A 144,179-nucleotide genomic window follows, 5' to 3' on the forward strand; every position below is an offset into this window, starting at 1 on the left:
ATGAGTTATCGTCCGGAAACCGTTTTTTCTATTTTAAGTAACAATGACCTTGACCTTGGCCCCACCAGCCCCAATATCGAACTTGACCTGTATCTTCTGATGTTACACCTGTGTACCAAAAATTGTTCAAATCTGCCTAGCCTTTCATGAGTTATCGTCCGGAAACCTTTTTCTATTTTTAGTAACAGTGACCTTGACCTTGGCCCCACCAGCCCCAATATCGAACTTGACCTGTATCTTCTGATGTTACACCTGTGTACCAAAAATTGTTCAAATCTGTCAAGCTTTTCATGAGTTATCGTCCGGAAACTGTTTTTCTATTTTTAGTAACAGTGACCTTGACATTGGCCCCACCAGCCCCAATATCGAACTTGACCTGTATCTTCTGATGTTACACCTGTGTACCAAAAATTGTTCAAATCTGTCTAGACTTTCATGAGTTATCGTCCGGAAACCGTTTTTCTATTTTTAGTAACAGTGACCTTGGCCCCACCAGCCCCAATATCGAACTTGACCTGTATCTTCTTACATTACACCTGTGTACCAAAAATTGCTCAAATCTGTCTAGTCTTTCATGAGTTATCGTCCGGAAACCGTTTTTCTATTTTTAGTAACAGTGACCTTGACCTTGGCCCCACCAGCTCCAATATCGAACTTGACCTGTATCTTCTGATGTTACACCTGTGTACCAAAAATTGTTCAAATCTGTCTAGACTTTCATGAGTTATCGTCCGGAAACCGTTTTTCTATTTTTAGTAACAATGACCTTGACCTTGGCCCCACCAGCCCCAATATCGAACTTGAACTGTATCTTCTGATGTTACACCTGTGTACCAAAAATTGTTCAAATCTGTCTAGACTTTCATGAGTTATCGTCCGGAAACCGTTTTTTCTATTTTTAGTAACAGTGACCTTGAACTTGGCCCCACCAGCCCCAATATCGAACTTGACCTGTATCTTCTGATGTTACACCTGTGTACCAAAAATTGTTCAAATCTGTCAAGCTTTTCATGAGTTATCGTCCGGAAACCGTTTTTCTATTTTTAGTAACAGTGACCTTGACCTTGGCCCCACCAGCCCCAATATCGAACTTGACCTGTATCTTCTGATGTAACACCTGTGTACCAAAAAAAAATTCAAATCTGTCTAGCCTTTCATGAGTTATCGTCCGGAAACCATAAAAACTGACAAAGCGATCGACCGACAAGCTCACTCCTATATACCCCCTCAAACATCGTTTGTGAGGGTATAATAATGAATCAAAATGAAAACATCTACATGTAATATCTTTAAAAATTGCCAATTTTTATCAACATAAAGTTCTTTCTTATAGATTTAAATGATGCTATTGTTATAGTAAGGGGGGCATGAGTATTTACACTATTAAATTTAGATCTATAGAAATCTTGTATAAATACAAAAATATTGCAATAAAATATAGGGGCAGTAAATTTGGCTGAAACAGCCTGAAAGGACCATATATTCTTGAGTATATGCATTTTACAATAAATAAAATATCATACAAAACAGAAACAATGAAAACATGTATCTAAATATGGAAGTGTATACCATACAGATGATGTCTGTTCATGTTGACTTGGACCATTCGAAGGCGGTAATCCCATCATTTAAAGGTAAAGCAAGTTTGATGACGATATGGTTGCTTGTGTTGCTTTGCTTTGTGTTGATTGTATTAGTGTTTGTGTTTTCATATAGTATTTTTCTCTTTGGTTCATTGTCGTTTGGACCACTGCCTTGTGCCCCTTAAATACCCTTAAATTTAGTCAGTTTCGACTACTGGGCTTGTCCCTGTATTTTTCATTGTATTATTGTTTTATGTCGACTTGATCAGTTGTTAACTAGAAAAGTCGACATAATGTACAAGTATGTTTGCAACATGGTGTGTAACAAGTCCCAAGTCAACACTTAACAAGTAAGCATAACTACATGATCACATTGTCTATATGAACTATATACTCTTCCATATGTTAATAATATCCCAAAATAATACAGAAAATATTTAAATGTTAAAAGAAAAGGTGAAATGCATGATATCACAATGTAGATACAACAAAACAAATGTCTGATAATTAATCAGTAACAATATACAAAATACTATTCAACTTAAAAAAAAAAAAATAAAAGCATCATTGAATTGAAAGATTGGAAACAAATTATAACTTGTAAATGTAATTAGCATTACCATCATACAGATAAATGACTAAAAAAATTAGGCAAACGTTCATGGAATATTTACAGCTTAAAGATATTGCAAAAGACATTGCTACATTCTATTTTTTCAAGCCATAGTTTTTTACTAATATATGTACATGAGATGTAAGTTTTCATTTCACAATGTGTGTTGATCTGAACAATGAAATGAATTCATATGTCTATGGATATATAACATGATTAAACTTTTATATTTTAACTCTATGTTTAACATAAACAAGAGTGCACCGGACAACTCCCCAGTGCTTGTTTGTTGTTTAAAAAAGGAGCATAATTTTGATGTCCTGTCCTAACAATTAAATGAGGTTGCGAGTAATAGCCATGCTTTACATTTGTATATCATCTCTTGCAACATGTGTACGAAGTTTCACTTTGAATACATTGAACATATTTTTTGGCTAAAAAAGGGACATAACTCTTCAATTATTTATGTCAGCGGTATGGCCTTGCTATACATCAATTTGCATAATGTCTCTGACAACCATGTGTACCACTCATTTGAATATCTTGGGATAATTTTTGAGTTAAAGCAGACAGTGTAGGTCATCACAATAGCCGACTTTTGTCCTTGAAAAATAAAAAAATATACCTCATTAGGTTATAAATGGGAACTACGAGTATTCAAATCCCAATTATATTCAGTTGAGCTTCACAGTACTGAAAGTTTTTTATTTCTTTATCAAAACAACAATATGAGAAAAATCAAGTCTTTAAAAATCAGAGCAGCATGTGCAAAATAATTTTTTAATGCACTGGTGCTATATCATAACAAAATTTCTGATAAGCCATCTTATACTGGTAAAGTATAACTTTAATAAATACATGCTGTAACAATTATGAAATCAGAAAATAGTATAAAAACTAGTATATCTATTTCTTCAAGTATTTCACATTAAATTAGTTTCCATCATTCTCGTTGAAAATCTTAGTACATGTAATACTGTAAGCATAATAACAGTCATGCCAAAATAATAGCTAAACTTAATATTCAGAGCAATAATGCCGTAAAACTATACATTCATTCAGGTAGTTACAGTTGTATTGCATGGAGCCCTAGTCATATATTTTTCCAAAAAAAAAAGCCAATGCTTGTCTGCAGTTTTTATTTTGACTCAATATTTATTAAAGGCCAGAGTTATGTGCCTTTATGTACACATGACTTTTGTCTCTGGCAACATGTGTACCAAATTTCATTTGAATACCTTGAACTGTTTTAAAGTTATGGCCTAGGTTCAAGTTTTTGCAAGCAGACCAAGCCACCAACGCCAAGTCTATATCAATACATTGACTTTTATTCTTCACAAAACAGATGACCTTCAAAACTCACACAATCTTAAAATCAGTAAGCTTTTCCTCCTCTCTTTTTGGATTGCCTTTTTGCTGTAGTTTTTGGAGGTGAAGGGCGATCACTCCTTGATGATGCAGGCTGACTGCGTGCAGAGTAACCGCCCCTACCGGCTGGAGTGCTACGTGAAGTGTTAGGGTGGGACATGCCAATGTCTTCTTCCCACATTGGTACCTGGCTTTTGACCATGGCCCAGTAATTTTTCTGAAAGTGGATATATCAATGGTTCATAAAAAGGCATATAAATGAGTGAAACATAAAGAAGATATGTATGTACAGTTTGTTTGCAAATGTTTTTTTTCCATTAACATATGATTTATTTTAAGTAATTTTAGGAGATATTAATTATTGTCTGACAGTTTGAATATAAATTAATATATAGGGGATATTTGTTGAATTTCATTTAACAGAGTGCTCATAGTAAGCAATATTTTCCTGAGTGAAATTAAATTTTATCACTCAGAACACAAAGATATAACATTTTTGCTAAAAGGCATGATTGTGATGTCATTTTGGTGGTCATTTAAAAAACGCTACCTTATTAAGCAGTATGAAAGAACAATGGAAATATACTAATCAATACTTCCACTGCAGTGAAAATAACAGCAGTAAAAAGCATATGATATCGCACAATAAAAGAAACTGTTTTACTTCCTCTAGGTATAACAAAGTACCTGCAGAGTCATAAACCTTGGAGTTGGTGGAGCATTCAAAGCATCAAACATTTTCACTCTAGAAGTCCTGATGTCCTGAGAAAAAGAATGATGCACACAATTATAAAAGTATGTGGTGTGAAATTCAAATGATTCGATAGTGTTTAAGTAAAACAGACTAAATCATACTAACCGGTCTAACATGAGCAAAACAAGTGGATGTTATTTAATGCTTGTTTGTTTTTCACAGATTCATAACACATGAAAAAAGTAAAATATTACTGAGTGTTCTAAAGCCGAAGGTCTCAACATACATACTGAGTCCCTGACTTAACTTGCAACCTAGGATCTCCTTTTTTGAACTCCCTGTGTATATCCGGGACCCCCTCACTGAGTATAAACCATATAATGGAAAGCCATATTACCAGAGACATTCAATGGGTAAAGCATTCAGGTTATATGACCCAAGCTCAGGTACCTGAAACATCCTTAGACCTATGTAACCATGTATAAGTACCTGTAGAAGTTTATGATTCCTGAGATAAGCCTCTTGTGCATTTCCAGCCTCAGTTCTGGACCTTCTTGCTTGACTCTGGTGGTAGGCTACAGAGCAGTTGAGAAGGGATTCCCTCCTAGAAATACTGAAATAAGTAAACATTCAGTAGGTTAAAAAGGGCATTGTTTATATACTGTATCAAAGTTCCAAACACATTTGACAATTCAAACTATGTATGTACACCATGAAGAAATGGTTCTGGCGTTCTAGTGTTTGTGTCAAGTTTTAGACCATAAAATATGACAATGGAATTTGAAAAATAAATCCAAAAATTGCTTGGAGTTAAATAATACAGAGAGTCAAAACCAGGAAAAATTTAATTCCAGTGATCCAGTCAGACTCTGATGAACATTCATGACATTTGGTTTTAAAATGTTTGAGTAAAAACATAATTCTCCACATGTCATTTATTCTTTAAAAAAAATGACTCCTTGTCAAAATCTAAATGATACATCTTGAAATGACATGCTACAAAATAATAGCTACGAATATATCTTATTGCACACCTTAATTCCTGTATTTCCCTAAAGCAGCAGAGCGGTCACAATTATTATGCAAAGGTAATTTACTTTACACTGACAGCAACTTTGTGAGGTATTTACGTCCAATGATTTCAAGTTAAAGCATTTCAGAATCATTTTTAAACGTCTCTCGCCATGTTTGAAGGAAAAGGTGTTCAATTCTGAGAACATGATTTCCATAGCCAATCAATAGTCATTCACTGGATGGTTTTTGATTTTATTAAATGTCACCGGGTGGGCTCTCATCCCCTATCTATTACTTAATAATACAAAACTTCAAATACATTTTCCATATTTTATACATTTATCAACTCGCTTCATTGTGAGAGGTATCTTAACCTTTTCTTTCCACTCCCTAACAAGAACCGTACCACTTACACACCACATACAATTTCTCTTTAGGCCACGCCCATAATATAATTATTAACCAACCATACAAAAATATTTATCAAATTTTCATTCATACCAGTCCCTAATGTAAACTTCTATTGTCTTTACCTTCAGACCAGAACTCATAACAATCTTATTCACACCTTCTTGTTATATGCTTTGATCAAAGTAAGACAACTGCCAACCAAGTTTCATTCAATTAATTATGGAAGATACATTATGTCCAGTAATTAAGAACAAGTCTAGCAGATGTCTGTAACTAACATTTCAAAGACTATGAACTACTACTAGACCATATCAATATATAGTAATTAGTCACTATGATTTCCAAATATGGCCTTGCAGACAAATTCCTAATTCAATCAATTTAAGAAAAATATAAATAATCAATTTTGATTTAATGAAATGTTTTATAACTCTGTGACACAAACATAGAAAGCTCCCTTATAGAGAATACTAGGTTAGTGATGTGGATAGAGGAAGTTTATTTGGCAAGACCAAGGAATTTATCACAGCACTAACCTAGTATTCTATTTATCCTGTTACTTTGTATATTAAAATTGATAAATTACCTTAAAATTAACAAGGACCTTCCTAAAAAAGGATGACAGCCGTTTTCCCTACTAGCTACTTAAGTTTAAATGCAGTGCCCAAAAAATAGTTTTCAAAACTTTTTAATTTTATTCAACATTTGAAAGGTGCATTAACATGGATCAGTCACCAAACATTATCTGATGATGTAACAATTATTCTGCAAGTCACAGACTACAGTACATAGGTCAAGGTTCAAGATCACAAGTGTTTACAAACCATCGACACATGTTAAATGGATTTAATTCATGATGAGGATAAAGTGTTGGATGTTCAGAACTGCACTGGCAATGAGATAATTCAATTCTGTTGTAAGTCAGTTGAATGCTGCACAGTTTTCAGTATTAGCGGGTGGAGTAAGTGCACATGTTGATTTTCTGGCTGATTTTTTTGCTAGTGTCATTATTATGCAGAGTGATGGGAGTTTATGGGTGAGTGATTAGTGAGCTCAGTTTTTGGCTGACTATTGATAATTCACCAGTCAATTGTAACCACTGCCTCTCCTCTCCAAGTCTGGAGGTTTACCTGGGATATCCAGGGAAATGGGCCATGTTTTTACCTTTCAGGTGGCCCCAAAGTGCCGGGTAAATGCGGTAGTTTTGACTTCGTGCCAAAAATAGCAGGGAATGGGCCTTGCCTAGAGGCCCTGGGGTGCAGAGACATTTGGCAGCATTTACACGGCACCTTGTCATTATTTGTATACAAGTAACTGGGAAAAAGGCTTTAATACCCTTTCATAAACTCTATTCACTAGACAAACTAAACTCTTTTTATTTCCAAAAAGAACTTTTTGTTGGTAGCACCTGATTAAAAGTGTTATTTTATTCTTAATTTTCTGTTAATAGGTTTTGGGAAAATTAGATATGGTGCTCCCTAGCTACAATAATGAGCGATCAGGGATACTTTTTATTATTATGACATTTCTTATGTATCACTGTAGCGCTACAACTCTCAACCATTTAATAGCGGGCAAAAGAATATAGAGTAATATTATGCATCGATGTTGAATACTAATGACAAAATTGTTCAACTTATACCCAACAGTGATCTAAACTGGATTGCATTTGTCATTAGAGTCGTTATTTTCACATCAATATTTTCTGGGTCATGAATACTGTTTTATACATGCACACAACCTGTCATCCTTGTCCCAGATTTACAGATATCGGGATACTTGATAAACAATCGACACATGTGAGTGTTTCATAATAACTGAACATGATTATTGGCATAGTGACATCAATAAATGTGTTTGATAGTAGGCAAAAGTATTTTCATAAAATTTTAAAACATATAGGAGGTAGTTTCAAAATTGTGGCACAGTGGTCGAAGTTAACACAAGCCCGCAAGCCCTGCACTGGTAAAATTGATTCCGGGCTTGCTCAAATTTTATATATAGCAGGGCTTGTTTGATGCCAAATAGTAGTATAAAAATTCGGGCTTGTTCATCCAAAAGTCAAATTTCGATGACTGGTGACCATGAGGACTGTTGGCTACTTTTTGCTCAGATGGTGAACATCTGCCATAGTAAAACAAATTGTCAAAAGACTCGTTGACGTCTTTTTAGGTGGACTATGGTGCTCCCAAGAAAAAGTTATTAAAAAAATTGTCCTTTTTTAGTTATAGATATTTAAACAAATACACTTTACTACAAAAAACAATTTATCAGTTGCAAATATGGTAAACCAAGTAAATACCAACAAAAGCATATTTTATCCTAGTCTAAAATAATAGACGTGTTATACGGGATTCTTCCAATCCCTAACGTCTAAACGGGATTGTGCAAAAAATGGGTGTGTTTTAAAAATATTGAAATTGTTTTTAGTTAAGTATTTTATGGTTGAAATTGATCATAAAGAGTTATATTCATATTTTGCCATGGCCGAAATGTTCAGAGCGATTAAAAACTTTGCCCTGAAGCCTTGCATGTGCCCATCATGTATATTTGTTATGTTTTGACAGAATGAAATGAAGAAAAGTCACCAAACTCATAATTATAAGTTGGATATTTATTTTTTGTGTACGGAACTAATATAAAATAACATTATCTGGTAATATTTCTTGTTTTTATGATATTTTATAGACGCTATATGCTTTAACCCGAAATCCTGATCGGAACAACTACCCACTTTTGATACTAAAGAATTTGTACGTGAAAGATTTGCCATATCAAAAATCTAAAAAAAAATCCGTCAACGAACAATTTATTTGTACTATTTTTTCCAAATTCTTTGTCATATAAAAACATTACATTTCTTCATGTAGTCTAACAAGTTGCATTTCTCTGTTGCTCCAATATTTAAGACAATTATCCACAGCTCCGCCATCGGTACTTTGAGTCTTGAATGTCATTGCATAACGTATTGAATGAAACGAGAAGATAAATTATTACAAAAATATTGTTGTTGATGACGCTTCCTCCTTCTGCAAGAGCTAACAACAAACGATAACTCCTATAATGTAACTCAAAGAAAAATTGCCAAAAAGAAATTTACACTAGTGGTAGATAATTAGATCTCGTTTCAAATTCAGTTTTTAACGGTGAACGGTTCTAGACAAAGTTGGCAAAGCTCACCTAAGAAATAATTGGAAGGGTATTCAAAACATTTTGTTTATCATTTTAACACGCCAAGTTCGGTGGAGGAGGCGCAAGATTAATGTCCCCTCCCTGGATTCGCTAGTGATGTTTACGATACAGAAAAAAAGTGGCCACCATACTGAATACATGCAGTAACAGTTGTTTTGATTTACTGCAAGTTAAAGATGGTTTTAATGATGAACCGCATTGGATGGCTGGCAATATCTTCAGCACTTAAGTACGTTACTACTTACTAACAATCTCAAGTTGATGTTGGCACAAAATATATGTAACCATTTTACACCACACAATCTCTTCAAAATATGTAACGATCTATCTTTTAGACTTGAAAAAAATTACAAATAACATTAGAAATTATCAGTACGCTAGTTAAAAAAATGCCATATAGAATCATCAGCATTCACCGTCAGACTTCCACGAACAGACTAACTCGACCAGACTCCATATCGACGTACAAAGATCACAGTTACAGCATGGCGTGGGTATTTTAATGACACCACCGGACTAGATGATCTAACACTGGTTAAATATATCCTGGTTCTTTAAGGTGTGCCAACGTATAGCACGACTATTTGGTTGCGGTACCCTTGCTCTTTTTGAACAGCTTTCCTTGGTTAAACCAGTAGTTAAGTTATCCTGATGTCCCAGTACTCTCTTATACCAAGTGCCAGGCAAAGGTGCTACTGGTATGTCGGAAAATAGATCATTAAGCTTATGTTTCTTGCTTTCATATACCCGACTTTAAATCAAGGTGCTTGTATCTTGTTTCAATAGTTAACGCATTTTGGTATGACACAGTCCGTATATGTTGCACAAATATCATCGTACGGATTAAGAAGCTAATATAATTACCCGTAATTGACAATGCCCTTTTGCTATTTCGTTTTGTTCTCTGTATGATTATGTCTTCCCTAATGATTGTGGAGACATATTGTTTTTGATCGAGGTGTCTGTCCGTCCGTCAATCCGCAAGTCAAATCGATTATGCTCCGTATCTGTGGAACCGCTTAGGATTTTAAAATAACCAGAATAGTTCACCATATTGAGACAATGCGCAGAGCACATATGACAAGCTCGGTTCAAGGTCAATGCCAACCTAGAGATCACAGGTCATATGACTTCATTTCGTGTCGGGATTTTGACGTAAATCGCAACAAATGTTCACTCACCATTTTGCGATGGTGTTCAGGGCGCATTTTACAACCAGCTAGGTTCAAGGTTAAGGTCTCACTTAGAGGTCAAAGGCCGTATGAAAACAGTTCGTGTCCGCTCCATATCTCTTGAACTGCTTGTAAGAGTTTGAAATAACTCGCGACAATCGTTATCCATTTTGAGACGATGTGTTCACCTTCACATTGTGCCGAACGCGTGTTGCTTTTGTTCATGTCCCGCTGTTTTTGTACAAGCGTTCTATGTTTTTCATACATTTTTTTTTTCATTTTTAAATGTCAAATGAAGCAGCAGACATCTGTCTTTGATTACATAAACAACCGTCTAGTTTCTGTAAAATTTAATTAAAACGACCAATGTTAAAAACGGATGTTCTTTTCTTCCCTCTTAAAAACTGTGTCTATGATTGAAATATTTCTCTAAGAATGACATTACAACAGCATTCAATTCGAAAACTGAAATGGTTTCTTGACAGATTGAAAGCCCGCAGTCTGGCCCCAGTGTATCCAAATTATTCAGACAATTCTCAATTTCAAACGAACTCAATATACCATATGCTACAAGAATGGAAATTTACTCTTTAAAAATCGCATTCTCTCGTAGATTGTGCTGATTTAAATATTAAAAGTCAATATTCTAAACTAGTCAAATTGCCAAAAAATAATGGATTTCTAGTTTTAATTGATTAGTTTTGTGTTATTGCTAAAGCATTTTTCTCTCTACAGAGAATTGTCTTTAGAATATTGAACAATACGTCTATTGGTATCACGTTCAAACGTGCGCGTTTAAGAAGAGTAAAACATAAGCCATTTTGGATCATAACATGCTGTAATGTGGGGAAAAGAGTTGAGTTTGGAATTTATAATTTTCAATAAGTCTCTACAAGTGTCCCTCTCTCTGTGGATGGAATGTATTACAGTGGAACTCTATATGGACTAAGCAAACATATATTATAGAGAACTGGTCAGAAAAACGGTTATCACATAGGAATATGTATTCAATATGCTAAATCAATGATATAGTTTATATACATGTAGAAGGTGGTGGTAAACTCAACACTTCTAAGGGTTCTACTATTTATTACCAGTATGTAGAAAGAACCAGTATGTGGAAAGAACCTATAAATATAATATATACGTAAATATAATATAATACAATAAGCAAATGTTGAAAATACATTATACAAGGTACAATACAATGGCCACGTGTTTGAACAAAATAGAAGCAAATACAAAACGGGTTTAATTATTATTTAGATATTAATTAATACAAACGAACGACTAATAGTTATCTATGTAATTATATATAATAACTCACCAGGCTGTGAAACGATACAATCATTTAAATAAGATTCAGACAGTTATGTTGAAACTGAATGTATAAACTATATACGGACAACTTTGCAGTTGTGCGTTTAGGTTGGGAATGATTAGAGAAACCTAGAAAATTAGTAAGGGCGGTGAGATAAAAATAGGAGAGCCAATGAAACTGTTAGTTAAATATAAATATACCCGTTTGACCACTTTCATACATAACCTCATACACTCATTTACATAAACATGAGAATCACATGGACAAACAAGTGACAATAACAAACAGGACAGTTGGGGTGGAGTTATAGTTGAAATTGGCCTATTCTACATACACTTCTTCATTTTATAAAATCTTACACGTAACATTGTAAATACTGTTACAGTAACGTTTATATAAATTCTCAGAAGGTCAAAATCAATAAGACGCATGTTAACGCACAGTATTAAATGTTTGTTCGTCCATATCGTACATGAGGCAAAATCTTTGATGAACCCACACGGCGAGGCTCCCGGAAGGGCCGTTTTGCTTTCGAAAGTTCGTCTATGATTGGAACATGTGCTCATTTCCGTTGTGGGTTCCACATGCATTACTTTTTGTCAAATGCATGGTCCCTTAAATGATTAAGAAAACACATACATGTATATGTAATGTTCTAAAAATGTAAACAACGATATTCACTGGATTGGCATAATGGTTAAGCCTATCGGGGTAGGCAGATTTAGGTAGCGTTCATGTAATTAACATACCACGAAATTAAGTTAAAATTGGAAAAGTCTTACAATTTATTCTTTTATCTCGACGATTAAGACTCTTAATAATTAATAAAATAACATTTCGGGTAGGTGACAACTACATGGCGAACAGTTTCTAGGATTGATTGAAAGCAAATGTGACAATGTGCATTTTGCCTCCCAGGTCTCAGAGTATAAACTATCGTCATAAAATCTGTGTCATTTAAGATATTATCGTCATTTAATTCCTGGCATCAAATAATTAAATAATCAAAACGGTGACAACTGTAAAATTATGCTTTTTTAATGTGTGTACACGTAAACATCACCTACCTTTATAGTTATTACCTTATCATAACATTAACATGACATTTACATGACATTAACATAACATTAACATGACATTAACATGACATTAACATGACATTAACATGACATTAAAGTACTGTTATGTATAAGCACTAACGAACATCTATAATTCAATGTCGGTTTTCATGAAGACAAAAAGTGCGGGTCTTTGTAGTGGACACTGAGTATTGCTCAAATATATCATGATAAACAGTGGCCGATAAACCCAATGCGCGACTCCTGCGGACAAAATAACATTTAGATAATACAGATAATCGCTTTGAAACGATATCCTTTACAAATTCACGAAAACATATTCTTGATTAACAAGTTTATGTAATATAATATTCGATCAGCATTTACAATAGCAGTCATACATATCACTTGAAAAACGTTTAAATTTAAATATAAATCTGGATATGCAGCCATAGCCAAAAGCTTGTTCGTGAACTAGGTTGTGATAAAAATTCAATCTATGTCAGAAGGTAATGCTGTAACGATACTTAAGATAATCAAGGCCTGTTATGGGGTCGTATTTATCTGAGCCATCCACACATTTAATCAAATAATCGTAGTCGGGGTAGAAAAAGAAAACGATAGACTGACGGCACTTTTTTCCTCCAATTTCATTTTCAGGTACAACAACCCTGTGTTTCGTAGCCAACAGTTTATCCGACGTCCATCTCTGAAGTAAATCGCCGATATTGACCAATACTGTTCCGGAGATCGGACTTGCGGGTACGTAGCCAGTCCCATGAATGTTAGCCTCAAGACCTCCTATATCGTCTTGGAAAACTAGCGAAATTGAGCCATAGTCTGAGTGCTCACCAGCTCGAATTTGACCAGGCTTTAATGGTGATCCTTCGGGAATCGGCGGGTAGTACAAACTTCGTAGTGTCGTCGCACTTCCTTTTTTGCCGGCAAACTTATGAGCATCACGAAGAAAGCTCCGTCGAAGGCCTATGCCAACGGACAAAGCATCGCATATACGTTGTGACAGCTCGGTGCATCTTTGGAACATGTCCATACTCGTCTGCTGAAATTCTACATCCGACCAATCGTCGGAGTCGTCAGCGGGATTAAAGTTGAAGGCCTCCTTTAAATCACCAGGTCGTTCTGGGTTTAACTTCTCCCGTTCAACAGCAATCCATCCGTAATAGCTGTCAACCTTCGTAGCGTGTTTCATTTTATCTTCAACCGATTGCTCAAAGAAATTTCTTGAAACAGCCATATATTTGTCGACTAACTGTTGGTCAATACCATGGTTCTTCAGGTAGCAAAACCCAACGGTGCTGAACGCTTCTTTCAACAATTGTCCAACTAGTGACACATCACCAGTCTGAAGACCCTCTTCAAGCACTTGAAGACCACATTGTGCAAAGTCTATCACAGGAATATGCTTTGACTGGTCGCTCATTTCTCGTCCTCGAAGCAATGACTGAAAACAATGCGGTCGAATCTTTAAAATGGCAAAGCGTAATGTTTTAAAAGGAGTATTCGTTCATTTCCTCATATGTTATAATATTGAAAGATTGAAATCTAAAAAAATAAATCTAAAATTGATTGTTTTGTAACCACGTTATTTGCAACAACATTATGGTAGATCTGGACAGGTGTTGTTACAGTTTTTGTACATATATAAGATACAGGGCTGGTATTCAATATTCAACTTTAGTCAATCTGATGGTCATTTCATCGTTGACTTTATTCACTGTTAATGTCTGTTATTCGTATCCGACAATCCACATATCGTTCTTAGATCTGAATACAACACTCAGGGTTATGCCTGTCTGCGGTAACAATGCTTTCAGTGTTGAGCCAAATTCCCCCTTAAAAGTAAAAACACGGCCTTCCTTTCCTGTTTGGCTTGTGGCCGTGTCTCTGTAGTTTCCATCGCATTAGTACGAATGTAGGCTAACTTTATACTATATATATATATATTTATAAGATACAAAAACACTTATATAACACTTGTGATAATATATATATCTTTTATTTCAACAGCAATACGAACATGTTGTTTTTCGCAAAACAATTCGGCTACTATTAATTTAACAGACATTGTATGTTAAGTTAGTTTTAGATCGTCTGCATATACAAATTCTTCTTGTTTCTGTACTTGTTGTTATTTATATAATGAATAATATATTATGTCGGTAAATTACCTTCTTGTGTTGATACTATATATCCAATGCAGTAAGACAGTTTATCCACAGCGAATAGTTCCCCGGTAAGTCATGTGTTATTCTGTTCGAGCTTGTCCTTCAATGCGTGCACAAATTATCATAAACGTATGATAATGCATAGCATCACGTGCAGTGTGGATACTCTACACAATGTCGATATCGTCACAAATGCTAGAGAATTTGTATTAATATATTAAATATTACTCCTATATATTCACTTAAATAAACCATGGCGTTTCTTTATTAGCATCGTTTTAAATGATTTTTGATAGCATACAATGAAAATATCGATGCAATTATTTATTTTCAAACTATAAAATCAAAACATCAGCTGGTCGAATAGAAAGACATATAAAATAAAATGCCGCAAATTTAATATTATTTTTGTGCAAGCCTTTTATGTTAAACGTAATGCCTTACAATTGAAAAGAAAACCTGTTTTTGATTCACGCATAACACCGATATAAATAGATAAATTAAGTTTGATGGGTGGCCAGAGTAAGGAGCCTAATCTGTACGAGGTCTGTCCTAGTTGCATTATGGCTTGACCACGGCGTGACGTCATTATGGAGCCTAATCTGTACGAGGTCTGTCCTAGTTGCATTATGGCTTGACCACGGCGTGACGTCATTATGGAGCCTAATCTGTACGAGGTCTGTCCTAGTTGCATTATGGCTTGACCACGGCGTGACGTCATTATGGAGCCTAATCTGTACGAGGTCTGTCCTAGTTGCATTATGGCTTGACCACGGCGTGACGTCATTATGGAGCCTAATCTGTACGAGGTCTGTCCTAGTTGCATTATGGCTTGACCACGGCGTGACGTCATTATGGAGCCTAATCTGTACGAGGTCTGTCCTAGTTGCATTATGGCTTGACCACGGCGTGACGTCATTATGGAGCCTAATCTGTACGAGGTCTGTCCTAGTTGCATTATGGCTTGACCACGGCGTGACGTCATTATGGAGCCTAATCTGTACGAGGTCTGTCCTAGTTGCATTGTGGCTTGACCACGGCGTGACGTCATTATGGAGCCTAATCTGTACGAGGTCTGTCCTAGTTGCATTATGGCTTGACCACGGCGTGACGTCATTATGGAGCCTAATCTGTACGAGGTCTGTCCTAGTTGCATTATGGCTTGACCACGGCGTGACGTCATTATGGCTTGACCACGGCGTGACGTCATTATGGCTTGACCACGGCGTGACGTCATTATGATATAAATTGCGTTGAAAGGGACAAGACATCAGATGCTGCAATTGCAAGAAAAAAGGAAATTGTTAAAAAATTACATAAAATTGAAATCGTTGTGTACAACATAATGAATCTAACTAACTGATGTATCACATCGCTTCCGACTAATGCATCCTTGTTCATTTTTTCCAATTAGAATTACTTAGGTTGTCTACCTAGTCAATCCCAGTATGTATAAAAATAACGTTGGTATATGTATCTGCACTCATAAACTGATATGACTTAAAATGGGAAACTATAATGCGCAATTTTTAAACGGGGAAACTAAGATGAGACATGATATTTGCGTGTATTCTTTTAATCATGTAAAATAATGTATTATCGACCTTTAAGTAGCTTGCATTAACAATTCAAGGCTTGTTTTGAGGAAATACTGTATTTGCCGATATTTGGACCATCTGGTGTCTAGTTCCCTTAAACCAATACGTGAGATGAGATAGAAGTGACTGCAATTCCCAATAATCAGATAGGCAGAAACACAGTGAATTACAAGAGATCCGGATGCGACACCGTAGCTCCTTGCGAAGCGATCTCTTAGTTCTTTGACATGCTCGGTGTATACCACAGTTACTCTTTTCTTGGTTTAACTAGCCTTTAAAGTGACACACTTATTCAAAATCAATACATACACATGTAAAACAAACATTCATTTTGACTGATAAACCTTTAATTACTTACTTAATAATGCATTTTAGGAAAATATTAATAACTAATAACATAATCGAAACCGTGTATTTAATTGCAGAAAGCGCAAAAATATTAAATGATTGGTGAATGCTTGAAGATTTACTGTGATGTACCATCTCTCGTAAGGTAAAAAACAGAGTTTTATGCTCGCTTCTTTCAAATTAAACTCGGTATCCTTCATAAAACCATTGTTTTCAACAATTATTCATTTTTTTTAATATTGAAACACTAGTCTATTATTAATGATGGTAAACCTTATAATGGAGAAACAGTGCATGTTTTAAAATGCCGAGCACTAGGCTAGGGAGCAACGGGTACCATATTTTAACGTCTTTCGATTTAACGCGGTGTGAGTTTCAACCTCGACTTTCCGCTCCCAGTATGTATGGATACGTTATTATTGACGATGTGCTCGTGTAGTTGAATTTCGAATTGTTTTATGTCGATTTAACGGGTTAACGCGAACAGTTTATCAAAGCCACTATACACTGCAAAAGCTTGTTTTTTTATTGTACGTTGCTACATTTAATTTTCATAGTCAAACCCTTTCAAATAATACCGGAAAACCCTAACTGGACACAGACAAGATGACAATGGGCGAAATACTGTAGTAAAAAGAAATCTCCTGTCTGAATAGTGTTAGCCCATCTGAAGGGAACTTAAAAGCCATAACTTGTCATAACCACATCTGTTGATAACAGAAACTAAGGATGTATAAAAGCGTAACCATATGTGGGTACCAGACTGGATTTCCTGGATAAAAAAATTGCAAACATTTATAAGCACAATATTACAATTTCACCAGGATTAGACAAATTGAACGTATCCAAAACAGTGAACATTATTAATAACAGCGTTATTGTCTCTGCTTGTCTTATCCAGGTGATATTTCTGATTAAACCTTTCAATGACAAATTTAAAATGTAATTAATGATATGATTACAGCCTACCAGCAAATGCATAGTTTTAACACGACTTCTATTATTTCGAATAGACTCGACTGACTTAAAATTTCGACTTAAAATATGCCATATAACTGTAACGTTTCCGTCGAAACAGGTTAAAAACTATACCAACATACATACAAAACAATATGAAAAGACTCAAACTAAATCTTAAGACTCCGTTCGGTGCAAACGTGCTAACTTCAAAACCTCAAACCACTAAACCACTGAAATCGTTCTTTTAAATGCTTCAACTCACCCTCTTTAAAACAGTAAGCATATCTACTTATCATATCAAAATGGACCAAGGAAAATTATACAAATGTGAACACATGTGAAGCATTAATATCAACAAGCCTTGTCTAGTACTGATTAAAACATTTTAAATCATGATCTCATATATCACACTTAGGTAATTTAAAACACTTTGTCGGTTCTACAAATTTTGTTTGACTATCCAATGTCTTACCTCGCCTGAATTGAGTGCCTGCAATTCTATTTTCACTTAAATATAAATGCTCTTCTATAACTTCAAACCGAATCAATGAAACAAATAATTAATTTCCTCACACAATCCAGTCAACAGGGACATTTGGCCTTCCCAGAATTCTAAGCAATACATCCAGCCTTTTTGTTAAATTCCTGAAATTCCTTATCCATAAATGTAAAACAAAGTACTAAAGAGAACATTTCCAAACCTCCAATTCCGGAATAAATCCTGGAAAACGAGAATGGAAATACTTGCCCATCCAGTCAACCATTAGCAACACTGTTGAACAACTACACAAACTGCATCAGCATCTGAACAAGCTTCACGCGACATCATACCTTGCTTAAGTGAACTAAAATTGTCCGACAAACTGTTAATCTGTTTTTCTTGTAATTGAATAGTAAAAACAACTCGAGCCCTTTCCCTCAAGCTCACTATACAGATATCTACGCCAATTTATAACTCTAGCAACTACAATTCTACTCTTCTTTTTTAAACAGTTTTAATAAATTTCATCAGTATACTTAAGCATTTAGTTAAGGTTGACACTTTGAAACAAAATTATCTTTTATAAAATTACTAATAAGAATAAATTATGATTAATATATCTAGTTAATGATGTATTGTATAATCGTTCACAAGAGCAGTTAGACAATTCACATGAAAACCTTTGAATTTGAATATGAATCATTCACATGAATCCATATGAAGACAAGTTCGTGACTCAGGTTGTGTTAAAAATTCAACCAGTAGGTTACACTTAAACAACATTTAAGAAAGTCAAGCCTTGTTAGGGGATCGTATTTATCAGAGTCATCCATAAATTTACACGTCGTCGGCATAGAAAAAACCACAGACTGACGTCCAATTATCTTTTCTGGTCAAACAAGCTTGTATCTATCGTAGTAAATAGTTATTCCGACGTCAGCGGCCGGCAGTTCGAACTTCGTATGGTCATCGCACTTTCTTTTTCTAGCCGAAAAACGAATTACAACGGACAAGCATAGCGCAAACGGAACGAAAACTCGGTGCATATTTGGATCATATCTACACTAATCTGCTGAAACAATACAACTATCGTCGGGGTCGTCAGCGGGATTAAAGTAGAAGTCTTCCTTTATATCACCAGGTCACGTTTCACGTTTTCTGTAGATGATTGTTAAAAAATAGAGCACCATGATGTTTCAGACAGCAAAACCCAACACATCTTTGATCAATTGCCGAACTCGAATCACCAGCTGGATGACCCTCACTTTAAGACCAGATTATGCAGTCTTTCACAGGAAGAAGCTTGGACTAGTCGCTCATTTCTCTTTCTCGAAGCAATGACTTAAAACAATGAGGAATAATGTTAACAGGGCGAAATGTTTCAAAAAGAAAATGAAACTAATATTCAATTATTTCACCTACTATTGAAAGCTGAAATACATGATTATTTGCACGAGTATTGTGATAGATCAGACTGATTGTAATTGAGTATATGATGTTAATATGGTTGTGTCTATATTTCATTGTCGTTTGGGTCCTTGCCTTCTGCCCCTTAACAGGGTTCATTTTTAAATTTTCGACTTCTGGGCATTTCCTCTGTTTTTCTTTGTTTAATTGCATTGCCTTGATTATCCTCTCTTCTCGTGACGTTTTGTTACTGTTTTATGACAACATTAAAGTACTTATTTGGCTTTTACGTTCGTCACAGTGGTGTCTATTTCGTTTTAGTTCAGTTTAAATTTGAAGAATCGTTAAATGATGAACCTATTCTTTCTCTCTCACTGCTGATGTAATGCATTGAAATGGAACACTATATGGGACTAAGCAAGCATATATTTTACTGAACTGTTCAGAAAAAAAACGTTATTACACAGGAAGATGTATTCAATATGCTCAGTATTGATATGGTTTATAAGAGTTTATGATTATGAAACTTCTTCATGTTATATATTCGTACACGTAAATGCTGTAACAATAGCGTGTAGATAAGGTCACGTTCATGAGGTCGCATTTTTAAGCAAATTATTAAATGCTTGTTAGTCCGGCAAATTCTGTTATGAATCCACTCGGCGATGCTCCCGGTTTTGCTTTAAAAGGCTCGTCGACGATTGGATCACGTGCTCATTACCGTTTTGGTTTCCACATGTGTTGCTTTTTGTCAAACTATTGCCATCACATCTGTAAAATTATGTTTTCTTAATGGTTGTACACGTAACTATCACATACCGGTATATGTCGTAGCTTAACATTTAATTAATGACATGAAAAAAACACTATTAAATATTTTGCATTTCATACTTCATGTTAATTTTGATCTACAAATAAGACATGATGCAACTTTTATAGACTAAAGCGCTTTTCAATTGTATCATGTATTGAAATGCTATAGGTAAGTTATGAGCGGTAATCTCGCCTCACTTTCATGGAGATGACATGTTTGGTATGCCGTGCTATTTCTCCTCCTCCTCTTCATCTTCCTCCTTCTCCTCCTACTCCTTAAAATTGATAAAAACATATAGAGGGTATTTGTTTATTTCAGTGTAAGATCGTATTGTTTTTAACGATTGTCATAGAAAAACATATTTTTACCAGTGGCGAAGCCACAAGTGAAACTATAGTTTTTCGATGATCACGAGTGGAATAAAATACGATCTTACACTGAAATAAACAAATTTTCTGTTTCTTTCATGCTTATTTTCCGAGTTTTATAGAAGTTTAATTTATTTTCTTAATTACCGCCTTTTTAAAGGGTGTTATTTATGCCGTTACCCGTGGGGCGCCTCTCATGCAAAATTATAGCTGTCAATTTTCTATTTCCGGTTTGTTAAGAAAGAGTTCTCTGATATTATGTTTTATAGTTTATTATTCGCTCGTTTTTTAGTGTAAGATTTTTATGAACAGTTATCAATGAAGTTTTATAAGTGCATCCATGTTCCAAAAATAACGAAAACAATTTTATTTTAAGCGTGGAATAAAAACATAACCAAATCACTACGTTATTTATTGAATGAAAATTTGAAAGGTCGAATGGCAAAACAACTGCGGATAATCATTGGATATAAAAATAATCTTAGTTTAAGAGTATGTTTCATGATAAATGGATATTCAGCCATCTTACTGTCAGGGACCAGGTTGTTTTGCCTAAAGACAGGTCGATTTCCAGGTAATGATGAGGACCACGCTAGTTTTTTCCAGATTTTTTAAATCTGTAAATTGTTGTGTTGTTTTTCCGGGAAGTTCGTATGACCTAATACAACGACAAACACTTCAAAATACAATTGAACGGTGCAATAATATTCTATTTAGGTTCGACAAATTGTTTTCGTCTGTAATGTGTTTGGTATGAAAGCAAACGTTCGAACTTTCAGCTTCAAGATCAAGAAAACGTTGGGTTTAAAAAACAACAACAAAAACAACAACAACGGGAATACCATTTTTCTAATAAACGGTAAGTTGTTAATTTCCAAATATATCTTAATTTAAACTTCAGTGACATTTTTTTAAAATTCAAATATTTTATTTGCAAAAATGTTCTGTTTCAAAACAGAAGTGTTCTGTTAAAATCTAGGGGAAATAACTGCAATGGATTTTAAAAGTAGTTCTGAAAGTTGAGATTTTCACTCCTTATTTTATAGTGAAAATATTAAATTGATATTTTCGCTGTTGTTATTTCACTGATAAAACTCCATGTTTCATTGAAAGCATGAAAGAAAATTACATAAACCACCGGCCGTTTTCTATTTGTAAAACAAAATATCCTTTAAAAAACTGCCTAGCAATCTGTGCAGCACACAACCGTATTAGAAATATCGCTCGGCCAAAGAACGCAATAATTCCATAGGGGATAAATAGCGATTCAAAATAATTAAATACACTGAAGTCAAATATTAACGTGCGAATCTTGGAATGCTCTCATCGACGACATGATACCGTACTTAAAAGCAAATACACGTACTTCTTCCGCAGCTATGTTAAAGACGTCCTCAGGCAGCAGGTACGAAACGCTGATTCTTTCTGGACCTAAAAAAGGCTCTCATCGAATAGTGTACACGCAGGAAGATGTGCCTTCAGCACTTAAGCTGCCATGCACTTCGTTATGCTCTATAAAGTCATTGCAAATGCAATTTTGTTTTCAAACCAGTTGGTACACATTCAGTTTTGCTTTATTAATGGTGTAGTTTATTTCATACATTAGCCTAAAATGTCCATTGAAATGTGTGTCCTATAAATTATTAGTATGAGCAATCATGTGGCTCACAAGGAATATATGTCACAGGTTCTGAGTCGATGCAATGTTTGCCAAGGTAATATGTGAATCAAGCAAGAACTGGATGTTTATGTATTCACGATGAAAAAACGGCCGGGTCTTTGTAATGGGAACGAAGTATTGCTGAAATATATATGCATAAACAGTGTCCGACAACACAATGCCCGGATCTTGCGGACAACATAACATTATGTCGTGTTAATGTGAAAAAGCATTGCGGGTTCCCCATAAGCTAAACAGTCCATGCCCATCTTTAGAAACTTGAATGTGAACTATTTACACTGTTTGGGTAAATAATGTTTACAATACATGAAAGCATGCAGTTGCTTCAAGTGCTGTGTCTTTGTAATTGAAACGGTTTTTAATTACTTGCATTGTAAACATAAAAGCTTTGAAGCGATATCCTGTATAAATTGAATACATACACGAAAAAATATCTTGATTAACATGTTTGTTTTTTAAATATAATATCCTATAAGCATTTACAATAGCAGTCATACATGTCACTTGAAAACCTTTGAATTTGAATATTAATCATGCATATGTCCGCGACCCAGGCTGTGATAAAAAAAATCAATCTAGGTCAGAAGGTTACACTGTAACGATACTTAAGGTAATCAAGGCCTGTTATGGGATCGTATTTATCTGAGCCATCCACACATTTAATCAAATAATCGTAGTCGGGGTAGAAAAAGAAAACGATAGACTGACGGCACTTTTTTCTTCCAATTTCATTTTCAGGTACAACAACCCTGTGTTTCGTAGCCAACAGTTTATCCGACGTCCACCTCTGAAGTAAATCGCCGATATTGACCAATACTGTTCCAGAGATCGGAGTGGCGGGTACGTAGCCTGTCCCGGGAATGTTAGCCTCAAGACCTCCTATATCGTCTTGGAAAACTAGCGAAATTGAGCCATAGTCTGAGTGCTCACCAGCTCGAATTTGACCAGGCTTTGATGGTGATCCTTCTGGAATCGGCGGGTAGTACAAACTTCGTAGTGTCGTCGCACTTCCTTTTTTGACGGCACACTTATGAGCATCACGGAGAAAGCACCATCGAAGGCCTACGCCAACGGACAACGCATCACACACACGTTGTGACAGCTTGGTGCATCTTTGGAACATGTCCATACTCGTCTGCTGAAACTCTACATCCGGCCAATCGTCGGAGTCGTCAGCGGGATTAAAGTTGACGGCCTCCTTTAAATCACCAGGTCGTTCTGGGTTTAACTTCTCCCGTTCTACAGCAATCCATCCGTAATAGCTGTCAACCTTCGTGACGTGTTTCATTTTATCTTCAACCGATTGCTCAAAGAAATTTCTTGAAAATTTATGTATTTTACCGTCGTTGTTATGCGTGAATCAAAATCAAGATTTCTTTTCAATTGTTAGGCATTACATTAAACATAATATGCTTTAAAAAAATAATATTAGATTTACTGTATATAGTTTTATATGTCTCTAATTCTATAGCTTGAAAAGAAATAATTGAATTGATATATTTATCACATGCTATAAGAATCCATTGAAAATGACCCAAATAAAACGAACGCCATGATTTATTTAAGGAATGAATTGCGGGGTTGATGTCATTATCGGGGTATGAACGCAATTGGGTTGGCCAATGTGTGTGGAGTCCGAAGGACTCCACGCGTACTTTGACCAACCCAATTGCGGGGTTCATAACCCCGATAATGACATCAACCCCGCAATTCATTCCTTATATTTACACCAATAGTTCATTATTTCATTCAAGAATTGTTAAAAAAAGTACTTCATTTCATTTAAGAAAACCTTTCAGTAATCCGTTCTTACCCATTCTGTAAATAGAACGACCCGACTATAACCGGAAACATTTTTTTCAAATGACGTCACAATAACGCGGGAAAAGATCAACCACTTGAAATCACTTTAAAACGTAAAATTGAAACACTTCTGGTACCAATGTATTTAAAATATAATAAACGAACACTTTTAAAAATGTTGATCTATATTTTACGGGACCTGCAGACACAATACAACCAATATCAAGATCAATAGCTTTTATGTATATTGTTATGCAATGAATTACGATCCGAACATATCCGAAGATGTTGCGTTCATCGATTGATGAACGCAATTGCCGAAAGGCAGTTCATTTAAGGAATGGAAGTTGAGGTGTAAATATTTAAGTATATCTCTATGGGAGTTACATATAAACCGTTTAGCTATTGTGCCAGTTCTCTAGCAAATACATAAATTAAGTTTGATAGGTACCTAGAATGAAGAGTCTAATCCGTACGTGTTCCGTGTAGCATTGCGAAGCTTCCAAATAGCAGCACGGACATGTATTGTTTATTCGAGGTTTTCAAGGTTTGTCCTAGTTGCATTATGGCTTGACCTCGCCGTGACGCCATTATGACTTAAGTTGTGTTTAAAGGGACTAGACACCATATTGCAAGAAAAAAGAAAATTGTCATAATCTTACATAAAATTGACATCGTTGTGTACAACGTAATGAATATTACCTACTGATTATGACATCGCGTATGACACATGTATCTTTACGCATATTTTCCAATTCGAATTATTGGGGTTGTCTTCCACGTAAATCCCAGCAAGGTTAAAAGTTGCGTCAGTATATTTATCTGTATTCATAAAGAGATTTGATTTAAGATGGGAAACCGTTATGTGCTATCTTTAAACGGGGAAACTCAGATGAGACAGCAACACGATATTTGCGTTTAGTCTTTTGGTGATGTAGAATGATGTTTTATCGGCCTCCTTGTACCTAATTGCTCGCATTAACAATTCTAGGCATGTTTTGAGGAAATACTGTATTTGCTGATATTTGGACCATTTGGTGTCCTGTCCCCTTAAAACTGCACTTTCACAGATTTACCATTTTTACAACTTTTTAATTTTTTGTCTTGGAAAGAGCACATCTTTGCCTAAATATCTGCAAACCAATGATAAAAGATTGCTGACAAAAGATCAAATCGCACATGTTCATATTTCCATTCGAAAATTAATGTTTTATGGCTTAAACCGTTACTAACGCGTCATGAAAAATGCATAAAACATCCATTTTTGAACTTAAATATAAAAATCTGCGATCTAATTTTTGTCAGCAGTCTTATATAACTGGTTTTTATGGATGTTCCCAAATATTGGCTCGTTCCAAGACAAAAATAAAATGTTGTCAAAACGTTCAATCTGTGAGAGTGCAGCTTTAACTGCAATAAGTGACATGAGATAGAAATGACTGCAATTCCCATTACAATTTATATATATCAAAAGATACGCAGTAACAGAGTTAATATACAAGAGATCTAGAGTCGATACCGCAGCTCTTTGCGAAGCGATCGCTTGATTTCTTGACGTGCTAGGTATATATATCACGGGTACACTTTCCTTGGTTTAACTAGCCGAGCGCTAATGGCAAGGGAACAACTGGTACCATATCTTAACGCCTTTCGTTCTAACGCGTTTGGAGTTTCGATCCCTACTTCCGTATCGCTTAGCGTTTTGGGTGGTGTACCAGTATGTATGGATACCTTATATATGTGCTCGTGTAGTTAAATTTCGAATCGTTTTATGTCGACTTGACAGGTTAACTCGACAAGTTTTTACAGCTACTATACACTGCAAAAGCTCGTTTACACTCGTTTATACCTAAAGACGAAATAGTAAAAAAATAATTTTTGTCTGAATAGTCTTAGACCATCTGAAGTATACTAATTAGCCATATGTTTTTCATAACCACATCTCTTGAAAACAGAAACTTAAGATGTTTAAAATCGTAACCATATGTAGCTACTATATTGGATTTCCTGGATAAAAATGCAAACATTAATTAACACAATATTACAATTTCATCAGGATAAGACAAGTTGAATGTATAAAAAATAAACAAAATTTCAGGCGTTATTGTATCTGAGACTTAACCAGTCAATATTTCTGATTACCTCTTCCAATGACAAATTTACAATGTTATTATTGATATGATGTACATTACAAAATAACGATATTTATATCATTTCAAATAGAATCGACTGACTTAAAATTACGGCTTAAAGATTTGGAGAATAACTGAAACGTTTTCTTCGAAACAGGTTAAAATAAAACAAAAATACGTACAATACAATAAAAAAAAATCATACTGAATATTAAGATTGCGTTCGGTGCTAACTGCAAATGTCTTTTTATTGGAGCCACTCAACTTGTTTTCCAAATGCTTTACTTTAACCTCTGTAAAACAGTTCAGATATTTAGTAAACATATCAAAATACATCAAGGAAATTATACACATGTGAACATAAACATGCCTTGTCTGCCACTGATTCAAAACATTAAAATCAGTATCTGGTACGTCACACTTAAGTAAATTAAAACACATAAATTCTGGAAACCCAAACAAACTATCCAAACTGTATCATCATCTGAACAAGCTTCACGCGACATCGTACCTTGCTTAAGTGAAACACCCAGCAAACATTTTATATCGGCCCGACGTCGGGCCGATATGGAACACTTCATCGGCCCGACATCGGCATTTACATCGGGCCGATGTCGGATGTGCAACACGGCTCGACATCGGGCCGATGTCGGCATATTTTTAATAGCCGACATTTAGTCGGCATGATGACGATATCCTTCCTATTTCGTCCCTATTCTTATACAGATGGATTGCCATGCTCAATGGCAACAAAACAAGATAGTTAAAACACAAGATTTTGTCTTGGTTTATCTTCTGAGAGAAAAAATAATAATGCAGAGAAAATCAACCGTAAACCTACATGCATATTATATACTCACAAATTACTACATAATAAAATAAACTATTTCATCTTTTAAATTTTTATTATTATTATCATTGCTATACATATTTAAACAATTGAATTATCACAGAATGTGGATAATACCCCTGAACAGTTTATCAAAATGTTCAAGTTAAAATACAAAAACATGCCATAATACACACAGGCTGTTACTGTATAAATAATCAAACAAACAAAATAAGACTTGAAATAAAAGTTATTTCATTGAACAATACTTAAGGTAACGCTACTGCATTAAACATGAAGCGTTTTTAACATAATATTGTTTTGTTTTTTCATCCCGGTGTACCAAGGATGCACTCAGATATTTGCGTCTGCCTCATTTCCCTCCCACCATCTCTGTCCGATGCTGTCTTCATCCAGGCGGCATTTTTCGCTCGCACCTCTGTTGTGAGAAACGACGGAATTTCACTACACCCTCTGGAATAATTGTATGTACTGTTAATACATAGGCGAGTCTTTTCCAGGATATGGGTATTTACATAATGAATTTTTAAGGAAGTTGGTATTCTTAATTTTAATTGGGTTTTTGTTAAATGTGAAATTTTTTTTTTTGTGTGTTTGTGTAAAATTTGCTTACATCCCTTCGCATATTTCTGGGGGGATTATATATTGAACTTGTGCTTGAAACAAAGGTTAATAGCGGTATATACCTGTGGAGATGGTGCAACTGTTTGGGGATCTTATAGTAACTGTTGTGATGCCTGCAGAACAGTCCTGCCATAGCCACTGTCACCTTCGAATGCCTTGGTGGTGGTGTCACTGACATTTATTCATCCTCATCTGATTAAACACGCTTCCTCTGAAATGCATCACATTTTGTTACAGTTACAAATGCATTAGTCGGTTATCCTGATCATTCTCCCCTTTAGGTAAATTTAAAGGTTGGTATAGTCAGCCTGCTTTTCTTAAGTGTGAAATAGTCAAATACCCTAAATCACCTGCTTTTTATCAGTACTTTCGATCTTAATTCATTAACAGATGTATCATAAATTAACTTGCTTCACAAAAAATATACATATGCATCCTGACAGACTGATTATAACTAACATATTATGAATATGAACACGTTCAATATAAATGGTAATGCACTAGTCAATCGTATCCACGGCCCCCCAGATCCGGGGGTATACCGGGGATAGCCGGGGGAAAAGGGCTGGGTGACTGCGGTGGTTTTGTCATAGCGCCAAATTTAGCGGGGATTGGGCTTTATATAGAGTCTCTGGGGTGTGGGGGCATTTGACCGGGGTTTAACCATCAGTTCGTCACAGCAGGGCGGGGATTTTACCCGGGGTTGGCTGGACCGAAAGTCAAAAGTCCCGGCTATTCCCTAGACCTGGGAGGTGGGGGGGGGGGCGTGGTTACAATTGACTGGTGCATTACAATTGGGACGTAAAGACATACCTCCCGTATGATTGCCTTTATTCCTCTATTTCAGTGTCTCGATTTGCAGTTGTCCGCTCTCTGCAACTTTGATCGACCTTTCCACAATATACGATACTGTAAATTACAATGTCTCAATTATGATTCATAATGGATAACAAAATGTTCTTTTTAAATTTGTCTACAATGGAAGCAGATAAATTAATCGTTCAAACCCAACCAAATCATCAATGTAATACTTTGCTTTTGTGTGCACATGCTACCTAAATGTAGATTTTAATCAAACTCATAAAACAACAAACTTACAAAGATAACTAGTCACGAAAATATGTTACACGAATTCCTTTTCAACATATTGTAGTGCGAGTGCACTCTTTGACCTGTTTACACATGAAGTGCTGACGTCACTGGTGCGCGCGCATATCTCTGGGAGTTCGAGATCAGCTGTAGAAGAAGCAAGACGTACTTTGATATACTGCTTAATAAAGACCTCACGTGTTCTTTCCCTAAAGTTAATGGTAAGCTAGGTTTGGTCTAAGTAAATAATAGGGAATACTTTAATGGTGGCAGCGGTGTTTTATTAAGCCGTTCCAGTGCAATTGTTGCTGAAAATCTGCAACTTTTGTTGGCAAATTTTCCTCGAGAATTTTCCCGCGTTTGAAGCCACATTTTTTCGTCAATTTTTGGCCGTTGTTAATTTTCTTCTGGTCTTACTAGTTGATTATTTGATTCTAGGTCGTAGTCTCCATGGACTGCCACTAACCCGGCCCCTTCGTTTGCTTTTGTTTGTTTTTGAGGCCTTTTCAGCGTCCTTAGCCACTTTTCGGACGGGAAGAGTAGCCGGACAGAAGACAAACAAGGTCGGTGGTTGTACAATCAAGTTAATCTTCTACTCAGGAGCATTTGATTTGTAAGCATGGCCAGTAGCAAAGTGCTTGTAAACTTCTTGTCTGTTGAAGACTTGCAGACAATTCCAAATATTGGCCCAAGGTTAGCATCTACTATTGTTGATTTGCGTGAGCATTATGGCAATCTCACACCAGAAAGTTTGCAGACAATGCTTCGGTATAAACTGCCGGACACTGTCATGCAAGAGTTGGATTTCACCCCAAACAGAGACTTGGTCGGCAAAACCTGCCCACCTCCTCTAGGTGTACAAACATCCCATACCACCCCTCTTGTTTCAAAAATTGAGACAGAGGTTGACGGGTCTGAGACCTTGGTTGCCTCTGCACAAAAGCAGTTGAATGACCGCATTGATCAACTTACATCAATGCTACCTAGTGTCCCACAGCACTTTAATTCTGATCATGTATTGCCACGCCCCAGTGTTTACAATCAGACAAATGCCCCTGTTCCAATGGCCCACCACTATATGCCAACACCACAACAGCTGGAGCCCCAGTACCCCGTTCAACAAAGGTTGGACCTGGGTAGACTGCGAGAAAGTGACAGCGATGAGGATGTCCAGTCATCGTCTGGTATCCCTCGCTCATACAGTACCCGACAGAAAAAGGTACGTATGCATAAAAGCAGTCGGTTACCTCACTCCAAACTCCTGTCCCTTCACCGTCTTGATTCATCTACTGATGAGTCCGACACTAGACAAGTCCCAATGATAAAGAGTGAGCAGGTCAAGTCACATTCTTCCTTACCTGATAAGGACCATATTTCGCAAAAGCATGCGGAATACCCCCAAGAGGTAGTACAGGCGTCCCCTCATGGCCACTCTGTGCGCAAGGGTAGTCATGAATTGAAGGATATACCTAAATCTCTGGTATATGATGGTAAATCGAGCTGGCATTCATTTGAAATGAAGTTTCAGCAGTGTGCGCAATCATTTGGCTGGAGAACAGATGATTGTAAACTCTGCTTATTACATTGTTTGTCAGGGAAGGCACTCGACAAATGTGCTCGATTGCTCCAATGCAGTCCACAAATGCCTTACCGTTCTTTATTGAGCAAACTTAAGGCGCGGTTCGGCTCAGAGTTTCCCGCCTCTGCGCAAGCCAAGTTCGCTGACGCTTCCCAGGAAAAAGGTGAGTGTATGGAAGACTGGGCAGATAGGGTACAAGAGTTAGCGGCTGAAGCTTTCCGGTCACTGCCGGAGACCTTCACCAACCAGCAGGCGATAGACCGCTTCTGTCAAGGCCTGCAAGATCGAGAAGCTGGTCATAGCACCTTCATGCGTAAGTATACAACCATTGAAGAGGCCATGAATAACATCAGGTTGTTTCAGCATTCCAAGAGTGCTATGGGTAAGAAAAAATCTATTCATAAAGCAGTAGATTATGACGAGGATGTAGCAAATGTCTACGCCGTTCAGAATCCTTCAGGACCTGCGTTAGACATGAGCAAACTACAGACCGAAATACAGAGTCTACGAGAAGAGGTGAAGCGGCTTGGTGAAACTAGGCCCTCCACTCAGCAGCGTCCATCTCAGCAACGGTTCAACAAACCAAGAGGTACGTTTAGTTGCTACGTATGTGATAGCAAATCTCATAGGATTGCCGAATGTCCCCACAAAAAAGAATTTAAGTCCTTTCTTTTAAACGCAACAGGGTCGGGACAGGGAGCCGAACCTCGACGCAGCAAGACTCCGGCTCAAGCTCAGCCGAGCGAAAGGAGGTAAGTAGCAAACTTGTTTCAAATGAGACTATACCATCCAGTGCACTACCAGATGGCCCATCGGCAGTCATTGTTTCATTTAATGAGACCGCGAATGACATCCAGCCAGAAGAACAAGGGGAGACCCCTGCTCCTTGTTCGACTCCAGGATCTCTGCCAGCTATTGGTCGAGTTACAGACAACGAGTTTGAGCTTTCCGTCAAGGTGTGTTTGTTGAAATCCATATCAGCATTCACGATACCTGTCTGTGTGGGTAATGTATGGGTAGACGCCATCGTCGACTACGCTGCTGAGGTAACAATTATTTTAGACAGGGTTTTTGCCAATCTTAAAAGACCCCCAAATAAGCTTCGTGATGTGAGGCTTGACACAGCTGGTCGGAAAATGTCCATGCAAGGTTTCATTGCTGATGATGTGAAGCTGTTGATAGGCAAGCACCGCCATATCGGTCCAATTTATGTCGCCCCCATTGAGCAAGACATGCTCTTTGGGGTGGACCTTATGAAGCAAGGTAATGCTATACTCAACATGGGCAAGGGTACGCTCAATTATGAGGGCTACGAGATTACCTTTAACTCTGGTAAGATAGATGGTGCACCTATTGTTGCTCGTGTGACAGTTGCAAAGCGCCGTGTCATTCCTCCCAACTCAGTAGCAAAAGTAGATTGTGTGATAAGTACTGAGATGCCAGACTACTTTGTAGAGCCTTGTGAAGATGGTATGGTTTTTGGTCCTAGGATAGTGCGCAATGCTGGCACCAAGCCGGTTATGTGTATTGTCAATGCAAGCGACAGGTACCAACTCCTTGAAAAGGAAAAGAGGTGGGTAGGGCTTATCCCGCCGAATTGATGGAGCATACCATTTGCTCTGTCGCCCCAAAAGTTAAAGACACTCATTCGGATATCACGAGTGCCCAGTCTTTATCTGATGTAAAGGCCCAGGTGCCACAGCACCTCCAGGCGATGTTTGATGCATCTATCAGACACTTGACAGCTGAACAACAAGTTGCATTAGCGCAGCTCTTGACCACCTATGAAGACGTGTTTGCTAAAGATGAGTTTGATCTTGGTTCTTTTACCGACATCAAGCATGGAATTGACACTGGTAACGCCTAACCCATCAAGCAGCGTCTTCGTAGGACGCCCCCTGCATTTGCTGAAGAAGAGGAGGCACATCTAAAGAAGATGTTGCAAGCTGGTGTAATTGAAGAATCCACTTCCGATTGGGCATCGTCACCGGTGCTCATTCGTAAGCGGGATGGCAGCGTTCGGTGGTGCATTGATTATCGGGCTGTTAACAATGTAACAGTTAAGGATGTCTTTCCCCTCCCTCTTGTTGATGATTGTCTAGACACACTTGCCGGAAACGTTTGGTTTTCAAAGCTAGACGCTAATTCGGCCTACTGGCAGGTGTCCATCAAGCCCGAGGACCGCAAAAAGACTGCTTTTCTTACAAAGTGGGGCCTGTTTGAGCATGTAAAAATGGGTTTCGGCCTTTGCAATGCCCCCGCCACCTATGCTAGGGTTATGAACCTGGTTTTGCGTGGTTTGACCTGGAAAACAGTCCTCGCCTTCCTAGATGACATCCTGGTGTTGGGGATTACCTTTGAAGATCACTTAGTAAATCTGAGTGATACATTGCAGCGTTTTAGACTTCATGGTCTGAAACTTAAACCAAAGAAATGTGAGTTTCTCCAGCAGGAAGTGGAGTTTCTTGGCAGAAAAGTTAGCGGCGGTACCTTGGCTATGACTTCTGCTGATACTGAAGCAGTTTCTAGCTGGGCCGTTCCAGAGTGCTCAAAAGACGTTGAGCGCTTCATGGGATTAGTTAACTATCACCGGAGCTTTATTAAGGATTTCTCAAAGTTAGGTGAACCGCTCTACGCGGTTGTGGGAAAACATAAGTTCCAGTGGGGTGACGAACAGCAAAATGCGTTTGATCTACTAAAGCAAGCATTGGTAAACCCTCCAGTCCTTGCTCTCCCTAAACAAACTGGAGAGTTTGTTCTAGATTGTGACGCATCAAACAACGCTATTGGCGCAGAACTTTTGCAAATGCAGAATGGCGCTGAACACGTTGTTGCTTACGGTAGTTATGCTCTAACAAAAGAGCAGAGAAGGTACTGCACCACGAGAAAAGAGCTGTTAGCAGTTGTAAGATTTACTCGGCAGTATAGACATTATTTGCTTTGAAGACCTTTTAAGGTCCGGACCGACCACTCAAGTTTGACTTGGTTGTTGAATTTCAAGGAACCACAGGGTCAGCTAGCTCGTTGGATTGAGGAGTTGGCTCAGTTCAACATGATCTTGGAGTATAGACCAGGGAAAAAGCATGGGAATGCAGATGCGCTTTCTCGTATGCCACACCCTGGTCACTGCAATTCATATGTAGCAGGAGTTGCAGTTGAATATCTGCCTTGTGGGGGCTGTAAGTATTGTGTGAGGGCGGACAACCAATGGGGTTTATTTTCCCGGGAGGTAGTTGTAGTCCCGATGACAGCGCAGAAGGCTAAGGTTGGGGAAGGTCGCGCCTTCGTTAACCCAGCATCCGGGAGCGTCTGTCAGGGAGTGGGGGCTACAGCCACATTGGGCAGTACACAACGGGCACATAGTATCTCGTGGCCGGAGGGCTCAACGATACAGAGTGAGATTGTGCACAGGGGATCAGCGAGTGCTCAAAACATTACAGAGCAACAACACCATGTCTGTGACGATAGTGGCAAGCCGGTGGACCAAGGGGGTTCTCCGCAAGTAACTGTCTCTGAAGTAGCCGATTCAGCTGAGCTTGATACTCAGGCTTCTACGAAAACAGTGCAGTCTAGTTCATTGGTTTCTGAGCCAGTGCCTAGTGTAGCAGATAGCAGGACCTGGGATCCAGGGGGGGGGGGGGGGGGGGGGGGCAAGATGTTTTTATAGAAATCCTGAAAAAGGATGATGTGGTCAGTATTAATGTTTGCCGTCTGGGTGCAGACATTGAAGATAGAGCCATATGGGGATTTACTCTGAGTGATCTCCATGAGGCTCAGAGAGCAGATAAGGATCTTGACCCAAAATTGAATGGTTGGTAAATTCATCTAGCCCAACGGAAAGAGATCTTTTCCTGTCCAGTCCATGTGCTAAATCATACTGGATAACGAAAGAGCAATTCCTGTTGATTGAGGGAGTTTTGTATCGACAACAGGATGGGGGAGAAGAAAAGGTACTAGTGGTTCCAAAATCGCTTCAAAGTGAGGCCATGCATTTGAACCATGACTTGCCTTCGGCAGGTCATCAAGGTATCACGAACTAAGTCCCGTATCAAAGAGAAGTTCTTCTGGTACCGAATGGGTGCAGACATAACCAATTATGTTTCCACTTGTGCTGCTTGCAATCAGCAGAAAAAGTCAGAAAAGTACGGTCATACTCCTATGAGGGAGTATCAAGCTAGTGCTCCAATGGAGAGAGTACACTTGGATTTCATGGGTCCTTTACCAATGACGCCCAGGGGAAACCAGTATGTACTTATGATGGTAGATCAATTTACTAAATGGGTAGAGTGTGTTCCATTGCCATCACAAACAGCAGCAGTAACAGCTAAAGCAGCCGTTGACCAATTCTTTTCTAGATTTGGGTATCCTTTACAGGTTTTCTCTGATCAGGGAAGTAATTTTGAATCTAAGCTTTTTACTTCACTTTGTGAGGTCCTTGAGATTCATAAGGCAAGAACGACACCTTATCGCCCCTCCGCTAATGGTCAGGTAGAACGATACAATTGTACCCTGATGGATGCAGTAAGGTGTGACATTGGGGATGCACAAGACCAATGGGATATCCATCTACCACAGATTGCAGGTGCATTACGTAGTGCTGTCAACCGTAGTACAGGGTTTACGGCAAACAAGCTCATGCTTGGCCGAGAAGTAAACACTCCTGCATATCTGATGTTCCCACATACATCCCCCGCTAGGGTACCAGCAGACCAGTATGTGGCAACCTTAATGAAAAACATTGAGGTAGCTCATGAGACAGCTCGAAGCAACTTGAATACGTCACTGAAACGTATGAAACGAGACTATGATGTCCGCGTCCTGCAGCGGGCATAGGAGGTTGGTGATGTAGTTTATCTCTTAGACACGGCTTCTGTCAAGGGTAAATGTCGAAAGCTCTCTCCACCTTGGAAGGGACCGGCTGTTATCATAAAGAAGATCTCAGCATCCCTTTACCGTATCAAATTGAGGAAATCACTTTTCGTGGTTAATCATGACCGGATGAAACCATGCCGTGATCGATCCTTACCAGATTGGGTCCGTCAATGGCAATCCAGTCCTCAGGTGGAAGCAGATGATGGAGCTGACGATACCTCAGCATATTGCTTCTGCCGCCAACCCTGGCAAGGCAGATTCATGATCCGGTGTGACGGTTGTGACGAGTGGTTTCATGGAGCCTGCGTCAACATAACAGCAACAGAGGCACTAGACATTGATCAGTACTGGTGCAAGACCTGTAGAGCTAAGAAGTAGCTCCCTTTTATTCTTTAATGTGGGTCAAAGGGCAATCAGTATTTTCTCTGCTTTCAGATGTCTGACTTTGGAGAATGTTTGGAACGAGCAGGGGAGAAGAAGGCCTTGGTAGCGAGCCGGAACCTTATAAGGGAACTAGGTCTCTCCGGGCTATCAACGGAGCGTCAAATGGCCCTGTTGCAGCAGCAGGTCGCCATTGCGAAGAGCCAAAACCAACGACAGTGGTTGAGAACTGTGGCTGTAGAAGCTTGCGATCTGCAGTTTCAGTCAGACCAGTGGGTGGATGAAAATATCTTCAAGATCCCCCACAAACAGAAGCCCGTCAGTGAGATGCCGGCTGGTCCCTCAAAGGACATTCGTCTTGAGCAGGATCCTTCCCTGGAGCAGGTTCTCGTGAACTTCGCAGAGGCTTCACTTGAACCAGAAAGTGCCTCAGTAGAGATGGTGGAGGCAGAGGAGGAAGCTTTGTTGGCTGAGCCGACAGAGGAAGCGCAGAAGCCGTTGCCGCCATCCCCGCGTCGAAGTCCAGGCAGGAAGCCTGTAAGTCAGGCTAAGAGTCCACAGAAGGCCACCACTAGAAATGCTCCAAAGGAGAAAACAGAACACAAAGTGCTGAAAGAGCCGATGACAAGGCATAGTTCCTTAAGGGACTCCTCACGTCGTAGCTCTGGTTCGGGTTATCGTTCCTCTGGGGACTATTCCCGTTCCAGGCAGCAACCTACAAAGAGGCAGCGAACGCCAGATAAGAATCGGAGATCACCAGAAGGCCAAAAGCCGACTGGTCGTCAAAGGTCTTACCAGCCCAGATCACGGCCTATTGATTCCAGTTCTAGGAGTCGTAGGCGCGTGAGTCCTGCTAGACAGCCAGCCAAGAAGCAGCGCGTAGCGAACATCTGCTGTGTGGCCGGATGTGGCGCAGTCCCTTCTAGGGCCCATGCTTTTGAGGCCCATGTTCCAGGCATCTTCAATGAGGAGCAGATCCTCACTGAAAAGGTGACCACGCAGCGCCTTACTGCCCTGAATCTTCATGCCATGCAGCTGAGTCGCACCCCGGACTTGCAGTCCCTGGTTAATTTCATTAACCTAGCGGACCAAATCAGGGCAGATGAGATACAAATAAACAACAGGAGTAAGGCCTCAGTACTGGCCCTTTGTGATGCTCTCGAAGTGCCTTGTCCGGGGATGCTTTCTCTGTCCCCTATTTCAACCCCTGGTTTATTGCTCCATTGGAGAGCTCAGATTGTTATATGCAGTCTATTAAACCAGTCCAAAATGGAAGACATGATGAAGGCCTTTCCAGCTGTGGAGTGCCTGGAAGTCCCCATGGCATGGGATAGTCATTTCCATGCTGACCGTACAGTGGAACGGGCCAAGATGGGGATAGATGATTTACAGGCTCTTGTCGATTCGGCACCCTGTATCCCTTCTCTGAAGTTCAAGGTAACTGGCGGAGTAGCGGTGTTCTGTGACGTGAATAGTTACCCTACTCAGCTAGATGTGGATAGGCTACGTCAGCAAGGTGTTGTGTTGGCTGTTGGTATCCACCCGAAGCATGCTGCAAAGTTGACCGAGAAAGATTGGTCAGCTTTTGAGGCAGCATTGGCGTTATCGGGTGTTTCTTCCTTGGGTGAAGTAGGCCTAGACTATACTTCACAGCCAACGACATGGGGGATCCAGCATTCTGTTCTCCATCGGGCCCTTGAGTATCTTCGCCCAGATCATGTTCTGGTACTCCATAACAGGCCAAACAAGCGCAATGCTGGGGATGACATGCTGCAGCTTTTGTTTCAGCTAAAGGGCTGCATCCCAACTGAGCAGAGGATTCACCTGCATTGCTTTTCCGGAAGCCAGTATGCAGTGGACCAGTGGAGTAGGCACTTTCCCAATACCCACTTTGGGTATACTACTTCATTCTTGAGCTATGGGGAAAGTGCCATTCAAGCTCTGCGAAACATGGATGAGTCCCATTTCCTCCTGGAGACTGGCTCTCCATACTTCGGAAATACAAAAGCAAGCCACACCACACCTGGACATCTAGGGAGTATTGCCAATGCTGTTTCAAAGGTCAGACATGCACCACGGCAGGATGTGTTGAAGACAGCCAATACCAATGGTAGGAGGCTGTATGCAGTATCCTGAAGTACAGGATTAGCTGCCTTCCTTTTCTTTTAGGTGGGAGGGGGAAGGTGAAGTAGGTGGGTTTACTAAATTTGAGCCCATAACACCTAGTTGCAGTTGGTTACTCCATGTAGCCTCACCCAGAAGTGCTGGAAGAAAACATTTACTGATGTAGATATTTTGGTAGACGTCGGCGGCTCGTTCAACTTACTGGTTGGACCTAGCCCTAGCAGTGATCTTGTCAGATACTTTTGACTTGATCAGCCTTCTACAGACCCCGGTGCCGTCCCAACAAAAGAAACAGGGGGAGAGTGTAGTGCGAGTGCACTCTTTGACCTGTTTACACATGAAGTGCTGACGTCACTGGTGCGCGCGCATATCTCTGGGAGTTCGAGATCAGCTGTAGAAGAAGCAAGACGTACTTTGATATACTGCTTAATAAAGACTTCACGTGTTCTTTCCCTAAAGTTAATGGTAAGCTAGGTTTGGTCTAAGTAAATAATAGGGAATACTTTAATATTTAATCGAAATAAAAGTATTTATATCACTTTTGAGAATAAAACAATAGATTAACAGAATAGTACTATAATAATTTCTCATATTCATACGTTCAACAACGATTCAAAGATTACTTACCATTGATAAATACCAAAAGTATGATTTGACTTGCATCATCTTTTTGAAATGGCACAAATACCGCAGTGAATATAAAACAAAATAATTTCGTAGATAAAAATAAAATAAACATGAACTGAATCTATTAATTACAGAATTAATTAAAAATAACAGAACAGAACAGAACAGATTTTATTTTCACTTAAACTTATACAGTTTTTCGTGATAAACATACATATTGCATAGTATAAAATAACCATATAAACTTAAATTGGTTTTATTATTTAATGATAATGAATTTAAATATTTATTAATCGCCAGGGGAATGGACTGCTAGTGAAAGTTGCAGCATATGCATTGCTCTCCCTTGAAGCAATACAGAGTATACATCGGGCCAATATCGGACCGATATCGCGATATTTATAAAATGATTTTTGTCCATAAAAATACAAAAGCTATTGTTTATGCTATAATGTTTAAACATTCGAATTAAAATCATATAGTATTATTACAAATACAATGTTTCAGTCAATATGCCCATATCGGGCCGATGTCGGGCCGATATCGGCAAACACTGGCCGATATGCCGATATTCAGCCGACATCGGTCCGATATGGTCATGTTTGCTGGGCAATTGTCCAACCAAATGTTTATCTGTTTTTCTTGTAATGGAATGGGAAAAAACGAATCCTTTACCTCAAGTTAACTATACAAATATATAGGCCAATTTATAAGATGAGCAACTACAATTCTTCTCTTCTTGGTACATTTTCCTGTACAAGTGTGTATATGCTTTTATAGATATAAAGCAGGCAATCTTTTTCAAAATTCTGGGATAAACAGAATTCCTGATCTTCTTCCAGCCAATATTGTATTTTTTTAAACGTTCCTAAGATATACTAATTTTCAATTCCTTACTTTTAAACAATACCACAAAAAGTCATAAATTCAGAAAGTAGAGAACAATTCTTATGCGACTCATCTATCACACACATAACTAACAAAAAAATGCACCAAGGGTTTCATCAGCAAGTGCCATCTCAGGTCTATCTTTACCCTCAAAATCATCCAAACAATTTATAAAAGCCACAGCTAACATGAACATGATGAAAGCTGTTGCACTAATTACTCTTAGACAAATCAGAACAGAAGACAGATATTCCATCTTCAAAACAGTAAGTGTGTTTTGCCCAACATAAGAAACTTGAAACTTGATGGACAAAGCTATTTTTTCTTTATTCTCTTGAAACTATTCTTTGAAAGAATCGTCATTTTTGGATGAAATACAAATGCCACTGCATCTTATAAACACACAGCTTGTTCAACCGCAAAAACCTCCAACATTACAAGTTTCAGTATAAAAGCATCTTTATTAAAAATATCTGTCAGTGTTATTAGTCTTATGATCCTCATGAGTACTTTTCATGCCCCTAATTGAGTTATATAAAACTTCGGTTTGCTGCTACCACTACCACTACCACTACCACAACCACAACCACTACCACTACCACTACCACTACCACTACTACTACTACTACTACTACTACTGTTTGCTGTGCTTCTTTTTTATCGATATTTACTTTTAACAAAATGTAATTTAATAAAACATATTCAATTTGCAAATACATATTAATATATTGTCTGTGTATACCCAAAGGATTCCCTGAGGCAATAATACTTACAAAAATGGACAAAATAACCATGACAGAATTAAAAAGGAAGCGTTGAAGCTTACACTCTGTCTTACTTCTGTTATGACAGCTTGACAGAGGAATAAACCATTGCTTTTACATACACACTGAAACTGGATCCATGTGTATAAAAGACGAGATAATATTGATATATTCCTTTCACATTTAAAAATGACAATTGTGCTTTAAACTGTCGATCACGGTAAACAAACGCATGTTTTAGCCGGTGTTCGGGATTTGTGCCCTGTTCGGAAATGTACCGTCAACCAGTATACAAATATAGAATGATTCAGTAATTTGAGTAATAATATTTTTCTACGAGGAATTCATCCTAAGATATCATCAACTGTATTCCTGACAATATTTGACAAAGTTCTACTATGCTAAGAAAAATCGCTAAGCAAAACGAGAGTTTATTATATTCAGTGGTAGGGGCAGGTAACCTTTACAAATAACCGAGTCATAATTAATAGTATTATGTAACCATTTTGCTGTTTGAACAACGTCAAATTAATGTATGGCGAAAACAAAAAAAAACTGGGTCAGTATAAAATTGTGTTCAATAATTAAATATTAAACAATAAATTGAATTCTTCGGTTTGAATGTATTCATTTTGTTAGAATAAACCTTTAACTTGATAATTATATCCAGTTATATGGACGTAAACATCAAAATGAATAATGGGCACTCGCGATTCCACTGCAACTAATTCTGTATCCGAAATAATTATCCGAATAATTCCTAAGTTTGAAATTTCGATTACTTATTGCTTTCGTATGCGATGTATTTCTCACTGGAGTGACACAAACAAACTTGTGTTTAATTCAGTGAAAGAGCTGTATGATTATGAGTAATCCAACATGACAGACGGTCAGCAACAACAACAATCCAAACAACAACAACAGTCTACCGCACAACCACAGTCTGGAAATCCATCATCAGCTCAACAGGTCAGGAGTCTGATAAATGAAACATTTGTGAAGCTTTTGATTATCCAAATATTAAATTGGTATGAATACCGTTAATAATAATATTGTAATCAGTGATGGCTCACTATTTGGTAATGGTCAATTTCCGGACCTTGCTTGGGTGGTCCGATTCCATTCAAAATTTCTAATAACCAGTTGTTATTTTTCAGCAAGTATGCATTAATTTGAATTCATATATGTGTTATTAAATACATATGATAACATGAATTGTGAAAGTAATTGTTTTCTTGTCAAATTTAAAAAATAAATTTTGAAACCATCACCATTTTATTGAATCCATCGGTAACACATTTTAATGGGATTATTTTGGAAGTGATTTTTTTCCATTCAGACTGAGCTAAAAGAAAGTAAATGCAGTTATTTGTTATAGTATTGGAACAAAATACAGTATACAGCCTTGTTTTAATGTATGTCTGGTATAAATTGTAAATAAGTTCCATTTATTGCATGTGTGATGGACGTTAATTTATCCTGTCCACCATTACCGGATTTTCGTGGTACAATTTCTTGTATAATGCAGAACCCTTTGGCTAACAGTAGTGGACTAAAGACACATTATATTGATAACCAATCAGTTCGTATCGAAAACTGACCATGACAACCTTATTTCATCTAAAATTACTAACTTTTCCCACACCATCACAAAATCCGTCCAACTTTTACGTCCGTAACAGCAGCTTAAAAAGTCACCGTCTATCGATAGTTGTACGGTATTTGGCTTGGCGCCGGGTTTTATACAGTGAAGTGCACACATATATTATGAAGCAATTTTGTGTCAAATTGTCTTCGTAATATTTGATATCTTTTATTTAATAGTTCTTAATGTTTTTGTCCCGTAAGTCTGATGTACATATTGTCTCTTTTGCTGTTCAGATGTAAATCTTTTATTCATATGAAATATATGATATTTGGTATGAAAATTAATGTTATCTTATGAGGAATTCATTTATATTCTTTATAACATAGAACCTTTAAATTATATGCAATATTTCATACATTTTCTTTATTTCCTTTTACATCTGAAGGGTTTCATAATGGTTTTTAATTCTTCAACAAACTGTTATTTCTTGTGTCTACATGTTTCCTTTAATTTTAGCACCTTCATTATTTTATGTTCTAACTAATCTTTATGCAACAGGCTTAGCTAGACAAGTTTTGATAGCTAAGCCTCAGTGAGACATTTCAGACATTCTTGTTACTTCTTAACCTTTTAAAACAACAATATTTTTCATATAAAAGCCTAAGGATCACTTTTATTAAGGACTTCGAATTGTATGGTGTTCCATTACATTATTTTATACTTTGTGTGTTACCAAAGTCAGGACATTGTGTTACAAATATTATTTTCTACTTTGTGTGTGTTACCAAAGTTATAATAAAGGACATTGTGTTACAAAAATACATTTCTAGGAACAGTTTAATAAGTGTGTTTAATAATTTGTGTTACAAATTTAAAATACTTAAACACTTGTGCTACCAGAATTATTGATGACACTGTATAAATTTCTTCTACTGGTGTTCCATAGAACTGTATGCATGTGATTATATTCTGGACGTTATTAAAACTTTAAAACATTCATTGTGAGTTGCGTCAGGATTTGAACCCACACATTCACGTCATTATAGTTTGGTGGATGAATCTGGGGTACAGCACTGTTTAGCTGCTGTGACTTTCCTGGTACCTCTGAGTGTGCGGACCAATCAACAGCCAAGCGAGAAATTTCCATTATAAAAGAAACTGACGGACTCCACAATGAATTTCAGCCATTTCCAAAAGGGTAACCATCATCTTTTTTACCCTGTTATCATGATGTGCCAGCCATGCCGCAGTCATTCTTACCACCACTGCAATCGGACCAATTCCCCTGGTACTCCACACCAAGCCAGGTCAACATCTTTTCGCAAAAGTCAGATGCAGCTGCGGGACCGTATAAGAATGACTGCCTTCATGAACAGAAAAGACTCCCAAAACATGCCATTTCACCACCTGGACGATGCTGACCTGCAGAAGTTGCGCTTCAACTCTTTGACTAGAATAACATCAAACTGTAAGGCAAATTCTAAAAACCCTCAAGAAAAATTTCAGGCAACTATTGAAGGTCATTGTGCAGCAATTTCCTTCCTCAAACTCCAAAACAATGACCTCAAAGTTAGTGACCAAGTGCATTTCAACAAAAACATGGAATTATCAAAGCAGCTGGACCGTCAATCTGAAATACACGCAAAGGCTATGTCAAAACAAATAAAGATAAATCAGGACCTCACGAAGAAACTTGACCACATGGTATCAGAATCAAAAAAGGCTACAAATACAGAAGAGATTGCTCCACTAAAACTGCTCAACTCAAAGCTTGTTGAGAGACTCAACAAGGCACAAAAACAACTACAAGATCTAAATCTATGTTACAACCAGACCTCACAGACACGACAAAAAATAATTGAAAAGGCCAGACAGGAACTGAAAGATATGGCAAGCGAAATCGTTGTGCACCGTTATGATGACTACTGGGACCATGAGGAAGGAAAACACAATTGCCGGCAATGTGGCAGTCAGGAATACCATTCAAAAGATGAGTGTCTTGCTGTGGATGAGAAGTGTGTGTGCTGTAACAGAGTCGGACATTTCACTCTTTTGTGTAAACATCTATATAAACAACTGTAACAGGCAAAAATTTGAATTATTCAATCTCTAGATAATGTTTTAACGTTTGGAGTCCAAACTTAAATGTATTTGGGGGGAACTATTATGAAGCAATTTTGTGTCAAATTGTCTTCGTAATATTTGATATCTTTTATTTAATAGTTCTTAATGTTTTTGTCCCGTAAGTCTGATGTACATATTGTCTCTTTTGCTGTTCAGATGTAAATCTTTTATTCATATGAAATATATGATATTTGGTATGAAAATTAATGTTATCTTATGAGGAATTCATTTATATTCTTTATAACATAGAACCTTTAAATTATATGCAATATTTCATACATTTTCTTTATTTCCTTTTACATCTGAAGGGTTTCATAATGGTTTTTAATTCTTCAACAAACTGTTATTTCTTGTGTCTACATGTTTCCTTTAATTTTAGCACCTTCATTATTTTATGTTCTAACTAATCTTTATGCAACAGGCTTAGCTAGACAAGTTTTGATAGCTAAGCCTCAGTGAGACATTTCAGACATTCTTGTTACTTCTTAACCTTTTAAAACAACAATATTTTTCATATAAAAGCCTAAGGATCACTTTTATTAAGGACTTCGAATTGTATGGTGTTCCATTACATTATTTTATACTTTGTGTGTTACCAAAGTCAGGACATTGTGTTACAAATATTATTTTCTACTTTGTGTGTGTTACCAAAGTTATAATAAAGGACATTGTGTTACAAAAATACATTTCTAGGAACAGTTTAATAAGTGTGTTTAATAATTTGTGTTACAAATTTAAAATACTTAAACACTTGTGCTACCAGAATTATTGATGACACTGTATAAATTTCTTCTACTGGTGTTCCATAGAACTGTATGCATGTGATTATATTCTGGACGTTATTAAAACTTTAAAACATTCATTGTGAGTTGCGTCAGGATTTGAACCCACACATTCACGTCATTATACATATACGTGACGTCATCGTTATTTGAGCGGCAGCAGGAATACAAAATGGAGAGCCGACGTTCACTTGTTGTGTTCGTCTCGGTAAGTAACATCCGTAACACATTGACGGGCGTCATGAATATGATAACAAGATGTGCATTAACTAATTTGTCTTTTGAAAATATTGACACCCAATCATTTTAAATGCATTTTGTTGTGTTCTGAAAGACATTATGAAGGTTGCAGTTTTAATAACCAGCCCTATCAGTGGAAATATACACAAATGAATGATGGACGTAAATTATGGACATGATTTTAGTGTGACGGACGTTTTAAGGACTTGAATTTTAGTCATGGATGTCCTGGGGACAGGAAAACAATAACTTGAATGCTTTTATTAATCATGTCTTTCATTTAAACGTTATGCCATTCATTTTTAATAGTGATGGAGTGTTTTTACAGCAGGTTACACACTTTCATTTGTTAATAACTATCGCCCTGTTCAGAAATGCAAACATTTGCATGACGGACGTAACATCAGGACAGTTTTTGTTTTGTGATGGACGTTTTGAGAAGGACTTTCACAAAGTTGATACAATTGACAATGACAATTGACATTGTCAAATTTAAGTAGTTGGAAACAAAGAATAAGAACTCATTACGGCATTGCAAGACTTAATCGATTTCATTTCCTGTCCATGTAAACGTCCCATCATCAATTTTTTCGTCCAAATTAACGTCCATCACAGATTTCCGTCCAACATAACGTCCATCACAGAATTTTGAATTCAATACTGTTAAACTGTAATCAGGCAAAGAATTTATTTGTTCAATACATTAAGACAATTAATTACACATATTGTATTGTTTGAAAACACTTTAACGACTAATAATATAATTCACAGTTAGAAAAAAAGACAAACAAATGAATGTCAAACTTGGTCGTTGTTCATGTCCTTGTGTATGTATCGATTATGGAAAGTTTTATTAAAATAATTTTACTTTCAAGTATCATATAACATAGAAATATTATTCTTCTAAATTTAAACTGTCTAATAACTCTTGTTTCATTGCATATTCATTCTAGCAGGAACAAAAAAAATAGATTTTCCTGTCCATATAACGTCCATCACACAACGAAATTTAACTTGTTACCATGGTAACACAAATCAATTAATTATCTTTTTAAAACTTGTTTCTAGGGGCTTCCATATCAATTAATCATGTGGAATAGATAAAATGACATTATTGAACATATTTTTTTCTAGTGATCTCGTTATTCAAAATTGATCATTACCAAATAGTGAGCCTGATTTGTTTTGGTGCAATTTACTGCCTTAATAAAGGCCGTTTCCCCTCGTGAATATTTTTTCCCAATTTGATAAATGCAGATTATGTTAATGAATAAAAAAGCAACGATATTGAAGAAAAATGAAACAAACCTTGACAAGATTTAACTCTTTCACAGCGTAATGTTTGCATAACAAAGTCAAACATGTATATTTGCCATTATATCAGCTATATTGGCCTGATTTTGTATTTCCCAATTTTAACATTTTTCCAAATTTGCAGGCTGTTAAAATAATTCCAAAAAAATCACTGGTAATGATGCTTGCTTTTGAAAAAAATGCAAAGAACATGTATATGTAGGGCTTTTTCTGCCCATTTTGGTAAAAAAAACCTAGACATTTTGGGAAATTTCGCGTCGTGAAAATGCCGAAATTGGGAAATTTTACAGTTAAAAGAAAAAGCTGTCTAGTCGCCTGCGAAATTAGTTTATTTTCCCCTTTAAAAGACCAAAAATGGCTGAAATATCAATCCTTGGGGTGTAAATATATATTGCAAGAAATCATGACAGATAATATTTCATACTGATCTCTGAATGTGATGAAAATCAATGATTTCAGAGTTCAATTATCCAAAAAACTTTACATCACATTATTTATTAGGATGTTGAAAATGAACCTATACAGGTAAGCAGACTCTCTAAGACTTTTTTTTAGGGATGCAAACGAATGGCAAAAGTGATATTCGAATATTCGGTAATTCTTTCGATCGAATATTCGAATATTCGAACACCAAAATGAACCTTTAAGAATTGTAGTAAACTATTATTATTGACTAAAGTAATAGTGGGGGCCCTGTTACCCTTCCTGGTCGTATTCGGTACACGCGACGGACCCTTATTGTTCCACAAATTAGCCTCTGAATTTCCCATTTACAAAATATATCCCAAGAAAAAGCAATATATCTTTAACAAAAAAAACAAAAAAACTCTGCGTTCATTTATGTAAAAATGCAAAATAAGATCAGGGAATTGCGTTTGTCCCAGTTAAATGACGATATGCGCCAACGTGGGACTTGCAGCCTCGTTCTGGGATTGATGTTTACGAAATATATTTATAGAAAACGACACCATGTCTAAACGTCGCTTTTGTCTTAGGTATTGTACAACAATACAGGACATATATCCTTAAACGTTAAACCATACACTTTCAGTTAATTTTTGTACGCAAGAGCGTTATATTGAAAACATGAAAACAGTTTAAAGCACATAACTAGCACATGTCCTTCATATCATCAATGCGATTTGAGCAATATCGCCAAGCTTGATTAGCAGTGAAGACAAAACATTGGTATAAAGGCCGATCTCTTAAACACTTAATTGGCATGGTCATTTAAATGTACCCAAATAATTGGAATGTGTTTTATGTCACTTGTCTAACAGCCAGTAAATGCAAAATTACGGGGACTGTTTATAGTTCCCGGCGATATATCCGATATGACGCGTGTATAGTGTCATCAAGTTCACACCTATGGCATTAGGGGTTGTTGTAAAAACAAGACAGACGAAGATGACAGTTGTAGGCAAAAAGTGTATTAATTTATTATTTTAACAAAAACATCGAATATTCGAATACCTATTTTGACATTCGAATACCAAACGTTCGATCGAATATTCGAATATTCGAATATTCGTTTGCATCCCTACTTTTTTTTATTGGGATTTTTTTTCTGAAAAATATCTCAAAATAGACACAACAGATATTTTCAGAGAAAAGCATTGTCAACCCTGAAGGGGTCGACTGGTCTTACATACAGTATAGTCTCTGTCCACACAGAGAACTTATTATGCCAATTTGCATATTACCAAGTACACAAGTACATCAACATACTAAGAATGCACTTCCGCCTACAGCGAAACGTTACAATATGAATATGTTAAATATTGCTGTGATGTACAATTATAGGATCCATAGGATTTTGTCTCAATTTTTTTGTAAATTAAAGTCATTTTTTATTGTTTGTGTCTACATTTGTGTTATTGTTATTGGCTAAACAGTCTTTATTCTGAAGTCGGAATAAGACATTAAATAAAGAATGAGCAGTATATATACATAGTGTAACGTGCCAGGGCTAACTTTCAAATTGTTATATATAAGATTTTCCTCTTTGGCTACTTTGCCAAATAATTTGCACTAATGATTATTATGCCCCCTTTTGAAAAAAGTGGGGTATATTGTTTTGCACATGTCGGTCGGTCTGTCTGTCTGTCTGTCTGTCGGTCGGTCGGAATACCAAATGGTTTCCGATCAATAACTTGAGAGCGCTTTGACCTAGGGACCTCATACTTGGTAGGTGTATTGGTCATGACCAGCAGATGAACCCTATTGATTTTGAGGTCAGTGGGTCAAAGGTCAAGGTCAGTGTGACCTTTACATGAAAAACGGTTTCCGATCAATAACTTGAGAACGCTTTGACCCAGGGACCTCATACTTGGTAGGTGTATTGGTCATGGCCAGCAGATGAACCCTATTGATTTTGAGGTCAGTGGGTCAAAGGTCAAGGTCAGTGTGACCTTTACATGAAAAACGGTTTCCGATCAATAACTTGAGAACGCTTTGACCCAGGGACCTCATACTAGGTAGGCTTATTGGTCATGACCAGCAGATGAACCCTATTGATTTTGAGGTCAGTGGGTCAAAGGTCAAGGTCAGTGTGACTGTAAGCTGAAAAAAGGTTTTCTGATTGTCCATATTTTATTTAAGTGTCCAAATCCTACTAACAATTTGGCTCCCAAGGGGGCATAAATGTTTCACTAACATCTCTTGTTTAAAATGATTGGATAATGAAAACAATTATTGTTCAATCAATGATAAATCAACACAGATTGGAATATTTACAGTTTTCATGGACACACATATTAAATCGTCTTACTTTTCGATATCCCTAGCTTTCCACTTAAACTGTTCTAATTCTGTCAATATACAGTAAGGACTTTTCAGTTTACTTTCATGACTTCTATGGTTAAGGAGGCGCTTTTCTATTTAATACTCACGGGTTTACAGTTTATGCCTAGGGAATTAACATGTATATTTGCCGCTAGGACAAATAGTGTTTAGCCCCTATTAGAGATAATAAATATATTACACCTTGTCTTATCAAGTTGTTTCTCTCGCAGAAGCCAGCACAAGAATGAATAAAACCCGCTGGTTTGGTGTATTTATACTCACAATATCACATGACCATATTGGACGGTCCTAACCAGTTGGAATAGTCCATTTTCAACGTTAAGTCTTTTTCGTAGGGGTTTCGCCTTATATTTTCAGATTTTCAGAAAACAACATTATTGTTATAAATTGCTGTTCGCATCATGATTATTATTATTTAACCATCTTATTTCAATTTACAATCATGTAGTATCATTAACTTTTGTTTTTATTGAGAAATTCACTCTCTACACTAATTTCATACCCCACATATGAAAGATATATATCCAAATAGTAATCCAAATAATAGTTGATAATGAATATTTATGCAAAAAGCAATACTTACTATTTACCATTTCCTCTTGTTCTCTTAAAGATTACTTGCTACTGAAATACTTACTTTTATAACAATTGAGAAACAGCGGTTTTCTAACTATTCAAAACAAAAGTGAAAGTGCATAATATCAAAATTCGATGCCTTTCTGTAAAAGCAGCAGACAACAGCATATCGCTTGGCCCAATTTCGCTACAATAGATTATATTTTGTAAACCTATGTTTTATATTAATTATGTTAAGAATATTAACATTTAAAAATTTGGCTTAAAGTGCTACATTTTGTCCTTTATCACACCTGTATAAGAAAATGGTAATAAATCATGAAAAAAGTGATCTTTGAAAATTGTTGGAATTCCTACATTTAGGAATATATATGAGAACATTTTTATTTCAAATTTACTCTAATTTTTAATTTGTTAACAGACAGGTCGCCAGATGTCACAACAGACGCCCCAGGCTGGTTCTGCAGGCTCTCAACCTGCAGGGAACCAGTCTAGTCAACAACAACCACAGCAACAGCAGGTACAGCCCCAGGTACAGCAACAGCAGGCTATACAGCCCCAACACCAAGCTATACAACCACAGCAACAAGCGATCCAGCCTCAGCAACAAGCGATCCAGCCTCAACAACAAGCTATTCAGCCTCAGCAGCAGGCTATTCAACCGCAACAGCAAGCAATTCAGCCACAGCAGCAGCAGCAACAACAACAACAACAACAGGCAATGCAGCAACAGATGCAACAGCTGCAGCAACAACAACAAATGCAGCAACTGCCTCAGCTTCAACAGGTATTCTAAAAATCTCAAGACGTTTTTGGTATTTTAGATTTAGAAATTCAGTGAGTACATCAAATTAATGACTACCATGCATTTCAAGGCTCTAGGACCTAAGTTCATGTACCTCGTATATGCTATAGATTGAAAGCTGGACTTTTTTTAGATTTTGCCATGAGTATGAATTGTGTCCCTTTTACCAATGTGGACTTGGAATACATGCTTAATTCTGATTGATAGTTAGAATTGAAGGAAAATGTGATGAATGTATGATTCTGAGCTTTGTTTTCTGCTCATTTTATAGATAGCCCCACAGACTCAGCATGTGCTGCCAAACATCCACAGTGTAACCTCTGTGCCTCTCAGTATGGCCATGACTGCTGGGGCAATGAATGGAGGCATGACAGCGGGAAACCTTAGATCACCACTGGGGCAATTACCACAGGTAAAGGCTGGTAATTTTCAGCAGTTTAATATGTCAGAATTAAAAATGGTAAGTTTGGTGGGCAATTTCCTTTACACTAAATGTAGCATGATATGTTGTTAAATATTAAGTCACGTTGCCTCTCTTTAATTTAGAGAATGGCCATGACTACTTGATCTATTAAGGAATTAAGACAGGAGGATACCAAATGCCCAAGCTTGGTCATCCACCTCACGTTAGTGGTTGCAATCCAATTTCCAGCTTGGCTATCACCCTCATGTTCGTGGTTGTAAAGTGGAAGCGCAAGCTTGACCATCCACATTGTAACAGTATTGGCTATACTAATTACTATACCGTAGTTTAAGTACGGTCCCTTCCGTTATACTTTTATGCAAGAGTTGGCTCCCTTGTTTTAAAAAAGGACATGCACATTAAAAGTTATCGTAATTGAAGCTACGAAGTTGTTCAATCATTCAACGCATAACCGAGTTATAAACATGGTGTCAGAAGTGGCCAGAGGATCGTAAAGGCATGCATCTCTCTGAAATAAGCAGTCAAATTGAAACAGAAGGTAAAAGAACATTATAAACGAGCAAAGCATCGAGCCGTGAATTTCCCCACCCACAACAATACCACTAGCCATGGCTGTTCCTTCAATGATCCCATTTCCACCTAAACTTGACATGGAAGGAAACATCAGTGACAACTGGAAAAAGTTCAAGCGTACGTGGAATAACTATGAAATAGCGGCAGGTCTCGCAGAAAAGGATGAAAAACTCAGAACCGCAACTCTATTGACATGCATAGGGCCAGAAGCCATGGATGTTTTTGATGGATTTCATTTTGCTGAAGAGAAAGAGAAAACTGAAATTAAAACAGTCATTGAGAAATTTGAGACATTTTGCATTGGAAAAACAAACGTCACATATGAAAGGTACAATTTTAATATGTGCACACAGACACAGGATGAAACATTTGACACTTATGTCTCGAGGCTGAGAAAATTAGTAAAGACTTGTGAGTATGCAAATCTCACCGAGAGCTTGATTACTGACCGCATTGTCATAGGTATACGTGAGAACAGTGTGCGGAAAAGACTTCTGCAAGAGGATAAGCTAACACTTGACAAGTGTATTGACATATGCAGAGCTGCTGAATCAACACAAGCAAAGGTCAAATCAATGAGTGGTGCAAGTGGTACCACAGAGGAAGTGCAGTACGTGAAACAAAAGCAAACGTATAGACCTAAGACAAAAAACCCAACGCCAAACATAAATAAATGCAAATATTGTGGTAAATTCTGCACAAAAGGTAAATGCCCAGCCTTTGGGAAGAAATGCATGAAATGTGGGAAATACAATCATTTCGCGTCTGAATGTCAACAAATAGAGCAGAAACCGAGATCACACAGGCAAAGACATGTCAGACAATTTGATGTTGACGATAGTTCGGAGAGTGAGAATGACTTTGAGATTATGACACTCAGCAATGGAACAAGGTCCAAAGTTTTCGCCTCCATGCTTGTCGTCAATGTTCAGAAAACAGTAAAGTTCCAATTAGATAGTGGAGCAACAGCAAACCTCATTCCAAAAACATACGTGCCGGAAGAGCTTATTGAATTGAAAGCAAATACGCTTAGAATGTATGACAGGTCTGAGATGAAAACGTATGGTACATGTAAATTGACACTCAAAAACCCAAAGACTTATGACAGATACACGGTAGAGTTTATCGTTGTTGATGACGAATTTGCCCCACTTCTTGGACTTGCTGCCATCCAAAGAATGAAACTGGTAAAAATCCAATATGAAAACATTTGTCATGTAGAAAAGGAAAATGAGTTGCACATGCAAGAGATCCAGAACAATTACAGTGATGTTTTCCAAGGCGAAGGTACTTTTGAAGAAGAACTACATCTAGAAATTGATGATTTGGTGACTCCAGTGAAAATGCCAGTCAGACGTGTTCCATTAGGTTTAAAAGAGAAACTGAAATGTGAATTGCAAAGAATGGAAAAAGCTAACATCATCACCAAAGTTGAAACACCAACAGATTGGGTATCCAGCCTAGTTGTAGTAAAAAAGCCAAGTGGTAAATTAAGAATTTGCATAGACCCCAAACCACTAAACAAAGCTCTTAAAAGAAGCCACTATCCCCTGCCGATCATTGAAGATTTACTACCAGAACTAAGTGAAGCAAAAGTCTTCAGCAAATGTGATGTGAAAAATGCATTTTGGCACGTCAAATTGGACGAAGAATCAAGTTATTTAACAACATTTGAAACGCCATTCGGACGATACAGATGGAACAAAATGCCTTTTGGAATCTCCCCAGCCCCAGAATATTTCCAGCAATTTTTAGAGAAAAATCTGGAAGGACTAGATGGTGTTAAACCTATAGCGGATGACATTCTAATATATGGAAAAGGCGAAACTTTCCAGGACGCAGTGAAGGATCACGACAGAAAACTAGAGAAACTGCTCAAACGGTGTAAAGAGAGAAACATTAAGCTGAACAAAGACAAATTCGAGTTACACAAAACAGAAATGCCGTTCATTGGACATCTACTTACAGAAAATGGTGTTAAGCCAGATAGTGCAAAAGTTGAAGCAATCATGAAAATGCAGAAACCAAGTGACAAGAAAGCTGTCCAGAGACTGTTAGGAGTAGTGAATTACCTCACAAAGTTTCTTGGCAACTTGAGTGATATATGTGAGCCTATACGCACGCTCACACACAAGGATGCAATCTGGAATTGGACACATGAACATGACGAAGCATTCAAAAACATCAAAACAGCAGTGTGCAATGTTCCAGTCCTGAGATACTTTGACTCCAGGTTGAATACAGTTCTACAGTGTGATGCGTCGGAAACCGGTCTTGGTGCGACACTGATGCAAGAAGGCCAGCCAGTAGCATATGCAAGCAGAGCACTGACGTCAACGGAACAGAACTACGCTCAAATAGAAAAGGAACTACTTGCTGTTGTGTTTGGCTTTGAAAAATTTCACCAGTTTACATACGGGCGCCGAGTGGTTGTTGAAAGCGACCACAAGCCATTAGAAACGATCAGCAAGAAAGCATTGCATAAAGCGCCAAAGAGACTTCAAAGAATGCTATTAAGATTACAGCTGTACGACTTTGAGATCATCTATAAGAAAGGGAAAGACATGCACATTGCTGATACTCTGTCGAGAGCGTATCTACAGAACAGTTGTGAAAGTACAAGCTTAGGTGAAGTACTGTCCGTGCAGTCAGAATTTGAGAAAGAAGTTGAAACGGTCTGTTTGACAGATTTCTTAGCAGTCACTCCAAGCCGTCAAGAGAAAATTAGAGCAGCCACCCAGCTGGATCCAACATTAGCAATAGTTATTGAGCAAATCAAATGCGGTTGGATTTCGAAAGAAACGCCACCAGAAGCAAAGCCATACTTCAATATTCGGGATGAACTCTCTGTAGAAAACAACATTATATTTCGCGGTGAAAGGTGCGTTATACCTCGATGTATGCGCAGAGACATTTTGGACCAAATTCACACGCACATTGGGGTAGAAGGATGCCTCAACCGAGCGCGGCAGTGTGTGTTTTGGCCAAACATGACATCTGAAATTAAAGATTTCATAGGGAAATGTGAAGCGTGCCAGTCATTTGCCAGAAAGCAATGCAAAGAGCCATTGCTAAACCATGATGTACCAGACCGACCATGGGCCAAAGTCGGAACAGACATTTTTACCTTGGATGATAATAACTACTTGGTAACAGTCGATTACTTCAGTAATTTCTTCGAGATCGACAAACTGGAAGATATGACATCGCGATGTGTCATCGGCAAACTTAAGCAACATTTTGCTCGTCATGGTATTCCAAACCAGTTAGTTTCGGATAATGCTCAAACATTCAAATCAGAAAAGTTCAAACAGTTCACTTTACAGTGGGATTTTGAACATGTGACCTCATCTGCAAGATACCCTCAATCGAATGGAAAAGCAGAAAGTGCAGTAAAACGAGCAAAATTTCTCATCAAAAAGTGTAAACATTCACATACTGACCCAATGTTAGCCCTTTTGAACCTGAGAAATACCCCTCTGCAGTCTACAGGATACAGCCCAGCTGAACAAAGCATGAACAGGCAGACAAGAACACTATTACCCACAAAAGAGAGTCTGCTGAGGCCAAAAACGCTAATAAATGTGAAAACAAATCTAGACAAAAGCAAAGCAAAACAATCGTTTTACTATGACAGATCAGCAAAACCTCTGCCAAGACTAGACATGGGTACAACAGTAAGAATCAAGCCTGAGAACAGTCGAGATAAATGGGAAAAAGGCTTGATTGTCAACAGTCCGAAAAGACGCTCATACGATGTAATGACAGAAAATGGTACCACTATCAACCGCAACAGAAGACATCTTCGGCAATCGAGAGAGAAATTCACTAGGGCCGACAACGATCCTTCTGACCAACCGAGTGGTCCGGTGCAGACTGATCCTATACCCGACCTGCAGACAGATGTTGAAGCGAATCGGTCCAATACTACTGCTGCTGAGCCAGGGACGAGTGACCATTGTGGTTTCCCAAACGAGGCCAAACAAACTAGTTCTGGACGGACAGTTAAAGTTCCGCTAAGATTTAAAGATTATGTGAAATAAGTCACAAGACAGTTTAGGACACTTCACTTTGAGAGTGTATCACAGTCTGATAAGAATCCAATCAGAAATATATACTTTAAAAATTTAGATAAGAAAGATAGTAAGGTTAAGTCTTATTTTAATTGACAAGTGAAGCATAATACATTTCTATAATTATTTTATAAGATCCTTAGAGACAAAGTGCTTATTCAATATTCCAGCACCAGTGTTAAGTGCTTAGTAAAGATCTTTCTAGGACAGTTCTTACCACCAGACTCTTTAAGTGTTAACTTATGTACATATTGATAGTTCAAATTTATTTTAAATGTTCTTTAAAGGTGATTAATCTAGTCAATAGCCATAACAGACTTGAACTATTATGCTTATGCGTATCATGTATTTCTTGTAAAATTTAAACTTTATTTCAGTGTGAGATTATTCCGCAGTAAGCTTTCTTACATTCAATGTTAAAGGAAAAAGGATGTAACAGTATTGGCTATACTAATTACTATACCGTAGTTTAAGTACGGTCCCTTCCGTTATACTTTTATGCAAGAGTTGGCTCCCTTGTTTTAAAAAAGGACATGCACATTAAAAGTTATCGTAATTGAAGCTACGAAGTTGTTCAATCATTCAACGCATAACCGAGTTATAAACACACATCATGTTAGTGTTGTTGATATTGTGTGTCATACTTTTTAGTACCATACGTTTATAATATATTTTTTTATATATAACTCAGTTTTCTGTTAAATTTTATGTAGTTTAATATATGATTTTCAAGACATGTACATATGAATGTGCATGTAAGTTGTTCTCTTTAAGATTCTAACTTGGTTTCACTTACATTTGCTTTTTGTAAAAATGCAAAGTATTTTCTTCATTTTTCTAAAGTTTGGTTTTAGTTATAATTTCTGTGTAAAATACTATCCTTTTTTAGGTCCAAGTTATACACCAGGCAATGCAGAGCCCGACGTTCATGCCGGCACAGTTTGCCTACAATCAACAGCAACAATTTATGCTGCAAAACATGCAGGGTATGACTTATCTTATTGTTTTATGCATAGAACATCATTCCAAACAAAGCATACAGGGTAGGACTAAGCAATAATGGCTTATTGTTATATGCACAGATTGTCGCACTGTAGCAATGTGGCAGTGGTGGGATGTATTATGCCCTACTCTCCTTAAGGGTTATGTGCCCTTTTACATGATTTTTACACTTAGTGTATTGAACTATTTGAGCGCATTATTGTTTTATCTCTTTTAGAGGGATTGCTCTATCATTTGTATCACATTATTACAATGAGGAGTAGCAGTGTCCGGCATACTTCTCAAATGCCCTACTGAGTTATGTACCTTTGTTGCTTTAATATGGGTACTTTGTGGTGTGGATGTTTTCATAATGAACTATGGATTGCTCACACACATGTTACACATTACCACCATGAAGTGTACTAGTGTCTGGCATATTTTTCATCAACCATGGCCGACTTGTTTTAGTTACTTGCCCTTTATCTCACCCTTCAGCATTGATGATAACCATGTAAGGTAGTATGTGATGAAAATCTCTTACACAGATTTATTATTGGGTACAAATGGTCAATATGTTGAATGCAGAAATATTTTGCATTGACCTTACTTCTTGACATTATCATGAATCATCTATTCTACAATAAAACAAACCTTGTGTTAAGGCAGCCTGTGGGGCTAGCCATCACTCATGTGGTAGATCTAGTTTCACCTGTTCAAGTTAATAGTTTCAAGTTGCATGATTTAACATGAATTAATCCTTTTCAAAGGTAAGATTAATTTCATTTATAACCCATTACAGCAGCAATGCAGCAAGCCAATGTGATGAGTATGAATCCCCAGCAGATAAACATGGCCAACATGATCGCTATGCAGGGGCGGCCCAACACTAGCATGTTCACTCCAGGGGCTGGGATGTCACAACCCACTACAGTGAGCCAAAATTTATGTTTTGTTAATACCTCATAATGGAAGTTTACCAATTATTATAAACATTATTTTTAGAACTACAAATGAATTCCAAATCTCACAATAATCTAGTGTCAAAAGTTTGTTTGGATGACATCTTAGGATCTTTATGAAATCTTTAGATCTTTGAATGGGTGGATATTGTAACATTCAATTTGTAACTTCCAAGGTTCAGAGCTAGACGGTTTGAACTCCATATACAAACACATGGAGCTACGTCTGTTTTGTGCTACGCGCCTTCTCAGAAGCTGGCTTTTGATGTAAAAAGTGTATTTACATGGTGACTAGTGTAGGCTCTTGTAACTTTTCTTCATTTTAGTTCCTCTGAATTTTGAAGAGTTGAAGTTAAGGTATTGATATAGCCTTGTTTTTGTCAAGGTCGTTATAGTGCAGAAACTTTAATATTGGTCAAAAACCATTCAAATTATTCAATTGAAGCTTGATACACATGTTGCCAGCGACAATACCCACTTGTTTAGCAAGGTCCATAACTCTTAATGTATGTATTGCAGAGCTATTCCCCAGTATACTGCTGTCTCTTTCAAATAAATGATTGTTGATTGTTGTTTTTCAAAAGAATGAAATAAATACATCTTTGTTCAAGCCAACCACACCAAATGTGATGAGTATTGCATCAACCATGACCTCCCAGCCAGGATCAACAACAACTACTGCCAGCAACAACACCAACAAAACAGCAGTGGCAGGCACAAAGCCTGCTGGCCAACAACAACAACAGAATCAGCAACAGGCTGGACAGCAACAAAATCAGCAGCAGCAGCCTAATTACCTGGGACAGGTGGGAAATAATTGTACTGTAACTTGAGAAACTTTTATAATTTAACAGGCAAATTGTTTTACAAAATAATAATAAAAAAACCCTGTTGAGATGCTTAATTTTTAATTCATTTAGGCTAGATGAAGAAAAATTACATAACAAAAAGACAATGACAATGAAATTTTTAGTTGTACAGTAAAAACCAAGTAATACATGTACATATACATATAGTATAAATCTAATGAATTCCACCACTTGACCATTCACTAACCTAATCAGCACAAACTCATTAATAAGACAACCCTGCTATTAAGACCATTTCTCAAAGTCTCATAGGTGGTCTCAATAGAGGGTTTTTACTGTAAAATGATATGGGAAAAGCAAATTGAAAGTGTATAATCACAAGCATGAAATCAATCATGGTCTTACCAATGTGTGTAAAACTAAGTGTGTTCATGCTTTCCTTGTGTCCAGGTGCAACAAGCGCAGGCGACAGCTATGATTGGTGGAAAACCCATCATCCTTGGACAGGCCGGGGGTCTGCTACAGGGTCAAATAGGTCAGTTGATGTAGTTATTGATGAGTTACATGTTAGGTTTACATGGACAGGCCGGGGGTCTGCTACAGGGTCAAATAGGTCAGTTGATGTAGTTATTGATGAGTTACATGTTAGGTTTACATGGAGAGGCCTGGGGTCTGCTACAGGGTCAAATAGGTCAGTTGATGTAGTTATTGATGAGTTACATGTTAGGTTTACATGGTGTTGATCACCTTGTATTAGGGTTTTAGCCAAGTTTGTATCAGGCTGTGAAGAACTTATCTGTGAAGAATATAATTGTGGCAAAAATGCTAGAAATGTGTTTCATTGAAGTAGTTTTGTGTTTGATCTGCCAGATATTTTAAATTTGTTTGTATTTATAATCGTATATATAGCCTGAAAAACAAACCAAGGAATGTTTGATTCATTTCTAAAAAGGCAGAAATATGCTGGTCCCAATAAGAGACGAATCAAAAATGTTTTAATATCTACTCTTTTATGATGTTATACTAAAGAGGTTAAATGTTTGTTTGTCCCCCGTGCTGATTCCATTACTCTCATGTGTTTAGGTGTAATATCAGCGGGGCAGTTACAGACCACACAGGCTTATGCTACTGGTCAGACATTTGGGCAACTGCAGGTAGGAAATCACTTATCTCGGATTATGCATGTAAAAATCATTGACAACAAAAATTTAAGAGACTCATTAACTCAGCAGAAGAATGCAAGTTGATAAATCCTCGTGTAGAAGCGTAAAATTATGGTTATGCTGGTTATTAAAGTACTAATGTTAATAAGTAAAGTCATTTTGTGACATAAGGGAAGAAAATACATGATAATCAGAAAAAACAGTTTCACTTCACCTTACAGTTATATTTATTCTAGAATTGACAATGTATTATATCACAGTCCAAGCAGGGCCAGCAGATCAGCATGGCGACTAACAATGGTCAAGGTCAGATCCAGCTGAACAGTTCCCAGGGAACGATTCGATTCTCTCAGCCTCAGTGTATTGTCAGCAACACAGGTGGGTCATAACAGATCCTTCTTGACAAACGATGACAAGTATTCATTTAGTTATTTTCCTAGCTTGTCTTTTTTCCAAAGAAAACAATCTAAGATATACCATAGCCTTTGGGTCGTTGTTGGAAGATTTTACAAATCTTAAATATAAGTCATATCTAAAAAATCGTTCAAGTCTTTTAAATGGCAGAGACAATACACCAATGTATAGTAAGGCATACACATCTGGCTTTGATAATAGTCATAGTTTGCCCTTGGTTTGACTAGGAAAAGACTGACATCTGTTGGCATTAGCTTCTTGGCACTCTTTAGTTCTTCTTTGTTTTTCAAACAATGTTTGTCAGCAGAATATGTTTGTCCACAGAATAATTCTTAAACTACTGTTAATGGAAATATGAACATAATATATGGAGATGTGATGGTTTGAACAGTACAAGTTATTGGACTATTGTTAAAATTGTTTCACCTTGTCCCATTATTTTATCATTCATTTATCATCGGGTGATGTTTAGTTATACACAGATTTTTATCAATGTGAATACATGGAATATTTGGCCATGGAATATTTATCAATGTGAACATACCGGTATGTGATATTTTGACCATGATGTTTTTATCTATGTGAACTTATGTGATATATCGGGCATGGAATATTTTAAATAAATGGGAACACATGTGATATTTCAGGCAACGCCCAGCTGATTTCTTCCCAGCCTGTATTTACCAATCAGATGATCCAAGCTATGGCCTCACAGCTTCAACATTTCCCCAACCAGCCCATCATGTTAGCACAGGGAAATACACAGACACTTAATACAGGTACTATTTAATATCATATTAAGGTAACTTAAACTTTGATTTGCAGTTTTATTTGTTGAACTATAACCTTTTGTGTTACATCCAAAAAGAACAGAAAACTATTATGTTTAGTCACTCTGTTGAGTCGCGTATAGTTTCACTGCATGGAACAGCCTTAACCACTTAAAAATATATCTATTCCCTTTTTAAGCTCCTCTGTTTTTCAAAGTTGAGGTATTGTGAATACATTGTTGTTGTTCTTGTCAAGCTCGTTGTGCACAAACTTTAACCTAGCTGTAACTCAGAAAAATGTTCAAGATACAATGCATGCATGTTTAGCAAGGCACATAACTCAAGCTTTAGAAATAGGCTAGTTATGCTTCTTATTTGACAGAAAGAAATCCAAAATTTACTTGTATTGGCATTCACTCCACGACACTTTTGTTAACCAACAGCAAAGTATTCCTCATACAAATTTGCTTTCTCTTAGCTCTATGTCTATGTGCACACAGATATTCCGGAGTTAACTTTTCCATTTCAGGTCAGAAATTGTATATCAATCCTGTTCAGACCCAAAATCTCATGACGGGGATGCAGACTGCTATGAACACAGGCTTCAAAAGCCCCACACAACAAAATGTTCAGGTATCAGATTGTTTGATGATGCATAGTTAACACAGTGTTAATTTTGCATAAAGTGTTTGGTGTGCAGATTGCCATAAACATTGGTGTTAAGAAAGAGCTCCACAAAGCAAAATGCTAACATATTTAGAGAAATTTAAGCTTAAGATTTTTTAAGAATTACTAGCGCCATTAAATGTGATAAGCCATACATGCAAGTTGGTGTCAATCATGAACCAACGGCAGCTGGCCAATGCCTTCAATGTATGCCTATACTTGTAAAGCTACCATTGATCTGTCATTTAAATCTTTGTGTAAATACTTGATTGTCCAAAAAGGTAAGTTGTAAAAACAAATATAGTATTCAGGAACTAAATGTATATTAGTAAAACTGTCCAAAGAACCATTATGACATTTGTCAACTAAATTACCAAGCAGATAGATACATGTAGACTGTGATGTTCATTTTGCAGACTGTATCCATGCCAATACAGAAGCAAACCACAGCAGCACAGACAGGAAAAGTCTTGCTACCCTCCATGTCCAAAACCGTCACCACTGCCAAAGTCCCCCCTAATAGTGCCTCAGGAGGTTTGGCCAAACCAGGAACCAACCCTATGGCTAAGCCAAAAGGGCGCCCTAAAGGGTCTGGCAAGGCCTCTCCAGCTGTTTCTACACCTACAGGTAGAATTGAGAAAAATTAAAAGGAAAAATGCTCTGTGTTCTCTCTTACGGTATATAATCAGACTCAAATGCTTTTGCCTGAAGATACTTTACAAAAATGTTTACAAGAAAAAAAGCGTTATTCAGGACAATTAAATTGACTAAGTCACTTGATTTATCATGAATATGTTTAAAATTGCCCTCAAAACCCACATGAAGTAGTGAGCAAAAACAGGATTTTGTATCGCATCTCATATACTATGTAAATGTTACTTACTGTGTTAAACATTATGTTCTAATTCTGTTGTTTAGCAGCAACCAATCAGAGCAGACCTGACTCCACCCCTTCCTGTCAATCAAAACCTTCTACTCCAACCTCATTGGCTTCTGTGGTGGGGTCACCTGACATGAAGAGCCAATCAGATTCAGAGTTAGAAGTTCCAAAAAAGCTTACCATTGATGAGACTGCCACTGAAGCTCAGGACCAAGGGAATGTAGAGGCTACACCAGATGTGGAAACGGCTGAAAAGAAACCGGTATATGTGACATGTTCTTTTTGTCCTTTTATACTGTTTGATGATATATCCTTTTCTTATTTAATGTAAGATTTTGAATAAGTAACCATCTATCTATGTCCATATTTTTATAAGCATTATGTGTTTAATGGTGAAGTTAGTTATTAATCCACTGATAAAAATTTATTCAGGAAATATTCTTAATTAATGTACAATGTTATTAACACTTTTAAAAATGGCCATATTTATGTGATGAAAATCTATTTAGGAATTCAAAATATTCTTATTTATTGTTTAAAGTTTTTTTTACTTCAATACCAAAAAAGGTCTCATGTGTTTGTATGAGTTAGCAAACCTCTTTAGAATTAACAAATGGAAATTATCATATGTTGACTATATGTCAATGTATCTTCTACAGGTTATTCCTGAGAAGCCAACCCCACCACCAGATCTGCCCCTAGAGCCACGTCCAAGCATCATAGCCTCCGAACATCCCGTACATGTGGAAAGGCAGCGTGCCATTGTGAAACCCCACATTCTAACACATGTCATTGAGGGTTTTGTCATACAAGAGGGTCCAGAACCTTTCCCGGTAAGGAGGTGTCAATATGAATTAAAGTCCACTGCAATATTTTTTATCCCTTAACAGGTCATACGTGACCCTGTAGAGAGACAGCATGCCATTGTGAATCCACACACCCTAGCATATGTATTGAGAGTTTTGTTACAAAGGAGCCTCTGGTGCCTTGTCTGTTGAGCCTGTGTCATTACACTGTATAGATTACTAGTAAAGTGAAATAAAAATAACTACAGTAATTCACCTAAGAGTTCGAACACCTTAAATTAATTATTTTTTTCGCTGTCCGAATACATAGAAAATGACCATTTTTACATTTTATTTACATGTTTGTTTAACCTGCCTTTTTTCTTCATGTTTGCATTTTACCACTTATTAATTTATCTGTAGTAATCAATGGTCATAAACTTATTAATTACGCCTATAAGTGTAAATCCTTCATCAAGTTAATTAAAACACCATTTTATACATGCATTGAACTGAATAAACACATTCTATTGGCTTCAGATCAAAGAGTCACACTGTGTGACGTCACATAACTCTCAGTTATACCCACGAGGATCTCGTGGAGAGCATGGACATTGCTATGCAGGATTAATGTATAACGATTATTGCTTCATACAGTCTATAAGCGTGGTACAAGTTTGAAAGTTTACTGTTAAATCGTTTTACAAACATGTCATGTCTATGTTTTCTTAATCCCTTGATTGTAATACTTCAATTATAGATTTTGATTGGTAATGAATTATAGTCAAAGATTAGCCCTCCTAGAACAGGCAAGCCAGTGGAGCAATGATTCAATCCAATCATAAGATATTTTAAACTTTTCTTTATATATTATAGTAGTGAGTAACCTTCCTCCATTTTTTAAGGTTCAGAAGTCATCCTGCCTAACTAAATGCCTAAATGGGAGTTCATACCTCCCATACCAGGTCACCCAGTGGTATAATTACCTGTTATTCTTATGGGATCATTCTTATTATTCCCCTTTACTTATTATCATATTACTGAATTACTTCCCTTGAATTATATAGGTTCAAAGGTCCTCTCTGCTGACAGAGTTTATTCCTCCAAAGCCTGGTCAGCCAGTGGAACAATCTTCCCTTATTTCCTTGGATGAGGATGATATGGATCAGGATGAGGACAGTCACGAGGAACAAGGTGAACCTTGATGATAAAATGGCTTAATTACTTCCTTTTAAAACTTAATCATACAAGTTAAGAGAAGTTGTCACAGTTTAAACTTTAAAAGTATGAAAATATGTAATTTCTTTGAACTTTTCTACAAGACTACTTCTTTAATTTAAAAACTTAAGGCAATACGAAGACCATTGGCATTTTTATGAAAAACTTGGTTATATTTTGAAAGATATTAATTGTGTCTGTTCATTATTTAAGCATCTCTGGAGACCCTCGGTACACTATTATGCTCAGCTTCATTGAGTTCCTTGTGACATGTTACTAAAAATCTCTTAAGATATTGTATCTGTCACAAGTTGTCATAATACACAATATTATTCATCAAGTTCAGGAAATGTGTAAGTAAGGGAGCCTTTGGCTTGCAAACATATTTCATGGACAAGTTGGGTGATAGCTTAACTGAAAACAATGTATAGCGTGGGTCTGGGATGATCAGGAATAATTAATAAGACAGTTTCATTGGTGCTGATTGGGGACCTTTTCAGAATCTAAGCCAATGAAATTTCATTATGTGTTCGGTTTTATATCAAGTTACAAAACCTGTGTATGACTTCATTAATTAAGTTGAAGATTTATAAAAGTTTAACATGCAACTTCATTGGAAGAAGACCAAACCTTATTAATATTCATGTAACAAGATTTTGACAGTCAATTTTCCCACAGTACTAGTGTATTGTTCGAAATATCTGGGTTGCCGATGATGTATTTTATTTGAATAATGTACTATGTAGTAATTCACTTATTCATAATATATGTTTTTTTAAATTTAGTCAGAATCTATCTGTACCCATTTCATTAGTATGTTGCACATTAAACATCGTCATCCACTTAAAAGTATCCTCCTATTTTCCACTGCAGGACCTCTAAATGGCCAGGCCATGCAGTGTGAATTCTGTAACACAGTTTTTTCAAGTCACACCCTTGGCCAAAGATTCTGCTCAAAATCTTGCGCTAAGCGTTTCAACGTAGGGTGTACAAAACGTCTTCATCAATTTCCTGGCCGGCATAAAGATGGTACTGAAATTCAATAGTTACAGATTTTTGTTTTGCTGTTACAGTTTTGTTAAGATGATTTAAGTATTCAATTTTCATTTACTGGAAGTTTGTGACAGTTCAACCTAATTTCCTTCTCTGTTTTGGTACAGCATTTAATTTTGGATGGTCGTATTGATTTACTGTGATATTGTTTGTGAGAAAGAGGGCTTCTTTTGTAGTCAGCACAATTATTTTAAACATCTGTTTTTGTTTGGTTGGTATAGTAAGTATTGCAAGATATGTGATAAATTATTTGTAAATTATAATGTAGCTGTATCTGGTCAAACTGGGTCATGTGGCATGATGTGACTATTATGACATCATTGTGTTTTCATATGCAGGTGCATTTATATACCGATCTCACGTAAACAAGTTTCCTAAAGCCTCAATGATATATTTCTTCATGACCATCAGGGCTGTCAGTCAGCTATAGGGAAATAGGTGACGACCCTTTCATAAGAGATTAACGCCAGAAGGAAATAATATTTCAAATTAACACGATATATATAAACAATATATTCGAAAAATTCTTTATAAGAATTTATAAAATATGTATGAATTGTTGGCATTATCAATACAGCATATCACATTTTATTTATTACATGAATTCTAGTATTAGCATATTCAGAATGAAAAATACCTTGATCTTCTTTATTTATAGTCCCCACCATCTTTGGTACACTTTTTTCTTTTCATGAAAATGGCATTCTAGAGGCCTGGGGAATTAGGCACAAAAATACTTAATAGTGGAACATATTTACAAGAAAGTCAGCCCTGATGATTTATAGTATTTGTTTATTATTTGTTTGTCCTCAAAGTATATGTGTTTTTAGCTCGACTATTCGAAGAATAAGGAGAGCTATACTACTCAACCAAGCATCGGCGTCGGCTGTGTCTTTGGCGTCGGCGTCACGCCTTGGTTAAGGTTTTGCATGTAAGCACCTTTAAGTCATTATCTCAGTAAATACATCATGTATTGCATTGAAGCTTTAGATATGTATTCCCAACTATCGAACCTACTTAATAAATGAAGTGAGATAACACTAATTTGAATTTAATGCAAATAATGGGCCTTTATTATTTGACTTAGAAATTCTGGTTAAGGTTTTGCATGTAAGCACACATAGGTTAATATCTTAGCAACTACTTGATGTATTGCATTAAGACTTTATACAATGGTACTCAACCATTCAACCTTCCTAATTAACCAAGTTAGATAACTCTAGTTTGCATTTAATGCAAAAAATGACCCTTTATTATTTGACTTAGAAAATCTGGTTAAGGTTTTGCATGTAAGCACACATAGGTTAACATCTTGATGTATTGCATTGAGACTTTACACAATGGTACTCAACTATCCAACTTACTTAATTAACCAAGTTAGGTAACTCTAGTTTGCATTTAATTAAAAAAATGACCCTTTTTTATTCAACTTAGAAATTCTGGTTAAGTTTTTGCATGTTAGCACACAAAGGTTAATATCTCAGCAACTACTTGATGTATTGCATTGAGACTTTATACAATGGTACTCAACCACCCAACTTACTTGGATAACCAAGTAAGATAACTGTATTTTGCAAGTAATGGCCCTTTATTATTGGACTTCTGCTTAAAATTTTGCATGTAACCACATTCATGTTAATATCTCAGCAAATACATCATGATTGTATTGCATTGAAACCTAATCTAATTTTACAATGATCCATGTTTCGCCAAAACTTTTCAATCCTTACACTGAAAAGTGGCGTAATAGTTGAGCGCGCTGTCTCTGTGACAGCTCTTATTATTTAAAGTTTATGTCATGTCAGTTATGTAAAATTAGTCCACAAGACCCAAATCGCTTGATGCAGCTCATTTGTATAGTTACGTATATTTAGTAGTCAATAATTGTAAATACAGTTTCGCGAATGATAATTATAAAATAATGGATTATAGGTGTTACGTTATACGAAATATTAAAAGTACTTGTTATACTGTTCAAAGTATTCTACAACATGCTCATAAAATAATCATAACTCTCAAATACAAGGTATGTTTTGCAGATACATTCAAAAGTTTTGTTCAATACCAGTTTATAATAATGGTTCAAGTTGGAATCAATTGAGGTTAAATTCCTGAGACCTTTGCTTTAACATGAACATTTTTTGAATTTACAATAATTTTTTGATATCACGCAATTAAACTTCTGTGCTTTACACATGTTTACAGCCGTGTCTTTACACATGTTTACTGCACAGTCTACATATATTTATAACACAGTCTTTACACATGTTTACAGTACTGTCTATACACTTGTTTACAGTACATTCTTTACACATGTTAACAGTACAGTCTATACACATATTTACAGCACAGGCTATACATATTGTTTACAGTATGGTCCATACAAATGTTTAGAGTACAATCCTTACACATATTTACAGTAAGGTCTATACACATGTTTACAGCATGGTCTATACACAAGTTTACATTACGGTCTTAACATATTGTTAACAGCAAGGTCTATACACATATTTACAATACGGTCTTTACATTTTGTTTACAGCACGGTCTTTAAAGCGGAAGCGCAAAGGCAAGAAGTCCTGGAGAGGAAACAGACTGGCCAGTTCGAGTTCCCTGGTTTGTAGAATATTTAATCTATTGTTTAGCGAAAATTGTCTGTTGTAATTTCTGTCTATAGAAAACCATATGTTGTTATTTTTTGTAAAAAATGGTCTTTTGTTGTTGATTATTTAAAGAAAACTTCCTGTTGTAATTTTCTGTATCTAAATGTGAATATGGAAAATTGTTTCATTAACTGAATTTGCAAAAGTGTCTGTGTAATTATCAGGATGTTAAAAGGTTTCTTTGGGGGAAAAAATATTAGATATGCCAAAGATGCTTTCTTGTTTCCGGTTTTATAGCCAATATTGACATTCATTCAGACAAGAATACAATGTTGTAAAATAGGTGTTTTGCTTTACTTGAATAAGAAAACAACCATTTGTCATTTAAATTCTCATGTTGGGAAAGCAAAATATTACTAAAATATGATCATGATATAAACAGATGGGAGAGTTGGAAGACCAGAGCAGCTCAATGAGCCAAGAGGAGACACCGTCCCCCGCCACAACACCTGACCACCCCCGCAACACCCCACCCCCTGACTTACAGATGGAGGGCGAATACATGCCACCACACGTCAGCCCCACGAAATGGAATGTAAGAACATATGTACTTTTTACCCTCCATCTGAAGGTATAATAGCCTAGACCTAGTACATTAGACTTGCTTCCCCTTGAGCTCTTACTTTTGTCCCACCACCCCTATACCGGTTAGGTATGAAGGCCTTGAGATCACTTTTAGTCCAGCAGCCCATACGCCAGTATGATGGCCTTGAGATCACTTTTAGTCCCGCAGCCCATACGCAGGTATGAAGGCCTTGAGATCACTTTTAGTCCCGCAGCCCATACGCCAGTATGATGGCCTTGAGATCACTTTTAGTCCCGCAGCCCATACGCCAGTATGATGGCCTTGAGATCACTTTTAGTCCCGCAGCCCATACCAGTATGATGGCCTTGAGATCACTTTTAGTCCCGCAGCCCATACGCCAGTATGAAGGCCTTGAGATCACTTTTAGTCCCGCAGCCCATACGCCAGTATGAAGGCCTTGAGATCACTTTTAGTCCCGCAGCCCATACGCCAGTATGATGGCCTTGAGATCACTTTTAGTCCCGCAGCCCATACGCCGGTATGATGGCCTTGAGATCACTTTTAGTCCCGCAGCCCATACGCCAGTATGATGGCCTTGAGATCACTTTTAGTCCCGCAGCCCATACGCCGGTATGATGGCCTTGAGATCACTTTTAGTCCTGCAGCCCATACGCCAGTATGATGGCCTTGAGATCACTTTTAGTCCCGCAGCCCATACGCAGGTATGAAGGCCTTGAGATCGCTTTTAGTCCCGCAGCCCATACGCCAGTATGATGGCCTTGAGATCACTTTCAGTCCCGCAGCCCATACGCCAGTATGATGGCCTTGAGATCACTTTCAGTCCCGCAGCCCATACGCCAGTATGATGGCCTTGAGATCACTTTTAGTCCCGCAGCCCATACGCCAGTATGATGGCCTTGAGATCACTTTTAGTCCCGCAGCCCATACGCAGGTATAAAGGCCTTGAGATCACTTTCAGTCCCGCAGCCCATACGCCAGTATGATGGCCTTGAGATCACTTTTAGTCCCGCAGCCCATACGCCAGTATGATGGCCTTGAGATCACTTTTAGTCCCGCAGCCCATACGCCAGTATGATGGCCTTGAGATCACTTTTAGTCCGGCAGCCCATACGCCGGTATGATGGCCTTGAGATCACTTTTAGTCCCTCAGCCCATACGCAGGTATGAAGGCCTTGAGATCACTTTTAGTCCGGCAGCCCATACGCCAGTATGATGGCCTTGAGATCACTTTTAGTCCCGCAGCCCATACGCAGGTATGAAGGCCTTGAGATCACTTTTAGTCCCGCAGCCCATACGCCAGTATGATGGCCTTGAGATCACTTTTAGTCCCGCAGCCCATACGCCAGTATGATGGCCTTGAGATCACTTTGAGTCCCGCAGCCCATACGCCAGTATGATGGCCTTGAGATCACTTTGAGTCCCGCAGCCCATACGCCAGTATGATGGCCTTGAGATCACTTTTAGTCCCGCAGCCCATACGCAGGTATAAAGGCCTTGAGATCACTTTCAGTCCCGCAGCCCATACCCCAGTATGATGGCCTTGAGATCACTTTCAGTCCCGCAGCCCATACGCCAGTATGATGGCCTTGAGATCACTTTTAGTCCGGCAGCCCATACGCCGGTATGATGGCCTTGAGATCACTTTTAGTCCGGCAGCCCATACGCCGGTATGATGGCCTTGAGATCACTTTTAGTCCCGCAGCCCATACGCCAGTATGATGGCCTTGAGATCACTTTTAGTCCCGCAGCCCATACGCAGGTATGAAGGCCTTGAGATCACTTTTAGTCCCGCAGCCCATACGCAGGTATGAAGGCCTTGAGATCACTTTTAGTCCTGCAGCCCATACGCCAGTATGATGGCCTTGAGATCACTTTTAGTCCCGCAGCCCATACGCCAGTATGATGGCCTTGAGATCACTTTCAGTCCCGCAGCCCATACGCCAGTATGATGGCCTTGAGATCACTTTTAGTCCCGCAGCCCATACGTCAGTATGATGGCCTTGAGATCACTTTTAGTCCCGCAGCCCATACGCCAGTATGATGGCCTTGAGATCACTTTTAGTCCCGCAGCCCATACGCCAGTATGATGGCCTTGAGATCACTTTCAGTCCCGCAGCCCATACGCCAGTATGATGGCCTTGAGATCACTTTTAGTCCCGCAGCCCATACGCCAGTATGATGGCCTTGAGATCACTTTTAGTCCCACAGCCCATACGCCAGTATGATGGCCTTGAGATCACTTTTAGTCCCGCAGCCCATCGGCCAGTATGATGGCCTTGAGATCACTTTTAGTCCCCCAGCCCATACGCCAGTATGATGGCCTTGAGATCACTTTTAGTCCCACAGCCCATACGCCAGTATGATGGCCTTGAGATCACTTTTAGTCCCGCAGCCCATACGCCAGTATGATGGCCTTGAGATCACTTTTAGTCCCGCAGCCCATACGCCAGTATGATGGCCTTGAGATCACTTTTAGTCCCGCAGCCCATACGCCAGTATGATGGCCTTGAGATCACTTTTAGTCCGGCAGCCCAAACGCCAGTATGATGGCCTTGAGATCACTTTTAGTCCGGCAGCCCATACGCCAGTATGATGGCCTTGAGATCACTTTTAGTCCCGCAGCCCATACGCCAGTATGATGGCCTTGAGATCACTTTTAGTCCGGCAGCCCAAACGCCAGTATGATGGCCTTGAGCTTGTTCTTTTATCCTGCCTCCTGTGCACCTACCAGTATTAGGGATAAGAGCTTTGAGCTTGACCCTTGACCAGCTGCCTATTTGGATGAAATTTTCCACCAAATTTTAATTTGGATGTTAAACTTTAATTTGATTTCTGACACTTTTCCAGTTTTTATCCAACTTTCTTTTGTTATATGTTGTTGATACGATGAATGCTGTGGTCCAAATGTATGAATAAAGATGGCTAAATAATAATATGGTTACCAACCACAAATGAATATAAAGTAAATAAATCTTTGCAATGCAATTGATTTATTGATATTAAACCCTCTCAAGTTAAAACAGTCTTTATTATTCATGTACATGTTTATGTGATTTGATTGCGAATGATGTCTTCTACATGTCATTTTAAAATGTTATAAATAGGGAATATACTAGGTCTTAGTTACTTTTTTTTCTATCACTATAAATTGCTTGAAGTTTCATATTGCACAAGACCAAAGATTGAGTGTGATTTATCTTGACTCAAGCAGTGAAATGCGATCAATACACATAGATACCAACAAGCATAGTATTTCTTTAATTTTATACCTTTAAAGTATAAATAACAATAGTTTTCTTTAATTTTAGATGACAAATACCCTATTGTTTCGCATATTAGTGTGGAAATGTATTTGCACATGTGCACTTAGCTACTGTGTGATATGGAATTGGCGAACACATTGTGAAATATGGTTAACATTTTTATGTTTTAATGAAATTTAACAAGTATGAAATAAATATATTTTCTAGGTTCAAGAGGTGTATGAGTTTATCAAGAATCTGCAAGGGTGCGCAATGTACGCTGAAGAGTTCCGCTCCCAGGAGATTGACGGGCAGGCCTTGTTACTGTTGAAGGAAGACCATCTTATGAGTACAATGAACATGAAACTGGGCCCTGCTCTGAAAATATGTGCCCGCATAAATGCAATTAAGGAGGAAACAGGATGAAGTAATTCTGTGTTTCCACATTGAGACTTAGTTTGATACGCGGGTGTGCCACGGCTTACAGATCTGGAAAATATGGGTGTCAGATTGATGCATTTAAGAAATCGGATGAGGTAAGGTGAAGATTGGGTTCATTGACTTTTTGGAAGATGGTTGTACCTTAGGACTGTGGAGTTTGGCATTATAAAATGTACCGGTATGTGCCATGACCAGTGCCATTTCAGACAAATCAGTGTTTAGATCTAGGGTTATTAGACTCTCAATCAAGAAATGGGTAAGCATGCCATAGTGCCGGAAAGATGGATGAGTTAAACTTGGGATCATACATGTATGAGCCAGTGATGCTTGTCTTTTTGACTATTGTTGTGTTCAATACAGAATGTGACAAAATTGGATGAAATAGTTGAAAAATCATCATTTCGCTTTCAAAATGCTCATTGGGTTTTGCGTTTTATTATGTTTATGGATCTTAAGGATGACTGTTCAAATTTTACATATGAGGTTAAACTTGCAATAAATAAAATGTGCTACAGTGGGTATATTAATGATTTAGGCTACTTGATGGCTTCAAAGGGAAATCAGGGCAGTAAATGAAATTGCTGCTGTGCCATATATCAGTCAAAACCCTGAGTGACTTATATATATATATATATATATATTTCTCACCCCTGCCCGGTTAGCTCTCAATGTTGTTTTATTTGATAAGGAGCTTAAAATCTGGTAATGGTGCATTATTTTTAAAAGTTACACATATTTTTTTTATTTGACAAAAATAAATATGCTCTCCACCCCAACTTTGAAACAAAACATTATTTTTCTCTGGTCTTTTAGGTTTGTACAGTGGAATGAAGAAATAGCCCATGTTATTAACTTGTCAGCATTGAATCTCATTGATGTAAACTGTTCTGTTGATAATTCTTTTTTCCATCTTTTATATCCTGCTATGTTTTCTTATTTCTGTCTTACTCTAAACTTTTGTGCTATCTTTTAGATATATTTGTTTAGGTATGTTTTTGTTATCTTTTAGTGCATGGTTTCTGTATTTTATCTTGTTTAATATTGAGGAGATTTTCCTCTGGTTATTTTGTAATAAAATTTCATTTATTTTACAACGGAAAAATTAAATATTTAACTTATTTTTATAGAGTGTTTCGTAAATTTTGATGACAAAAGTTCTGAAACATATATACTTGTGCCTCAACTTTCCCAACTCTAGCAGGGGTTCTAAAGTCTTACATTTGCATCAAAAACAGTTGGAAAGTTAGCACCTAGACATGAAAATAAATGACTTCAGAACAATTTCATAAGGGGTCTCACCCACTTTATACTGCTTTGGGCATGAACTTTGAGTACTCAAACAGTCCCTTTGCTATTTTTCAGCTTGACAGTTATCAGTTGTTAGACCCCCTGCAGTAATGTTAATTTATTAAACATGACTTTACTTTCATCATTTATATCTTTCTACAGTTTCTGTTTGGGTCTTATATCATAATACGCTACATCACAATTTTGTGCAATATTATTAGTCCTATTAAACATGTTCACAATAGTACCTGAAAATATTAAAACTTCAAATTCAACGAGACTATGATGTGTTGTTAAATCTAAAAGGTGCCTCAGCTTTAGAGACATTTTTGCCCACATGGTAGCTTCTGGTATTAACCACACAAGATTGATGTTTCGTTCTGGTATAACAGGATTCATTTATTTTTTGTTGGTATATGAACTTTTTTTTATCAAATTGTATTTCATATAGCTTATTAAAAATATTTTTTTACGTTGTATAATTATGTATAATTTTAGACGGTTTCTTATGATAAATGGTATGTAACATTGTTTTGTCTGTATATTTTGTACATTAAACAATTAATAACAGTGATCTCCAGTTAGTTCTATGTCTCCTAAAACATTCATGAATATAAGATACATGTACAATTGTACATATATGTACATGTATAATAATAAAATGTCTATTGTGTCACCTGGGAAGAGTGGCACACACAGGTATTATGGCGTAGCTTGTTGAGTTTACAAAGGTCTACCCCGCGGCATATAATGGCTGCATTATGGCTTGACCCCCGTCACATCCCCAAGTGTGACTGAAACAAAGTTTTGAATCCAAAGGGGAGTTTTACCACCAAAGGCTGATGAGATATTCCCCAAAGGAGTAATTTTATACCCAAAATGCCCTAACTTTAACATCTTCAAGTGAATGAATTAAGGCTAGGATGAGAAACTATTTTTCCTGACACCGAACCTGGAACAGGGTTATATAAACAACACCACCTTGCATAGCATGTAACAAGTATCATGATAGACCTCTTATAATACTATGGGTGTGTACATCGAGTATGTCATGGTTTATGGTGTAGGTGTCTGTGTCTTCACAGTTATATTTCCAATCATTTACTTCTGATGACTTGGTGTAGGGTTTATATCACATTGGTCATGGTCAGTAATGACCTCTACATATTATAGGGTCTATATCACATTGGTCATGGTCAGTAGATGACCTCTACATATTATAGGGTCTATATCACATTGGTCATGGTCAGTAGATGACCTCTACATATTATAGGGTCTATATCACATTGGTCATGGTCAGTAGATGACCTCTACATATTATAGGGTCTATATCACATTGGTCATGGTCAGTAGATGGCCTCTACATATTATAGGGTCTATATCACATTGGTCATGGTCAGTAGATGGCCTCTACATATTATAGGGTCTATATCACATTGGTCATGGTCAGTAGATGACCTCTACATATTATAGGGTCTATATCACATTGGTCATGGTCAGTAGATGACCTCTACATATTATAGGGTCTATATCACATTGGTCATGGTCAGTAGATGGCCTCTACATATTATAGGGTCTATATCACATTGGTCATGGTCAGTAGATGGCCTCTACATATTATAGGGTCTATATCACATTGGTCATGGTCAGTAGATGACCTCTACATATTATAGGGTCTATATCACATTGGTCATGGTCAGTAGATGACCTCTACATATTAAAGGGTCTATGTCACATTGGTCATGGTCAGTAGATGACCTCTACATATTAAAGGGTCTATGTCACATTGGTCATGGTCAGTAGATGACCTCTACATATTATAGGGTCTATGTCACATTGGTCATGGTCAGTAGATGACCTCTTCATATTACAGGGTCTATGTCACATTGGTCATGGTCAGTAGATGGCCTCTACATATTACAGGGTCTATGTCACATTGGTCATGGTCAGTAGATGGCCTCTACATATTATAGGGTCTATGTCACATTGGTCATGGTCAGTAGATGACCTCTACATATTATAGGGTCTATATCACATTGGTCATGGTCAGTAGATGACCTCTACATATTATAGGGTCTATATCACATTGGTCATGGTCAGTAGATGACCTCTACATATTATAGGGTCTATATCACATTGGTCATGGTCAGTAGATGACCTCTACATATTATAGGGTCTATATCACATTGGTCATGGTCAGTAGATGACCTCTACATATTATAGGGTCTATATCACATTGGTCATGGTCAGTAGATGACCTCTACATATTATAGGGTCTATATCACATTGGTCATGGTCAGTAGATGACCTCTTCATATTATAGGGTCTATATCACATTGGTCATGGTCAGTAGATGACCTCTACATATTATAGGGTCTATATCACATTGGTCATGGTCAGTAGATGACCTCTTCATATTATAGGGTCTATATCACATTGGTCATGGTCAGTAGATGACCTCTACATATTATAGGGTCTATATCACATTGGTCATGGTCAGTAGATGACCTCTACATATTATAGGGTCTATATCACATTGGTCATGGTCAGTAGATGACCTCTACATATTATAGGGTCTATATCACATTGGTCATGGTCAGTAGATGACCTCTACATATTATAGGGTCTAAGGGCAAGGTAGTTATGACCTTTATTATAAATTGTACTTGCTGATCTTTTAAGACTTGGAGATTTCAAACTTGGTATGCGCATTGGTCATGATCAGAAGATGACTCCAAATTGACCTAATTGGCACTCCCAACAGGTTTAGTGAGCTCTAGTGATAAATGTTACTCTTACATTGGTCATTAAAAAAAGAGTTGAACACATGTAATGCAAATATATTTTATTACCAAGCATAAACGCAGTTTGTACATATCAATTTTGACTCGAACTATCTTATCACAACATTTCTGATATATTTCAGGGATAATATCCTTTCTTGCCTAGAATACGCAATTTAACAACTGTTTATAGTACATCTTTCGTCATGGATTTCAATGTTCGATATAGTATGGCACAGGTAGCAACATTTGTAAAGGTATGGTCTGTCAGATTGTTGACTGCCTGGTTCCCTGCTCAGGACAAATCACATCAAGATTAATTTTTCCTCTAATGATCCAATGAAAACTGAGTAACTATTCACTTTTTGAGTGCCCAATGAAATTTCTTTGTTTATTAACCTATTTCAAAATCCAATTGACAAATGACAAGTAAAAGAAATATAGAAAAAACAACTCCTTGGTCATCAAGCGTGACAGTCAGTGAATAAAAATAGCAGGACATCCTTACTTCTTGTAACAACATGAGATTTGTCTTTACTGTTTCATTTAACATTTGCAGATCTACATAGCCTGAGATTGCTGTTCTTAGCTTTGGAAACATGCCTATGAAGTTGTATTAAAGGTATCATTATTTTAAATATGTTACAATTTGTTATTTAACTTGTAAAGAATAAAAATCATGTTCACATGCTCACAATCAGCAATCTCACAGATCTTACCTTGACTCACAATCAGCAATCTGACAGATCTAACCTTAAAGACTTCTATCAATGTTCATTAAAACTTCTTCACATTTGGTAAATTTAAAAAACAACAACAACGTATTGGCACCGAGCTATATAATACCTTTATAGTAAGACCAGCTTATTTTATTGCACTAAACGAGAGAAATCTATGAACTTCTTACAATTCAAATATTTGGGTTATGAATGCAGTACAATGCGTTTAAAATGAAACCCCCCATTTATCTCCTCCTAAAAATACAATTTCAGCATAATAAACCATTTTCTTTAACATTTTCAAATACTGTATTATACTGTGTAGTTGGTATTTCTAAACAAGAGATCTCATTTTTAAATTTTTGATTATGAATTTCAATAGTTCCAAGTATTATCACACAAAAAACTGAACATAATGTCTGACCCTATTCCCATGAAATTTAAGAGCCTATTTACACTAAAGAAATTGGGCTTTCTGAACAAATAAATGAAGCTCACCTAATCAAAACTCCTTGAATATATTGCAATCCTAGCTGTGCGTAGGCAAAATTCATATTATAAACATTTTTACATGTACAAATCAAAGGAATTATTAGTGGAGAGCGAGAGAAAGCAATACACGTTCTCAGTGATTCATGAGATTGCTGTTTTCACAAATTATGCAACATTATTACAGGTGTTTGATATACACAACTGTACTTCTAACACTACTCAATGTGGCATTGGTATCAATGTGGACGGATTTTTTTTCAGAATTACCAATTTAAACAATTCTTTTTACTGTAATAATTCCATGTCATCAACACAAAAGAAAAACTACATTTTAGAATATGGTAAAAACATTGACCATTTTAACAAAAGCATTTTCTTTCAATAAAAAACAAAAAACAAATATTAACAAATACCAACAATTCAAAACTAAGAATCACTATGATTTCTTTATAAAACATGTAAGATTGCATGATAAAAAGCATATTTTCTCCGAGCATAAACAGTTTTGATTTTCTAAATATATATCTATAGCAAACAGCAAGAAGGAAGTATACAGGGGCATGTAATATGATCATAAAGCATGAAGAGGCCTTCTAATCAATGAAATAGACAAAATATCCCTAGATCATGGATTCCAGTCCAATGCGAAGGGAGTGTTACAAACAAACTTCAAAGTTTAACTTGTAAAATCAAATAAACATTGCCTTAACCCACCAAGGCTACCGGTATTAGTTTCAAAATAGATATTACAGAAGTGAGACCTTTGTATATTTAAAGCTTCACGCTATCACCTACGTCGTTGTTCTGTCTGAAACACCTAAGTGCTATTATGCATTTATATATCTATAATGTGTGATATACTTATATATATCTATGCATTGTATTTGCTTGCTCATGTATAATGTTTATATATTCTCACAGGTAAAAGTTATTCAAATAAATACCATTTAAACCAAAAAAGATATTCTAAATACTCAAAACATCATTTTAAAAGTTTGTGCGTAACATGGCCCCCTAGACATATTGTTTTATGTAAAGCTAGCTATGTATAAAATACTGGCACATTTTTCATTCTAATTTAAACAGGTTACAAAACATCAGCAACATCAAGTCAATAACAACAAGAGTTCAGAATGACACAGTTATAAAACATTTTTGCAATTTATATCTAGTATCTTCACCACCATTTTGTGTACAAATTTACCTTAAAATTTACACTAATCATGTCATCAGAACATGTATACACATGTGTCACTTGACATAACTTACATAAAACATTTACTAACAGCACAGCATGAGTACACTGAATTTTGTCTGTTTGTATTCGTTGAAGAAGGGACATAAAATAAAAATGTTTTAGCCGAAATCAAGGGCCTTGTGAATATCTTGGAAAATTACTGTCCTGACCATGTGAATAAGTTGATGGTCTCTTATATACGCCTTGTTATATATAATTATTGTCCTGACCATGTGTTGATGGTCTCTTATATACGCCTTGTTATATATAATTATTGTCCTGACCATGTGTTGATGGTCACTTATATACGCCTTGTTATATATAATTATTGTCCTGACCATGTGTTGATGGTCACTTATATACGCCTTGTTATATATATATTTTGATGGTCTCTCATATATGCCCTGTTCTACATATGTCAGTGTTATACAACAACATTTATGTTAAGATAATTATTTTGATGCTTGTCAAATTAAAAATTTCATTGCTCATTACATACAGCCATAAGAGAACACAACAAAATGAATATGAAAATGTAAAAAATGAAAAACAAGCCTCAGAGTGAACCCCGTCCTACACCACCTAGCTAGTCATATGAAATAGCACCAAAAAACATGATTTTATCATCAAACTACTGCGAACCATGATTTTTAAAAAAAAATGATAAAAATGGCTAAATTTAAGACTGTGCAAAAATCCCTTTTTTTACATGTCTTAAACATAGTCCTCACAAAACCAAATACATTAACAGTAACTAAGTGTTAATGTTTAAACATTTGAAAGATACTTTAATCCAAGACTGCACAAACACACAACCTTTTGCAAATATGATAACACTTGATCAATCATCGCAAAAACACAATCACATGGATCTAAGGGTCTACAAACGAGACAAAGATATATCTGGTGCCTGACTTGATTTGCAGACCTTCATGATAGTGGGTCAAGCGTCCAGGGTGCATCGCCATCCAGCCTTTACGTGTCTCAATTATGCTACAGTTGTACCGGATGAACCTACAACCACCTCCCTGGAAGTGTAATTTTTATAGTTTAATGGCATAGCTCCCTGTGGTTGAGTTTCTTCCTATATCTCTAATGGAACAATGTTTACATAGTTTTCACAATATGATGTACAAGTTCCTTGATCATAATAGTGGTACACTGATGAAATCAACTTGTTTGAAAGAAATTGGAAATCAGCTGTATTTATTGATTTATAAAAAGATATCCAGATAAATAAGCAATGAGGGCTTCAAATATTTCAATCAGTATGATGGGTAATATACAGCTAATTCACGAGACTGTCCTCTTTTCTTGTAACAATAGGGTGCTTTGTGTTGAAGCATTGTTTACTGTTTAAAAGCCTGTAATCAACCCGTGGGGTGTCCAGGGCAATGTTGATAATGCAGGTTGAGCAGTCTTCTTTAGCTATTGAGGGGGCATTAGGCAGACATGCGGATACTAGGACATGAATATAATATAAAAAAAAAACTTGTTCTTTATTTTTTTATCTATTCTTTTAGTAAGACATAATATACAATACCTCATAATCTACGTGTGGAGTGTTGAGGGCAATGTTGATGGTGAAGGTTGAGCTGTCATGATGGGGGCGTAACTCTCGCTGACGCTCTGGGTTGTACTTCACTATGAAGTTCAGGATGGCCCTTGGCGGCTGAAATATAAGAACACTTACTGTAATAGATGGCTTTCAATGCACCGGGGTATTTTGGTTGTGGTCAGATTTGTGAGGGTTAAAACACAGCTGTTTATTTAGTCTTTGAAAACCATCCTATTATTAAATATTTCACTAGATTTAAACTTTGATTCATTAAACAAGATCTTTTAAAGCTTTATGTGTTGACACATTGTGCTCAGGTGAGCTTAAAATCGGAAAGATAAAACCTTGTAAAAATTAAAAAAAGATATATAATAATTAATATTAATCAAAGAAACTCATGGAAATTGTAGTTAATAATAATAATTACAATGGTCACTTAAAAATTGAAGGTTATGTTTCAAGTTAACACTTACATAAACAAGAATCCAATATTGTAAAAATTATATTAAAACTAAAAACATTTGATGTTCAATTCAAACGAAATACCTTATAAAATTTATTTCATTTCATGTTTAGTACTTCTGTTTAATCAAGAATGCTGATGGCAAAGTTTTTAATATTAGGCATTTCAATAGAACATGCATTTCAAAAGTGCATTTTTAAACACAGATTGTTCATTAGGAATCACACACACTCATAGACAATATCATGCTGTCTTTATTTTCTTTTGGCTAGCTTGAGATCATAAGATGATTATAGAATCATGCAGTCAATTTCCTTTCTTAAAAACCAGTACTTATGTCTGCTTTGAGGACCATGAGGAAGTGCCTCAGGCAGGGTTTGAACCAACAACCTCCACCACTAGGCAGACCACTGTCACACTCTACCTTTATACCAGGAATCTGATCCATAAAAAGAGCTAGCTCTTACATAGATCCATAAATGTTAATTTCATTGATGAATTAAGTTTGGTATCATTGAAAGGTATTGAATGACTGATCAGTAATAGGTAAAATAAATCCCTAAAATGACATGATGCATATAGTTATTAAAAATATTCATATTTTCTCTTTAATTTAAGTGAAATCCTTCGTACACCTTTTTTGCAATCTTGAAGGCCAATAAATTGTTTTATCTATCTCTGATGTTTCTTAACATTTTCTTTTTTGCACTCAAAGCCCTTTCAAACAGCACCAAAAAAATTATATCTTATAACATTAACCTATCTGTGTACGAGATAATTTTAAGTTTTCAAAGACTTAATGCATTCAATACATTAAATGCTTCAACCTACATCATGGTCATAACCTGGGTACACCTTCTGCTGTAGAGGTGACACATATTTTTGTAAAAATTCTAGCCAATCTTCCTGAAGATCCACCTGTGTCATGTGTATATCGTCTGTTGGAACGTTCTCGTACCCTGTGGCCAGTCGATCATCCTGCATGCCATGTAAGAGAGATAAAGAATAAACCATGCTGTTAGTTTTATAGGAGTTTAGTGACAGCCATAATAATCATGGACAGAGTGCTATGTACAATGCACATCATGCTGTTATATACTGTAACACACATGTCAGTTGCCATTCTGCAGTTCTGCAGTGAAAATATCTCATCTTGGTGATACATGTATGCGCACAACAGTTCCTAAAGCCATGCAAACTGCAGGGGTCAAACCCCCATGGTGTGTCAGTTTATCTAACTAGACATCTTTGTATCTGATCAGCTGTGTTGGGATTATTTACATCAACAGATTATGTATGCATGTTAATGACATCTAAGCAGATCTGGGGCCGTATTCAATAAACATCTTAGTAATAATTTTCAACTAAGTGAAAAATTGCCATTTTTCTAATTTGAATTTTAAGAAAATGACCAATGTTTGTACACCAAGAATATGAAAATAAGCAAGAAAATGGTCTGAACAATATATGCATATGAATAGGTCTGATAAAAAGTAGCGGGTATCTAAAATAATCGTTGTCAAAAATTACGAAATTCTCACTAAGTTGAAAATATTTACTAAGATGCTTATTGAATACGGCCCCTGTACTTTTATATATTCAAATATTTGTCTTAAGTTTATGCAAATGAGATTCAAGTTTGCAACCCACTTTTTTTTCAAATAAGATTACTGCTGCAATCATGAGTGAACTGTTAAATGGCAAAGACATTATTAATGTAAAGCTTCTCAAGCCAATTATAATATCTTTTTAATTGACAGTTGCTAAAACATTTAGCAAACTTGAATATAAATTTCTCAATGAATGAATTCCTGTAAGGTTTGGTTATTCTGAAGCATTGTCCCTGCTCTTAAACCTTTTTCAGTGTGTGTTTACCACATGATAAATTAGGCCATAAATGCTACATCCGAAGGCAACATTTTGCTTCGAATGATGACTTAAAACAAAGATAACTTTTCCTTTTCTTCACCATTTTAAATGAATCAAAGGGCAGTCTATGCAACTTAAACAGCCTGGCCTTCGCTATATTCATGCCGTTTGACACACACTGTTTTTTTATATGCTCAAAATTAAAAAAACAACATTAACCATGCATAACTTAAAAACTTAAAGGAAGGTCTCTGTAACAAAATGAGAACATCATGCTATTAGCTCAAGTCACATTCAAAACTCTACATCCAATGCACAAGATTTCATGGCTCTTCATACATTGCTATGGTAACCAGGGAACACCCTGGTTGCCAGGTTCGCTACGTAGAGACGCAGAAACTCGAGCCAATCATCTTGCAGGTTAACTTGTGTCATGTGGATGTCGTCTGTTGGCACATTCTCATAGCCTCCAGCTAGCCTAGGATCCTGACAAGAAGTTATCAATTTTATACATCATGGCACCATTTCAACAATTTGTTCACACAAACAATTCAGAGATTATCATTAGACCATATTCCAATCCTGAAATCCTAAAACTGTAGTCAGCATATGATGTTTTGAGACTCAAAGCAAGTAAAGGGGCTTTAAACCCTCTTGGAAAACAATTTTTCAAAGCCAATTATATAGATGTACTTCAGACTTTTTTATGCATATACCTAGCATACAGGAGTCTAAACTTGAACGTTTAAGGATAAATGCTGAATTATTCAAGTTATAAATACCGGTATGTACACTTTTTTCAGGTGATTATTCCTTAGGATTTTTATAAATACCTTCATTTGTGAAAAAACAATAGAATAAAGTTATATAATGTATATCTTATACATGGTCTCTCAACAGCCATGATCAATAAATTTATTAGCATGCAATCTTCGATGCGGGTTACCTAGAAAAAACACCTAACCTTAAAACTAAATCCACAATAAGTGAGCACAGACACTCGTTGGTTTTAATCCACTTGGTGAAGGGGAATAACACAGCCATTGTGTAGCCACCGTTCCGGTATCATTAACAACACTATGACAATACTTCAACTTTTACATCATAAACAGACGAGATAAAAGAACACAATGGGAATAGCTATTGTCCAGCTTACAATAATGGCAATTTCATTTCTGTTATCAAAATAATACATTCAAAATGGAGTGGAGAATTAACTTTTCTTAGTGACACTAAATAAAGAAGTTTCGGTTATTCTTGCAGTCACTCCCCAGGTTTTACATACATTGTTTTTGCCGCCAGACCAGCCACCGTAGTACTCCATCTCTTCAACTATTTCATCACAGAACATCTCGGTCATAATTGGGAAGTAAAACACGTCTGGACATGGCTGTAACAACACAACAATTATATGTACCTATGTCATTGTAATTGTTTCAAACTATAACAATGTATAACTATAAATGTATTATGCATTCCACAACTTGAAATAAAGAAATCCTACAATCTTTTTAGAAAGCTCTTCTCATTTTTTAAAAAAACCCTTTAAAAATACAAAGATTACCTCCCTTATACAACTACAAAGATTCTTCTATTTCCAATCTAACCAGTATAATTCAATTTGGTGCCAAAAAGCAGTTATCTCAGTTATACAACTGGCCATGTATTCTAAAACAAAATCTTCAAATCAGATATCAGCCTATTTAATTTTGTGGAAATAAGTCCTTTTGATAAATTCATTTGAAAGTTGTTTTGCTAAGGGAAATACATTTCCCAGATTGCCCGAAACAGGCTGTTTTAGCAATCTTTTACTGAGTATCATGTTACAAAATTGAAAAAAGTAGTTTCATTTTTTTCCATGACACACACGTGTATTGTCATTAAGAATATGTGTACTAATTTTGCCATAAATATATGTTTTATTGTTAATACGCTTCTGCCATACCACACAGACATTGACAAGAACTTTAACTTTTTTCTTTAAAAGATATGCATGATAAAAAACATTCTGTATAACCTGCTCAATAACAGAGTCCGGTGCTAGACTCTGTGAATAGTTTTCGTGTATATATCTCCTCTCCCAGTCCAAGGGGTTGTTAAATATTTGGTAGAGCTCGGGGTGTTTACGCTTGATGTCCACATCGTCAGTGTTGATGAGATGGCCGTACCAGTCCCGATTTGTCACAAACATGAACACACCCTGGCAATGTAAAATATTATTATTTTGTATATTGTTTTATAAAATACACAAAACTACAAGGACAAGCCCAGCATCCATAAATATACTGTGCTTCTGTTTCTGATTCAGGTACAAGAATCAGAGCCTTACAGATTGTCAATGTGAGATGTACAAGAAAACATACATACATACATACATACATACATACATACATACATACATACATACATACCAACACACGCACGCACGCACACACGCACGCACGCACGCACACACACACACACACATACATACATACATGTAGCTCTATTTATTTCTACTTTTTTTTCGAAAGCCTTATCTTTGGAGATTTTCTTTCTTTGAACATTAAAAATTGATGCTTTTTCATTGTTTTGGCCTGAAATAAGTAGGCTTCCTCTCATTCTAATATCAGCAAATACATTCCACCATGAACCACCAATAAAATATCTTGAGGCAATATTGTGTATTAAATATGCCTGTTAGTTATGAAATGAAATCTCTGACATGTTTTAATGTTTTGATATCATTTGTTATGCAATCTGACAAATGCTGTGCCCACCTTGTCCCTGAGGGTAGCACACAGCGCCATATCAGCATCAAAGCCCTCACTAGAGGCAAATCCCCCTTGGATGCTGGGTAGAACATGGGCTTGGATCAGGTACATGCCACCCATGTAGGGCACATTCCACAGGCCACTGTAAATAGAAAATCACTGTTAGTATAATGCTTGCAGTATCAGCATCATAGGCTAGCTATCACTGGAGTTACATGTATATCATGTTACATGTATAACATGGGGCTTAAAATCCTTGGGTTATGTACATGTACATAGAAATCATGTTGAGGTTTGTTTTTCCTGTTTTACAGAATACCTTTGAATGATCGATAATGGCCCATGGTTTAACCATTCTCTTTTGCAAATATTCCAAATCAACTGGTACATCAAATATTTCAATCATATTAAAGATACTGTATACAGTATGTTTTTGCACATGAATTCCCATCCAAAGACATGAAAACTTAAGAAATGAGTAAATTAATTCAAACACTTACACCCTATCTCTGTTAACTATGTCCATGTAGTCCTCAGATCTGGCATAGAAGCCTGTAGAACTGAGACCTCCCCAGAAGTTGGACCACGCCTTTCCATGCCGAGAAATCATGGGGGCTATAACTGACCTGAAAAAAAGATACGGCTGAAAACCATTTTCCTCTCTAAGCATATGTACTAAGAACCTTGCTTGTGGTACATACACAACTCAATGAGGCTTTGCATGCCCCAAGCACTGACTCTTTGTCAGAAATCATCCGAACTCATGTTGCATCTCCATGCTTATCAAATCATCCCCAACACAATTACAAACAAGAGCTGTCACAGGAATAAACAAATACCCCCAATGCTGCCTGGACACAGGAGTGGCAACCTATTTCTTTTAAAAGAGGCCATAACTCAGAGGTAATTGTACACTGCATTTCCACTCATCATGCTTGAATAAAGTTGTATAATATAATCAAAATTCTTTTGAGTAATTAAGAAGTTACGCTGCTGACAAGAAAAGTAACAAAGAGCAATAACTCTGTCATAAGCTGAAATAGAGTAATGGTTCTTCTTGTTCAATGGGCTACCTCTCATTGTGCTTTGCCATTTTATTAAGTTTTATTAATTTTCATCCTAATATTTTCAAGTTATGCTCCTGACAAGGAAAAATAGTAAATGGCAATAACTCGGTCATTAGCTGAAATATATTTATGGCTTTTGTATATTGCACTTCCTCTCATAATGCTTTATCACCGTATGAGGTTAAAACAAATTCCATGCAGTTTTTTAGTAATATTGAAACAGACTCAATCATGAGGGTACTAGGTGCAAAAGAAAACGACACTTAGCCAAAACAACCTCTATAATGACAGTTGAGAGATATACTAGTCACATGATAACCATGTACACATATAATATATTGACTGGGATCCAAAGTATTCTTTTGTTAAGTATTTCATTATGAACGGTGAACGACATCCGCTTTAGGCATGATATCAATTCCAACAATTTCAGTGCTTCATAAGGACATAAGCCGTCCTCCTTTCTCTCACCTATTCTGGCGCATGAGCAATTTGATGGCATTGCTGTTCTCCACGTGGACATCCCCATCAATGTTCAGGAAATACTGGCAGGCCATCTTGATACAATCATCGCTGAAAACACCATATTCATGCTTTGAAAAAATAGAAATGAAATTAAATGGTTCTGTAAAGTATACAACAGCTGCTTTAAGGGATGTTGGTTGAATAATCAATAGTCGCTGATGTTGACCTTTTCAAACAATTTTTAATTAAAATCAATCATTGGAATAACACTAGTATGACAAGTAAAAGGTAATAAATAATGTATATACAGGTACAATTTTTCATTGTTCTTGTCTACAGTGTAGTGTGTAAATGATGATGAAAATTTGAATGCGGTAGTGAAAATGGTAGTAACAGACAAATTAGCCTAAGTTAACCCAAGCTCCCTCATCAGCACATGCTCTAAACACCAAGCCAATTTATACTAGAGACATCTTAAAATATTTCCAAAAATAAAGTTTCTAGATTATCCTAATTTCATAACAAAAAAACCCCCATAAGATCTGAGATCCCAACCACATAACTTGTACAATATACATGTAATTCAGGGGTGACAATGGCTGAGGAAAAAATACCTAAATTTTTTGACGAGGTCCAGGGGCCATGACTTTGAATATTCTCAAATCTGAGCTAAGACTAAATTGGCAAAACTGTTAAGTATAAGGGGGGGGGGGGCTGTAATGTGTATAGTGAAATAGCGAAAAAAAAAGGAAATTGTCAAAAACTGACATAAACTTTGTATCAATGGGTACAATGTATTGACTAACTTATATATTTACTAACTGAAGTACCACATAGTTTACAATTAACTTGTTTTCGCAATTTTTCCATTTAAAAAATATTTCTAGGTATGTCTACCTAGTCGAATTCATTCCTTATGGGTGATTGGCTAGTCGATGTTATCATGTGATATTACAAAGTTAGGTATATAGCTTTTAGGGTATGCCTTCGTAGCACATTGGATACAACACTGGAATGAAATCTTGGTGACACCAGTTCCAACCCGGTCTCGGACTGGATTTTTTTTACATTTTGGTATTTTTTTACAGTTATGTTTTCAAAGAGTAAAACATTTTATTAAATAATTGTCCTGAGATTTGTTGCAGAAAACCAATCTGGTGTATATTCCCTTTAATGATGAACCGTATAACCATTTTAAACTGCTCAATTACTTACCTTAATTTTTTGTACAATGAATGAAAAAGAGGATTTTTTTAATACCTTTTAAAGTGCACTATCTAGTCTAGACTCAGATAAGAAACTGTTTGTGATCATGGCCTCAGGACACCTCGGTTTAAAGCTTTTATAGAGACAAAACCATTCCCGAAAATCTATGGAAGATTCTCATCCTTAATGTATAAAATAAAACGTATATAAATTTGTGTTACATTGCGGAGTTGCGTGCATCTGCCTCGGTCACTTCATCCATGGGGTTGATAACACGGAGACTTTCATACTCCTGACCAACCTCCAGCAGGAAGGTCTTCAACTCCTGCTGGTGCCGCTCAACCTACAAGTGTTCAGTGAGAAAATCAAACACACATACTCCTGCTGGTGCCACTCAACCTACAAGTGTTCAGTGAGAAAATAAAACACACATACGCTTGCATCATTGTCTTAATATCCTAAAACTTTAAACAAAAAGTTTTATCTTAAACATTTCTTAAAATATAATTAAACTATCTCAAATCCCAACATTAAAGTGCATTTATTATGGTGAAATATTGTGCAAGCTTTGTTAAAACATTTACATTCCATAGTTAAAATGATGTTATACGATTTTCAGTTTTCCTAGTTTGCCATTTAGATAGTTAAACAACTAATGTGTTGCCATAATTAAATATCATTTAAGGCCATCATTACAACAGTCTGTTTGCAGTGGCCGGACATGAGCACATATTCATTAATGTCTTGAGTCTTAGTTTCAAAACAGCTACATAATGCTACAAAGTATCTTTCGTATCGATTTCTTTTTACAATGATTTGAATATCATTGTGAAATATTTTTTATTCAGTAATTTCTGTCACAATTGTCCTTCAAATAGTAAGTAAATAGTGAAATAAAGATATCATGTTTTGAGTCACTAACTCCAACTGAAGATGTTAGCAAATATGAACAACAGTCCTAAAAAGAGAGATGCTTACTACAGGCCTAAATAAGAGCACTACAGGGTGAAAGCCAACAAATCAATTAACTTATGTTTCTGCTGGGGTAAAAAAGTGATCTGGCATTTTTGGTGAATCAGTTTAGCCACAGTAACAAATGAATTATAAAAAGATTCTACAGGTAATTACAGTGTTGTGCATAAAGACGCTGATTTTGGACTTGGGATAGTCCAGGGCAGCCACATGTTTGAAGAGCTCCCTCAGAAACGGTGTTGGACGTTCGACAAAGATGCCCATCATAATGGTTGGATAGTCGTCCTCCTGAAAGCATGATAATAAACATATGCTGAATATGAACATAAGAATGAGTAATGCTGCTCCTTATTTAATCACCATGTGTAAGACTGTCTTATAAATTCAAAGACAATGGAAGTATTCTAGAGTTTCATTGTTTGAATGTCTCTGACTAACAGAACAAGGATTGGAGTATCACTCACCACACAAAGAAGTCAAATGTAAAGGTTAAATGAAAGGTCAAATTGGATCATCATTAAGAATACAGTATTCTCTAAGCTTTCAAGACTGACCAAAGGTTCGTTCCTCACCACAAATGCAAGTCTAGATATGTAAATGTGCACATGGTTCTTAAATTCATCAGTTTTGTTTGTTTAACGTTATTATTTATACAAAGTCAAAGATAGGGTCATCTTATAAAGGTTGAAGTTGAAGATCAAATCTTCCAGACTCTCCTAACTAATGGTTTCTCCTTGCAGAGCAAACTTCATTGAAGATCAGAGAGGTTAAATGCTACTGGTAAGCCCTCAAGTTGTATCAGTCATATACTACATGTGAAAGGTGAAGGTCACATACCAGGAGACCATCCAGACTGATTGTTTCCTCTCCACAGGTCACACAGCCACTGCTAGGCGTCCAGCCATCTGCTAGGTAATTGGCTAATCGGTTAAACTCAGGCTGAAATGCGAAATTGTTTGTAATGACTACATGACTCAGTAGCATTCTGCTGTGTTTTCCCTTGTGAAAAGAATGAATGTTTGTATGATAAAAATTTCACAATGACTTGGCTTTCAAGGGTTAGTTTATTATTTACATGCATCAACTGCATGGAAACACAGTTACTTTTATGACAAAACACTATTAATGTTGATGTCTAATATTGAAGGCTAACCAGCTGACCAATCTGGTGAGATGTCATAGAAATCATCACTTGAAATATTTATAAATGTTTTTTGCCACGCATCGAAAATAGTCAAACCAAAAATCATATTTAAATAATTTTAATTACAAAAACACAAAATATCTTACATTAGTGCAGTCATACTGGAACTGATGTCTTTTGACTTTTACCTAGCACTGTGCAGTTAAATATTGTTTGTGACAGTGTAATTGATCAAAATAAAACGTTAATAAGAGCTGTCACAGTGAGTGATGAATGCCCTGAATGTGCCATCCAGCACAGCTTGGACACAGAAAAAAAGATGGGCAGAATGGTTGGATTTTAATAAATTCAGCTTAGGAGGCATAAAAAATGACACTGTTTCAAAAGGTGAGTTTACCATTTCCTTCAATGCACTTCTGAAAAACATGACAAAGACTTCCAAATGGTTTGTTTTAGTTCAATAATATGGGTAGAATGTCATGTACCTTGATTGGTCCATTTCCATGAATGACTATAGGAACAGTTCCCGTTTTCACGTTGTACAGGAAACTATGGTCCCCCTTGAACTTCAGCATTATGTCACCTGGAATGAAATTTGTCTTAAACATTTTTGTTCTGTTTTTCTTTAGTTTATACATTTGTACCAGTGAGTTTAGCTTGATTGAGCAGACAGCTATCAGCTGATATAGATAACACTCAAGTATGTTTCCTGGGTGCAATACATAACTGGTGTGTGTTTTTGTGAAGCCTTGGTAGGGTTACCATGTTTGCCTCTTGGCAAGTTGGACAAGAGGCATATTCTCTAAAACTCTAGTTTACACAGAACGTTGTATATATGGAGGTGGAAGCAAATCCTCAAAAAATTATATATACATAACAATATGAGATGATCGAGTTTGAAATAAGGATTGATAAATAGGTGTGAAATACCACATCAGGACCGTTATTTTTTCTTCGAAATAGTGATTTTTCGGAATAGCGATTTCGGAATACAGATTAAAAATTTGGTTAAATAAAATTAAAGAAATAATAAAATTGGGACCGAAAAATAATTTTGAAATAGCGAAAATTTCGGATTTAATGAGTGTTCGGAATAGCGGTGTTCAACTGTATGGTAATAGCTAAAAAAATAAATATTTAAAGCCGATTTCACGAAATGGAATTCAGTTGGTTACAATCATTTTGGGATAATTTTCCATAAACAGTGTGGACAAATTTTTAAAGGAGAATATTTTAGGAGTAAAAGTCAAAACACCAATTTCCCACTAAAACAGGCTTAAGTAAGATTGTTTGAGAAATCAGCCCCCAGAAGGTATTTAGTATTGTTTAGCTGTAAAATGTTAAACACTTAAATGCTCTTCACAACTTCATTTACCCAATGCTCCATGCAGATTTATGAAAAGTTCCGACTTCTTGTCAAGCTTTATGCTCCATTTTTCCTGAAAAATAAAAGAAAATAAGATGCATATAACAATATTCTCTTTAGCTGTTCCAGTTTGAAATACACCCAACCCCTGGACGCATACCCATCAATTCCTTAAGACTCAGTTCATTTAAAGGAATGCTTATATATTATATTTACAGTGGATAACATATTCAACATAATTATATAACTATAGAAAACTATGATTATGGTCCAAAAACACCTGGTAACTTTTGTTAGGTAATAAGTACCCTGTGCCAATGTACATGTGAACATTTCATAATGACTGTAATTATTCATTATATGATAGCATTGTACAATAATTAAATGTCATGATTGATCCTGTATTAGCATAACATGATTGTACAGGCTGTTGCAAAGGCGTTCACTGTTTTTAATGAGAATTGATTATTGATGAACACATTTCGAACAACGAGAGAGCTTTCTGAAATGGAATACCAGTATGATCATTTTCTAATTTTTAATGATATTGTTATTCCTTCCTTTGTTTTAAAACATTTTTGAACAAGAGATGTTTGTCAAATATTAAGCGCCATGTTGTCAAAAATATTTGGACAATTGAAGGAAATATGCATGGATATTTTTATGCATACGCCATGAGTACAGGCATTGTTGAGTTATCACTCGGACAGCCTTTAAGCATCCAAGGTCACTGTGACCTTGACCTTTAACCCAATGACCCCTTAAATCAATAGGGGACATTTACTGGTCAGGTCCAACCTTCATGTCAAGTTTGCTGACAATAGGTCCAGGAATTGTTGAAGTGTCACTTGGACTTGGTCTACCGACGGACAGACAGATCTACCGACCGACGTACCGACAAGTGCAAAGCAATAAAAATTTAATATACTACAAATCCATACATGAAGTAAATCACTACCAGCAGCAAATCTGGCTCTATTCCCGTTGTCAAACATTCCCTTATATGTACACTGGCCTCAGTGATTCTCTTACAATTGAAATCATAGTATACCAGTACAATGATAGCTCTTAGATTTCACTTAGACTCCCTTTTTTCAATGATTCTAACACGTTTATTATGTATGGACCCTTACTCTGAGGGTTTTATCCAGGAAGATGTTGGTGTAGTACAGTTGATCATCGTCGGTGTTGTCAACAGCAGTGTGGGATATTATACTATATATTTCCGGGGCATAGCCAATGAAACCTGCAAACCAAATATGGAATATTAACAATACTAAAATTATTTTGCTAAGGCATGATTTTTTTTAAGTATATAACAGGTCTGCACATGCTTATTGCCAATGTTATGAAAAGAAATTGTATGTACCTCATCTAAAAAAAAAAACACCCCAAAAAACCCATTTGCAACCCCTTTTTTTAAAACCCAAGTTTAAAATTCTATTTTTTCTATTCCTCTGTCCTCATATATTAAACCGTACCTCCTGAACACAGGAATCTCTTCTCATTTATCTTGACCTCTGGGTACTGGTCCTGTAATATAACAGTGAGAGATCAGTGTCATTGTGTGTGCATTCTTGGTATACAGTGTCAGCATTCATGAATCATTGAACGCGATATTTTAAATGTCACAGGCCCGGAAATTGAACGATGTGGGTCTGTTTTACAAAAGAATCTGAAGATTTTTTTTAACATATTTTTACTCAAGTGTTAAATTTAGAATTGTTTATATATCTTCAAATACTAATTCTTTAAAGTGGAGTTTTCATTTTTTACATTAAAGTGTCCATATTTAAATGGCAGAATATACACTAAGCATATAACATTTTTACCTGTGAAATAAAACAGTTAAGATATTTTTTGAATTTAAGGAACAATACAATTTGAATTCAATATGCTTCAATATTGTGGGCCCTGAACCTATAATCACAAATCATTTTCCTTGCATTAAAAGACTATTCAGTCTCAGGCTTGTGGTTAATATGTTATTTTCATTTTTTGACCAATGTGATGGCTTCTTTAGAATTATATCTAGCTATTTAATGACTGTACAATCATCCTTGACAAAACATTTGAACAATTGTTTAAGCTTATAAAACCAAATGCACAGTATTTCTAATGAACTAAAAACAATGAACATTGAATGCCCATTTACAAAGTCTTTACTGTGTCCACAACTTCATACTGAGTGAAACATTACTTAAGCCTGATTTCATGTGGTGCACACATGTTTTGCATTCCATAGACATTTCCTGTAGGGATTAGTACCCATGTAGGCAGATGAAGTATGAGGATTAAGGATCAGTTAAGAGCACTTAAGTGGCTATCTATATACAGTCATCATGTGAATATGCCCTCTATCAGTACTATGTGTCAAGTATTTGAGCAATTGTCAATTGATGCAATTAGGACACATTTTATATACACAGTAATAACCTATTCATGTTGCTAAATAATAATTCATCACAATATAAGAGTTCATTAACCAAAAACACGATCCTGGCATAAAACATAATATTAAAAAAATTCAAATGTTATGATTTGAATGTGAAAAGATGACAATCATTACAATGGGAAATCAGCAACTGAAATTAAAACAATACACTATTGTCCATACATACTTGAGAACAAAAGTTGATAAAATTACACTTTTTTTTGCGGACTGAACTATGCAAACATTGTCGTTAAATGGTGTTGGGCTGGAATTTACACACAAAATGGCCCTGCCACATTCTAATATGATTTATTGCCATTTCCTGTTTATTCAAACAAATGAACACTGGGGAGCATAAGCCTGTTGAGGTTTTTTGCAGTTACACAAGGGACATAACTCATCAAATGCTAAATTCAGAGTTATGGGCCACATGCTTCAGCTTATGATAATTGTATCATTCTTACTCTCAGAACAATTGTAATATTCAAACTTGCATCATACCCATGGTAACTTTTCAACTTACATAGAGTGACTTATCTGGCCAGCAGAATCCCTCGGCCGAGAAGACAACCCGGGCATCAAACTTACGGAACTTCTCAATAATCTCATCTTTTCCAGCTGTCAACACTACATCGTAGCTGTAAAATAAACAGGCTTATACATCCATTTCATTTAAGATCATAGTTGTATGCTTACATTTATTCAGGGAGGGAAATACAAATACCTGTATTAAACCCCTTTGCCTTTGGACTCATAGATTTTTACAAAGAAGGCCAGATTCCTTTAAGAAGCCGCCTATCTCCATTAATAATTTACTGCTTTGGCATGTTTACTTATATTACTCCACAATCAACTGTCAAACATAAACTAAAATAGATATACTTTACTTAATATATTAGGCATATACCGTTAATTTTACTAGCATAAATAATTTAATATTTGATGGTAAATTTTGGCCCTACAGGCTTTTATGAAGAGGGACAGAAAAAAAACATGTAATTCAGATAAATATCCTTAAGTTTAATCAGGATATTACCATACTATATTTAGTTAAATACATACATGGATATCGACAGTTTAAATTAGATAGAGGAATTTTCAATAACACAACATTTAAATCAACGTTCTGAGGGGCCAGGATTGACTAACCTACATCATCCTTGCACAAGTTTACAACATTACAGAGAACACCCTTGCACTTACCTGTCAGTGAACATGATAATCAAGTCCTCCTGGTCTTTATACTTTTCCAACTCTTTCTTCAGAATGTTGATTTTATGGCCCCCTCCTTGGCCTGTCATGTCCCCACCTTGCCACTTCTCGCCCAAACCAAACACCTGTTGGAGAAAAAAGTTCACTTATTTAGTCTATAGATGTTGTTTTTTTTGCTAGTGTATGTAAATAGTGATCAAATATGATACATTTAAATAGTCATTGTTTATTTATGGACTTCATGATACCGGATGGCGGTATAAATGACCGGTTAAAGCGTTATACATCATTTTCTATTGCTTGTTTCTGATTACAAGGCCCCAAAAACAGGGTAATTTAATTTAGGTCAGAGTTTTATTTTTTTAAAGGTCAGGTAGTTTTGGAACATTGTCATACTTCAAAACAGGGCCATTTGGGGATGGTTTTAAACTTAAATAAAAGCGCTCTATAAAACAATACATGTAGGTGTCTTTTCAAAGAAAGAAACTACTGAAAAGATTAATTTGAAAGGAGAAGAAAGTAATGGGGATTTTTTTTAGTAAAAATGGAATGAAAAAACAGGACAGCATGAAAAATAAATTGTTACGCCTGACTTATGCCACTAAAAATGGTCATACTCATGGAATGTTTCACCTTAATCTGGGAAGTTGATCTTTTGGTAACAAGTTGAAAATAAAATAATATGTAAACATAAAAAAATAAGTTGATCAGCCCTTTTCTAGGATGCTGAAAATAGGGTCCACACCATCACAGTCAAATAATGGCTTAACAATCTTCAGATTATTGATCTTCAGCAAATATCATGTCTCATGAAATAATTATTATTGATCTCATGATTTGACATTTAAACACATGTGCTAAGATATATGAATATTAGATTATATTATTTAAAAGGACAGCTTATACATTAACAGATGTGCTGAATGACGTGCCAGAAATTCTTCCCACTTACAATTTCCACAATGATTTTATACCACGTTATACAATTAACTCCATAAACGCATTACATTATAAGTGAATAGTCGACATCATTCAGTCAGTATCACTGCATTTTAAATGCGAAAGTACTTTAAGATATTTGAGTAGTCAAAAAACATTGATTAGGTATGGATCTGTATAAAATGATGATCATTACAATGGGACACTAGGAGTATAAAAGAAACAAATAAGATTATGATTATTAACCAAAATGTAGTATAAAGGTTGATGGGGGAAAAAAGGCACATACATGACACCAAGCCAACAAGTACATTTTCAAAACCATAAAACCAAAGAAATTATAATTATATATACATGTAATAAGTGCTGTACATACCAACACACATGGACAATGAAATAATATAGAAATTGTCAGTTTGTTAAAGGGCAACCAAAATCCAATCGGTGTGACATGTTACTTTAAAATTATACTAATTTGTTTTTGTTGATTTATAAATGCTTTAAATTTTGATATAAAAAGAACCTTTACTACCTGCACGTTTAGGTCGTTTATTCTTGCACTTCTCAGATATCGCCGTAGGCCATCGTTGTGATCTGTTGCCACGGTCACCAGCAGTAAATCTGTAACAATTATTACAGGTAATTATCAATATTTTTAAAGACCTACAAATTACACTGCTGCAAGATTGATTTGAGTTCTATAAATTGATAAAAATAATTGGTGATCATATAAATAATAATAAATGATATTGAAAAAAATGTGTTTCTTTTTATCTGACAAACAACATTCCCATGGCAAAATTAAAACTTAGTTTTAATTATAATACACATTCAGCCTTAGGAGAGGGATTTTGGCCCAACTGAAAATGCCAAGACATTTTCTTTTTTCCCCATCATTGTTAAAAGAAAATACCACTTTGAGTTTTGTTTTAAGGAAAAAAGCCAGTTAAAAAAACATACAAAAATTAAATTGTTATAATATTTTTGGATGGAAGAACTTATGACACAAGGAATCCGAATGGTGAGTTCATAAACCCAATAATGGCAATATAGTTGAGATATTGTGTTAACACCATGTATCACCGTACATGTAAAAACAATATTATATGGAAATGCCCTCTATGTTAAACATATTTTGAACAAAATGCTACAGTAGTTTAGTGTATACAATTTTTTTTAGATCCATCTAGATTTTGAAGACAGCTGTATGATCATATGAATTACTCTGTGGTCATAATATCAAACATTCACAAGTTCAGACTCAAGTCAGGCAAAATTGCAGATCTACATAACATTGTGACTTACTAGGTACCTTGTAGTTGAGTGTTGAAGATGGAATTTGCTAAATTACATTACTTTTTAAAACCTAGATTAATTTTAGTAAAACAAATGGAATGAATGTGATTATTTGTAATTTAATAAAAATGCTTATCTGAGTCTCGTCTCAGACCTGAGACTCTTCCTATTCATGGGACCAGGGGTCATAATTTCAAACAGTCTTAAGTCTTGGTTCGGACAGAATGGACAAAACTGCAAATTTTCATTTCATTACAGTAACTTTCATTCCAGTTGCATATTGATGTTGAAATCTGCTGATGTTTATTACTATTTGAAATTGTACAAATATTTACTATTATAATTGTTAAATGTAAGGAATAGGGAAGCTTATTTTGTAACCTAATAAAAGTGCTTTTCTGAGTCTGAGTTTAGTCCTTATTTAAGAAGACAACAGAACATGCTTCTTGTATCTGGGCTCTGATCCACAACCTCCTGATTACATATCAATTTGTGCAGTTACACTTACATTATGAGATTGACCACAAGTATTATGGCATGATACTGTTTATTGATTATTCAATAGATCATACATGCTAAAATTCATGCTGGAGGTCACGTAAGCCAGATGCTTATCAGACAAAGAGCACAGCTGATGACTGGCATTGATAAGGGAAATACCACTTTTGTAATATAACCATTTTAACTGAATTATAACAAAATGTTTTACAAGTCCATTTCTGCACATGCAATAGTATAGCTATGATAATAGTACAAAATAATATTACTTAATTGAACATTATAAAGATAAGATTTATTAACAAACAATTTAGAAGGCATGTAACAAAGCATTTTATTGCTAGTAAAACCGATCATAATCTTTTTACATTTTAAATGCACTTAATTAACCTGTTTTTTTTTTTTCGCCATGAATTGGTGTTTCTTTGATTTTTACTTATAATGACTAATTTACTAATAAAAAGTAACATAAAATACCATTTGCTGCAGCAATTCCCAACGACAGCAAAGCAAAAGACAAGAAAACGCACAATTTTATATCCATAGTTTGTGCAATGTTTTCTCCTCTGTGAAAAGTTTTAAAATGGTTCCTCTGTGGCAAAAATGTTCTTCGATATATGTCTTCTTCACAGTCAAAATTCAGCCTGCCACATCACTATATCTGTTTTCTGCCTGGCAGTAGAAGAAATCTGATAGGTATGACATTTGACCCCAATTTCTGTTTTTTGGGGAGATTATGCCCGGCGTCACAGTACGAACGAATAGTAGCCGCTACATTAAGAAGGGGAACCAGCTGCTGTTCAGTAAAAACGGTATCGGAGCAGACAACAGAATGTTTTCATCCTAATTCCACCCCATTTCGCGGTCAAAAATGAATCATGAAATGATTTCTAAATTCAGGCGACGTACCTGACTATATACATGTTGTTACAGACTTATGGACATTGGAAATTTAATTATACAGGTCAATGGCAAAAACACAGAAAATTGGACGTCTTTCAGGCAATCTGAATGTCGAACATAATCGGCGCCTTTTTTTGCTATTTTACAGAACAAAATCTGCCTAGTAATGGGTAAATTTGTTGATTTATTATCCTAAAATTGTCCATTTTGCAGTACTAAATAAAGCACCCCAGAACGCCCGGAAGTTACCTAATTGCACCATTATTTTCATAAATTTCAGGGGGAGGGGCATGCCCCCAAGCTCCCTAGCACAATTATTAATCCACATGAATAGCTAGCTACGCCCCTGAAGTTTATTAAAATGTTACTATACATATATATTGGCTTTTTATCCAATTGTATTAAATATTTTATCTAAATGACGATTAGTACAAACACGCAACATTTAATGAGGCACCCTTATTTACAAAATTCAACCTAAATTTCATCGCTTAATATATTTAATTTTCACTGAAACGATGTGTTTGTTTTGTGGAAATAATATATTTGCCGGTTTTATGATAATATGTGGTTTCTAGCCCCTTTTAGTCTTAGCTTTAATCCTGGTCCCAGAGTTTAATATGAATACATGCATTCAACACAACATTAAAACTAATTGTATTCTCATGCGGAACAGAGTTTAAAACAAGCATAAACATATATGATTTTTAGGCTGTAGGCCGCTAGGCCTGCAGACTTTTATAACCGTATCTCGGAAATCGCATCGGCAGATCGATATAACATTTTTAATGCGCGCACGGGCGTATCAACCCCAGCGCGGTTAGAACTGCGGTGGTCACCGACCTAATTTACAATAACATTTACATCGAAAATACCTAGTAAGCAATTTGCTCTAATTGCTACGGACTGCGATCTGCATATTTATTAGCTTGCTATAAATAGCGCTGTAAGGAGTCTTCAGTCTATGTCATGCGGTTAATATAGTATGAAAAAGATGCGTTTTGCATAATATAACGCAATTGATATATATTTTGATATCGGCGAATTACAGATCGCAATAAAGAAAAGCAGAATCCGCAAATAGTAGCAAAATGAACGCTAACTGGATCAAATAAATACATGTATTGTATACCTGTGTTTAGATTTTGCTTCGACCGAGGACCGATAATATCTACATGTACATTGTAGTTAAGAATAGAATGTGGGTCATCGCATTCGTACAGGTTTATTCCCCGGAAATAAACTCTGAGAAGTCGTTAAAAGACGGAAAAATATGGATCGTATTATGATGCAATTAAATGCTAATTAGGCGTAAGATATCAAACCATAATGTTTTAAATGAAATTATGATACTTCATTTTATCCTACAATCAGTTTTTTGTTAAGTATAATTTCTTTGTTTTAAATTGCCTAAATTGGCTATTACTTGATTTTTTTTATTGAGATTGTTAGTTTTTAATTGTGCTTGTAAAATCTTGTGTAACTACATACGAATAACCTTTTAACCAATTACTAAATGGACAAATATCATACACTTTTACAATTCAAATCAAACCGCGTAAAACGTTGACAGGCTATCGACCTGCTACAATTTTTGTCATAGTCATGTAATGCCGAATGAAACGGAAAGTATGTGAATAGTTCTTAGTCAGTAAGTTCAGTCCAATATCTTGAGCATGTAGCATAATGCATATGCATATTTAAAAACACAGCTGATATAAACTCTTCATTTTATCCACGAGTGACATTTGTTTGGGACATTATTAAGATACATGTACATAAAGCATACAGGGAAGAAATAGTATGTGGGTGATTCGACCCTGAGGTATTTGGCGTTGTAGAAACAAGTCTTAAGCATAAACCTAATTAATATGTCCAATGCATTTTGTTGGGATGCATTTGGTTAAGCTGGCATACCCTGTTAGTAAATTAAATACGACTCAAGTCAAGTTTGAAATGTAGAGAAGGGTTACTAAAAATTCCTTAATGCTTTATCCGTGGCAGTGCATTGTATATGAAACAAAAGCTCCAGATAAGGTTTTATATGATATTTAGTATTACTCTAACAATATGGCCTATTCCACATTTCACGTGACGTATACCTCATGATCTCATTGAGAATCAACATTAAACTAAAAGTTTTTGCGAAGGAAATTAAGAGCGAGCATATACTATCTTCAGATGTTTATGTTTATAAACATGTTTAACATTTACATGATTTAGAAGATTGACTATACTCACAAAACGTTGCAGGCCGAAAGCCATTCAACGCTTTTAAAAGCGCTTTGATTGAGATAAGCTAATGGAAGTAATCACTGCGTGGCGTTTTTTAAAAGTGTTGTGTGCTGCTTCCAACATGGCGAACTTGAGTCAAAATTTAAAGGATTATATGTCAAAAAGTCAATCGAAAGAACCTTTATTGTTGACAGAAAATGAATCCAGCGGGTCTTTCAGTTTTTCAAAACTGAATCCTTTTAGAAAATCTCAAATAGACTCATATGAAGACACAAATGCGGTGGCAAACGGCTGGTTTTCACAAGCTCAAAAAGACCCTTTCTTTCCTGGCTTAGTAAGACATCGAACCTCCTCACTTTATTGTCATTAAATTATAGAAATATATTTAATTTGGTTATTGATTTATTAAAGTCAAATTTCACCAGTGAAAATGAAATAAGAAATGAAAAAAAACTCAGTAAAAATGCCTGTTTTTTTTTTTTAATTCAACTTCCATTTCAGATTGAGAAGTATTCTTAACAATAAATATGATACAACAAATTGAGGTGCATATGCAACTACTCGTTGCGAAAAATAACTATACCTGAGTATTATGTTGTAAAGAAGTTCAAACTCTGTCATAAAATGCATTGTGGCATGACTGGTTTCCATTAAAACTGATTAGTTCAAAGGTCTTAGCTCCTCATCACAAAAAATTGGACATCTAAAATGCAATCAGTTGTGATTCTTGTTGATTTAAAAACAAAATTGACTTATTTAAATGCCATTTTTCAGTCGAAAAAGCAGAGGATACTGGGATTTGTGATATGCCTGCTCCTTGGAACATTCTGTTTTTCTCTGGTAAATAGTATTAATAAGACACAAAAGGGGACTTAATGTGAATTACGGACATTACGGACCAGATTTGGGGAAAAAACGGACCATATTTGGGACATTACGGACCATCTTGAGAAACTTAAATCCAAAATCCAAAGTTTATTTCAGAAAGCAATCGAAAATATAAATATTCACATTCACAATTATACAAAAGTTATATATGTAAAATTATAAATCATTGTCCATTCTGTCCTCAAATATGGTATGTTAAAAAGTTAAAACAAACTGTGAGTAAAAGTATAGTTCATGGTCCGTAATATCCCGAAATATGGTACATTATAAAGTTAAAACAAACTGAGAGTGAAATTATAAATCATTGTCTGCAAATATACAATACACATGTTATAAAGTTTAAACAAACTGTGTGTAAAATTATATATCATGGTCCGTAATGTCCCGAAATATTGTCTGTAATGTCCCCAAATCTGGTCCGTTATGTCTGGTATGTATTAATGTTCATAGTCCGTAATGTCCGTGACACCTTAATGTATTCCACCCATAACAAAAAAGAAAAAGAAAACAGAAAAAAGCATAGAAATGTTATATTATTTTAAAGATGAAAATGAATGTGTTGATTTGTACATTACAGGGTTCTCAATAAGTTTCAGTTAAACCGTCTCAAATGGTAAAGTAACCGACCAGCTTCTACTTATTCTACTGAAAATTCATTTAGTTTTCCTGATTTGAACCGGCCCTATTGCCATTTGAACTGTCCATTTTGGCCGGTAGCCGGTTCTTATTGAGAACACTGCATTATGTGAAATTTGGAGAAAATTGGTATTAATGATAGGGGTTTATAATTTTTTAAGTGAAGTTGAACATATGAAAACACTTTCAGCTTGAGGTTTAGAATATTTAATTTTTTTAATATGATTTAAATAAATGCTTTTAATAACTTTATTTCCAAATGTTGATCTTGTTAAATCCGTTTCATTTTATGACTTTAAATATTTAACTTGTTACATTTCAGGCATGCCTTTACATCCCAATGCTTGTGTTGAAAGCACGAAAATTTGCCATGCTTTACACACTTGGTAGTTTGTTCATCATTTGCAGGTATTATTTTATGTTTTACAAATGACTGTCCAATATGAATAAAAGACTAATTAATAACCACACAATCAATATTACCGGTATAGACGGATGGATCTTTTATTTCCTCCATATTACATGGAGAGCATAACATATGATATATATACAGCAGGTTTAGTCGGTACCAAAGTACAATATAAACGTCAAATAATGCATGTTTCTATAATATACACAACAATGGAAAAATATATACATACAAACTAAATGAACTGGTGGTTTTAAATTTGAGGGATAAATACACCTATACTCGCATGGTATGCGAAGATAACTACTGAATTATCAAAATTAAGATATAAATGAGTAATTGCTCAAGGTGTTTGGTTTATTTGTTAATAATTGCAGGGTTTTGGAACCTAAAGATGAAAGCAAAATTTTAAATTCCAAACTGCATATAAGGAGAATCAAATTTAAACTATTTGAATAAAATGGAAATACAAATGTGAAAAATTATTTGATTATCATTTATATGAGTAAAAAAAAATCGAAGTTCTTTGTATTACCTTATTTGTTTCGAGTTATTATTGCTCGTAAATATCTTCAAGATTTCTGTATGTTGAATCAATATTGTAGTAGACTAAAACTAAATGTTCAGATAATGAGATTAGTAAAAAAAATTAGCAGTTATTACAGTTATTGAGCATTAATAGAAGCAATAACAACAACAATGACACGAAATGCAATATAATGAAGAGTATTTCATTCTTAGCAAACACGCTTTCATAAGATATTGAGGCACTGTTCTCTCCCGCTTAGAGTCATAAACTTTCTCAAATAAACCGCACCTTTAAGGTCAAAGAAATGTTCCCACAGTGTTTGCCTTACATGATCGATCTTATAACAGTATACATGATATGTTCTGGCAGGCTTTCACACCTAAGATGACACATTTCACAGTTGCGAGAGTATTGTCTCGTCATAAATGAGGCACTTAAATTCATTAGAAATGAGCACATTGACAATAGTCTTGGAGGTGCCTTTGCAGCTATCCATAAATTTGAATATTCCCCGGTGTGATAATGTTTTGGGTGAGCCACCATGAATTAAGTTGGACCACAGAGTCGGAAACATTTTGCCCTTCCATCTAATCTTCTGTATTGGAGAATACTTTTCCAAGCGTAGTAAGAGGGGAACGTACCATAGTCCACATAAGACAATATGTATTTATATAATGAATATTTCATCAATAAACGAAATATGTCCAGAATAAAGTCGACCGTCTGTTTGTTACAATGAAGATGCTTTACAATTCTATGGTTAAACATTTCCTTAGCCCTATATTTTGCAGGCAGTTGACATAATTAGCCCATAAACAAAAGTTTTCTATAGTCTATAAATGCTTCAATAGGGTGAATCATTGTTAAAAGCCACAACGTAGGGCCCTGTTTAAAAGCATGAGGCTAAGGCCCCGTTTAAAGCCACAAGGCTAAAGCCCTATTTAAAGCCAAGAGGCCCAGGCCCTGTTTAAAGTCACGAGTCTTAGGCCCTGTTTAATGCCACAAGGCTAAGGCTCAGTTTAAAGCCACTTGGCTTATGCCCTGTTAAAGGATGTGAGGTTAAAGCCACGTGGGTTAGGCCCTGTTAAAGGATGTGAGGCTAAAGCGATGGGGCTAAGGCCCTGTTTATGCCACAGGGCTATGGTTCTGTTAAAAGCCACTAGGCTAAGGCTCTCTTTAAAGCCATAAGCTGATACTCTATTTAAGGACATGCTGTAAGGCTTTGCTTAAAGCTACAAGGCTGATACTCTGTTTAAGGACATGCTGTTAGGCTTTGCTTAAAGCTACAAGGCTGATACTCTGTTTAAGGACATGCTGTTAGGCTTTGCTTAAAGCTACAAGGCTGATACTCTGTTTAAGGACATGTGGCTAAGGCCTTGCTTAAATACATGAGGCTAAAGCGCTGTTTAAAGCCACAAGACTGACACTCTGTTTAAGGACATGCGACTAAGACCTTGTTTAAAGCCACAAGGTTAAAGCCCTGTTTAAAGCCACAAGGCTGATACCCTGTTTAAAGCCACAAGGCTGATACCCTGTTTAAAGCCACAAGGCTGATATCCTGTTTAAGGACTTGTGGCTAAGACCTTGCTTAAAGCCACAATGCTAAGGCCATATTTGAAGCCATGAAGCTAAGGAACTGTTTTAAGCCACTAGGTTATATCATGATGAAAATTAAAATATTAAAATATACACATGTTCACTTTTCCAAAATACACATGTTTAAGAAGACCTGTAAATCTGTCTTTACTCAAGTGTCAGTCATCATGATGTCCCTTGGCCAACGGTGAAGAAAATTTAACAAGTTTGGCGTCCACTTCTCTGAGTACTTATTGTTATCAAGTTAGATTCCATTGATCATTTTAATTCTTTCACATTACCGTATATTTCAGTTTCTCCATGCTGTGGGGTCCATGGAACCATATAAAACACCTTTTCTCACAAGATCGCCTTCCATTTTCATTAGTGTATTTTGGAACCATGTTTGCAACCATATACTTCTCAATATGGGTAAGATTTATATATATAATTATAGTTATACCCTATTAAAAGAGAGAAAATGAAGGCTTCCTTTTTGTTATGTAACTCAATCATGACTTTTACTTTATTAAGCATTTATTTTCAGTGATTTATGTCTCTTAAGTTCTATGATATCAGTCAGTATGTTCTGTAAACCGGGCCTATCTGATTGGAAAAATTGGAGAATTTTGACTTAAATTTGGAATTCAAATTTTGCATAGGAATGAGCAAGTATGCTTTAAAAGTTAAACAGAAACATAATAGAATGAGATAAAGTTTGTATTTTTACAAATACGCCTCTTCTGTACAATAATGGTTTGTGGTCCATGTATTTAATAAAAAAAATGTAGCTTTTTATTTTTAAAACATACATTTGGGAGTTTTCTTTATATATTTGGGAAAAAATATTGGTTTAAGCATTGGGAATGGGGATGAATTTCTGCCCCTTATTGGTCAGAAAAATGCACTGGATAGCAATGTTAACAAATGTTTGTAATTTATACATCAGGTTTGGATGTTGTATGTCTTGGTAATTTAAAGTTTTATCTTTTCTTTCCTTATGTATTGATGAATAGATTGTAATAGTTGATAATTACTGACAATAATAATGCTATGTGAATGTAATTTGTTATGTTTGTAACAAATAAAATGCAGAATATACTGACCCTTATGTCATTCTTGAGAGCATTGGATGTAAGTATGAAGTAAAAGTTTATGTATGTAACATTGATTTTATTTTCCAGGTGCGCAGTACAGTCATGACAGTATTTTTTGCTGTAGTACAAATTTTAGCATTAGTTTGGTAAGTGCTTTAAGTTGTAATAAATATAGCCATCAATCTGTGGGCAGAACCAATATTTAATTAAATTAAACGCTGTTAATACTGATGAAACTAAGTACTACTAGTATTACATTGTACACTGTACAATCTTTTCTTTATTGCTTACAACACATTTCTGTGGAAGAAGAGTGGGTATATTGCTTTGCTTTGGTCGGTCAGTCTATTGGTCAGTATGTCGGTCAGTATGTCGGTCAGTCCGTCGGTCAGTATGTCGGTCAGTCTATTGGTCAGTATGTCGGTCAGTCCGTCGGTCAGTATGTCGGTCAGTCTGTCCGTTGGCAGTGTTTCTTTCTGTTTTAAAGGGAATCGTGGTGGGGCCCCTTGATAGGGGAAAAATTGCATCATTTTGGCAAAAGGGGAATCATGCTAACATGATCCATATAATGTTCAACTTGTTTTCAAACCTTTTATTCAACAAATCTATGGAGATATTCATGAATGGCACTATATTGCTACAATTGCTAAATGTTAAAGAGGGCAATGCTCCTCCTAAAAAAGGGGGATTTTTTAAGCAGGGTAGGAGAAAGATATACTAACTAGTATACTTTTTTAAGTGGGGAATGGGGCCAAATCTCAGCCCCAAAAAGGGTGGGAAAAAATGCTTGGCGCACATATTCATCAAGACATGACTGTGTGTCACCAGCAATATTAATGTCTGTATGTTTAAGGTTAAGGTTACACTTAATCTTGGGTCAAAGTTTGTGCTCCTGTTTACGGAAGCATATAAACCTTTTAGATTTGATCATTTCCCTTTTCCCTCTGTATTTTCTTTCCACCAAATTTTCATTTTGCCAAAACCCTCTCTTTGCATTGTGAAAATATGTTCTTTGTTGCATTGTGGCATTCTTAGTTTTACCTTTCTATTGAATTGATGCAAGCAGGCTGCATATTGTTTTAATGTTATAGTGGTTTGCTGAGGGCTATTCCATTTAACCATATAACCCCCAGGGGAAAGACATTTCCTCAACTTTGTGTTTATTTTTATGCCCCCCCCCCTTCGAAGAAGAGGGGTATATTGCTTTGCACAGGCATGTCGGTATGTCGGACGGTCGGTCAGTCCGTCGGTAGACCAAAGCTTGTCCGAGTGATACCTCAACAATTCCTGGATGTATGGTCATCAAACTTGACATGAAGGTTGGGCCTGACCAGTAGATGACCCCTATTGTTTTGGGGGGTCATCGGGCTAAAGGACAAGGTCACAGTGACCTTAAATGGTAAAAGGTTGTCTGAGTGATAACACAATAATACCTGCACCCATGGCCCTCATAATTGAATTGAAGGTTGGGCCTGACCAGTAGATGACCCTTATTGTATTTGGGGGTCATCGGGCCAAAGGTCAAGGTAACAGTGACCTTGAATGGTAAAAGGTTGTCCATGTGATAACTCGACAATGCCTGCACCCATGGCCCTCAAACTTGACTTGGAGGTTGGGCTTGACCAGTAGCTGACCTCTATTGTTTTTGGGGCTCATTGGGTCAAAGGTTAAGGTCACAGTGACCTTGAATTGTAAAAGATTGTCCATGTGATAACTCGACAATGCCTGCACCCATGGCCCTCATAATTGACTTGGAGGTTAGGCCTGACCAGTAGATGACCCCTATTGATTTTGGGGGTCATTGGGCCAAAGGTCAAGGTCACATGTACCTTGAATGGTAAAAGGTTGTCCGAGTGATAACTTGACAATGCCTGCACCCATGGCCATCAAACTTTACTCGGAGGTTGGGCCTGACCAGTAGATGGCCCCTATTTATTTAAGGGGTCATTGGGCCAAAGGTCAAGGTCACAGTGACTTTGAATGATAAAAGGTTGTCCGAATGATAGCTCAACAATGCCTGCACCCATGGCCCTCAAACTTGACTCGTAGGTTGGGCCTGACCAGTAGATGACCCCTATTGATTTTAGGGGTCAAGGTCACAGTGACATTGAAAGCAAACTTGACAATTCCAGGACCTATTGTCATCAAACTTGACATGAAATTAGGGCCTGACCAGTAGATGACCCCTCTTGACTTTGGGGGTCATCAGACCAAGGTCAAGGTCACAGTAACCTTTAACACAAAAAAGTTAACAATTCTTCTCCCAGTGATATCTCAACAATGCCTGAACCTATGATCATCAAACTTGACATGGAAGTTGGGCCTGACCAGGAGATGACACTTATTGATTTTAGGAGTCATTGGGTCAAAGGTCAAGTTCACAGTGACCTTGAATGCGAAAATGTTTCAAGTGATAATTCGACAAAGCCTGCAGCCATGGCCCTCAAACTTGACTTGGTGTTGTGTCTGACCTGTATATGACCCCTTATGATTTTAGGGGTCATCGGGTCCAAGGTCAAGGTTACAGTGACCTTGAACGAAAAAAGCTTGTCTGTGTGATAACTTGTCAATGCCAGCACCCATGGCCCTCAAACTTGACATTCAGATTTTTGGTGACCAGCTGATGACTCCTATGGATTTTGAGGTCATAGAGTCAAAGGTCATGGTCATATCACACTATATCCTCAAACTTTGAATGGTCATAATCTTAAAACTGCCTCAATGGCATCCAATTTCAGTGACAAATCAGCTGTCATTTTGGTCCATGCATATTTCATTCAATTGTCCATATAATCCTGACAACATGGCGCTCAGGGGGGCATAATGTTTGACAAACATCTCTTGTTTGATATTGGCTTACAGTTCATTTCACTTAAATGTTAATTTTCGACTAAAATTGACTAAGCTCTTTCTTGAAATGGCCCCCTAGTGTGGGAAGTCCTCGTTTAATTTTCAAGTCTTGGACTTAATAATTGTATTATAGAAAAACATAGTAACATTAAAATGGTATGAGTGACTCCCTCTCCTGGCACTAGGCATTGGAGAGTGATTGCCAGCTATATTAAAAATACATGTATTTAGTGTTAATAAAGGCATACATTGATGAAGATACCTACATTTATTATATGCTTTCCGTGGTTTATACAGATTAATTAGTAGAATAAAATACATATTTCACTGGTTAAAAAAAGAAAATATTAATTTGATATTTTTCATTCTTTTGAAATTTTAGCCTATTCTCACATCCAATTCAAACCTCAGCACACGCTGGGCTGGGACACACTTTTAGCAAAGTCAATTAAAGGTTTGATTTATCAAAACAGTCGCTAACGTACCTTTTAAAAATATAGTATAAGTTTAATACAGCTTCCCTCATACAAATTTATTGCCAATTATGAACTTGATTAATAATTGAATTAATAAAAGGTTCAGTAAGTTTTAATGTTTTTTATTTCAGGTACATTATGAGTTATATACCTGGTGGGCAGACAGGCATGAAGTTTTTCTCGAAAGTGTTCTATGCTGCAGCCTCAAAGACTACCCAAAGTGTTCTCCCTGTCTAGGACTGGTTGTTCATTACATTCTCGTCCAGATTTTGATAACATGGGGTGTATTGTGGATTCTATTTGTTAAAAAAAAGCATTTGTTATGTTTAATTTCTGGCATTCTTTTTACTTATCAATATACAAGCACTTTTTTACCCAGAAATACTTTGTCAACGTTTTTGCGGGAAGTTTTGGACACTTTCAGTCGAGGATGAGAATGTTTGGCCGTAATGTGATATATTTATGACTATGTGAACAGTGTAATCCAGAATGAAGCTATATATATATATATATATATATATATATATATATATATATATATATATATATATATACATGAACTGTCTTTAGTGTTTACTAGTTTGTCTTATCAAAACATGGCAGTTGAATGCTGTTTCTTTTAAGCAGTTCACATCTAACATCATTTATACAGATTATTTTTTTACTTTCAAGTTTATATTTTACGAGCATACTTTGATAAGCCGATATTGTAAAAAAGAAATGTTGAATCAATTTGCAAATTAGAAAACCCAATGATCATATGTTTTAAAACATTGACCTGACTAAATCAATTTGTGTTACTATGTGTGGACTGTTTTAGCATGGATTTATACTGTGTAATGGCAGAAAAAAACATTAACAAGAGCTCCGCATGCTGGCTCATCTGTCTTCTCATTGTGCATCATTTTGAATTGTTTATTTTAGCTTTTAGGAATTAAAACTAAATATATAGAGTTTCTCAACATCTTTGTTGCAAGTATAACTTGTTTTCAAATAACTACATCTATTTGATCTTCAAGATCTGCAGCTCAGTTGAAACACTGGTGCCAATATCTGCACAACAATTGCATAAACTAACAACTGCTGTATGCTAATAACCATTTATGTAACATTGGAACATCTTGCATAATTATTATATTGCCATGTTGTTTCTACATTGTTAGTGGTATACTGATAAATTCATGTTGAACAGTACATTGCTACATTGCATTAGCAAGTATTTTTAAAATTCTATGATAACAAGGGTGGGAGCCTGACCATGTGTCTGCTTCATATCAGATACACTAATGAAATATGTTATAATACTAATCAAGTTTATGTGCAGAACCGATGTTGGAACCTTGCTGGGTCTAGGTCACACTACTGGGTCATGTTTTATGTTTTTACTTCTTGTCCATATCTCATATATGTACAGTATGAAAAGATTCAAATGAACATGGTCACATGGTTTATAACCATCATGTTGGAACCATGGCAGTCAAAGCTCAAGGTCATCAAACTAGGTCAAGTATTTGAGCTGATTCATATTTCCAACACTTATTTAAGTATATCAATGAAATTTTGGTGACATATTCTTACCTTGTCTGTTTTGTGGAGGAAAAGTCACAGTATTGTCATAGCCTTGGGTGTTTTCTCTGGGTCGTTGTCGTGAAAAAACTTTAGACTTGGCCATAACACAAAAGCCGTTTAAGATTTTCATATGAAATATGGTACACAAGTTGCCAGGGACAATATACATGTTTGGAAGAGCCTATAGCTCAGGCTTGATTGAGTCATGCCCCTTTTTTTAACTGTAAAAATCACAGACAAGTGTTGGTGTTGGCCTTGTAGGGCTGGTTTATACTGGTTGGAGTAGTATATTATATTTCTGTTCTTATTGGATCACAGTCACAACATTATGTCAGGGGTTTGAGGATCACACACTCATTTCGGGTTTAATTAAACGTTGATCACATGTAATGATGTTGGGTCTGGTTTATGTTTAGTTTAATTTTGCAAGTACTACTGCTATATACATTTCTCTGAAAAGTAATGTATACAATTTCAACATCAATTATTACTGTGAAAAATCTTTTGTTTTTTTGGTAGATGTATGTGCATGTACTATGTAGTTTTCATTCAAGTTATTAAAGACAATATTATATATATATACCAAGGGAGCAATAAATAAGAAAAAAACTATTTCAACTTATGTTTGCAAATACATAGAATAGAATTATGATATGTTTGTCTGCAACTATTAGTATAAAAGTGAACAAGACTTGGTTTGATCGAAACTATCCAATATCTGTATTGGTAGCCGTTAAACTCTGGTCAATTTTTAACCAATAATAACTATGAAATAAATCATTCTAATGAGTCAACTGGCCAAAAGCCTCTTGACAACTTACAAAATTTACATGCTCATGTCTGCTGGTTAACGCAGTGGTTGCTTCCGCCCATCATGATGAAAGGGCACCAAAAGTTTGATTCCCAGCTTGGGGCATGTTAATTTGGTTGTTTGAGGCTGTGGGTCTTCTCAATGTACTCTGAATTAACCAACAGTGTGAGACCCAACTGCCATACCTGAGTTTGAGCTGTGACAAGAGTGATTGATCTTGTGAACTTGTTTTGAAATCACATGGCATCGAGAATAATTAATTTAATGTTGAAACTACTTGTTTTACAATCGCAAACCAACAAGAAAAATAAATTTAATGTTATAACTTGTTACACAATCGCAAGCCAACAAGAGGGATTCATTTAATGTTATAACTTGTTGACCAATCTTTGCAAAAGTAATAAGTCAATCTTTTCATAAGATGTTTATTTTTAATTGGTAACAGTCAAAAGACATAAAGATGAGAAGTATACACAAAAAAGTCAGACCAGCTGACTGGTTAATACATTATAAAATATGAAATATATTATAGTTTGATTATTTTGGTAGAGGGTTGAATATGAAAAAATTCTAAAATGGTCATAAAAAAGAACTTTTTAATGTTCAGCCCTCAGGGTTTGCTAGCTATAAATGCAAATGGCATAATTATATTGCGTATAAAAAAATCAGGGGTTAACATATTAACACAAACTTGAAATCCAAAATGCTTTTAACTTCATTTTCTATTGTACATGTGCATTTATATATATATATATATATATATATATATATAGAATATTAAGAATAAATAAGAGATTTCAACAAAATGATGTGACAGTTTACTTGGACATTAAAATAGTCATCTTAGTTATAAAAAGTTTTAAATTTTACAAACAAGTATTTAAACAAGATGACAGAAAATTGCCCAAAATCTCAGAATGCTTTAATCAGTAAATGCAAGCAATTTATATACGCTTTATACTTGTAAATAGATATGCATACAATTTTCAATGGACAAAAAAGGCAAGAATAAGAAATTTCAACAAAATGATGTGACAGTTTACTTGGACATTAAAATAGTCATCTTAGTTATAAAAAGTTTTAAATTTTACAAACAAGTATTTAAACAAGATGACAGAAAATTGCCCAAAATCTCAGAATGCTTTAATCAGTAAATGCAAGCAATTTATATACGCTTTATACTTGTAAATAGATATGCATACAATTTTCAATGGACAAAAAAGGCAAGAACTTGTTAGTATAATACAAAAACAGAAAACCAAACTAATTCATACAATGAGTATAATTACCCATTATATTTGTAAATCAGTGATTAATGAAATTCTACTGTATAACCACCCCACCCATAATCTAGGTCTCTAAATGTTGATGCCTTAATTGACCTCCATATAATTTTGGTATGATTTGAAAGGTAGTTGCTTGCAGAATACTTATGATGTAAAATGAATGACGAAAGTAAATTATAGATCAAGCCATTTCAGTTTTTATTTTTGCACTTATTTCAACAGAAACTGGACATATATAATATCTTTGCTATCTTTGAAGGCCAAGAAAATGTTTTATATGTAATTTTTCATTAAATAGTTCACATTTTCTAGGACAGAAATGAACCAGGGTCATCAATATTCAAATTTAACTGGTTCATAAGAATCAATTCATTTAAGCAACTTAAACCGACACTTAATATAAATTCAATCATTAATCAAATGTTCTTTGCATTGGCTAAATTGTTACTTCATGTGATGCATTTTTACACGTCCTCCGAAATAAAGAATTATTAGTAACCTTTAAGGTTGTCCCTTAAACAGACTGTTCCAAAAAAGTCTTGTTTCTTGTCTCTTCCTCTTGCTATAATTAATCAAATCTCCCCTTCACAAATCTAACAAAGTCACTGCCACTGCAAACATGTATCATGAATAATACATACATAATATATATACATTTATATTCAACCAAATTATGGTTCACAAACTTCCAATGCTAATATCAATACAACCCTTTGTTAACAAACAATGCATGAATAATCTAAGTTCACTTTTTTGCCTTTAAAAATCAAATATACCCCAAACTACTAGCTTCTTTTTTCAATATTCCAAATACACTGTTTATTCTACAATGCCTCAAAAATTATCCAGTTGTTTTAGATATGCCAGATACATGTACAACACTTTGCGGGTTCATAGCAGATTCCAGTGCGGCTGTAGGGGTCCATGACGATCCCGGTCTTCCAGGCATTCACAAGCCAGAAGGGGAAAACAACCAGCAGAAAGACTGGAACAAATAAGTTCACATAATATTACAGGAAATTAGTAACCTTAAATCTGTTTTTCATATGCATTTAAACATGTAACAATTTTACAGAAACATTCATTCTTCTACTGCACAATAAGTAGTATGTGAACTACTATGATGATAGTTTAATACATGTACGTTACTTATTGCACGGTTATCTTGACAAAATGACACAGAACAATTGCCTCATACACCTAAATTGCATGACTAAAATGATATTACATAACTTGCACTTCGCACTCATTGTGTGAAATTTCAATAGCTTGGTCAGTGGGTGCAGTAACAGTCCTATAATAAGTCCTACAATCTTTTTTCACCCCCAGCAAGAGATGGGCCTCAAGTATAACAGGCCTTTGGCATAGCCATGAATAAAATATTCACTTTTGGCGTTGACAAGGTGAAATATATAGTGATATTACACTACAACAAACATTTTTTCTTTTTATCATATGCCTAAAATTTGAGTTAAAAGTAATTTAATAACATGTTGTAAGAAAAACACGCCAGTTTGTATGTGCATGTAACGTCATTTCTGGAATGATATCATTGAAAGTGTGTCCCAGCCCTGTGCGCACTGACCTTTGATTTAAAACTGAGACGAGGCTAAAATTTCATACAGTGAAAAATATCAATTTCATATTTGCACCGTTTGAAACAGTGAAATATCAATTTTAGATCACTGATAACTCCATATCAACCACCGGTAAGCATTTTTTCTTTAATTCTTTGTGCATTACTAAAGGGTCCCTCATATACTGTTGTTTTTTAGGCAGAATTGTTTTCAATTTTGTAGAAATCAATTACAAACAGAAACTGGTACCGATATTCATTTGAACAGATTTAGGTTAATCCATGTTCACAAAAATGCACTTTCCAAAAGCATTTATAGTTTTTTGGGCATTGGGCATTTGCTGCAACATTTTGGAACATTCATTCACTATTGAGCTGTATTTAAAACTTTCCATAGAATGTTTTATCATCAAACAAGTTTTTTGTTTGCATTTCACAAGCAAAAAAATTTCAATGTCAGACCTTATAAAATGTGATTGAGTCCCTTCAAAGCAGGCTGATTGATAAGTTTCAGCAATGATACATACCAATTGAAACCCCAGATAAGATAGCGCAGATTTGGGTCAGGAAATACAGCTCCGGTGTATTCACACTCTGAAGGAAAAAAGCACTTTCAATGTTTTACTTTTAAACTTACTTGCTTTACAACGATTAATCACTCTCATTGGTATGATGTTACACAAGAGTGTGGTCTTGTGCTGTGGGGGAAACCAGAGTACCCTAAGAAAACCCACATGTCCCGCTTGGTGACCACAAACCAAACTCACATGCGCCCAGGCCGGCAATAGAACGCATTCATAGGTGAATAGCGAGACACCTATACCACTAGACCATTTCACCCATCATATATACTGATACAACCCTTTATATGCTTAAATGCTTTATTTCTGACATTTTTAGGTACTCATTTTGGCCATTCTACAAGAACACAAATACTGGTTGATACCAAAGAAATAGTCTCCAATGTGATTCATATCAGTTGAGCTTACATGTATTTCAAAAGAACTTTCAGTTCACTTAAAAATGCCCCAAATAAAGCAACATTTATAATATACTGGGTGAGAGTGGGCCAGTTGTAAAGGTGTCTACCTTGCGTTCAATTATCACAAAGGGTACATTCTCATGACCTCCCAAAGGACAGTACTAGTTTATGCCAGGAAAAAGGACTCGAGAGCATTTTTTTCACCTTTCAGCTGTCTTCACAAACCAAAAATATAAGTATGTACAATATACAGTAAACTACTTACACAAGTCTCATAGGAGACAATCACAGAGTAGATTTGCCAGAATCCTACAATGAGGCAGCCTAGTCCAAAAATGTGGAAGACAATCTTGACCCCCCGCGGCACAGGGATCAACACACTGAACAAGAAAGTGAAACCTGGAAAAGAAGACATTTTTTTATTCAAATACATCTACATTACTCTGATTTAATATTAATGTTCTAATTAAGTTAATATTATATAAAAAAAACTTAAACAAATGCTTGTATTAATAAGAAGAATATATGTTTTTGTTTCATAATGAAGCAAATGTGGTTGGAAATAACATTAATTTAAGATGTTGCCAAAGATGGGTTAGTGCTACAAGCAATTTGATTACATCAACCTTGAAATTTGTAGTAATGTGAAATAGACTGTAGGATAATTTTACTTATGGTTTGCATTATCCAAATGCAGTGCTTGAAACTTGCACAAGCCTGCAAGCCCTGTTCTGGTACTAAAATATCTTCCTGGCTTGCTCAAATTTTGAATATTATATAGCAGGGCTTTTTGAAAAATTTGATGCCAAACAATAGTATAAGAATTCAGGCTTGTTCATCAAAAAGTCTAATTTCAATGACTGCAAATGTATTCAGTTGAACTGTGATGTTTGTCAAAAATAAATGTGTGTATTTAGCTTATTAAATCGTAAGTTAATACAAAATTAAAGATTTATTTGTTTGGCAATATTAAACGCTCAAGTCCCGGTTTAGAAATCTTCCTTACCCACGGTAAAAGAGGACAGGATAATGGAAATAACTTGGAGGGTGAGCAGTGGCTGTTCACAGTATCGTGAAGATCGTTCATAGTGGCTGATCACAAAAATCTGGGCACCTACTGCTATGATTGACAGCACCAACATCAGTAATGCCCTATTTTAAGAAAGACAACAAATAGAAATACAATCAGATGAAAAGATACACCAAATTTATATTTTGTTCATCAATTTAACTGCATCCATTTTTAAGAAAATGCTATCAAGAAAAAACAACAAGTTATCATAAGTCACACTTTACAATAAACTGAAACAGTCTAACAAATTTATTTATTTACTTAATTCATAAAATGATTTCTTCACATATAAGGAAAAAAGTTTTATTCCAGTGTCAGTTGCACTTAAATCATCTTTGCTTTATCATGACAGCTGGTCATGCGAACAGGTTTAGGATTACTAGAATACGTATTCTTGTGTTTTTTTCCCCCTTTATATCTAAAATTAAAGGGACTGTACACCAGATCTCAGGACAATTATTTAATAAAATGGTTTACTCTTTGATATCATAATTGTAAAGAAAATACCAAAATGTAAAAAAAAAATGGAGTCGGAGACTGGGTTCAAACGGGGTCGCCAAAATTGCAGTCCAGTGTAGTATCCACTGTGCTAGAAAGGCTTACCCTCAACTATATACCTAACTTGGTAATATCACATGATAACATTGACTAGCCAATCACACATAAGGAATGAATTCTACAAGGTAGACAATCTTTTTTAATGGAAAAATACAAAAAAACTGCTAAAAAAGAATTCATTGTAAAATATGTGGTACTTCATTTAGTAAGTTTCAATGTTTATGTCAGTTTTCAACAATTTTTTTTTTAGCTATTTCATCATACAGACAACAGCCCCTTTAAACAACACTGCTAGCAATTAGACCATAAAGTGTCTGTTATAATAACTCGCGCTCTAATCTTCCATTTTATATTGAGCTAATTGGTCAATGACATCATTAGGATGGCACAGTTACATGTGTAAACCAAATGTCAGCATACATGGCACAAAATTTTAATGGCAAACTTAGATTTGATTGTATGTCTGACACCCCCATGCCAGATGAATCACACATAAAAATATGTCATTGATATGTTTTACTATATGGATTATGAAAATTACATTTATCCTGCAACAATCTCTCTTGACCGCATAGAAGACTTTTTATTTTGTACACTCTGGCAATGTTTTACTGGTAAGAAAATCAATTGGTGTGGCAGTTAAAAGTTAATCGAAATAAATTCATAATTTTTTGTGCCACTAATAAAAATGACAACACATCAATTAATTTGATAATAAGGAATTTTACATTTTCCATCTGTTTCCTTGAGGAAACCATCTCACACCATGGTAAGCTGCATGTGCAAAGAAATACTGCCACATTTTCGAGACTTAAAGGTAAAAAATGTCAAAAATTTCTAGTGGCAACTGATTGTTTACAAATGGCAACCACAATTTTAACCTAAAGTAAAATAACCATAAAGAAAATCAACGGCAAACAATATTGGTTACACGCAACTACTTTTCAAACGGGCGACAGAAAGAGAAAGCTTGGAACCCACTTGTTCCATTCAATATGGCCCCAAACTGACCGCTGTACCTGTAAAATACATGTTGAACCTATAAGTTTGAAGTACTGAAAGTTGACAATGAGCTGCGATGGCAATAAAACGACGCCCGGCCTCTGCATCGCTTTGTGATTTAGATGCGAGCAAACAGGGTATCTAACAGTGCCAAAAAATGAAACAGACACTAGTACGTCAATCAAAACTGGCGGCCACCCTGTGTATCCAGTATTTAAAGATACAAGGGTGTGGGTAGGGATAGATATAGTCTTTACTGCATGTGATCTGAATAAATGCATTTTTATTTTTAAAGGCAAAAGACCTATACTTTAATAGTTGATGTTTATTACACACTACAGTAAGGTTTGAAAATTAACATCTGTTTAATGTGTTTGTAGTATTTTATAAGTTTCTGAATTTAGTTTCGTGTAACGTAAAGGTTTAAGGTTACATAAAACAATACTGAGCTAGATTTTGTTGATATTATCAGAAACAGTATCAAACAAAGACATGGTTGCTCCTATAATGGGTAAATGTCGACCTACGTTGTGGCTTTCTCTATACTGTTTAGACCTGGGTAAGAATGTTGTTTTTTATATACTAGATATTAACAGATTTAAGTATATGTTATCCGGATTTTTATCAATAAAATAAAGATGATATTTCATCTTTTCAAGCAGTGAAATAACAAATTGACATTTTTCATTGTCTTGCAATTATTGCCCGCTTTCAATTTTAATATCAAACGTTAGTGGGCATAGAACTCGTGCGCACTTTCAACGATGTAATTTTAAAAATCGGGTTACGTTACGTAATTATAGATGTAATATAATTAAAACTGTATTATTGAAGTTGTGACTTTTTAAATAAATTCTAAAAAGAACTAAAACAGGAGATGTTGTCATACATTATGCCCCCATAGTTTTGATATTATGAGCAATGTCCATTCAAAGTTTAAGTGTTAGTGTTTCGTATAAATATAAATGATAGTATGTACAGTTCACGTTGAGATGATGACTAATGTTTGCAGATAATCATGTATCCTCCTGAAATTGAATGAGCAGTTTGAGTTATAAAAATATATTAGTTATATGGCAAAAGTCAACGCCTTGCAACGTTTTAGCAATATATGTAAGTTAATAATCACTACATCTAAAACAAACTTTAATTGGAAAATGACAAAGACTGATCTGCTGAGTGTTGGTTATATAAGCCTTGAAACGAGAATAATTCGCATTCAATGTCACTGTGACTTTTTGTATTAGGGTAGTTTCTTATGGCCACGACTATATTAACGGTCTAACTCAGCAGTTAGGGTTCAGTGTAGTTGATTTACACGTCGTAAGTCTTTAGGGTGTCGCGTAATGCCAACGCTCACTTAACTTTCGTGATAGTCTTTAAGTTATTAAACAACAACCGTTCGAATGTTAGTTCTTTATTGTTCCACGTTCTTTCTAAGTATAATAATCAGTATATAATACAGCATGACATTTAAGGTAATCTCGCATCCTAACTGCCGTCCATTAAGGACCCAAGGCCTCGTTCCTTGCCTTGCCTAACCGCTCTCCCTCAATATTAAAACATGCGTTCCTATATACTACTTTTTTCGTCTGGTAAGTGACAGTTATGCATATTTAATTTCTTGTTATATACAAAAAGAACGTATTCTACAGTCATGAACTGTCAAGCTAATTGGACTAATAGCCAGCGGCTATCACGACTGTCACCAGCTAAATACATCTACATTTAATACTTATGATAAAGTATTTGCTTTTTGTTATAAATAAACTTTGAATTCTACTATTAATTTTTGTTATTACTTTAAAGTGTTTCATACGTAACTTTTATGTTACGTGACACTTTAAAGTGTTTATACGTAACTACGTTACGCGACTACGTTACGCGACATTCGTCCCCTTTTTTATCAAGATTTTTAAGAAAATCTTTGCTTCAACCCCAAACAATGGTTATAATTGAATAGATAAATAAAATCGTAAGAAAATATGTTTCTCAACCCCAAACAGGTAAATTTAAAAAAAAAAAGCAATTCCGGCAAAAAACATACTCGAAAGAAAATCTGTGCCTAAATCCCAAACAATGATGATCAAGTTGTATTTCCGACAAAAAATACGCAAAAGAAAATCTGTGCCTAAATCCCAAACAATGATATCAAAGAAACCTGGTCTTTCTTGACCACCATCTTTGTTTATCTTTGTACAACTTTGTACATCTTCATAGTTATAAGAAAGCTAAACTCTAGCTTAACATGTTACCATCATGCTTATCATCTGATAACTTATAACTTTATATTTGATTCATTAGTTTTACCAAATTAATCAGTGAGTTACTTAAATAATTTAATTAGATTACTTACTACCTAACAAACAATTTAATTAGTGATTTCGAAATTGAAAATTACTTGCCGTATTCAGGGGATACACTTATATAATGACATCTAAGAAATTACTTTTCGTTTTGAACGCTTTCTCTCTCAGACCTTACTATGATCCAAACAATGATTTATTTATATGATTTTTAAAACTTAAAAACCATCACCAATTTACTCAAAATTATATAAAATGATATATTGACAAAATACTACAATTATTTACACGACTAACCTTACTCAATTTTAATGATTTCATATCATTAATGTCAAGTTAATTACAGGTAACTTTGACTTCATTTACCTATCTGATTTGTTTGACAATTACTTACAGTTACATGACAACGGAAGTAATAAAACCTGCCATTTTTCTCCTTCTTCGACATAAAAACATCACATTTTTTAGTATCTTCAGTGTTTGCACTAAACCCTGAGTATAAGTCATTATTTTTTGTATTTATGCAACTTTCATTAATGTTAGACCTGCTAAATAAGTTTACTCAGACTTCTTTTAATAACATTTCTTTCCATGTTAATTGTTCAATTAATGTCCTTAAATGACTTAGTTTCCTTTTTCATCTAGTTATTCAATAATGTACTTAAATGATTCTTCGTTTGCATTTAACAACGTTTTTTTCACACCTGTTTTACTTTTTTTTATCGAATTTCTCAATATCTTTATCTTTGTTATTTCTCAATATCTTTATCTTTGTTATCTTAAATACTCATTCTTCAGTTTATTCTTATTTAAATCAAATGGTTTTATTGTACTAAATAATATGGAACGTTGTTAAGTCAGAAATTAGATTGCTTAGGGGTTCTTTCAAAAGAACAGCTTTGCCCTGATTGCATTTATTATCCAAAATAATCAGTATATAATACAGCATGACATTTAAGGTAATCTCGCATCCTAACTGCCGTCCATTAAGGACCCAAGGCCTCGTTCCTTGCCTTGCCTAACCGCTTTCCCTCAACATTAAAACATGCGTTCCTATATACTACTTTTTTCGTCTGGTAAGTGACAGTTGTGCATATTTAATTTCTTGTTATATACAAAAAAAACGTATTCTACAGTCATGAACTGTCAAGCTAATTGGATTAATAGCCAGCGGCTATCACGACTGTCACCAGCTAAATACATCTACATTTAATACTTATGATGAAGTATTTGCTTTTTGTTATAAATAAACTTTGAATTCTACTATTAATTTTTGTTAGTACTTTAAAGTGTTTCATACGTAGCTTTTATGTTACGTGACACTTTAAAGTGTTTATACGTAACTACGTTACGCGACTACGTTACGCGACAAGGGGCTTTTATTACATGTATTATAAATCCACAGCTCAGCTGTAGGCCAAACTGCCTTTATATTCTTCCTCACACATACATTCAACTGGTGCCGCAATTCTTCAATATCTTTTCCCGCCAATTCCAACAATTACAGACAAAGTAAAATATGATGTGTTCGCCTTGAAAACAAAGAACCGAATGATCCAGTGTTCCCACCAAAAATGTCAATTTAGGGATTATAGTCACAGATGACCACACAGCAATTATATTTTAAAATTACTAAGAAAGACAACTCTGTACATAACATCAAAGCAGATTTGCTTGTTTTCTCCCTTGCATTACATCAAACTCACTTAAAAATAAAATGTAATAATTATGAAACTTGGACTTTTGACCTGATGACCTCTTAATGTGGTCTTTTTTGGTCACGCCCAACCTCCAAGTTTGAATATCGCCGGTGCAGGAAGTGTCAAGTTATCAATCAGGAAATCTTTTCGCGTTCAATGTTACTGATTTCGCTCAACTTCCCTGTCAAGTTTGAGGACCATATTTCTAGGTATTGTCTTGTCATCACTCGGACAAGAGTTGCTATCAAGGTCAATGTGACATTGAACTTTGACCTGATGATCTCAAAATCAATATAGTTATCTACTGGTCATACCCACTATTTTCATGACAAGTTTGAGGAACATGGGTGTAGGCATTGTCAAGTTATCACTCGGACCAGCTTTTTGCGTTCAGGGTTACTTAGGCTTTTCCCTTTGACCATATTACATAAAAATCGATAGGGACCATCTACTGCTCACGCACAGCATTTATGTAAAGATTGAGGGCCATGAGTGCAGGCATTAACAATTTATTATTTGAAAAAGGTTTTCGCATTGTGACCTTGACCTTTTGACCGATATAGAACTTCATTTACTGGTTACGCCCACTCTTCATTTCAAATTTGAGGAACATTGGTCCAGGAATTGTCCATTGTTTTCTTTGGACAGCTTTTTCACGTCCACGGTCACTGTGACATTGACCTTTGAGCAGATTACCGCAAAATCAACTTGGGTCATCAACTGGTCACATTTAACCTTCAGGTCATGTTTGAAGACCATAGACCTGGACATTGTTGAGTATTCACTCGGATAAGCTTTGGTTTACCTACGGACAGACCGACCCACCTACCACCCGACCGAGGGGGCATATTTATAGAAACGCTGTCAATATTGGTCATATTCGCATTTTGGCATTTAAATAGTTTGGACCTGGATTTTGAAATGCTTAATTTTGAATACAGAGTGCATTATCAAACAGTTATCATATGTTCATTAAGACAGATATAAATATATTTCAAAATGAAACAGTTATGTAAAGTGTTATGTAAGGACCTCCATATACTCGCTTTATAGTACTGCTGAATTCAGCATAAAGTTTAAAAAAGGAAGCAAGTTAGGCAGTAGGTTCTTCACTTGGGACAATACATGGTGACATGGTCCCTTTTTATATTTTATATTTATATTAATGATTAAGGGGAAGAGGAATTTATAACATGGGAATTAATATTATCCCAATTAAAAATCAGAAAGAACTGTCAAACCTGGAAACCTGTTGTAAATGTCAATAAAATTAACGTATTCCGGAAAAACGGAAAACTACGAAATAATATCAATTTGTATCATAAAGTTGTATAGTTGAGAGAGTTGAGATATTATATTACCTATATTCAATTATGGGTAGGAGGTTGGGGATTCTGAAGACTCACTAAAAATTATCTTATTTCTTTTCTTGGAGTAAAATTATCAACACAAACAACTTAAAGTAAGGACAATTCGGAACAACCCCTCTCTTTGTTTATTGAATGATGTTGAATTTATGTCATCAGATACTGATTAACATTGACAATATCAAAAGATTTAAAATACACAGTGTTTCTACATTCAACGATATCAAATATACAATACTGTATAAGTCACTTCAATTGGGCATATAAAGTAAAAAAATATGCTGGAATGAATGGGGGTTTAACGACATTTGGCAAAATCAATGCGTTGAAACCACTCAATACTTTATATATATTTTCAAACAAATAGCGAGAAATATATAAATGCAAAAATGGAATTAGAATGCAAGATCCTTCGAGAGCTTCGTCCTATGTTTTATTTTAAAATCTTAATATTCAATTGAACTTGAGCAATGTCCAGAATAAACACCACAGGATAGATCAATCAAGGCTACTGTGAAATCCACTGAACTTCTTTAAACTTATAACAAAAATACTATACTCAAATGAAATGTTTTGCAGTTAATGAGTTAGGTAAAATTGCAACAGCTTACATCTACACGCAAATTCAAGACGACCACAATACCGTCAGACACATGATGTTCGACAGAAGCTAACATTGTATCTGAGTTAGGTGAAATTGCAACAGCTTACATTTACACGCAAATTCAAGACGACCACATAATACCGACAGACACATGATGTTCGACAGAAGCTAACATTGTATCTGAGTTAGGTGAGATTGCAACAGGTTACATCTACACGCAAATTCAAGACGACCACACAATACCGTCAGACACAAGATGTTCGAGATAAGCTAAAATTGTAATTGAGTTAAGCAAATTGCAACAGCTTACACCTACACATAATTTTACGACTACCGCACAATACCGTCAGGTTCTTGATGTTAGAGATAAGTTACGGTGTTGAAACAGATTGTACCTATTGGTATTGCGTATCTCTTACCTCATTTTTTATTCTTGTTTTAAGACACATTTATTCTGTACGTCCAGAATCTAGCCTAAAACCGTATTTCCTTAAATAATAACATTTTGGCGTTTGAATAATCACAAGAAAACCTGCACCATCGTTTATCAGATATTTTCGTATCATTCTTTATTTTATTGTCTCAAGTGTAATGTCCATTTGATTCTGGGATGAGCGCAGATATAAACACTTCAGTCGTCAGATGCATTTGAACAATAGATGGTACCTATTGTTTTTGAACTCAGTATGACCACGGTCAATATCACAGTCAACCCTCTAACTCAAACTTTGTATGCGCAATAACTATGCGAAATATGTAAAAAAACATATTGAATTTTATATAATGAGGTAAAAAAGGTCACGTTCACAATTAACTGTCGCATGAAAACATATTCTTCACAATAACTCGATAACCGTTTTACCTAGAAACATTTAAAGTAAGTGGTGGGTTGCCATTGACCAATTGTTGACCCTATTGCTTATAGGTAATAGGTAAAATCTTAAGGTCACACGCAACACTATTATGATCACCTGGCCAGTACTGCACACATGTTGTAGCCTAGAATCATGAAACTCTTTAGTTGGTTGCAATTACAATTTGACCGCTATTATGCGGATTGTCAGTTGTTCAAAGGTCAAGGTCGCAGTCAATGTTCTCATGATAATTCGACCGCAGTTCAATGCTTAGTTTAGACATATTCTATTTAACATTTATATCAAATATTCCAACATTGTACGTCATTATATACATGGTACATTGAATCGGATTTAAACGAAAGCAGATATTATAATGTTTCTGTCTGAAGGTTTTACTTAAACTAATAAGTGGTAAAATGAACACCTTAGAAGATAATATATGTATGAGCAAGTGTTGAATGTGTTAACAATATTTCATATTAAAAATATAATTTTAGACATCATATTTAGACTGGGAGATTGGTCGAGCAATGTGTGGAAAGATATAAAAGGTTGTCAAGGGAGATAAATATGAGATAAACGGGGGAGAAACAATAGTTGGGTACACAACAAAGGGAGAACATTTTAGATAATCTTAAGCGTTTCGAATCCTTGATGAAATTCTAAACAATAGTAAAGATTCTGCAGATGACCTCGTTATCGAGGGCTGAATTTCCATTGAGAATGAATTCAACGTTTACTTCTGTAATATATGACATGGCATTAATGAGTGTTTGTCTGATGCTTGAGTATAAGGGACATAATCTAATATGGATTACATGCAGACGTCGCTTTCCATTGTAAAAGTAGGAAGGGCAAATTGGAATTTGGCTACAAAGGACCCGTTTAAAAATTGAAGGACTATTCCGCGCATGTACAGGAGAAAGCAAGAATGATGAATAATGTAAGGTAGTATGAGAGAAAACTGTTCTGATATAAGAGACATTAAGGGGTGCGTTTGTCCTAGAAATGACAGGTGAAGGTGTGAGGAATGAAATATACTATAGGGCCATACCCTTTACATTTTGTTTAGAAGACATTGAGGCATCTTTTAGAAAGAATTGACCAGCATAGCTCTCTATGAAAGACAGAAACTCTGTTGTTCAGCTTACAATTCTTCCAGCTTCGTTTTGATGTTTTTTTGTAATTCATGTAATTCTTTATCAGAGCAGTTATCACAAACAGTTTAAGCTTATTCAAGACCGAGACGTATATTAGTAGATAGTTTCTAAGCACCTACTATTATGTCGAAATTTAAATTTGCTCATGATGCAAAATCGTTTGAGAGTTTTTTTTAGCACATGTGCTTATGAGATTAAGTTTCTGAAATTTGATGGTCATACATAGACATCTCAGGATATATATGAGGTTGTCGTTTTCTAGAGAACAGAATGTACATTGTTTTCGCTGGATTAAAGGTAACTAACCATTTTTCAGCCTTAGCACTTATATGCTATCGATGTCTCTTTTTTCAGTAAGGGTTCCTCAACATTAATCTAAAAACTGCAATCGTCTGCAAATAGTTTGATATTACTTCCGATGTTAACACCAATGTCGTTGATGAAAATAAGAAATAATAATGGACCTGAAATAATTCGATCCTTATGGACCTCCAGCCTCAATAAGAACCCAACTTGATTTAGAGCTGGCGAGAACACCACGTTGCCTGCAGTTGGTGAGATTATCACGAAACCATGAAAGTAAGTTGTCGCGAACACCATTTTCTTGTAACATGAAAAGCAGAACATTGTGACAGACTTTGCCAAAATCTGTACTGATACCGAAAAATCACCGTTCTGACTATACCAGTATAGAGAGATATATGTTAAAAAGAGAGCATAACGACTGAGCTAAGGCGTGCGATCATTCTTTCAATATGGAATTGGTTATACCGTCAGGACCCGACGCTTTATCAATTGTCAGTGATGCTAGAACGAATGTAATCTCACTTAGTAACAACGTTACATTTTCAAGAATGACAATATTAAGACAGTTAGTGACAAAGGGGACGTCATGATATCTGTCGTCTAGAAAATTTTGATTTATTAAATGAGTATAAAGAATGTTTACTTTACAAGCATCATGTAGACAGAGCTCGCCGCTTGAAGGATCTAAATTTGCATTGATGCATAGCTTAGTCTTAGGATTAATGAATGATTTTAAAACAGTCCACCATCGCTTACTGTGAAATCATTAATGTTCGTGGGGCATTAATGTTCGTGGTTTTCGTGGGTAGGGTGATCCACGAATTTAAGATCCCACGAAATAAAGACTCTTTATTCACTTTTTCAACTGCCATGTTATGTACATACTAGTATTCTGGATTGGCACGTAGCATATATTTGCTGAGAGAAATGCATTTGCCAGTAAGTTTCTAAATCGTCCCGAATGGCCGAAGTAGTTTAATTTAGAAACCATCGAAATAATATTCTTCACTGTCATAAAAAGCGTATGTAGCTATCAATAATAACTGCACCTTTTATTTAATCGCACATGCTTCTGACAAAGTGTCGTTTAGAAGGCATAATGTTTGACAAACATCTCTTGTTTGAGGAAAAAAGATAATGTAGAAAATCCGGATCTGTATTAAACCTTGAATTCAAGGTCAAAAAGGCCTTCCCTTGATGCTCAGAAGTCTAGCAACAATGTAAGCCATTGCTTTCTGGATAATTTGATGTGACAAAGCTGAACAAAGGCCCCGTTGCAAAGGAATTGCATCTTAGGCACTATCCGCATAAGGGGGTGCATACCGAGGAAACCGAATAGTCAATTCTTATAAATAATAAGTAGTGTAATTGAAGAAGTCAAAGAACAAAATTGCCAGCTTTTGGAATGTATCACTGATGAAGACAACCTTCATGTGCGGCAGCACCACTGCTTTTCAGGCCCCCGCTTTGGTTTGGTTTCTTCGCTCGAGACATGAGAGCCTTTTCGAAGACTATGGTAGGTTAAACTTTTTGGATTATCTTGTAGATATGGGTTTCCCTGAAGATATTGCCATCCTTGTTTGAACCTTTGTTTTTGTAGAAGACTCAGTGTCTAGTGTGTTGGTTTTAAATAATGTGTCATTATGTGTGATATAGCCTTAAGTTGTCCAATAACTAAGCGTGGTGGCGGCCTGGTATCACGTGATCGCGCAGCAGCGATTGAATAAATTAAGTTGTCCCTGTAGTTTTAACTATTATTGGAAGGGAATTGCTCAAGTAAGATAGTTATAAGTTGTGTGTAAGGATTGGATTTGACGACGAAGCTGAGTAAAATAGTTTTCTTCAAATATTGTTGTTGTAATGTCTATGTTTATACCTTAACTTAATTTTTCTTACACTTTAGAATAATGGGCTTGACGAAGTTGTTTCCATTGTGTTCATAAATAAATTATTTAGTCATTTTGTTACAACAACGATCACACCTTTATTCGGTCGACACATTTATATTAGAACACTCGTACTGCATGAACGCACCAACAATACGAATTCATCAATAATTACACGATACTCTTGGGGGTAGTGTTGGAGGGGTTAATATGCAGTCTACACGCATAGAGGGTGGGGTGGGGGTAGTGTTGGAGGGGTTTATATGCAGTCTACACGCATACAGGTCGTCTTTAGCGGGCAACCTTTACTTTGAATACGTAATTGGATAAATGCCAACAACAAGGTTTGAATATACATTCAAACCTTGTTGTTGGCATTTATCCAATTACGTATTCAAAGTATCTATATATTTGTATATAGAAGTATATTTGATATGACAATTCTGATTTTTGCATACGTACACTCATGTATAAAAATAAAAAGAAAGGGATGATTGTTCCTTGCGATCCCTAGTTCCGTTATTATTTGTGTTACAGATTTTCAATCTTCACTCGGTAGAATAGCAACTCAGAATGAAAATTCTTCTCTTACTTGGCGCATGTGCCCTGGCCAATTCCTGGAAATGTCCTGAGCAGACCGATTACAACTGCACACTCTTTGATTATACCTCACCCGGGGTAACTAGGAACGAGTTTCTAAAAACGGTAAGCATACGCGTGTTATTATTATACCCGATAAGTTGGTGCACACATAATTTATCTCGAAAGGGACGTGGGGAGGGGGAGTGTTGGCGGTGGGATAGAGAATTATCCAAGGTAAAATGAATACCTGTGATGTTTAATAACCGATATTGATATTCTAAACGTTCTTTTGGCGAAGCCAGGAAAACGTGCCCCTAGTAGGGCAGATCTCACAACCTCTTGAGTGAAAGCCGTAGACATACAACACATGACAGTTTCGCTCTCTAAGAGACACACTTATATACGCACCCATTGGAGTTAACGCACTTAATATAAACGTCGATATTCAGTACCACGTCTTAGAAGAGAATCCCAGCAAAAAAATTAAATAGGTACGAAGGTACTGTCTGTTACATGGTCAATATTATATAAACTACCATATAAATTATATACACGTATTTGCTTATTTGTAATGAAACAATGTATGCACCATGTAAACAAAAGCAATTTTATAATCCTACATGACGTTGTCTAAAAGCGTCAATTAAAGGACATATGTAGCACAATTTTTCATCCAAAAAGCATTCAACGAGGCTAGGTCAAACGATCATAAGACCACGTCTAAAATGACACCACTGTAGGGAAATTCTCATGTACCAGGAACATGTCATGTTATGGCCATAAAAAATATTTTTATCCGCTACCAATTCCAAAAAAGGGTAGGTAGATAGGTAGGTAGGTCGGTAAAACTTTTATTGTCTATTCTTCATTATAAACTCTTTTCTAATTAGTTTTTAAAAGGCCAAATAACCGATCCGTAAGTCTATTCGGAGGAAGCATTTTAAGTTTACGTAGCCGTATGGATTGAAGACAATCATTGTAGCTTATCTAAGGGTGTTGTAATGCTTATAATGAAGCTTAAAACAAAACTATACCTTATCATCACCGAACTTGTTTCACAAAGACGTGGGTAATCCCCTTGTCACAAAAATTAAACTCTGCAATAACTTTTATTATGGCATACGGTACAGTCTGCATGTGGCTGGTAAAATAAATCCACCGATTTAAACATGTATTTACATATATTCTTTCGTTTGTAGCGTATCTTAGTATTTGAAAATAAAAGTTGAAAATTGAAGTTGAAGAAATTTTAGTGACTGATGTACACACAAGGTCGTGTTGATGCAGTTTTGGTTGTTACAAATAACAACAGCACTGTTTATGTTTTATTTCATCGCATCCAAGTCAAATGAAAAAATAAACAAAAAGGACACATAAGAAAGGCGCTTATGGATAGACTCCGCTGTATCGTCCAGTCTCTATCAAAAGATATGTGGATCGCCGCCTTTGAACGGCGAAGAAAACAAAGGGACAATCACATGGGGTTAAACATACATCGCTCAACTATTTAAATAATTACTTAATATTACACCCAACACATTGTGGCGGATCCGTGGTCTTGAGGTAACACACTTGACTATCAATCCAGGGGTCGCAGGTTCGATCCCCCGTCGTATCACTAAAAAAACTAATCGTCTTCCGGGAGGGACGTTAAATGGGGGTCCCGTGTGACAGTGCTATACACTGGTGCACGTTAAAGAACCAGGGTAGCTCTAACCAGGGTTACATTCTGTCTGTGCACATTGCTCCAAAAACCTAAAATGACTAAAAATCTTAACGGAGCACTCGCCGAATGGGCAAGGCCCGAGTGCGAGTATAAATAAGCTTACACACCCACCCACACCCAACACTATAGCACCTAAACAAAATCAAAGCGCGAGGCGCAGAAAGACTATCTGCGGGCAAATATGTGAGAGTTGCAAATTTTATTTGAACTATGGGAATGGGTGAAGAGCACATAAATAAAAGTGAAAAATGTGCTGACAGCGGTTGTGCCCACACTGGGCGAAGAAACAAACATATCTATATCTTTATGGCGTCTTGTGTCATTTGTTTTTGTAAATGTCACTTCAATCGTCGTAATCCCCCATCCCCATGTATTTAGTGTTACAATGCATGCATGCCCCATTTCAATCGTTTCTAAACGTTTTCCGTTGCTTTGGTTAGATATCATACGATAGGAAAACACAATACATCATATATATCATTTCCTTTTATTAACATACACGTTTTGTTTAGGGAAAATCATTTTTTTACAAACAAATTCAGCAATAATTCCATTCAAAATGCACAGCTCTATATCAATTCAGTCGACGTATCCCCATGTATTTGAAGTTACAGTAAATGCTCTAAACTGGCTTAGGATTAGTGGACAATACCACAACAACTCAAACCGATATAATTAGCGTAGCCCAAATACTATGAAATTCACTGAACTTATTTCAACTAATAACATAAATACTATACGCAAATGAAATGTTTTATTTTTTGAATTATTGTTTGAAATATGTATTACTCATGGGCTGAACGCTTACCATGAATAAATACCTATATATATATATCTATGTTCTGCACGTTGTATGCTAATTTTGCACGAATATGGTAGAGATTAGCTATATCTGTTATTGAGCTAGGTAAAATTGCAACAGCTTACACCTACACGCCATTTCAAGACGACTACACAATACCGTCAGACAATTGATGATAGAGATTAGTTAGAATTGTTGTCGGTGTTGAAACAGATTGTACCTATGGGTATTGCGTATATGTTATATCATTAATGTTCTATTCTTCTTTTAAGACATTTTTTCTGTACGTCCAGAATGGAGCATAAACCCTAAAATTTCCTCTAAAAGGACATTTCGGCGTTTGAATAAACACAAGAAAACCTGCACCATCACTTATCAGATGTTTTTCCTATCAATCGTTATTTCACAGTCTCAAGTGTAACGTCCATTGGATTCTGTGATGAGCGCAGACATAAACACTTTAGTCATAGGACGACTCATAGATGGCACATTTTGTTTTTGAAGTTAGTATGACCACGATCAAGATCACATTCAAACCTCTAACGAAAATGTTGTCCGCGCGGAAAACCTTGAAAACAGTTTGACCTTGGAAAATGGAACTTCATTGATAGGTTGCTCTTTGCCGATAAATGACCCCTAGTGTGAGTTAAGTCGATCAATGGTAACTGCCAACTTTTTATGAATACTTTTTCGGCACAATAACTCGAGAACTGTTTGACAAAGGACTATGATTTATCAGTGGTAGTTTGTTGTTGTTCAGTAGATGACCCTTATTGAATTTGAAATCATAAGGTCAAAGGACACGTTTACAATTAACTGTCTCATGAAAACATTGTTCTCACAATAACGCGAAAATCGTATTACCTAGGAATATTAAGCATAAGTTCTAGGTAGCCCTTGACCAATTGATTAGCCCTATTGCTTATGAGTGCAATAGTTAAAAGCTACAGGTCACGAGCAACATTATTCTGAACACTGTGTGATATAAATACTGCGAAAACGTTGTAGCCTAGGATCTCGTAACACTTTGGTAGGTTGCAATTACAATTTGACCGCTATTAGGCGCGTTGTCAATTGATCAAACGTCAAGGTCGCAGTAAACAGTCTCATGAAAACTTTGACCTCGTTCAACGCTTAATTTAAACAAATTGTATTTAATATAAGTATCATACATTGCAACATTGTTTGTCATTATATACATGATATTTTGAATCGGATTGAAATGAAAGCAGAGCTTTTAATGTTTCTTTGCGGTTGTAGCTTTACTTACACTAATACACTGTAGAATGACGGTAGAATGAACATATTAGAAGACAATATATGTATGAGTAAGTTTTTAATTTGTTATCAGTATTTATTGATGAAAAAATATTAATGCTAGGTATCATATTTAGACTGGTGGATTGATCGAGCAATGTGTGAAAAGATATAAAACGTTTTCAAGGGAGATAAATATGAAATAAACGAGGGAGAAATGAAAGCTGGGTACTCAACAAAGGAAGAACAGTTTAGATAATCTTAAGCGTTTCTAATCCTTTATAAAAGTCTGAACAATAGTAAAGATTCTGCAGTTGGCCTCGTTATCGAAGGTTGCATTTTCAATGAGAATGAATTCAACGTTTACTTCTGTAATTTTTGACATGTCATGAATGAGTGTTACTCTGATGCTTGAGTATTGGGGACATTGAATGAAACAAATGAGTGTTATTTTCAACTTTCCCATATGTGCATAGGGGCGAATTCACTATATGTTTGCAGAAAAGGTGGTATTCAAGGGCACTGCATTTAGTACGTTATCTAACATGCAGACGTTGCCTTCCGTGGGAAAGGTAGGAAGGGCAAATTGGAATTTGGCCATAGAAAAAACCGTTTAAAACTGAAATTGAAGGACTATTCCGCGCGTGTTTTGGAAGGTCATCCACGCCCTTACAGTAGAAGCAAGAAGGAAGAATACTAAGGGTTAGTACGAGAGAATACCGTTCTGATATAAGAGGAATTACGGAGTTCGTAATTACAAGTAGTGACAATCGAATGTGTTAGGGATAAAATATACTCTGGGACCATACCGCTATACATTTTGTTTAGAAGACATATTATATGGTTAAGGCGGTTGTCTATGAAGGACAGAAATGTTTTTGTTTCATTGGCAATTCATTTGTCACCCTTAATGGTTCTTCAACAAGTATATAAAGACTGAAATCATCTGCAAATACTGTAGTCTGATATTACTTCCGATGTTAACAACAATGTCATTTATGAAAACTAGAAATAATAAAGACCTAAAATTGATCATTTCGGACATCAAATCTCAAGAAAGACCCAACTTGATTTAGACCCGGAGAGCTCGCGATTGGTGAGATAATCACTAAACCGTGAACATAAGTTTCCGCGAACACCAGATTCTTGTGAATTGACAAGCAGACCATTGTGCCAAACATTGTCAAAGACGTTGCTGAAAAAAACACCGTTTTGACTTCAATACCGTCATCTTAGGCCTTACAAAATGTGTTATAGAGGAAAGTAAGTTGACTAACAGTGGAATCGGCTAGCCGGACTGGAAGGGTGTAGAAATGTGCGCATCACGAAAATGATTGAATATATGCTGATATATAACCCGTTTAAACACATTTTCCATTGTGTTTAATAATGGAATAGGCCGATAGTTCACAGAAAGTTTCGTATCATCTTTTTTTTCTATAACAGCCCAGACATACATACCAGTAGAGAGACATATTTTACCGTCAGGTTCCGACGCTTGACTTATTGGCAGTATTGCCAGAATGTCTGTAATCACAATTGGTACCAACGTTATATTTTCAAGAATGTCTATATTAGGACAGTTAGTGACAAGGGGAACGTCATAACGTCTATCGTCTAGTAAAGATTGAAATATAAAATGAGTATTAAGAAGTTCCGCTTTACCTCCATCATCTAGACAAAACCTGGCGCTTGAAGGATCAAATATTGCATTGATACATGGCTAAGTCTGAGTACCAATAAATGCTTTTAAAATTGTCTACCATCCTTTTGTCTTGATTGACCCGTAGCAGATTTTTGCTGAGAATTTGCATAGTAAGTTCTGTAGCGTTCCTAATGGCCGAAGTAGTTTCATTTCGAAACCGTCGAAATGTTATTCTTCACTTTCATAAAAGCGTTTGTAACTATTAATAACCACTGCAACCTTTATTCAATCCCACATGTTCCTGACAAAGCGTAGCTAAGAAGGCATAATGTTTGACAAACATCTCTTCTTTCAGGTAAAAAGATGAGCTTTAATATAGAAAGTCCGGAATTGTTTTCTAACCTGGAATTTAAAGAAAGAAAAAGCCTTCTCTTGTTGCCCTGAGTCTGAGTCTAGCAAAATGCTGGCCATTGTTTTCTGGAGCTTTTGATTTTACACAACTGAACCAAGACCCCGGTACACCGGACTTCCATCTTAGGCAATATCTGCAACAAAAGGGTGCACATCGAATGCATGTACCATTACTTATAAAGACAAACTCCATGTGCAGCCGCACCACTACTTTTCAGGTTCGGGCTTTGGTTTGGTTTCTTCGCTGGAGATATGTGAGTGTGACGAAGACTATGGTAGATTTACCTTTTTGGATTATCTTGTAGATCTAGGTTTCCCTGAAGATATTGCTACCCATGTGTAAACCAATATTTTTGAGGTAGACTCAGACTCTAATGTATTGTCTTTAAAGTTGTAATTATATGTGATATAGCATTAAAATATCCAATAATTAAGCGTGGTGGCGGGCTGATATCACGTGATCGCACAGCAGCGATTGAATCAATAAACTTGTCCCTATAGTTTTAAATATCATTGGAATGAAATTGCTCAAGTAAGATAGTTATTATTTGTGCATTAGGATTGGATTTGAAAAAGAAGCTGAGTAAAATAATTTTCTTCAAATAGTGTTGCTTTAATTTCTATGTTAATAGCATAACTTGATATTTCCTTTCCTACACTTTTGAATAATGGGTTTGCCGATGTTGTTTCCATTGTATTAATAGATAAAAGGTTTAGTCAATTTTTATACAACAGCGATCACATCTTCATTCGGTCGAAAACTTTGTACTGGAACAGACTTAGTTTTAATTTGACGTGATGCCGAACAACCCTGAAATAAATATTCACATATCAATTGCTATTGAATTAACTAATCGGAGCAATCCAGGGGCTCGTAGCATTCATAAACGCACCAACAATACGAATCATTAATAGTACAATGAAATACAATAGTGATTAAAAGCCGCTAGTTTAACCTCACATTGAAAACGATATTCCGTCCCTAAATGTCAATGAAATGTTCTGACTGGACAATCAAATTGTTTTAACTTAAAAAGTTTATGATACATACTTATATTAGCGTTAAAACCTTATTAAGCCGTACATACTTATATGGGCACTTAGCTATAAAATCCAGTATCGCCTCACACTAATAATGATGTTGTTTAGATCACCAACCGAATCTTGCGTTGATGGCTTGGTAAAGGACACTGTTTTGCACTTGATTTTGCTCGTGTTAGGAGTGACTGAATGCCTTTCTTTAAATCACGGTTTTACGTTTAGTATCATTCTATAATAAAAACAAAACAAATGGACATTATTATTTTCTTTTGAGCATTGTTAAAAATAAATACCTTTTCTTCTCCTAATCATGTATGTATATGTACCATTGTAAATACTAGTATACAACTTGTTTGTCCTCAAGGGTCGTATGGCCTTTTGGATTTGAAAAATAAACCTTCCTTGAAATGTTAGCCAATTTCACGTGAAAATGAAGCGTTAGCTCGAAAAGAGTTTATTTTCTAATTCTTTAACTAGTTGTTCTTGAGTTCCAAGTAGATGGTCTGAAACGGAAAACCATAATATATCTTAATCAAATATCACAGAAATTCTCTGAATGTAAACAAAAAAATCCATCAAGGTCTATAGTTGGTTGTATCGGTCAAGCATATGAACAGTTCAGCAAAACGTTACCCTAAATAAGTATTGCACAAATGACAAAACTATTTTGTATATTGTATTTCACGTCATATTAACGCAACAACTGATATTGCGATTGTTGAAGTGTGTTACACTCGAACAAAGAAGAAAGATTACAGGTTAAGAAGAAAGTAGAAATATTAGGGAAGTTAGACATTAGTGGATAGTGAAAGGATGAGAATAGAAACATGTACTAATAGCTTTACCTTCAATTTAAATTGAAATATTGGAAAACCTTTGCTTGACGTACTCCATGTTCCAACGACTTCAGATTTTAGCTTGTTCCACACAGTGATGGCCCATTGGAAGGAGGAGGTGAAATTGTAGTACGCCGTAGCATTGTTGTGGTTGATGGGAAAGAAAGATTTGTCAGCTGGGATATCGACCGGGTTGTTGACTACCCTTTTACATCACAGCAACTGAGATAAGCTCCTACTTGCCTCCAGTGACTACCAGCAAGGGCGTTCTAGCATGGTTGATATATTTCTATTGCGGATTTTGTTCGTCCAAAACCGCGCCACACTATTAGTATTATGTACCATTTTAAGTATCCTAGTGTGTGTTTCGGAGTAAGGGTTCCAGACTGTAGAACAATAATCTGTATGCGTCCACGCCCATTCATGGTTTCCTTTCAAGATGCGGATGTTGCACCTGAGAAAGACTGGCTTGGAGCTACCATTCCTGGTTATCTAGTTGTTACGCCTGTCCCTGAAGATATTGTCCGTCATGCGTAAACACATATTTTTAGTTGGCTCAGTGTCTAGTATGTAGCCTTTGATTGTGTAGTTATGTTTGGCATAACCTTATGTTATCTGATAAGTGAGCGTGACGGGTTGGTAGTTATCAAACGTCTCTATCCTAATTTGGTTGTGCTGTGTTGCAACAATGTCATACCGCAGGAAGTCATAAACTTGACCCAAATCAAAATGCAACGTCCCCCTCTTACGTCAAATCCTGGATCACCCCTGATTATTTGGATCACCGACCGAATCCTTACATTGATGACTGGTAAAGGTCACGTTCATGCGATTGTTTTCGCTCGTCTATGTTTAGAGTGACAAAATAACATTCTTTGAAATTATAAAGTAATTCCGCTTGTTTATAGAAATTAATGAAATTTTATATTTCAAAGATAGAATTTGGCGCGTTATTCCACAAAAGCGCTTTAGCAGGTCGTCTTTATCGGACAACCGTTACTTTAAATACGTACTTGGATACATGCCAAAACAAATCTGAATTTTGCATACGGACAGAAATGTTCATTAATTCAACAAAAGGGTGCCTATTCCTTGCCATCCCTTGAATTTGTTTTTAATCCGTTATTATTCATTGTTACAGCTTTTCAATCTTCACTCGGTAGAGCAAAGTATCTCAGAATGAAAACTCTTACTTTGCTTTGCGCGTGTGCCCTGGCCAATTCCTGGCAATGTCCTGAGCTGAACGATTATTCCTGCCAACTCTTTGAGTTTTCTTTGCCTGAGGTAACTAGGACGGATTTTACAAAATCGGTAAGAATACGCGTGTAATTACTGCACCCAATAAGTTGATACAAACGTAATTTATCTCGATTGGGACGGAGGGGAAGGGGGTGGTATAGGTGGGGTGAAGACAGCTCCAAGCTGATATAAATAAAAGTTTGGGGAAGCCAAGAAAACGTGCACATGGTAGGGCTGAACTCACGACTTCTTGTCATTCAGAGCTCCTAGGCCATTTTTATCGAAAAAAACCCCTCGGATGAATGCCGGTTGATCAGTAGAAGTAGTTCGTAAAAATGGAATTATATCATTAATTAAATGTAGTAGTTTAGTTTAAATTTGTTGATCTTAGTTTAAATTGATTGTCAGTGAAGTGTATTATTGCAAACTTAATAAAGATTACCAAGAGTAAAGTCATTAATTTTAACTGCATAATAAAATTACAACGAGATCTACTTGCATTGGACTACCAACATACATACCAAATTCTGAGTATGTAAACTGTCCAAATACATCCGAGGTTGTTTCCGATAAAAATGGCCGAGGAGCCCCGAAAGGACCTCTTGAGTGAGAGCCGTACTAAAACACAGTAAATTATCACTCTCTAAAAGGCAGGGTTACATACGCACCCATTGGAGTTATTAACGCACTTGATCTTAACGTCAATATTCAGTACCACATCTTAGGAGAGAATCCCAGCAACAACATTAAAAATGTACGAGGGTATTACAGTCTGTGATATGGTAAATATTATATAAATAGAGGATCTCAAATGAGTGTTTATTTTGTACCAAATTTATTAAGCGAGTTCATTTTAAAACGATAAAAACGAGGCTTTGCCGAGTTTTTATCGTCTTTAAATGACGAGTTAAATACATTTGATACAAAATAATCACGAATTTGAGATTCTGTTTATAACATAACCCAGTTACGGTCGAAATCTAGGTCAAAGTTTTTTCAATACACATTCTCGTGTCATAGAGCGAAGAACTTATATTGAGTGCTATTAGGATGCCTCATTCGCATGAAAGAAAATAGTCATATATTAAAACATGTATACAATACAAAACATTCATGTATCAATTATCAACCAATTTTCAAATGATTCATTTAAAAAAAAAAAAAAAAAATGAATTCATATTTTATTCCATAAGCAAATCAATAATGAGAGCAATGTCATAACTACTTGACGTCATTAGTAATAACGTGAGTGCGTAAAGAGCATACGTCCTCTGGCGGTTGAAGTTTGAAAAGACCGTAAGTAGCGTCACAGTCGCTTTCTGTAGTGCGGATTCGCTTTGTAGCTGTGTGACTACATCATGGATTTTTGTCATTTTGATAGATATGCACAATGAGTTTTACCTCCGTGAATTTGAAAAAGTGCGATTTCATGTTGAATCAATGACTGTGTGCACTTGAGCATTGCTGGCGAACTGTGTGCATACACTGAGCATTGTGCAGGTATTTTCACTGGAGTACTGGATGTTGGATAATATCTTGTATTGATTTATGTGGCTATGGTTGTTTAAAGATGCAGTGTTCTTGTGTCCCGATATTTAAATAATCTGGTTCGCAGGAACATTGTTGTCATTCATGATTCGATTCCTGGACGAGGTATTTTCTGGCGATTTGATCGGGGGTCGTTTCTTTGGATTAAGCCCAGCCTTCTTCACCATTCGTTTTATCGTGGAGCTGAGTTTGTTGAGACCAACAGGATTTATTTTGAAACATTGTTTCTGATGTTTGTTTACGTTTTTTGACAGCGCGTATGAATACATTTTTTTTTGTGATGCGGTTACCTAATTTGCATAGTTATTATACTTTTCAAATATGAAAAATATTGCATGGGGTTATATCACTCCTGTGCCGTTAGTTATGTTATAAACTACATCCTATATACACTTGATTGCTTATATCAAACAAACGTTTACAACATGTTAACAAAAGCAATTTTACAATCATACTGGACTTTGTCTAAGAGCGTCAAAGGACATATGTAGCATAATATATCAGCCAATAAAGCATTTATGGAGTCTAGGTCAAACGATATGAAGACGACGTCTTAAATGATACCACTGTATGGACATTCTCATGTCATGTCAAGGCCTTAAAAAAGGCCTTCGTTTCCACTAGCATCTCCAAAAATACAGTGTATGTAAGCATAAGAACCGGGAAAGTTTTAAATATGAAATGGTTAAATCTAACAAATTCACTAAAAATGCACATTTATTTTAATTGGTTTAAAAACATCCACAGTAAGGCCAATAAAGTGTATGATCGGGAGGAGAATATAGGGTCGGTCGGGTTAATGGAAACACATGTAAAACAAATATTTTCTACGCTTTAGTCCCATGTCATTAATCAGAACAGTTTAAATATTAAAATCTCAACTCTTTAATCAATATCCCATAAAGCTTCTCCCAGGCCCATCTATTTCACTGCTGTTACATGCTTTACAATCAAGGCTTTTTCTATCGTCCATTACGGTGTATATCTGTAGTGAAATCGCAACTTTTTAATCAATATATCATTACGCTTATCCCCCGACCCATCTATTTCACTACTGTAACATGCTTTGCAGTCAAGGCTATGTCCCTCGCAGTGGGAGGTTTTGAGGGGTGTGGCACTTTTATACAAGACCTCTATAGACATCTGTATTTTTGAATCAAGTTATGATAGTTATTTCCCTAACTTTGAGTTCATGAAATGCAATATGACCATAAATGGCTACTCATTACGCATAGCAGTGATACATAGGCCTCCACCAAAAAACAGAAAAATGTTTTCAGACATACAGTGACTTTCTTGAACAAGAATGGCCAGAGTTTCTATCAAGATATGCAACTCAAGATAAGAACGTCATTATTAGAGGCGATCTTAACTTCTATCTAGACATACCTGCTGACAGGGATTCCGCCAGGTTCATCAGTTTCCTTGACTCATGTGGAATGCGGCAACATGTCAGTGAACCCACACATATTGGTCGACATACTTAAGATGTTGTGATCACTAAGGATACGGAACACATAGTCTCTAATATAGATGTTACCGATCCCGGTCTATCTGATAATTATGGAAAGGTAGCACGTGACCATCTAGCAGAGAATATCAGTGTCAAAGCTGCAAGACCTGCTCCTGTCAGTAAGACTGTATCTTTCAGAAACATACGTTCAAACATTGAGGCATTTGAAACTGAATTCAAATCCTCAGAAGCTTTACGTAATGTTCTACTATGTTCATACGTTGATGACTTTGTTTGTGTGTATCCGTTACACACAAAGACTATTACTCTTAGACCATCTTGCCCTTGGTTTAATGATGCAAACCAATTGAAACGAATGCTCGAACGCTAATGTCTTTACGCCAGATTAACAATTCACCATGAACTATACAGGAACGATGGTGGCATTGTAAATAAACTTCTTAAACAAACTGGAGTCAACTACTACTTTGACAAAGTAGAATCCTGTAACCCACAGAAAAATCATTTTCAAAGTAACTAAGCATCTGTTAGGTGTCATATATCCTTCTTTCAAATCCTTTTAGATCCTAACACAAAATTTTAGTGATTTTTTCATCAGCAAAATAGACACTATAAGATGTGATATATCTGCACGTAATCTGTCCGACTCCAGTGCCATAAACATTGAATCCATTCAGGTGCTGTTAGATAGTCATCTGACAGAGTTTTCTCAAGCTTCATCCGGGGAAATGAAACGGAACATCATGAAATCTCCAAATAAATCTTGTGAATTAGATCCATACCAACAAGGATATTGAAATCATAGTTCGATGAACTCTTGGCTGTTTTGAAGAAAATCATTAAATCTTCTCTAGACTCTGCTTACGTTCCGACAGCATTTAAGAGTTCACGTATAATACCGCTTTAAAAGAAGCCAAACCTTGATCAAACACTTTAACTAACTTCAGACCTGTCTCCAACCTCCCGTTTATTTCGGAGGTTCTAGTGAGAGTAGCCAACAGTTGTGTTGAAAGACATTTGAAAATGAAAAATCTTCACGAGGAACGGCATATGGAAAGTTTCACTCAACAGAAACAGCTTTACTCAAGGTCCAGAACGACATTTTTCAGTCTCCAGACCAGAGCAAAGTTGCAATCCTAATTTTACTGGATCTCTTCTACTTTCGACAATGTTAATTATAACATGCTGCTCTATCGTTTAGAACATGACTTTGGGATATCAAGTAAGCCACTTGCATGGATGAAATCTTATTTAAAGGATCGTTATCAAATTGTTTGCACCGATGGGGATCTTTCCAATCCAGTGCTTATGAATAACAGTGTGCCGCAAGGATCTGTGTAAGAACCCAAAAACTACATTATGTAGAACTAAACCAGTTGGTGGTATTTGCAAAACCACGGATTTGGTGATCATTTCTACACTGATGACTCTCAGTTATACTTATTATTTGAACTTGCAAACAAAATTACACAAGTTGAAGCTGTGCGGCAAGTAAAAGCCTGACTCAACGATATTGTCCCCTTAATGACCACAATATGCTAAAATTAAGTGCAAACAAAGAAAACTAATACTAATACTTAACAATACTGTTAAGCTCCAAACGCAATGCAGATCGTATCCTAGACTTAACTATGCTAAATAACGACAAGTAGGCCACATAAGGCAATATCTAACCAGTGATGCAACCAAAACCCTTGTGACCCCTCTTGTAACATCCAGGCTTGACTACTGCAACTCTCTGTTTCATGGCCATGAAATCGATCTTGAACAAACTTCAAATAGTCCTAAACACGGCAGCTCGTATCATTACCATGACACCTCGATTCAACCACATCACACCAGTGTTAAAAGAACTTCACTAGCTTCCTGTGCAATACCGGATTCATTTTAAAATGCACATAGTTCAAACAAAACACAGATAGACAGCGCACTGTTCAAACAAAACAGAGATGGACGTCGCACCTTAATACAAAACACAGACATACGTCGCTCCGTTCAAACAAAACACATATAGACGTCGCACCGTTGAAACACAACACATATAGGCGTGGCACCGTTCAAACAAAACAAAGATAGACCACACACCGTTTAATAAAACACAGATAGACAACACACAGTTCTATAAACAACGATAAAACACACACCGTCCAAACTAAACACAGATATACCACATACCGTTCAAATAAAACATATAGAACACATAACCTTCAAACAAAACACAGATAGACCAAACACCGTTCAAACAAAAACCAAACAAAGATTGACCACACACCGTTCAAATAAAACTGATAGATCACACACTGTTCAAACAAAATACAGATATACCACACACAGTCCAAACAAAACACAGGCAGACCACATACCGTCCTAACAAAACACAGATAGACTAACAAAGCACAGATAGACCACACACCGTCCGAATAAAACAGATACACCGTTCAAACAAAACTCACATAGAACACAAAAAGTTCAAACAAAACACATTTGCATACAGTCTTTCTTTTGTAGTCTGCAAACAGCGGATCTTAGCATTTGAAAATAAAAGTTGAAAGTTAAAGTTAATGATCTTTGAAAACCTTTCAGTGACTATATGACACTCAAGGACATATTGATGCAGTTTGAGTTGTGACACATAACAACAATACTTATTATGTTTTTGTTTTATCGCATCCATAACACAAATACGAAAACACACACACAACAACACTTAATAAAGACGCTAAATGATAGACTCCATTTTATCATCCAGTGTCTGTTATCAATAAATATGTCGGTCAACGCCAAAGGCACAGTCACCTGAGGTTAAACATAAATCTATTTATATAATGACTACACCACCGAATAGTATAGTACCCAAACAAAAACTGATTTTGTAGATTGCGACAGGAGAATGGTTGAGTATCTACACCATGGAGATAGGAGAGTTCACGCCTTTCGGGAAAACCACCAACAAATGGTCCAAAAATGGAAGTAAATGGCGTCGTGCCACCATCTCATTGTATGACACATTAGTGCATTATATTTTGTATTATAATTTATATCTATGTTACTTACGAAACATTGCATAATTATTCCAATATTTTAAAGGGACTAGACACCAGATTATAAAACAGCAAGAAAAATAAGAAGATAATTATCTAAAACTTACATCAAAATGATATCTGTTGTGTACAACTCATTGAATCTGATGTATCACATCGCTTATGTATCTTTCGAAGGTTTCGCGAATTTTTCAAAATCGAATCATAACTAGGTTTGTCTACTACGTTAATCACTGTTACTTTAAAAATAGCGTCGGTATATGTACTTGTACTAATC

The 144,179-nt window shown here is 36.0% G+C and overlaps 8 protein-coding genes across 14 annotated transcripts in view; 3 read left to right on the top strand and 5 right to left on the bottom strand.

Annotated features, from left to right (window-relative positions):
- Positions 1-8,700, bottom strand: part of LOC128203757 (uncharacterized protein C3orf14-like) — a 10,608-nt gene extending 1,908 nt beyond the window's left edge. Inside the window, exons 1-4 of the mRNA XM_052905300.1 lie at positions 8,540-8,700; positions 4,748-4,871; positions 4,252-4,326; positions 1-3,781 (exon numbers count right to left, since the gene is read on the bottom strand). The exon at positions 1-3,781 is cut by the window's left edge and continues 1,908 nt beyond it. Coding sequence (XP_052761260.1) covers positions 3,572-3,781; positions 4,252-4,326; positions 4,748-4,871; positions 8,540-8,640 — 510 coding nt within the window. The 5' untranslated portion in view covers positions 8,641-8,700 and the 3' untranslated portion in view covers positions 1-3,571. The remainder of the gene's footprint in view (positions 3,782-4,251; positions 4,327-4,747; positions 4,872-8,539) is intronic.
- A 2,553-nt stretch (positions 8,701-11,253) lies between these two features.
- On the bottom strand, positions 11,254-14,711 carry LOC128203756 (uncharacterized). The gene is made up of 2 exons (XM_052905299.1): positions 14,616-14,711; positions 11,254-13,888 (listed from the first exon to the last, which is right to left on the bottom strand). The coding sequence occupies exon 2, from the start codon at positions 13,865-13,867 to the stop codon at positions 12,929-12,931; it is 939 nt and encodes a 312-aa protein (XP_052761259.1). The 5' UTR covers positions 13,868-13,888; positions 14,616-14,711; the 3' UTR covers positions 11,254-12,928.
- Positions 14,712-22,849: 8,138 nt separating this feature from the next.
- Positions 22,850-27,856, bottom strand: LOC128246243 (uncharacterized). The gene is made up of 4 exons (XM_052964435.1): positions 27,741-27,856; positions 27,377-27,507; positions 26,410-26,497; positions 22,850-23,588 (listed from the first exon to the last, which is right to left on the bottom strand). The coding sequence occupies exons 1-4, from the start codon at positions 27,854-27,856 to the stop codon at positions 22,850-22,852; spliced, it is 1,074 nt and encodes a 357-aa protein (XP_052820395.1).
- A 12,661-nt stretch (positions 27,857-40,517) lies between these two features.
- On the top strand, positions 40,518-73,761 carry LOC128246931 (polyhomeotic-like protein 2). 4 transcript variants are annotated; one of them, XM_052965488.1, is made up of 20 exons: positions 40,518-40,561; positions 40,850-40,971; positions 49,853-50,218; positions 50,508-50,648; positions 56,196-56,292; positions 57,090-57,220; positions 57,861-58,055; positions 58,509-58,593; positions 59,142-59,212; positions 59,482-59,599; positions 60,283-60,414; positions 60,935-61,038; positions 61,488-61,698; positions 61,990-62,213; positions 62,611-62,784; positions 63,804-63,930; positions 64,828-64,983; positions 67,550-67,623; positions 68,053-68,205; positions 71,688-73,761. In XM_052965488.1, the coding sequence occupies exons 2-20, from the start codon at positions 40,882-40,884 to the stop codon at positions 71,883-71,885; spliced, it is 2,847 nt and encodes a 948-aa protein (XP_052821448.1). In that variant the 5' UTR covers positions 40,518-40,561; positions 40,850-40,881; the 3' UTR covers positions 71,886-73,761. The 4 variants fall into 4 exon arrangements, with proteins under 4 accessions (XP_052821448.1, XP_052821450.1, XP_052821451.1 ...); XM_052965490.1 differs by having other exon boundaries at positions 61,993-62,213; XM_052965491.1 differs by having other exon boundaries at positions 57,093-57,220.
- Positions 73,762-76,017: 2,256 nt separating this feature from the next.
- Positions 76,018-98,408, bottom strand: LOC128202660 (multifunctional procollagen lysine hydroxylase and glycosyltransferase LH3-like). Of its 2 annotated transcripts, none has more exons than XM_052903692.1 (19): positions 98,138-98,408; positions 96,399-96,487; positions 94,919-95,052; positions 94,239-94,353; positions 92,763-92,814; positions 92,415-92,527; positions 91,291-91,354; positions 90,401-90,498; positions 89,609-89,710; positions 88,928-89,059; positions 88,021-88,142; positions 86,600-86,701; positions 85,562-85,687; positions 85,068-85,203; positions 84,326-84,508; positions 83,594-83,698; positions 81,271-81,417; positions 79,962-80,090; positions 76,018-79,446 (listed from the first exon to the last, which is right to left on the bottom strand). In XM_052903692.1, the coding sequence occupies exons 1-19, from the start codon at positions 98,202-98,204 to the stop codon at positions 79,291-79,293; spliced, it is 2,172 nt and encodes a 723-aa protein (XP_052759652.1). In that variant the 5' UTR covers positions 98,205-98,408; the 3' UTR covers positions 76,018-79,290. The 2 variants fall into 2 exon arrangements, with proteins under 2 accessions (XP_052759652.1, XP_052759651.1); XM_052903691.1 differs by lacking the exon at positions 81,271-81,417 and adding an exon at positions 82,648-82,794.
- A 2,505-nt stretch (positions 98,409-100,913) lies between these two features.
- Positions 100,914-109,789, top strand: LOC128245492 (uncharacterized). The gene is made up of 6 exons (XM_052963676.1): positions 100,914-101,132; positions 101,573-101,638; positions 102,645-102,730; positions 105,150-105,267; positions 106,020-106,078; positions 109,390-109,789. The coding sequence occupies exons 1-6, from the start codon at positions 100,920-100,922 to the stop codon at positions 109,493-109,495; spliced, it is 648 nt and encodes a 215-aa protein (XP_052819636.1). The 5' UTR covers positions 100,914-100,919; the 3' UTR covers positions 109,496-109,789.
- A 2,145-nt stretch (positions 109,790-111,934) lies between these two features.
- LOC128203029 (uncharacterized) lies at positions 111,935-117,975 on the bottom strand. The gene is made up of 5 exons (XM_052904271.1): positions 117,841-117,975; positions 116,489-116,634; positions 115,748-115,881; positions 115,028-115,094; positions 111,935-113,909 (listed from the first exon to the last, which is right to left on the bottom strand). The coding sequence occupies exons 1-5, from the start codon at positions 117,912-117,914 to the stop codon at positions 113,779-113,781; spliced, it is 552 nt and encodes a 183-aa protein (XP_052760231.1). The 5' UTR covers positions 117,915-117,975; the 3' UTR covers positions 111,935-113,778.
- Positions 117,976-128,149: 10,174 nt separating this feature from the next.
- Positions 128,150-144,179, top strand: part of LOC128203671 (uncharacterized) — an 18,871-nt gene continuing 2,841 nt past the window's right edge. The window contains exons 1-3 of one of the 3 annotated variants that reach the window (XM_052905195.1): positions 128,150-128,241; positions 128,838-129,005; positions 143,738-143,859. In XM_052905195.1, the coding sequence (XP_052761155.1) occupies positions 128,874-129,005; positions 143,738-143,859 (254 nt within the window). In that variant the 5' untranslated portion in view covers positions 128,150-128,241; positions 128,838-128,873. Of the gene's footprint in view, positions 128,242-128,837; positions 129,006-135,234; positions 135,307-137,741; positions 137,912-143,737; positions 143,860-144,179 lie in introns of those variants that run through there. The other 2 variants (XM_052905194.1, XM_052905193.1) reach the window with 2 other exon arrangements.

This window comes from Mya arenaria, chromosome 9 (assembly GCF_026914265.1).
Source record: "Mya arenaria isolate MELC-2E11 chromosome 9, ASM2691426v1".
Lineage (NCBI taxonomy): Eukaryota > Metazoa > Mollusca > Bivalvia > Myida > Myidae > Mya > Mya arenaria.

What these genes read in the sequence shown, in the direction of transcription:
- LOC128203756 (XM_052905299.1), bottom strand. Translation starts at nt 13,867, where the DNA reads ATGAGCGACCAGTCAAAGCATATTCCTGTGATAGACTTTGCACAATGT.
- LOC128246243 (XM_052964435.1), bottom strand. Translation starts at nt 27,856, where the DNA reads ATGTCAGTGACACCACCACCAAGGCATTCGAAGGTGACAGTGGCTATG. An exon ending in AATATCTGAGTGCATCCTTG is followed by an intron (nt 26,498 to 27,376) that starts GTACACCGGGAT and finishes ACTGTTTTACAG; the next exon opens with AGGTTAAAGTAAAGCATTTG. An exon ending in GAACGCAATCTTAATATTCA is followed by an intron (nt 23,589 to 26,409) that starts GTATGATTTTTT and finishes TAAATTTTCAAG; the next exon opens with AAATTTCTTTGAGCAATCGG.
- LOC128246931 (XM_052965488.1), top strand. Translation starts at nt 40,882, where the DNA reads ATGACAGACGGTCAGCAACAACAACAATCCAAACAACAACAACAGTCT. An exon ending in GGATGTCACAACCCACTACA is followed by an intron (nt 57,221 to 57,860) that starts GTGAGCCAAAAT and finishes TCTTTGTTCAAG; the next exon opens with CCAACCACACCAAATGTGAT. An exon ending in AGCTGTTTCTACACCTACAG is followed by an intron (nt 61,699 to 61,989) that starts GTAGAATTGAGA and finishes TCTGTTGTTTAG; the next exon opens with CAGCAACCAATCAGAGCAGA.
- LOC128202660 (XM_052903692.1), bottom strand. Translation starts at nt 98,204, where the DNA reads ATGGATATAAAATTGTGCGTTTTCTTGTCTTTTGCTTTGCTGTCGTTG. An exon ending in GGGAATTGCTGCAGCAAATG is followed by an intron (nt 96,488 to 98,137) that starts GTATTTTATGTT and finishes TAATTGTTACAG; the next exon opens with ATTTACTGCTGGTGACCGTG. An exon ending in CGGACTCTGTTATTGAGCAG is followed by an intron (nt 83,699 to 84,325) that starts GTTATACAGAAT and finishes GTGTTGTTACAG; the next exon opens with CCATGTCCAGACGTGTTTTA.
- LOC128245492 (XM_052963676.1), top strand. Translation starts at nt 100,920, where the DNA reads ATGGCGAACTTGAGTCAAAATTTAAAGGATTATATGTCAAAAAGTCAA. An exon ending in CCATATACTTCTCAATATGG is followed by an intron (nt 105,268 to 106,019) that starts GTAAGATTTATA and finishes TTTATTTTCCAG; the next exon opens with GTGCGCAGTACAGTCATGAC. An exon ending in CAAATTTTAGCATTAGTTTG is followed by an intron (nt 106,079 to 109,389) that starts GTAAGTGCTTTA and finishes TTTTTATTTCAG; the next exon opens with GTACATTATGAGTTATATAC.
- LOC128203029 (XM_052904271.1), bottom strand. Translation starts at nt 117,914, where the DNA reads ATGTGGCAGTATTTCTTTGCACATGCAGCTTACCATGGTGTGAGATGG. An exon ending in TTGTCTCCTATGAGACTTGT is followed by an intron (nt 115,095 to 115,747) that starts GTAAGTAGTTTA and finishes TTTTTCCTTCAG; the next exon opens with AGTGTGAATACACCGGAGCT. An exon ending in CTTATCTGGGGTTTCAATTG is followed by an intron (nt 113,910 to 115,027) that starts GTATGTATCATT and finishes TATTTGTTCCAG; the next exon opens with TCTTTCTGCTGGTTGTTTTC.